The sequence below is a fragment of the Microcaecilia unicolor genome, chromosome 8, assembly GCF_901765095.1.
Source record: "Microcaecilia unicolor chromosome 8, aMicUni1.1, whole genome shotgun sequence".
Taxonomy (NCBI): domain Eukaryota; kingdom Metazoa; phylum Chordata; class Amphibia; order Gymnophiona; family Siphonopidae; genus Microcaecilia; species Microcaecilia unicolor.
In genome coordinates this window covers 228,970,389-229,114,567 of record NC_044038.1, presented here as the reverse complement: position 1 = coordinate 229,114,567, position 144,179 = coordinate 228,970,389, and the positions used below count along the sequence as shown (strand labels likewise).

General features: G+C 44.2%; 2 protein-coding genes across 2 annotated transcripts in view; both read right to left on the bottom strand.

The window, feature by feature from the left end:
• LOC115476896 (BPI fold-containing family B member 2-like) overlaps nucleotides 1-55,196 on the bottom strand; it is a 62,377-nt gene extending 7,181 nt beyond the window's left edge. The window contains exons 1-9 of the mRNA XM_030213468.1: nucleotides 55,067-55,196; nucleotides 54,089-54,194; nucleotides 37,498-37,602; nucleotides 35,927-36,073; nucleotides 32,926-32,980; nucleotides 29,222-29,282; nucleotides 23,771-23,862; nucleotides 21,208-21,399; nucleotides 20,343-20,396 (exon numbers count right to left, since the gene is read on the bottom strand). Coding sequence (XP_030069328.1) covers nucleotides 20,343-20,396; nucleotides 21,208-21,399; nucleotides 23,771-23,862; nucleotides 29,222-29,282; nucleotides 32,926-32,980; nucleotides 35,927-36,073; nucleotides 37,498-37,602; nucleotides 54,089-54,194; nucleotides 55,067-55,178 — 924 coding nt within the window. The 5' untranslated portion in view covers nucleotides 55,179-55,196. The remainder of the gene's footprint in view (nucleotides 1-20,342; nucleotides 20,397-21,207; nucleotides 21,400-23,770; nucleotides 23,863-29,221; nucleotides 29,283-32,925; nucleotides 32,981-35,926; nucleotides 36,074-37,497; nucleotides 37,603-54,088; nucleotides 54,195-55,066) is intronic.
• An 11,911-nt stretch (nucleotides 55,197-67,107) lies between these two features.
• Nucleotides 67,108-130,770, bottom strand: LOC115476020 (BPI fold-containing family C protein-like). Its single transcript, XM_030212129.1, has 16 exons — nucleotides 130,709-130,770; nucleotides 125,551-125,689; nucleotides 118,484-118,586; nucleotides 116,215-116,343; nucleotides 108,814-108,972; nucleotides 98,322-98,382; nucleotides 94,694-94,754; nucleotides 94,441-94,532; nucleotides 93,089-93,262; nucleotides 91,049-91,078; nucleotides 88,941-89,099; nucleotides 82,261-82,340; nucleotides 81,240-81,285; nucleotides 79,065-79,128; nucleotides 75,820-75,896; nucleotides 67,108-67,821 (listed from the first exon to the last, which is right to left on the bottom strand). The coding sequence occupies exons 2-16, from the start codon at nucleotides 125,654-125,656 to the stop codon at nucleotides 67,771-67,773; spliced, it is 1,392 nt and encodes a 463-aa protein (XP_030067989.1). The 5' UTR covers nucleotides 125,657-125,689; nucleotides 130,709-130,770; the 3' UTR covers nucleotides 67,108-67,770.
• Between the last annotated feature and the right edge of the window lie 13,409 nt (nucleotides 130,771-144,179).

Here is a 144,179-nt window from a genome sequence, read left to right as displayed (position 1 = left end):
AAATTATCGCTCAAGTCCTCCATTTAAGGGATTCCAAAATCAAAATGAGAAACAAAACAAGAAAAAAAGAATAGGAAATAGCATTTGCGAAGTTGTCGGTGTTTTATTATTTTTTTCATACAGCTCCAGAAGTTGCCTTGGAAGCTATGAGTGTTGAAAGCTGAGACTGATCCATAAAAGCATATTTAATAGTACCAAACCTTACTAAACACTTGCAGGGGTACCTCAAAAAAAGGTACCACCTGCTTGCAATACTGCTGGTTTCAGAATGAGAAATTGTTTCCTTCGTCTTTGTGTCTCTCTTGAGAAATCCGGAAATAAGGAAATATGTAAACCCAAAAATGGTTTTTTCCTTATGTTTGAAAAACATCTGGAATATCCATTGTTTATCTGGCGGTAAAGCCACGGTTGCGACCAATGTCGCAGCCGTAGCTAGTTCAGTTTCCGATGTTTCTAAGGTTATCAATAGAAATCAAACAAAATAAAACATGGAAAAGAAAATAAGATGATACCTTTTTTATTGGACATAACTTAATACATTTCTTGATTAGCTTTCGAAGGTCGCCCTTCTTCTTCAGATCGGAAATAAGCAAATGTGCTAGCTGACAGTGTATATAAGTGAAAACCTTCAAGCATTACTATGACAGTCTGACAGGGTGGGAGGATGGGGGTGGGTAGGAGGTATGCATGGGGACATCAAAGCATATCATTGATATTCTAACAGGATGGGTGTGGATAGGTGAGGGGAGGGTGATCAACAGAGACATACAGCTTTATGGTTTATAATGGGCTAGGAACCCCAGATCCTTGTTAAGTCCTTTCTGTTGGGTGTTAAAATATTCAATCATTCTGACTTCAAAGGTCTTACGTTCTTGTATGGTTTTAAAGTTACCTTTCAGGATTCTCACTGTGAAGTCACTGGTGCAGTGTCCTGGTCCTGTAAAATGTTTCTAAAAAAGCGGAAATATCTAATTTTTCCCCCTTCTGTTGTTGTTGTGGTTCCATTGGTTTTTGAGGTAAACAAAATACTCTTGTGAAGGGCGGTAAATTTGACTCTGGTATACATAGGTTTTCTATTAGATATCTTTTTAACATGTCCCCAGGCTTAACCATAGAGATATAAGGAAAATGAATAAAGCGAAGATTTTGACTTCTAATATAATTCTCAGAATGTTCAGCTTTACGTCTCAAATTAGAAACATCCTTCAGAATAGAAAATTGTACATTATCTACTTTTTTTTAGTCTTTGTTCTATTTTATCATTTTTTGAAGTCATATTATCAAAGTCAATTCTTTGTTTCTCAGTCTTTTGTTCTAATTCAATTATACGTTGAGTCAAATTAGTTATTTGAGAAAGAAGCCTTTTGCTAAGGCGTATAGGTGTCTACTCCCATCCAACGCCAGTCAAATTGGAACTACTGCCCGGCTACTCTATGCCCCGGGCGGCAATTCCATTCTTGGTGCGTGTCCAAAATACAAGGTGGCAAATATTTTCAATTTTCTACCGTGCGGTGCTTACCCGGCAGTAATCGGCAGTTTCCGTGCGCTGACGATTACTGCCCTATTAGTGCGCGAGACCTTACCACTAACTCAATGGGTGGTGGTAAGGTCTCGAGCTGAAAATGGACATGCGCTGGTTTTAATTTTGTCACAGGTCCATTTTCAGCCACAAAAAAAAACCCCGACTTTTTTTTCCAGGCGCTCTGAAAAATGGACCTGCATGTGTCCAAAACACGCATCTACACCAGCGCAGGCCGTTTCTCGGTACGCTTTAGTAAAAAGGGCCCCTAAATCTGTCAGTTCACCATAGTAAAAGTAGGCAGTGCTAAAGACAAAATATGAAAGTGCAAAACCCCTTAGTGAGAAGCTTTATTGGCTTCCAGTTAAGCAGTGGCGTAGCAGGGGGGGCTGCCACCCGGGCGGGGCGGTTCGCCATTGCACCCCCCCGGGTGCAGCACGATGACATCCCCCCCTCGGCGCATTGACACCCCCCTCCCCCCCCACCAGCTTCCACACCCTACCTTTAAAAAGAATATAGGAATCCCAGGCGAGGCGCAGCGCCTCGCGCCTGCCCTGCATGTAAAGGAAATGTGGACCATTGGGCCTTCTCTTGCTCCGTCTGTCCTGCCCTTGCAGAAATAGGAAGTTGAGTCAGTGGAGGGCGGGACAGATAGAGCGAGGGAAGGCCCAACAGTCCACATTTCTGACACCCCGGGGCGGACTGCCCCTCCAGCCCCCCCTTGCTACGCCACTGCAGTTAAGGAACGTACCATGTTCAAATTTTGCACTTTGATTCATAAAATCATTCACGGAAATGCTCCAGCCTATATGTCAGACCTTATTGATTTGCCACCCAGGAACGCTAAAAGTTCAGCACGCACATTCCTGGGACTTCACTTCCCTAGCTGTAAAGGTCTAAAATACAAACTAGTGCATGCGTCCTGCTTTTCCTTCATTGGTACTCAGCTGTGGAATGCATTGCCACTTAATCTGAAAACTATTCATGACTTAATTAAGTTTCGAAAAACACTGAAAACTTATCTCTTTAACAAGGCTTACCGGGATCCAAGATGGCGGCTGTTAGAGCAAGTTAAACGGACGCATCTTGAAGTAGCTCCTAGCTTAGACTTGCGTGAGCGCCTTACCCTTCGCGGTGATGGGCAAGAGAAGAGGTAAAGTTCGGGAGGCTCCCTCTGTACCGGACAGCACTTCTCAGCCACGCCAGACAACGCTGGATCACTTTCGTCTTGGGTCTGGTGCCGAGTTGGCGTCGACTCCGTTAGCCGGCGCTAGCGCTCAAACGCTAGACAGCAGTGGAGACGGGGCTTCTCTGAGCCCCGTCGAGCGTGCAGCGCCCCCACAACCCGGAATGGAAGCTACTGTTGCAAGTCCTGGGGCCATGGCGTCGAGAGGAGAACCAGGTGATCAGGAAGGGAGACTGCACGAGCGGACAACTGGAGCCACACTGCAAGCTGAACCAGGATTAACAGCTGCTCAAGCCTTGGAAAAGACAGTGAGTACTCTGGAACAGGCTGCCAAGGCCCCCCTACCGGTTTTTTCAATGGGAAGGGTAGAAAAACCAGCTGTAGTGACTTTGGAGACACTGTGGGACTTAACTTCATCTACCCACTCAGCTTTACAAAACTTGATTTTGAAAAATATGGAGACGATTAAAGTTCTATCGGAGACTGCTCTAAAACAAATTCAAACTAGTGAATCTCAAGCGACCGAGGTTAGAAGAATGTCGGAAAAAAATTGAGAAACTTGATCTTGTGGGACAAACTCTAATTAAAGATAAAAACTTCACCTTGAGACGCTTGGAATATTTGGAGAATCACTCAAAGAGACTGACTTTGCGCTTTATAAATTTTCCTAGGTCCCCTATGGTGGTGCCAACCCAAATGATCAGAAAGTATTTAATGGAGATTCTGGGAATGCCGGAAAATTCCTTACCACCTATAACTAGAGCTTATTATATACAAACGGATGTGAAATCATCTGAGAATCAACAGCAACAAGGTGCAATGGATCTTACGGCATTTCTTGAGTCTTCCTTAGAGGTTATAACTCAAAGAACTACACTTTTGGTGACATTTGCGTTGGAAATAGATAGAGATGCAGTCCTTAAACTTTCCCTCAGACATTTGGATTCTCTGTTTTTGGGATCAAAGGTTAGGGTATTCCCTGATTTGGCTAGGGATACTCAACAAAGGCGTAGAAAATTTTTGACTCTACGTCCTAGAATAATAGTAATAGGTGCAGATTTTGTTTTGAGATACCCATGTATATGTAGAATAAAATTTCAATCTAGGCAATACCAATTCTTTGATCCAAAACAGTTGGAGGAATTCCTGTTAAGCAGAGAAGAGGTAAATGGAAAGGCTCACCCTTAAAGGGGAGCCGATTACAACCGGGCTGAAGGCTCAGGAAGAATCTGGGGTGGGGGGGGGGAGAGGGAGGGAGGAGTGGGAGTGGATAGGAAGGATAAGAGATTGAAGGGTGATGGGTAAAGGGGCGGGTAGGGAGGAGGGGTGAAGAAGGACTGTGAAGCAGTGTTGCCAGGTGGGCGGTTTTACCGCCCAATTGGGCGGTTTTCCGCGACCCGCCGCGGGAAATTTTTGCCCGCGGCGGGTTGCGGTTTTTTGGGCTCCTTTTTGGCTTCGGGGCGGTTTTTTCACCGGCTTTTTCGGCCGCGGTGGGCGGGGTTAATGACGTTTCTGGGCGGGGTTAGTGACGTGGGAGGCGGGGTTAGTGACGTGGAAGGCGGGGTTAGTGACGGGGAAGGCGGGGTTAGTGACGGGGGAGGCGGGGCCGATGACAGGGGAGGCGGGGCCGATGACGGCGGGGGCGGGGTTGATGACGCGGGGGCGGGGGTGTCAGGGGCGGGGTTTGAGTTTGGGCGGGTTTTGGGCTGGATTTTGGGCTCCTTTAGGCTGGAAAAAAATTTTCCACCTGGCAACCCTGCTGTGAAGGGAAACACAGCGCCATTTGGATTTCAGCAAGCAGAGGGAGCAGTGTTGAAATTGGTGTGGTATCAGCAAGCTATTATCCATTATCTGTTTGTGGCTGTTGGGACAGTGAGGATAGCGCTTTCTGTATTTGTGCTGTGTGAAGCTGTCAGGTATAGTGTGGGCAGCAAGTTTAAATTAAAAGGGGAGAGGTGAAAAAAAAAAAAAAACCCATTCATTGTGTCTGAGGGACCATAATAAGGGTAGGAAAGGGTTACAGGGGGGGCGTGCGAGTGATGGGGGTGCTGCTCGGTGGTTTTTGGGAGCGGGCTCAGTGATTGGGGTTATGATATGGAGATTTGGGAGCGTTTTTCGATTTGGGAGCGTTTTTCAATGATAATTCGCGTCGCTGCTGATGTGCTTAGGGGTAAAAATCTTACCGGCGTTTTTACAGCTCTCTCGGGTCTCTGGGTCTCTGCAGTGCTTAGAGGAAAAAATCTTACCGGCGTTTTACAGCTCTCTCGGGTCTCTGGGTCTCTGCAGCATTTTCCTGGACTCTGAGAGCGGCGTGGAGCGTTTCGCGCCCCTTTTCCCGGGGTTTGGCGGCGTTCTTTGTTGCGGCGGCTATTTTGTTTCTCGTGTCTCGTCCGCCATTTCGGGGGGGAGCAGATCACAATTTTCGCGCCTTTTTGCGCATCACAGCAGATCGTTGGGCCTGCACCTTGGCACATGTTTTCGCATGTTTTCAGTTTTACCATCTTTTTGATGGCGATTTGATCAGTCGCGTTGTTTTAAAGTATTCGGGTTCCTTTCGTTTTGCTTTACCGGCCTGATTTGGCTGTACAAAACGTTTGCAATAAGGCAATGCTGCCACCTACTGGGGATATTTAATTACGCAGTTCCCGTCAATGATGGTGTGTTGCTGCCATCTAGTGGCGGTTTATTTATTAGCAGTAGGACTCTTTTTTTATTTTAATTCTGATGCGTGAGTGACATCTACTGGTTGTTCATATATTGGCAGCATATGTTCAATAGGGATTTCTTTTAGTTATTGGGCAGTGGTTAATAAGGGAAGTTCAGGAATGTTGATAATGGATGTTCAGGAATGTTAAGGGGTATATTAGTAATGGATGTTCAGGAATTTTAATAATGGATTTTCAGGAATGTTAAGGGGTATATTTTCGGGATTGGTTACGGTTAGTGATGCTGGCGGTCGGAGTGATGCTGGCATTTGGAAATAGTAGGATGCGATTTTCGGTTTCAGGGATAATTTGTTTAGGTTATTTTATGTATTTATTTCTTGCATTTGTCTCCCACATGGTATTGATGGGGGTACTTTATGCTAATTCATGGGTTTGGTCACTATTAGGTTTCGATATATGTGACGGCATAGTGATTCACGATGTTATAGGCTGGGGGTAGAGAGCAGGTGTTAAAGCAGGGGTACAAACTTTATTTACATTTTGTCATATTAGTTCTGTGTTGCAGATATGCCATCTCAGCGTAAATCCAGATCTGCAGCGCCAAAAAAGGCCACAGTTCCAGTGCCCGCGAAGGCTGTGGCTAGGAGAGGCACGGCTGTGTCTGGAAGGAGCAAGCAGGCTGCGGGAAGCTCCGGAAAGGAAAAAGAAGGTTTGGATGCATTGATGACGGAGCTCCGGAAGCAAATAGAGCAGTATGGAATGTCATCTGTTACACAGAGATTACAAACTATGGGTGATCCGGTGCGCCCATCTGACTCATTGGCCGATGACTTTGCGGAGGCAGGGCCGTCGTCCAGGCCGGATGGTGCGGCTCCGCTGCCGTCGGCTGGTGAGTCTGGGTGTGGCGGTGTTTTGCCTACGGGTCAAAGTAGTGCTACTGTTGCCACCCAGGCGAATGTTATGAATAATGATTTTACTGTTGCCACCCAGGCGAATGTTATGAATAATGATTTATCCTTAGCACAAGGCATTCGCAATGCATTGTTGGATTATGAAAGGGGTAGGTCCTTAGGAATGCCGGGAGGGCATATGGGGGGGCCAGGGGTAGGATTAGGGGTTCCGGCAGGGGGGGCAGGTGAGACGGGAGTACTGCTGGGTCTTAGTCGAGAGACGACAAAAAGTGTCATAGATCCAAAAAGTGATGTGCTATGTGGGGTGTACACTTTGTCTTCTTGTGTTTCCAAGAATCTGAAAGAAAAAATTTGGAAACGAGAATTCATAGATATCTTTTCCCTTTTGTTACGAGAGGAGGAGGATGAGACTGCTTCTTTGAAAGATAAGATGACTCTCTTCTTGGAAAGGGAAAAGAAACCCAAGATATTCCGGTCTATTGCCAACTGGACATCGGCATTTCATATATTTATGACAGTGGTTATTGAAAAGGAGCCGGACATGAGTCCTTATTTAATAAGGTACATGGATTCCATCATTCGGGCTCACAAGAGATATGGGGGATGGGCCTGGCTAAACTATGATATTAAGTTTCGGAAAAGCATGGCCGATAATCCTGATATCTCTTGGAAGCATCGAGTGGTGGATCTATGGCTGGATGAGATGTCCGTACAGAGACCTTTCACACCGGATAAGGGGTTTAATTACATGGAAGGTACGGGGTGGCGGGGCAGCCAGCCCTTTCAGTCTGGGCCGGCATCTCAAAGGCAATTTGGGGCGCCGGCAGGAAAGCGAATTTGTAGACAATTCAACAATGGACATTGCGCATGGCACCCCTGTAAATTCAGGCATGTCTGTGCAGTGTGTGGGGGGGGGACATTCAGCAGGGCAATGTCGGCAGCAAAGGGACAGGAAGCAGCAGCCAGGGTACTCGACTATGCCGTCGGGATACACTGGTCAGTAGTTGGGGTCAGCTGGCGCCTTCGCCAATTAAGTTAGAGCGTATGCAGGTATGGCTGGCACGTTACTATGATAGGGTAAGTGCGGAGGCCATCACATCTGGTTTTACTTTGGGTTATGTTATTCCTTATCAGGGCCCTTTATTGCATTCTACACATTACCCCAGAAATGCTGTCTCAATACATGCTCATCATCAGATTGCAGCAGAGAAAATTCAGAAGGAGTTGCTTAAGGGTAGAATAGCAGGGCCGTTTCGGGAGCCACCTTTTGAAGCCATGATAGTTTCGCCAATTGGGATTGTTCCAAAAAAGGAGCCCGGGAAGTTTCGATTAATACATAATCTTTCTTATCCCGTGGGGCAGTCGGTTAATGATTTTATCGATCCCATAACTTGTTCGGTGCACTATGCTTCTGTAGATAAGGCAATAGAAGTAATCAGGGGTCATGGGAGTCAGGCTTCTTTAGCTAAGGCTGACGTGGAGTCGGCTTTTCGCTTGTTACCGGTGCATCCAGATTCTTTTCCGCTGCTGGGGTTCCGTTTCAATGAGCACTTTTACTTTGATAAATGTGTCCCGATGGGCTGCTCTATTTCCTGTGCCTTTTTTGAGCAATTTAGTTCCTTTGTACATTGGATGGTTGAGCAGGTCACTTCAGTAGGGGCGGTAGTCCATTATTTGGATGATTTCTTGTTAGTAGGTAGGGATGCGGGAGACTGCGCGGTTTTGTTGAGCACTTTCAAGCGAGTGGCGGCTCATTTTGGGATACCGTTGGCTGAGGACAAGACTGTTGGGCCTGTGAATGTTATAACGTTCCTAGGTATAGAGTTGGATGTGCCGGCCCAGTGTTCTCGTCTGCCAGCGGATAAAATTAGACGCTTGCTGGAGGCAGTGCGGGCGATGCAACAAGTTAAAAAAGCTACTCTTAAGCAATTTCAGGAGCTCTTAGGTTTGTTATGTTTTGCTACCAGGGTAATGCCAATGGGTCGCATTTTCGCCAGAAAGCTGGCTTTAGCGACAAGGGGGGTACTGAAAGCTCACTATCATATTCGAGTGACACAAAGTATTAGGCAGGATCTAGAGGTCTGGGGTGTATTCTTAGAGCAGTTTAATGGTAGAACTTTTTGGCATGACCTTCCGCAGCCCGCAGATGCATTGGAACTGTTTACAGATGCGGCAGGGGGTGAAGGTTTTGGTATATATTTCCAAGGAGCGTGGTGTGCAGAAAAGTGGCCGGAGTCATGGATTCAGGCAGCGATTGTATGGGATATAACCTTTTTAGAGTTATTTCCCATATTGGCGGCTTTACATATTTGGGGGTCGGGTTTGGCAAATAAAGCTATTGTTTTTAATTCAGATAATATGGCAGTAGTAGAGAGTTTGAATAGATTATCTGCCAATACAGTACCAGTTATTAATTTGATAAGAGCGATAGTTTTGCAGTGTCTGCGTTGGAATATATCCTTAAAGGCGAAGCATATTCCTGGGAAGCAGAATATTATAGCGGATGCTCTTTCTCGCTTTAAGTTTGCAGATTTCAGATCCAAGGCTCCCATGGCAGACAACAGGCCGACAACAGTGCCAGACATCGTTTGGACTTATGGCCCCGTGAAGTGTGGGAGTTAGCTCTTCAGGCATTGTCGCCGGCAACAAGGAAGAAGTATATCTCAGCTTTTTTGTTTTATATGCAGCACATGATGGAGTCTGGTAATGGAGGGTTGTTCACCACGGATGCATTAGTGGGCTTTATATCAGCGGCTCGAAGGGAGGGTCGCAGTAGGGCACAGGTGGCTATTACGATTGCTAGTATTAATTTTTTCTCCAAATTGTTTGGCTGGGAGAATCCCACCAAGGCCTTTGTAGTGTCAAGGATGATGAAAGGGTGGCACCGGGTGGTAGGTTCCTCAGTGGATAAGCGTCAGCCTATTCTGCATGGTGATCTGTGTGCCTTGTTTGCAGTTACGGATGAGGTGTGTGACTCGCCATTTGAGGTACGGCTATTCCGCTGTGCCTTCGCATTGGCTTTTCATGGGGCCCTTAGGGTGAGTGAGTTGGTGGCCCAGTCTAAGTCTGCGGGGGCTGACAAGGGTTTGTTAATGCGGGATGTGACTATTACACAGACGGGGATTGATTTACTCATACGGAGCTCAAAAACTGACCAGTTGGCTAGAGGTTCACACATGTGGATTAGACCACACTCACCGGAAACTACATGTCCTTAATACAATCTGCAACAGTACCTGCAGATTAGACCAATGGGGGGTGTCTGGCTGCTGCTTCATGCTAATGCGTCCCCATTGACGCGATTTCAATTCATCAAAGTATTGCAGTTGTGTGTTACTCGGGCGGGTTTGGAATCTGCAACATTTAGTTCGCACTCATTCAGGATTGGGGCGGCGACTTCGGCTGCTATGCATGGGGTTCCATGCGAGCAGATTAAACGTTTAGGCCGGTGGGGATCAAATGCGTACAAAAGATATATTCGGCCTCCACGTTAGTAGCCCTGTTAGGGTGGGTGGTCTTTTGCAGTGGGGTTTTACTGTGGGGGGTCTTTTGCAGTGGGGTTTTACTGGGGTTGGCTTTCCGGTTGTTGCCATAATTGATAATATGTTAATTGCATGTGACTTGCCATATTTGATAATTTGTCAATTGCATGTGACTTGCAGGTGACGTGGTGGAACATTACCAGATATGGATCTGTGGTCACTCTTATGTGCATTGGGCACATAAGAGGGCAGCGGTACGACCTGATGGGGTGAATTTGGGCTTCCCGAGGGGGAAGGTGGCTGTCCGATGGTTGGGTAAGAGAGGGATGCTGTGGGCTCAATTGTTGCCAACCATAGAGTGGGAGTTGATGACTTCCAGGGCGCCACATTTTCTCATCCTGCATTTAGGGGGCAATGATTTAGCGGGGATGAACAGTGTGCTATTAGTGAAAACAATACAGAAGGATTTATTAAAACTGGCATGTTTGCTGCCTCGGACCAGACTCGTCTGGTCGGATATTATTCCACGACGAGTTTGGAGGGGCGAGAGGTCGCATACAGCGCTTGATGGCACACGCAAAAAAATTAATAGGTGGATGGGTAAATTCATGGGGTCACTTAAAGGGCAAGTGATTGTGCATGAGTTCCTTAAAGAATCTTGTGCGGGTTTGTATAGATCGGATGGGGTCCACCTGTCTGACGTGGGTCTGGATATATTCAATTTTGATTTGCAGAATTTTATTGAAGCCATTACGTTGGTGGTAGGTCGCAGCCCGGGTTTGGGGGGAGCCCGCGGCGAACGAGGAGTCGTTGCCGTGGGCTGTGGCATAAGCTATGGAACTTAGGTAACATTAGCGACGAGTACACAGCACCTCAGCGGATAATATGGCAAAGTGAGTTACTATGTATATGTTAATGACCTGTTGAAAGTTACAATACTGAGCGAAATGTTATGCCTGCATGCGGGCAGGATTACAGAACAAGATGGACACGGCTAGTCTCCTGGCTTGGACGGCCAGGGGGCCAATAGCTTTGGTTAAAGTGGTAAATGCATCCTTGTACGGGATGCATTTGATTGGACAGCGTGCTATAGCAGACAGCACTGAGGAGGAACAGGGTGCTTGGACGGCACAGCCTGTAGTAATATAAGCAAGCAGGGCTGTGTACTCGGAGAGAGATGTTTATCAGTGATGTTTATCAATGATGTTTACCAATGATTGTTTATGTGAAGGTTTATGGTAAATAAAATTTTGGGACCTGGCTGCGGCCTAAATAAATCCACATTCGTTAAAGAAATTGGCTTCTGGTGGTGTTTTAACAGAAGGGGGTGACTGAGTGAATGCCGAATGCCCGTGTTGATGGAAAGGCTCACCCTTAAAGGGGAGCCGATTACAACCGGGCTGAAGGCTCAGGAAGAATCTGGGGTGGGGGGGGGGGGGGGGGGGGGGGAGGGAGGAGTGGGAGTGGATAGGAAGGATAAGAGATTGAAGGGTGATGGGTAAAGGGGCGGGTAGGGAGGAGGGGTGAAGAAGGGCTGTGAAGGGAAACACAGCGCCATTTGGATTTCAGCAAGCAGAGGGAGCAGTGTTGACCCGCCCTCCCGCCCATGAGGTACGGGGGAAGGGTCGTTGTCGCAGCAAGGCATAAGCTATGGAACTTAGGTAACATTAGCGACGAGTACACAGCACCTCAGCGGATAATATGGCAAAGTGAGTTACTATGTATATGTTAATGACCTGTTGAAAGTTACAATACTGAGCGAAATGTTATGCCTGCATGCGGGCAGGATTACAGAACAAGATGGACACGGCTAGTCTCCTGGCTTGGACGGCCAGGGGGCCAATAGCTTTGGTTAAAGTGGTAAATGCATCCTTGTACGGGATGCATTTGATTGGACAGCGTGCTATAGCAGACAGCACTGAGGAGGAACAGGGTGCTTGGACGGCACAGCCTGTAGTAATATAAGCAAGAAGGGCTGTGTACTCGGAGGGAGATGTTTATCAGTGATGTTTATCAATGATGTTTACCAATGATTGTTTATGTGAAGGTTTACGGTAAATAAAATTTTGGGACCTGGCTGCGGCCTAAATAAATCCACATTCGTTAAAGAAATTGGCTTCTGGTGGTGTTTTAACAGAAGGGAGTGACTGAGTGAATGCCGAATGCCCGTGTTGATGTAAAAGTTTAGTCACACATGCACCACTGTAAGGCAGCTTGGAGTCAGCCACTCGAGACGTAACTTGCTCTTTTGATTTACCTATTTGGTGATTATGCTTTATATTCAAGTATTTGAAATTTTCTACAAATCTTGGATCATTACCTTATTTGTGATCGATAGTAGAATATATTAGTGTGACTGTTAGAATATTTCCTTTTGTTTACAAATTGCTGTTATGTGTATTATCACTCATAAGGATTTATTATGTATGATAAAAGTATATAAATAAAAATTAAAAAAACAAACAAACAAGGCTTACCATAATAATCAACAATAAGAACGTCAATGCTTCACTACTTACTTACTTGATAGTTTGACTGTTTTCTGATCTACTGAAGTGATTGTATTCATTATGTTACACACAGTTCTTTGTATGTAATCCAATTGTTTATCTACTCTTGATTGGCGCCTGCCAAGGATGTAATATTGTAAGCCACATTGAGTCTGCAAATATGTGGGAAAATGTGGGATACAAATGCAATAAATAAATAAATAAATAAATATAGGGGCAATTCTGTAAAGCAGGTGCCAAAAATTACGTGCTGAACGCGCATATCAAATTTAGAATGCCAGCATATATGCATGTACGCAAATACGTTTGTGTATGCAGGTATTTCGCCACAGTGTGGTTCTGTAACTGAGTGTATCTCCGATAGCTGGTGTTTGCATGGTGGGCATGCAATCAATGCCTGTTGTAACTTTTATCTGGATTTGATTGTTATTATGTTATTGTATCATGTTTGAAATTATATGATGTATGTTTAGGTTTCTGTTAAGATTGTACACTACTGTTGAGCTATTGGGGTTTAGCGGGTTATAAATCCTAAGAATAGAATATGGGTGGAGTCTTGGCATGGTCACACAGTTATATCTGCAGCTTATAGAATCCTTTATGTTATCCCCTGGATTTTATAAATGGTGTGCAAATTTCTATGTGCAAAATTTGCACGCTATTTTGAAATGCCCATGCAACAAATTTGGCCAACAAGCCAGTAAGGCTCTTATTGGCCCTTTTACTAAGCTGCGTAGCCACCTACTTGTGTTGAACGTGCGCCAAATTGGAGTTACTGCCTGGTTACTGCGTGACCCTTGCAGTAATTTCAGTTTTGTTGTGTGCGGCCGCTATGTGGGTCTGAAGGATATTTTTTGATTTTCTGGCACACGTAACAGACGCGCGCCAAGTGGCATTTGACAGGCATAGGTCATTACCGCCCACATTCTTTATCGCTAGATCCATGACTGGCGGTAAGGTCTCAGACCCAAAATGGACGCGCAGTAATTTTGATTTTGCCGCACATCCATTTCTGGCAAAAAAAGAGGCCTTTTTTACATGCACGTGAAAAAATGGCTCAGTGCGTGCCCAAAACCCGTGCCTACACCGCCGCAAGCCATTTTTCAGCACTTCTTTGTAAAAGGACCCCTAAATTGGGTGCTAGCATCCGTTATTGGCATTAATTGGTAACAATTTGGATTCGCACATGCATCTTGCTAAGTTGTATTCTATAAAGATCTGTGTGCAAATCTTATAGCGCAGCTGAAAAGGGGGCGTGGCCATGGGAGGTCATAGACGAGTTTGGGACCTTCACTAAAGATATGCGCAGTATTACTGAATACCGGGGATCTGCACCTAGCTTACAAACCGGGGTCTAAGTGCAGTTCTATGAATGGCATTCAGCTTGCATTACCATTTACAGAATCGCGCTCCATGCAAATTTTTTTCAGAGCTGTTTTCTCAATGTCATTTACTGAATTTAGTCTTGGGTGTATTTTTGTCACATTTAGGCTAGCTCTAGGGCCAATGTAAGTGCTTGTGCCTAAATTCTATGGGGACGATATTCAGACCACAGGAGGTAGCCAGGTTGATGGCATTGAATATCCGGGCGGTTTTTGGCCAGTTTCAACTTAACCGGCCAAGTCGATATTCAGCGCTGGCTGGTTACGTTGAAACCGGCCACAGGTAGGCCTGCTATTTCAGCGGCCTAATTTGTACGATCAAACTTAGCCAGTGATGCACTGAATATCGGTGGACAGCCGGTTATATCGTCTATCCACTAAGCGCTAACCGGCAATATTCAGCTGGAGATAGCCTGCTATCTCCATCTGAATATCAGAAGTTAGTAAGTTAAGTACCATTTGACTGGCCAGGAGCCATTCCTGGCCGGTTAAACGGTTTAAAATATCGACCGGTATGTGCCTACTTTCCTTTATAGAGTAGGTTTCTATCAAATGCACTGTTACGGAATTATCCTTCAAGTGCCTACTTTTATATGGCATTTGCATAGACATTTCTGGGGGTGGAGCATGGCTGGATCATGGTGGGATTGGCTGTAATGTGTTTGTCTCATTGTTTCTTTCTGCAAGCTACTGCTACCTTGGAACAGGTGTAATTTTCTGTGGGTGTTTTCCAGTGCGTTTTTTTTTCCCCAGCGAAAAAGGTGCCGGTACTCAAATGCTAGACCACCCTTCAGGGGTGGGGTGATCACTGAGGACCCCACACCACAATAGCCAGGTCCCCTGCATCCATTCAGAGAATCCATGACAAGGCAGAATTGGCGTGTAGAGCCTGAGATCTTTCATTAAAACATGGGGGATCATGGGTCTATTTTAGCAGACAATGGAAAAGGTTCCAGTACTCAAATGCTAGACCGCCTTTCAGGGGTGGGGTGATCACTGAGGACCCCACACCACAATAGCCAGGCCCCCTGCATCCATTCAGAGAATCTATGACAAGGCAGAATTGGCGTGTAGAGCCTGAGATCTTTCATTAAAACATGGGGGACCATGGGTCTATTTTAGCAGACAATGGAAAAGGTGCCGGTACTCAAATGCTAGACCGCCCTTCAGGGGTGGGGTGATCACTGAGGACCCCACACCACAATAGCCAGGCCCCCTGCATCCATTCAGAGAATCTATGACAAGGCAGAATTGGCGTGTAGAGCCTGAGATCTTTCATTAAAACATGGGGGACCATGGGTCTATTTTAGCAGACAATGGAAAAGGTGCCGGTACTCAAATGCTAGACCGCCCTTCAGGGGTGGGGTGATCACTGAGGACCCCACACCACAATAGCCAGGCCCCCTGCATCCATTCAGAGAATGTATGACAAGGCAGAATTGGCGTGTAGAGCCTGAGATCTTTCATTAAAACATGGGGGACCATGGGTCTATTTTAGCAGACAATGGAAAAGGTGCCGGTACTCAGTACCCCCAAGTACCCCCTCAAAAAAAAAGCCCTGGTGTTTTCAGCCCTATTTTAGTCCACACCTGGACTAGCTTGCTGCACACCCTATAACTTAGACCAGTTCCTCTTACCTTGTTTAACTGTGCAAAGAATTTGCTTTGAGTTTAGCCACCCATCTATCTATCTATTCCAATTGACTCTGAACTACCCATCTTGTCCCCATCTATATATCTGCACTTGGCCCCTCTGCTACATAGAAAAATCATTAGCATTGTATCTATTATTTGAATGTTCTATTGTGTTGCTTATTACGTGTTTCATTGTTATTATGCTGGCATTGTATTATATCTATGTTATTTGAGTATTCATTCATACTGTCTATTATGGCATTGTTTGTATTGTGCTGACATCGTATTTCCAAGTTTACCTGATTTATTGTATATTGTTATGTTGTTATCAAAATTGTAAGTTTTATGTTAAGCTAGACCACCTTGGGTGAATCTGTTCATAAAGGTGGTTAATAAATCCCAATAAATAAAAAAAAATCGAAAGAATGTGGACAGCAGAAGCCAGACGCTCAGCTCAGGATGTGGAGAATTCTTATAATATTGTAAAAAAAAGGATCAGTCAAGCTTAGAGTCTTTTAGAAAATAAGTGCAGGAATATACGAGTTATGTATCCCCTCATCCAACAGGAGCAATGATTTTACAAATCTCCTCATGAGAAAAACACCGACGCAACTCTCTCCCCCTCCACACACACACACACACACACACAGACATATGTGCCTGTGAGATTAGCATCAGTGCCCCTCTTCTAACTCACAAAGAGGGGCATAATCGAATGGGGCCGGCCATCTATATGGGCAGCCATCTCCAAGGCCGGCCCCGGAAAGTGGCAAACCCGACCGTATTATCAAAACAAGATGGCCGGCAAATCTTTCGTTTCGATAATACGGTCGGGGCCGGCCAAATCTAAACATTTGGGCCGCCCTTAGAGATCGCCGGCATTAGAGATCACCGCCATTGGTTTCTCGCCGATAATGGAAACTAATGGCGGCCATCTCAAACCTGGCCAAATGCAAGGCATTTGGTCATGGAAGAAGCCTGCATTTATAGTGCAGTGGTCCCCCTCACATGCCAGGACACTAACCTGGCACCCTAGGGGGCACTGCAGTGGACTTCATAAATTGCTCCCAGGTCCAAAGCTCCCTTACCTTGTATGCTGAGCCCCCCCAAAAAAACCCAAACCCACTACCCACAACTGTACAACACTACCATAGCCCTTATGGGTGAAGGGTGGCACCTACATGTGGGTACAGTGAGTAGGGAGGATGGGCCTGGGTCCACCTGCCTGAAGTCCACTGCAGCACCCACTAAAACTGCTTCAGGGACCTGCATACTGCTGTCATGGAGCTGGGTATGACATTTGAGGCTGGCATACAGGCTGGCACAAAAATGTTAAAATTTGTTTTTTTTGGGTGGGAGGTGGTTGGTGACCACTGGAGGAGTAAGGGGAGGTGATCCCCTATTCCCTCCGGTGGTCATCTGGTCAGATGCTGCACTTTTTTGAGGCTTGGTCCTAAAAATAAATGGAAGTGAAGCCGGCCAAGTGCTCATCAGAGCCGGCCTTCTTTTTTCCATTATCGGCCGAAGCTGGCCATCTCGTAACTACACCCCCGTCCTGCCTTCCGTACCCTGCCGAAACGCCCCCTTTAACTTTGGCCGGCCCTGCGATGGAAACAGTTGAAGCCGGTCAAAATCAGCTTTCGATTATACCGATTTGGCCGGGTTTAGGAGATGGCCGGCCATCTCCTGATTTGTGTCGGAAGATGGCCGGCTTTCTCCTTCAAAAATAAGCAGGAAAGGCATCAGAACCCCCATCCATCCCACACCTCCAACGCATCCAATCCCCTCTACATCCCAGCCAAAGTATTTTAACTACCATGTGGTCTCACCTGAAAAGATGACTGGCAACAAAGATCCTCCCCGAGGGTCCCCATCTGATTCCCCCCCTCCCCCTTCCACCAACCATATCTCCAATTCTTGCCAGGCTTCTTAGTGCTATATTGAAAGCAGGAATGATTCCCGGTCACCCATACTCTAAAGCAAAGGGTTGTTATAAGGAATACTTGAAAAGTGAGTCCCCCAATACATATTATCATTAGCATGTAGTAACAGGGATGTGTATTTGACATTTCTCCTGTTGTTTCATGCCATTTTTGCCCAAAAATGACAGGGAAAAGAATCAGAATTTTCTTTTTCCTGTGTCGTAAATAGTATTCGTTCTTTCAAAAGAGTGCACATTATTAATGATTACATATGGACAGTTATTTACAACATCAAAAGAATATTTCATGTCATTGGCGAACAAATATGAACAGAAAAAACACATGTCATGTTCTTTTCATTTGATAATACCATGGCAGACTGAATAGCAATTTTGGTTGCGTTGGCCATCAGAGAGATTTGGGACAAAACCTCCACTCACTCAATCCAGGCTCTCCTTCCCCAGCAATCTAGGGGGGGGGAGCCTCTCTTCTGGCTCCTTCATGCCCTACTCCCACTATTTGGGCCATCCTCTGGCTTTCCCAACCCTTACCCTTCCATAAGCCTTCCAGACCTACCTAAGTATCTCTGGACAGCTACTGAGGTCTGTCAGTGGAGGAGCAATGCTCATTTGCTACGGTTCATTGTAGTACCATGAGACTATGGTGAGAGGTCGCGGTTGCCATGTTGTATTTGGCACAGCAAATAAACAGAAATAGGCATACCCATTAAAGGGAGGCCACCCACAACTGTGCCAAAGGCCAGCGAATACTAAGGGGAGGGGGGAGGGGTTGAGGAGCGAGTAGGGTAAGGAACAGCTATAGGGGGTCTAGGTGAGGAAAGAGTTAAAAGAAAAGGGGGAGGGAGGAAGAAGGGAGGGGCAACAGTTGGAAGAGATACAGAGCAGGAGACCAGCGAGCAGGAGAGGAGCAGCACTGACCCAACCCACCCACCCTATTTTCAGGCAGCAGTTGTCGCAGCTAGGCGTCAGGCTACAACGCTTATACAGTGACAGCGACGGGTACACAGCAGCTTAACAGCTAAAAGTTATGTTATATGGTAAATTGTTATTGGAAAAGAGTTGGTTGAAAAATTTGAAAAGTAAACAAAGAAATATATGCCTGTATGCTAGCTGATTCGCAGTTTGTCTCCTGGCTTCGATGGCCAGGAGGCCCAGATCAGCAGATTGGAAAAGACGGTAGGTGCATCCTTCGACAAGATGCACCGGAAAGACAACGGGTGCTACGAGAGACAGCACAGAGAGGAAACAGTGTGCTTGGACGCAGGGGCGTATCTGCGTGGGGCCACAGGGGCCTGGGCCCCCGCAGATTTCGCCCTGGACCCCCTACTGCCGCCGTGGGTACCTTTGCTGGCGGGGGGGACCCCAACCCCCCCCAGCCGAGGTCCGCTTCCTCCTGCCGCTGCGAGGTTTTTTAAGTTCTTCATCGGGATTCGTCCTCCGTCACTCTGTGCTGCTGTTCAAAGAAGCTGCTAGCTGAATGCAGTTTCGGACTGAGTCTGACGTCGCTGCTGCATGTTGTACATGAGTCTGACGTCCTGCACATAAAACGTGCAGCAGCGACGTCAGACTCAGTCCGAAACTGCATTCAGCTAGCAGCTTCTTTGAACAGCAGCACAGAGTGATGGAGGACGAATCCCGATGAAGAACTTAAAAAACCTCGCAGCGGCAGGAGGAAGCGGACCTCGGCTGGTGGGGGTTGGGGTCCCCCACCAGCAAAGGTACCCACGGCGGCGGGGGGGTGGGGTCAGAAATGGCGGCGGCGGCTGGGGGGGGGCTATAATGTGCCCCCTCACTCTGGCTTCGGCCCCCGCTACCGCCGACTTTCAGATACGCCCCTGCTTGGACGGCACAACCTGTGAGACAAGAAAGGCAACAGTTGAGAGAAGCTGTGTACCCAGGCAAGAGAAATGTTAAGATGATGATGACAAGTATTAGAATATGTTATGTATTCAATTTTATAGAAAAGCAGGGAAATGCAAACTGAAATAATACTATAAATCCAAAATGTTTGCGGGTGTCTCCACAAAATATATTCAAAATATCAAATGGAACCTCAAATCTCCTGATAGGGAAAATATCAATATAGAACTTCCACTATCATTTCCGTAGTCCATTTTTATCATCGGTTCCGTAAGGGACCAAAGAGGAGGAAAACCAATCCCACGCAAAAAAAACTCACTCTAAGTGAGAAACGAGTGATTTAAAAAAAACCTCCTCCTGTTCCTTACTCAAACTAATGTGGAGCTCACCAATCACCAAACTAAAGAAAACTGAGTCCGGTAAAGAAGAAAAAAACGGCTGCATTAAACTACCCCTGAACTGAAAAGCCCCCAATCTGCCCTTACTGTAATCTATCCCATAACAGGCCCAGCAGAACATCAATGTAACTGACAAACAATCGTCAGTACTTACCGGTAGCTGCGAGGCAATGTTAGATGTTCCCGGCTGCGGCCTACATAAATTCCAATTTCTCTCGGAAAGCGGGCTCCAGTGTTTTAATTGGTAATGCAAAGGGCTATGGCTGAGCAAGTGCCGAGTGCACGAGTTGATCATTCCTACACCAATGGACCCCTCTAGACCACCCCTATCGGGCTGACCGTTCATTTGTCTCTTAGATTGTAAGCTCTTTGAGCAGGGACCGTCCCTCTATGTTAAATTGTACAGCGTTGCGTAACTCTAGTAGCGCTTTAGAAATGTTAAGTAGTAGTAGTAGACCACCAGGGGTATTGAGATAGACCCGGGGCAGGGGAGGGGGCTTAAATTGTGGTGGAGAGCATGGGAAACTAATAATGTTTGATTTTGGGAGGGGGGGTGCAGAGAGGGTCCCTAAAAATTTTCATTTTGTGTCATCTCCCGTGATGCCAGGTGGAGGGGCACCTAAGCAACTTTCCTGGAAATGACATGAAACGAAAATGTTCTGGCCTGCCCATCCTTACTAATGATATTGCTTCTGAAATGAAAAACAAACTTTAAAAGAAGGCAACAATATGAAAACTCCCATATACAGCACAGGCAACTAAACCAAACAAAACATTTTGAGGCTGCACAGCCCTAGTTAGTAACATTTTCTGTATGCGGAAGTGCTGATGGGTTAAGAAATGAATACGAACCTCAGGGGTGATAGTGTTCAAGGCTGCAGTCGTTAGTCTGTTAACATTGTGAACCTGCAAAAATGGAACATACATTCATTTATTTCTTCACTCACTTGTATCTAGCAGCTGGGTTATAGCTTACAAAGGCAATATAAAAAGTGTGGGTATGCTTTATTTCTGAACCAACAGACCTTATTCCTCAACCTCTCCTAATTTTCCAGTTGCAAGGATCTACCTATTGTCTAGTTTGGCATATGGGCATAGACGGTGGGTAGCCCAACAGGAAGTGCATCACCGCAGAAGGCGGGACACTGTGTGCAGAGAGAAGGTAGAAGCTGGCGGCGAGCCTGTAGTGTCTTTTTCTTCATTGACGTCGCTGCCATGGAAATAAAAGGTCAAAATGCGCGGGGCGGGGGGGGGGGGGGGGGGGGGGGGTGGGCTGCATCACAAGCGGAAGTCCACGATTGGGCTGGGGAGGCTTTATTTCCTCCTGCGCGCACCAGTTCCGGCGGTAATCAGCACTTGGCATGTGTCAACCAGTCACTGCACATGTAGAATGTGAGCCTTTACCGCTAGATCAATGGGTGATGTTAAGGGCTCAGGCCAGTTTTTGGCATTCGCTGATTTCGTTTTTACCACAGGCCTCTTTCCCGTCCCATTTTTTAAAAAAATCATTTTTTGTAGATGCGGTAAATAGCCCAGTGACCCAATACACGTGCGTACACTACCGAAGGCCACTTTTTACCGAAGCTCGGTATAATGTACTAAAAGATTTGGTATTGTTCCTTACTGTGACTACCCATGCATTCCATCACTGCAGTTCCTTCCTCTCTTTGCCCGGATATTAAATATGTTTTGGATCCAGTCATTGAGTCAGACTTACCTTTCGGCCTATGATCTCGCAGTTCAGAACTCCAGATTTCTGTAGGGTTGTGTACAAGAACTTGAATACAGTTTCTGATAATATCAAATTAAGGGTGGGGACAGAGGAGATGATCTGTGCTGGGAAAGGGACGTCGAGGGGTGCCAAGCCAGAAGCAAAATTCAGGACCTTTCCCAAAAATGAGAACACAATCTAAAAGATGAAAAACAAACATTTCAAAACTGTGAGCCAAAAGATATTTTCTTCCTGAAAATGAACTGAAAGGAAATTAATCCAAAGGAAAAATTCATAATAATGGTGAATTGTGCAAAAGTCTATAAAGTAAGATTCTCCAATGCAAGCAAGCAAATCCATTATACGTAAAACTTAAGGGCTCGATATTCAAATCACTATTAATATCAACCCACAAGTTTATAGTCTAGCTGAGCAAATACAAATTTTTGTCTGTCTAGTAGTATTTCTGTCTATGTCTGTGTAAGCACATCTTTAATACATTTGACTTATTATATTTTCTGCCAATCTTCCCTGTTTCTGAGGTTGCACAAATGTGATGGATGATAAAGAGGGGCATTTTCGAATGGGACGACCATCTCTAAGGGCGCCCAACTCTAAGGACGGTGCTGCGAAGGGGCGGGGCAATCCATATTGTTGAAACTAGACGGACGTCCATCTTTTGTTTCCATAATACGGTCGGGGACGCCCAAATCTTGACATTTAGGTCAACCTTAGAGATGGTCGTCCTCGGTTTTTGGCGATAATGGAAACCAAAGACGTCTATCTCAAAAACGTCCAAATCCAAGCCCTTTAGTCGTGGGAGGAGCCAGAATTTGTAGTGCACTGGTCCCCCTCAAATGCCAGGACACCAACCAGGCACCCTAGGAGGCACTGCAGTGGACTTCAGAAATTGCTTCCATGTGCGTAGCTCCCTTACCTTGGGTGCTGAGCCCCCCAACCCCCCCCCCCCCAGGTCTGCCTGCCTGAAGTAGACTGCACCCACTACAACTGATCCAGGCACCTGTATACTGCTGCATTTGAGTATGGCATTTGAGGCTGGCAGAGAGGCTGGCAAAAAAGTATTTTTAAACTTGTGTTTTATGGTGGGATGGGGCTAGTGACCACTGGGGGAGTAAGGGGAGGTCATCCCTGATTCCCTACGGTTGTCATCTGGTCAGTTGGGGCACCTTTTTGAGACCAAGTGCTCGTCAGGGACACCCTTCTTTTCTCAATTATCGGCTGAGGACGACCATCTCCTAATCATGCCCTAGTCCCACCTTGGCTACCCTGATGACATGCCCCCGTGAACTTTGGTCGTCCCTGCAACGGAAAGCAGTCGAGGGTGTCGAAAAATCGGCTTTTGATTATGCCGATTTGGATGACCTTGCGAGAAGGACGCCCATCTCCCGATTTGTGTCGAAAGATGGGCATCCTTCTCTTTTGAAAATAAGCGTGATAGTCTGAGAAACACTGGGGCCGATTTATTAACTTGGATTAAATGTTTACACCTAACATGCATTAACAGTCAAAGTTAAAGTGTGTTAAGTGCAAAAGCTCCATTTGGATACAGAAAGTGAAAGTGCCTTGGTGCTTTGTAGCTTTTACTATATGAGACGTGGGGTAAGGAATAATATATTGTAGAGGAATATATTCGAGTTATTCCCCAAGTTTTCCACGTCATCACTTTGACCCCTGACGCAGGTGCTAGTCACCGAAACACGGCCCGTGTCGGGTCTTTTTGTCAAGGCTCATTCATTAAAGAACTGTGTTCCATTTTTAAAGGCCTGTGGTGCTGTTTTTTTTGTTTGGACTTTAGTTTGTACTTCGTTCCCTCTCTTTTGTTATATCCAAGTGCAAAAGCTCTGTAATAATTTGTTGGGGAAACTTGCTGTGTATTTAACACATTAGAATGATCTCTACCACATATTAACAACATGGCCAGTGATATAGAAAAAGTAAGATGGTGTAGTTAATTATACACTAAACATAGTGTGGCGATAGAAACCTTCAATTGAACCAGTATTTGTTATTTCTGCCAGCAGACACAGTATAATGTTGATGACCCGACACAACCGTGTTTCGGCAGAAATATTGCCTGCGTCATGGGTCTAATTGGATGGGCAGCTGGTCAAATCATACAATGTCAGAGTGATGAACTGTACACCAATGAATAACCTTTCAACATGAAAGCGACGCTTGCTTCCACCTGCCACCTCCAATTTCATTATGGGAAATTAGGATGAACCACTGTCATCTCCTCACTGTGGTTGATGTTCTTGACTCTCTTCATGAGGTTCTAGTTCTTCTCTGCTACTTGTTTGTAGTTAACTATATGGCATTATCTGCCACATTAACTAACACATGGTTTTGACCTCCATGTTAACTACAATGTACAACTGGCACGTATGCATCATTCATACCACATCTCCAAATAGGAATTTCCATGTTTTCTATGCAATGCATTACTTAGCACTGAGCTGTTAGTGCATGTTAAAACCCACATTAAACCCCTAATAAAGCTTAGTAAACAGGGCTCATTGTGCGAAGGGTGGCAAACATCCATACTCACATTTACGTTGAAATCTATGAACTCATTCGTCACCACTGGTGTGTCGGACAGAATGTACTGGAGTTGAGTTTTTGGGCTGAACATGGTCAGAGCTTTAAAAGAAATTGCAATTTGAATAATTAATTGTGGCATACGCAAAAAAAAAAAACTGAGAAATGTGTATAAAAATTAAACAGATAAATTGGGACAACTGAGAATTTTAGGATGTGATCTAGAGTCTCATTGTACAGTAACTCATTAAGGATTCTTACTATCAAAGAAAGGCCTGGCAGTACATGATCACATTCTCTCCTCCAGAAACCGTAAGTTCAGTAAACTGAGAATAAGGAAAATGATGTGGTTATATCGCTACATGACACGTTATGTATGCTAATACTGTTTTCAATTCATAGGAGCTTTCCAGGTTTGAACTGCAGTTTAATAGTTTGTAACCCAAATGCCTGGTATCCGGGAAAGCTTTGAGGTTCTCCAGAAAACGGGAGCAAAAGATGAAGGAATAAGAATACAAGAAAACTTAAGTGAGGCTAGAAGACAGGGAGAAAAATAGAACAAAAAGAGAAACGGAAGACGGAAAAGGTGGTGGCAAAAGCAAAATCTATGGGAACGTTGGATGCCAATGATTGTTGGTACATATGATAGTTCCAGTATGGAACAGGAAGAGGCATCAGAAGCTTTATAGTCACCGTCACGTGCATCACAAGGCACTTACCCCGGATCTGACAAAATTGTGTACCTGAATTTCCGACTAGTGTGCAAATTTTGATGCAGAAATTATAGAATAGTATCGGAGATGAAAACGGTAACGGAATTCAAACATGCGTGGGATATGCATAAAGGAATCCTATGCAGAAGGAATGGATCCTCAGAAGCTTAGCCGAAATTGGGTGGCGGAGCAGGTGGGGGGGAAGAGGGGTTGGTGGTTGGGAGGCGAGGATAGGGGAGGGCAGACTTATACGGTCTGTGCCAGAGCCGGTGATGGGAGGCGGGACTGGTGGTTGGGAGGCGGGAAATACTGCTGGGCAGACTTGTACGGTCTGTGCCCTGAAAAAGGCAGGTACAAATCAAGGTAAGGTATACAAATATGAGTTTATCTTGTTGGGCAGACTGGATGGACCATGCAAGTCTTTTTCTGCCGTCATCTACTATGTTACTATGGTTGTGCACCTAAGTTAATTGTTAAATTAGGCGCCAATTGACATTAAGTACCAATAATAGCCCTTAATTTGTAGTTACTCATATAACTGCACTTAAACGCTATTCTATAAACATAGGGCCAGATTCTATATATGGTGCCTGAAAATCCATGCAGAAAACATTTCCGCCTAAGCTTAATCTATAAGTGGCACCTAGATTTAGGCGCGATATATAGAATACACTTAGTTGATATCCCGACGCCTACAACTATGCGTCTCCATTTACACCAACAAAAATATGGTGTAAATCCCGGCGCATAGATTTAGGCACAGAGGGCCATATTCTATAACAGTGTGCATTAAATTTTGAAATGCCCATGAACCAGCTATATCCATGCCCATAACCACGCCCCTTTTTGCCTGCCATCATTAAAATTTAGGTGCTACGCATTATAGAATACGCTTAGCAATTTGTGTGCGTAAATTCTAATTATTGCCAATTAATGCTTACATAGTAACATAGTAAAATAGTAGATGACGGCAGATAAAGACCTGCATGGTCCATCCAGTCTGCCCATGACAAACTCATATGTGTATACCTTACCTTGAATTTGTACCTGTCCTTTTCAGGGCACAGACCATATAAGTCTGCCCAGCAGTATTTCCCGCCTCCCAACCACCAGTCCCGCCTCCCATCACCGGCTTTGGTACAGACTGTATAAGTCTGCTCTCCCCTATCCTCGCCTCCCAACCACCACCCCCTCTTCCCCCCAACTGCTCCGCCACCCAATTTCAGCTAAGCTTCTGAGGATCCATTCCTTCTGCACAGGATTCCTCTATGCATATCCCACGCATGTTTGAACTCCGTTACCGTTTTCATCTCCACCACCTCCCGCGGGAGGGCATTCCAAGCGTCCACCACCCTCTCCGTGAAAAAATACTTCCTGACATCTTTCCTGAGTCTGCCCCCCTTCAATCTCATTTCATGTCCTCTCGTTCTACCGCCTTCCCATCTCCGGAAAAGGTGCGTTTGCGGATTAATACCTTTCAAATATTTGAACGTCTGTATCATATCACCCCTGTTCCTCCTTTCCTCCAGGGTGTACATGTTCAGGTCAGCAAGCCTCTCTTCATACGTCTTGGAACGTAAATCCCATACCATCCTCGTAGCTTTTCTTTGCACCGCTTCCATTTTTTTAACATCCTTCGCAAGATACGGCCTCCAAAACTGAACACAATACTCCAGGTGGGGCCTCACCAACGTCTTATACAGGGGCATTAAAACCTCCTTTCTTCTGCTGGTCACTCCTCTCTCTATACAGCCTAGCAATCTTCTAGCTACTGCCACCGCCTTGTCGCACTGTTTCGTCGCCTTCAGGTCCTCAGATACTATCACCCCAAGATCCCTCTCCCCGTCCTTGCCTATCAGACTCTCCCCGCCTAACACATACGTCTCCCTTGGATTTCTACTCCCTAAGTGCATCACTTTGCATTTCTTCGCATTGAATTTTAATTGCCAAATGTTAGACCATTCTTCTAGCTTCTTCAGTGCTTATTATTGTTTAAGTGCTGTTAACAAAGCTGATTGGCTTATTAAGCCAATTAAGTTACACGCACAGTTATAGACTACACCTGGATTTCAGCACAGAATACTAAGTGCACTATATAGAATCTGGGGAATAACATCCTGTCTAGACTGCTTATATCTAGTAGCACTATAGAAATAATAAATACTAGTAGGATTCTCAACTCAGTCCACGGGACATACCTAGCCAGTTGGGTTTTCAGAATATCCATAACATACATACAGCTTGGAGAGGGGTTGGCTGAGGGGAGATATAATAGAGGTCTATAAAATAATGAGTGGAGTGGAACGGGTAGACGTGAATCGTTTCTTTACTCTTTCCAAAAATACTAGGACTAGGAGGCATGCGTTGAAGCTACAAAGTAGTACATTTAAAATGAATCGGAGAAAATCTTCTTCACTCAACATGTAATTAAACTCTGGAATTCATTGCCAGAGAATATGGTAAAGGTGGTTAGCTTAGAGGGGTTTAAAGGAAAGGTCCATAGACCATTATTAAATTGACTTGGCGAAAATCAACTACTTATTTCTGGGATAAGCAGCATGAAATGTATTGAACTTTTTGGGGACCTTGCCAGGTATTTGTGACCTGGATTGGCCACTGTTGGAAACAGGATGCTGGGCTCGATGGATCTTTGGTCTGACCCAATGTGGGAATACTTATACATAGTAGATGACGGCAGAAAAAGACCTTCAGGGTCCATCCAGTCTGCCCAACAAGATAAACTCATATGTGCTACTTTTTGTGTATACCTGACCATGATTTATACCTGCCATTGTCAGGGCACAGACCGTATAAGTCTGCCCAGCACTAGCCCCACCTCCCAACCACCAGCCCCGCCTCCCCCCACCGGCTCTGCCACCCAATCTCGGCTAAGCTTCTGAGGATCCCTTCCTTCTGAACAGGATTCATGTTTATCCCACGCATGTTTGAATTCCGTTACCCTTTTCATCTCCACCACCTCCCGCGGGAGGGCATTCCAATTATCCACCACTCTCCATGAAAAAATACTTCCTGATATTTTTCCTGAGTCTGCCCCCCTTCAATCTCATTTCATGTCCTCTCATTCTACCGCCTTCCCATCTCTGGAAAAGATTCGTTTGCGGATTTATACCTTTCAAATATTTGAACGTCTGTATCATATCACCCCTGTTTCTCCTTTCCTCCAGGTCAGCAAGTCTCTCCTCATACGTCTTGTAACGCAAATCCCATACCATTCTCGTAGCTTTTCTTTGCACCGCTTCTATTCTTTTTACATCCTTAGCAAGATACGGCCTCCAAAACTGAACACAATACTCCAGGTGGGGCCTCACCAACGACTTATGCAGGGGCATTAAAACTTCTTTTCTTCTGCTGGTCACACCTCTCTCTATACTGCCTAGCAACCTTCTAGCTATGGCCACCGCCTTGTCACACTGTTTCGTCGCCTTCAGACCCTCAGATACTATCACCCCAAGATCCCTCTCCCTGTCCGTACATATCAGACTCTCGCCGCCTAACACATACGTCTCCCGTGGATTTCTACTCCCTAAGTGCATCACTTTGCATTTCTTCGCATTGAATTTTAATTGCCAAACCTTAGACCATTCTTCTAGCTTCCGCAGATCCTTTTTCATGTTTTCCACTCCCTCCCGGATGTCCACTCATGTACTTACCAATTTTCACTTACTGTCTCCGTTGTATGCAAATCTATCTCATGAATCCTGACTGACTAGGTGTGTCCTGTAGACTGGCTTGAGAATTACTGATCAAAAGTGAATACACATTCACTACTGGTCATAAAGATATGCAGCAATGTCCTTTAACTTGTTTTGAGTTTCTGTTTCTGCCCCTATCATTTCTGAGCATTCTGTTGTCTGAAAAATGTCTAAATTTTTGCTACAGTGCTACCACCTTTGATCATCTCCCTTCCAATGGTGTTTCCCTGCCTCATTTAATTACCAAGTATAAGCATTTTATTTTCAATATATCTTTATTTTATTTTTGAGCACACAATGGAAGAATCTTGTTGGTCAGACTAGCAAAAATGAGCGAGGACAGAAAAAATAAGGAAGCCAAATTTTGTTCGTCTGTGTTTGCCCCGTACAGTTCGGGTTGATGCGTCTTACATTTGCCTACTTTGTAACTGCCGCGCATTGCGTACATGTATGTTAAGGACTTCTGATGAAGGCACATTCGCCAAAACATGGCCGTGTCGAGTCCTTTGATTGTTTACCTAAAGCACTTTGGAAATAATAAATAGAATTTTTATCATCTCTCCGCTTTGACTTCCTCATTTTTTGTTTCCTCACTCCTTTTTGCTTGGGCTCATATGTTGATGAGGACTGAAGTTTCTCCTTTTGGTTTTTATGAGAATCTGGAAATTACTGTCATTTCTGATGGTTGACCTAGAAAGCTTCCCAATTTGGAAACTGCAAAAGTAAAGTTTGACACTATTTTATTTCTCTTAAATTAAGAAATCAGCAACCTGAGGATAAACTTGCAATGTGATACGCTCTCTCTCTCTATCTCAGCTTTTTATCTCCCACACACATTTTATCTCACCTTTCATTTTGCAGGAGGCAAAATAATTCAAACCATTGTAGGTTATGACCAGTTGAATCTGTTAACAGTTTGGCAGGTCTCTTGTCTTTGGAAAGCCAAAGAGATCCACTATTAATTTTTAAACTAATGACCCCTTAACAAGCCCCTCTTGTAGAATGAAGCAACAGTAGAAAGATCACAGAACTCACCACTGAATGCACCCAGCTGGACATTTAGTAGACCAAAGATGTTGGAGACTTGAAGACACAGCTATATAAAAAAGAAAAATAGAGATTTTGATAAATATAGTACAGCATATATACAGGGATAGTTTTTATTAAACATTTTGAAGAAATTTAATCTACAGATTATTGTCAAGGTTGTAAAAGAATCCTCAAAGTCCCTGTCATTTATTAGAGAATTAGGGATCCTTTTAATAAGGTGCACTGAAAAATGGCCTGCGGTACTGTAGGCGTGGGTTTTGGGTGCGTGCAGAATCATTTTTCAGCCCACCTGTAAAAAAGGTCTTTTTAAAATTTTTGCCGAAAATGGACGTGCGGCAAAATGAAAATTGCAGTGCGTTCATTTTGGGTCTGAGACCTTATTGCCAGCCATTGACCTAGCGGTAAAGACTCACGCGGTAACTGGGTGGTAATGACCTATGCCACTTGATGCGTCCTATACGCGATGCAGAACATAAAATTTTTTTTTTGGCCGTGCATATCGGATGCGTGCCAAAAATTAAATTACCGCAAGAGCCACACAGTAGCCATGCAGTAACTCCATTTTGGCACACATTGGGCATGCATAGATGCTTACGCAGCTTAGTAAAAGGGTCCCTTGGTCTCCAGTGCCAGCATCAGATAGGCTGCTGGTCAAGGTGTAGAGATGGAGCACCATGCAGCATGTAGCAGATCAGCAGAGGTGAATACCTGCAAACTCATTGCATTTTCCATTTTATATAGAGAAGTATCTGCTACTTCTGTGAAAATATGAAACACATAAATGTAGCTCCATAAATACTGCATTGAAAGTAATACTATTGTAATGTGGAAGAGCATTCCCAGGCTTTCCAGCACATATCAGCTTTTGCTACTCTGGCCAACCTAACATGAATGTAGGTGACCAGTTTGAATGTTATTGCCTGGCTATTCTTTATTCTCCTGCTAGTGTATTGTGGTCTTTAAATGACCATCATCTAGTTTGCCAAGTCCTAAACTTGCATATTTGGAGGCAAAAGGGCTCTGTTCGTTCCTGGTTTTCTTCTTATCTCTCCCAGCGTACCTTTAGTGTATACTCTAGTGGATCCTCCTCTACTTCTATCCCACTGTCAGTTGGTGTACCTCAGGGATCTGTCCGGGGACCTCTTCTCTTCTCCATCTATACTTCTTCCCTTGGTACTCTGATCTCATCCTATGGTTTTCAGTATCATCTTTACGCTGATGACTCCCAGATCTACCTCTCCACACCAGAAATCTCAGCCGAAATCCAGGCCAAAGTATCAGCCTGCCTGTCTGACATTGCTGCCTGGATGTCTCAGCGCCATCTGAAACTAAACATAACCAAGACTGAGCTTCTATCTTTTCCCCCTAAACCAACCTCTCCTCCTCCCCCATTCTCTATTTCTGTGGATAACACTCTCATCCTTCCTGTCTCATCAGCTCGTAACTTTGGGGTCATCTTCGAATCCTCCCTCTCCTTCTCTGCACATATTCAGCAGCCCGCTAAAACTTGTCGTTTCTTTCTCTATAATATCACCAAAATTCGCCCTTTCCTTTCTGAGCACACTACCAGAACCCTCATCCACACTGTTATCACCTCTCGCTTAGACTATTGCAACTTGCTTCTCACAGGTCCCCACTTAGCCATCTCTTTCCTCTTCAATCTGTTCAAAATTCTGCTGCACGACTAATATTCCGCCAGTGTCGTTATGCTCATATTAGCCCTCTCCTCAAGTCACTTCACTGGCTCCCTATCCGTTTCCGCATACAGTTCAAACTCCTCTTATTGACCTATAAGTGCATTTACTCTGCAGCTCCTCAGTACCTCTCCACTCTCATCTCTCCCTACATTCCTCCCTGGGAACTCCGTTCACTGGGTAAATCTCTCTTATCTGAACCCTTCTCCTCCTCTGCTAACTCCAAACTCTGTTCCTTTTATCTTGCTGCACCATATGCCTGGAATAGGCTTCCTGAGCCAGTACATCAAGCTCCATCTCTGGCCGTCTTCAAATCTAAGCTAAAAGCCCACCTTTTTGATGCTGTTTTTAATCCTAACCCTTAGTCACTTGTTCAGAACCCTTATTTTATCATCCTCACTTTAATATTCCCTTATATCTTGTTTGTCTGTCCTAATTAGATTGTAAGCTTTGTCGAGCAGGGACTGTCTCTTCATGTTCAAGTGTACAGCGCTGCGTACGTCTAGTAGCACTTTAGAAATGATAAGTAGTAGTAGTAGCAACCAGATATAGTTCCTTCTTTTTCCTCGCTCCCCATATTTGGAATAACCTCGCCCTTTCCCTCCGTAGCAACTTATCTTTAAAGAATTTTACATCGAATTTTAAATCCTGGCTTTTCCAACAAGCCTTTGGGGAAGTGGTGTAACAAGAGGTCCCAGCTTGATCCTTGGTTTCCCCCCTATGTCTCTCTGTGTTCTCTGAGTGAATGAATGCCTTTCCTATTATTCAATGGAATTCCTTTTCCTTTTCTTTAAATGTATATTTGTAACCTGTACACTGTTCTACTCTGTCCTGGCAGCTACAGAGGTCTAGTAAGCCACAAAAAACTATAGATCATAAACTTTAAAGGTGCAGAAGAAAGAAAATTAGGAACCCGAGATGTTCTCAGCCTCCATTCGACTAAACCGTTCTTTTTTGAACTTTGTTGTAAGGATATGATGATCCTTCTCTTCTAAGTGGATTCAAAGAAAAGAATCTTGGACGCCTGGCGGAAACAGTTAAGAACTTCAATTTAAATCCAGCAAGTTTAAATTTAAAAAAAAAGCAACAAAAAACTCAGATATGGGGAAAAGTCTTAAGAGTGGAAAATTAGGAATTGAAATAGCAAATATAGGGTCCAACATTCAAAGTGATTTAATCAGGCAGAAGAGGCTCCTCTAGTTCTACCACCTTCCCGTCTCAGGAAAAGCTTTGTTTGCGGATTAATACCTTTCAAATATTTGAACGTATGTATCATGTCACCCCTGTTTCTCCTTTCCTCCAAGGTATACATGTTCAGGTCAGCAAGTCTCTCCTCGTACGGTTTGCAATGCAAATCTGATATCATTTTTGTAGCTTTTCTTTGCACCGCTTCCAGTCTTTTTACATCTTTAGCAAAATACGGCCTCCAAAACTGAACACAATACTCCAAGTGGGGCTTCACCAACGACTTCTAGAGGGGAATCAACACCTCCTTTCTTCTGCTAGTTATACCCCTCTCTATGCAGCCTAGCATCCTTCTGGCCATGGCTGCCTCCTTGTCAGATCCTCAGACACCAGCACCCCAAGGTCTCTCTCCTGAGTCAAGTTTACTAATCTCTCCCCTCCTGTCCAGTATCTCTCTTTTGGATTTCTGCACCCCAAGTGCATCACTCTGCACTTCTTCACATTAAATTTTGACTGCCAGACTCTTAACCATTCTTCTAACATTTGGACATCACTTCTCATGGTTTCTACTCCTTCCAGGGTATCCACTCTATTGGCTATCTTTGTGTCATCCGCATAAAGGCAAACCTTTCCTTCCAACCCTTCAGCAATATCTCTCACAAATATATTAAACACAAACTAAGAACACTCATATATTTTATAGTTAATCTGATTTTTTGTTTTACGTTCCAAGACCTGAGCATTCAATTTCCTCTTCTTGGAATCAGAATTAAATTGAACTGTAATAAATTATCTAGTTTACACACTTACCTGGCCGTGTAAGATGTCATGGACATGTTTCTGCAGCAGTTTCAAGGATATCGAACTAGGCAATCATTCCAGAAGCAGAAAAAAAAAATGTACAGTTTAGGAATATAATTTTTATATTTATATGTGCTATGATATCTTAGGATAACACATCTTTCTTATTTCAAAGAAGAGCTGGAATCATTCACCATTATATTCTATAGATGAATCCGATGCTGTCATTAGCTCCATAAATGGAGAACCTTTCAAACATATGCTATATTGGAGTCCTGGGTGGGAGGAGCCCAGCATGGAAGAAAGTCATGAGCCCATGTCACACTTGAGAGTGCCCTGATTTGTGGAATTTCAATGTGGGGTAGAGCTGATAATTACTATATAAGCAAGGACAGTATTGTGAGATGTGTCCTTGGTAGCCTGTGTTTGAGAGCTTCTATACCCCTGCCAAGTGACCTGGTGGAAAAGAGAGAGGGGGAGGGGTACCTACTGAGCCAACCCTGACATTGGAGTGAGATCAAGGTCATTGCTGTCAATCTTCTTAGCCAACAGAGGAGCCAACCTACGAGCTGAGATTGGGGAGTCTTGACGCAAATTGGGCTCAAGTGTAGGACGCTGTCTGCCCACGGCTGATGATTTCTTTCAGGGTAGATCCCTGAAAGGCTTGGACAGTAAGCTGGATCCAAATCTCCGATGGTAGTGATGTTACATCAGAGAAAACTGACTGTGGGGTGTTATCTGGCTACAGGTCAGGCTTAAGTGGTTTTGCTTATAAGCATAACCCAAGAAGGAAAGGTTATCTGCTCTTGTGACTTTGTAAGATCAAGCCTGTGATACCATTGTAACTGTATGCTGAGGACTTTCATGACAACCGTCACCGAGTTCTAATTTGTTAAATAAAGTTTGGTCAATTTTCTTGACTCTCCTGACTTTCGTGCAGTTCCTGGGTTGGATTCGAAGGGAACCTGAAGTGGATACTGCACACCCAGTCTCCCGAACCCCAAGGTCAGCTCTAGAAGAAGACCAGAGAGTTTAACCCGCCTAAGAGAAGCGGATTACTGAATTTTAAGCTAGCACTGGTAGTAATGGATTTGCTTTTCCACCTTTCTGTGGTACAATCAAAACAGTTTACATTTAGAAGGTACCAAGGTACACTGTTATACTTAAAAACCTATCTTATGTATTATTTATTTATTACGTGAGCTTGATACACCACTAAGGCCTACAGCGTAGGCATAAAAGCAGTTTACAAATACAAAATAGCATATATATTAAAAAAACAATCTGCATAAAATCATAAGCATAAAATACATAGGAATAAAAATATAAAAATGAAAAGCAGTTTAAAGGACTAAGTAGAGCTGGGGAAAGAGAGGGAGCAGAGGTGAGTTTTAAGGGCCTGTTTAAATTTTGGTAGTGAAGGTTGGTTTCGGATGAACAGTAGCAGATTATTTCACAGTTTAGGTCCCAGGTAACAGAAGGCAGAGTGAGGGGGGGGGGGGGGGGGGGGGTAGAAAGACAGATGCAAGATGGAGGTGGAAGGACCAAACATCACTTCCAATGAAGACACGTTCCAGAAGCCATATACATGGCTACATGGCCTATATGGAAATTGCCCAGCTTCCCTGTGGGCAAAAGTACTCACAGACGAGTCTTTGATTTTGCGTGGCTTTCACTGCAGTTGGTTTTTGCTTCTGCCTGAAGTTTCTGTGGGGTCCTTTTACTAAGGTGCACTGAAAAATGTGTTTTGGGCACGTGCAGAATCATTTATCAGCGCACCCGCAAACAAATGCCTTTTTTAAATTTTTTGCCGAAAATGGACGTGCGGCAAAAGGAAAATTGCCACGCATCCATTTGGGATCTGAGACCTTACCACCAGCCATTGACCTAGCGGTAAAGTGTCACACAGTAACCGGGCAGTAATGACCTACATGCATAAAATGCCGCTTGGCGTGTGCCCTGTACGCACCTCTGAAAATAAAAATTAATTTTCAGACATGCATATCGGATGTGCTCCAAAAATGAAATTACTGGAAGAACTATGCAGTAGCCAGAAGGTAATTCCATTTTGGAACGAGTTGGGAACGCGTAGATGCTTATGCGGCTTAGTAAAAGGGCCCCTGTGTTAGGTAACTGCTTAGCCTAGCTGATATGTAAAGCCTATCTGCTACATATAAGAGAGTCAGTCAATACTGTAACAATGTTTTCCTAGGATGCAAGACCCTAATCCTCAAGAGGCATCAGACTACACAAAACACGGCAGCCAGACTTATCTTTGGCAAGTCAAGATTCGACAGTGCAATACCTCTTAGAGAGAGGCTTCATTGGCTTCCCATCAGAGAAAGAATACATTTTGAAGTCTATACTATGATTCACAGGATTATATTTGGAGAATCCCCCAATTACATAAACAACCTTATTGACCTCCCAGCCAGAAATAGATCATCGTCTTCTCGTACCCATCTTAACTTACACCTCCCCAATTGCAAAGGTATTAAATATAAGACCTTCTATGCATCCAGTTTCCTCTTCTTGGGTAGCCAGCTTTGGAATGCTTTGCCAAGATCCATCCGAACAATCAATGACCATCTACCCTTCAGGAAAATGCTGAAGACCCATCTCTTCAAGACCCTACTTAACTTTAAACTCTCCCTCCTTATTTCGGTTCTGATGATCATTATACCTCAGACTATATTTCCCAGTCTCCTTATCCCCTTATCTTTTCCTATCCATCCTTTGCCCTTTATCTTTTCCTCTCGATCCTCCCTCTCTTCACCCCTCCCAATCCCTTTTCCTTTTGCTATCCTACCTTTGTTTGCCCAGACATGCTCAATTCACTTATTCCTTAAAACCCTGCTCTCACTACGTTTACTACATCTTATAATATTCTCTTTAAAGACTTTTGATTGTAATTGTAATTATTTACTATGTAAGCCGAATTGAGCCTGCAGTGTGTGGGTAAGCGTGGGGTACAAATGTAATAAACAAATAAGGCAAACTGAGTACTCACTTAACTCCGGAAAGGATAAGTTGCAGTTTTCCCAGAACAGTCTTGCAGGCAGATGTGCTGAGTGCAGGGCAGCCATTGTTAACTTTGGAAAAGTCTACATCTGCCGAAATCGCTACTTTCTGTTTCAGCTCAAGATCATCATGAAGACTGTAAGAAGGAGAAGATTTTTCTACTCTTTGAAGACGAACTGATCATCCGGTTAATGCTGTTTAACTTTGAATCATTCTGAGGTATTTAATGTAAGTCAACCCTTTCTTTTGTGCTGGAGATTTTATTCATGCTTTCCTTCCCAGCCCTATTCTTGTCTTTAAAAAAAAAAGGCAGATTTATCTCTCATTGCTGGTTAGACCACAATTTTTTTTCTGGTATCAATAGTAACTTTCAGGAAATGACCTGATTTATATCAATCTCTTTTAGCAACAACAACTTGAACAAAATGTGCTTCAGAGCACCTTGTCCTGCTTAATGTAATTTAACTGTCTGATATCTCCAATATATTATGTTAGACCTTCAAAGTACTTTTCAAAGTTTTGTTGTTGTTTTTTTGTTACTAAAAGAATGAACTTGGAATGCAAATTTAACACTTAAAGAAAAAGGCACACCAAATTTTTTTTGCTCAATTACGATCATTCAAGTCTTGAAATATAACCCAAGGGGCATTTTCGAAAGGACATCCAAGTCAGAATAGGGACATCTGAGTCTGACCAACCTGTTTGAAAATATGAGAGATGGACGTCCATGCACTGAAATGTTCAGCATGAACATCCTTTTTCCAAACTGAGGGGTCTGTTTACTAAGCCACGCGGCATTGCCAACAGTCTAGGATAAGCAACATAAAATGTACTGTTTTGGGATCTTGCCAGGTACTTCTGACCTGGATTGGCCACTGTTGGAAACAGGATGCTGGGCTTGATGGACCTTTGGTCTGTCCCAGTATGGCAACACTTATGTACTTATGTGCTTGGGATTCTGAATGGAATCTTGCTACTCTTTGGGGTTCTACATGGAATGTTGCTGCACATTGAAATTCTGCATGGAATCTTGTCCTTCTTTAGAATTCTAGAATCTTGCTACTCTTTGGGGTTCTACATGGAATGCTGCTGCACTTTGAAGTTCTGCATGGAATCTTGTTATTCTTTAGAATTCTAGAATCTTGCTACTCTTTGGGGTTCTACATGGAATGTTGCTACTATTTAGGTTTCTGCCAGGTACTTGTTACCTGGATTGGCCACTGTTGGAAACAGGATGCTGGGCTTGATGGATCTTTGGTCTGTCCCAGTATGGCAACACTTATATACTTGGAATTCTGAATAGAATCTTGCTACTCTTTGGGGTTCTACATGGAATGTTGCTACACTTTGAAATTCTGCATGGAATCTTGTTATTCTGTAGAATTCTAGAATCTTGCTACTCTTTGGGGTTCTACATAGAATGTTGCTACTATTTAGGTTTCTGCCAGGTATTTGTGACCTGGATTGGCTACTGTTGGAAACAGGATACTGGACTTGTATGGCAAAAGCTTATGTTCTTTTGTTCTTATGTCTATCATCCTTCCCATGATTGATACTTACATTTTGGCTTTAAGGTGCAGGCTGGCATCAATGGCAAGCTGAATCTTGCTTTCAGGTTTAAGTTCCACTGATAGATTTAAGATGTCAACTGTGTCAATTTTGAGTCTATGAACAATGAAAATGATATCATTAAGTACACTATACACCTTAATTTCCGTCCTATTTGAAACATGACCTGAGGTGTAAGCAATCGCCTTGACACTCTATTTAAAAAGTTGTGAGCTTAATCCAGTGACAAATATGGGAAACTAATGGAAGCTGTCCACATTTTTTTTCAAGCTGTTTACACTGAATCTATTTTCCTTGCAGAACTGCAACTTCACATAGGCAGATTGTCTGGAATTCATTCCTTGCTTGTATGCATTGGCACCAGAATCTTTGGCAATATTGAACAAGGTTTTTCCTTTTGAAAACGTATCACTCAGTGTCTTTTGTTTTCCAGTTAATCAGCTGTGACATGGCACATTGAATTGTAATCAACCAGGTGTTGGCATGACAAGTAAAACTCAGACCGCAAAGTGCACTGTGTGAACAGATGGGGTTTTTTTTTGTTTGTTTTTTTTTTCACTGAAAGACATGCAATTGCCTATCTACAGATGAAAATATTTAAATGTATTGAACTGAAGCCTGCAATTCTTAGGCTCCTAACATTCTGGTGCATTATGTCAGCCTGAATTTGTTGTCTTTAGGTGTCAAAGGTCTATTGTACTGACTCATGTCAGGTCTGACATCTTCATTCCCCATCTTCCCACAACCCCCTTGTTTCTTTTTTTGCAATGGTCCTCAGCTCAGTTCTTGGGCACACCAAACCAGTCAAGGTTTCATGATATCTACAATGAATATGCATATACTTTTTTCCACATAACTATCAAAACTTAGGCGTTCTTTTTCCAAGGTGCACTGAAAAATGGCCTGTGGTAGTTTTTGGGCACACGCAGAATCATGTTTCAGGGCACCTATAAAAAAGGCCTTTTTAAAATTGTTGCCGGGAACGGACGTGTGGCAAAATGAAAATTGCCGTGTGTCCATTTTGGGTCTGAGACCTTACCACCAGCCATTGACCTAGGTAAAGACTCATGCGGTAACTGGGCGGTAATCACCTATGCGCTCAAATGCCACTTGGCGCGTGTAGCTAATGAGCACCAGAAAATAACAAAATATGTTTTGGGTGTGGATAGTGGACATGCGCCAAAAATAAAATTACCACAAGGGCCACGTGGTAGCTGGGTGGTAACTTGGAATTAGCCTGCGTTGGGCGCACGCAATCACTTCCGCAGCTTAGTAAAAGGGCCCCTTTACATCTTAACTAGCAAGTATGTATTTCCCCCTGTTAATTAACTTTTACTCTGTCATATCCAGCGATTAGATGGAGGAAAAATCTTCACATACTCTGCTATCAATATCTTTTATGATTTCAATGTGAATGCCGAACGAGCTTCTTCATCAGTCTACAAAAAACTCCCAATCTAAAATCACTTTGAAATTAGTGTTGGAATGTATTGTATTTTGCATGCATTGCCTGTCACCTATTATTTCTCTGTGATTACTCTGTGACCTCTGATGTGAATTACTTAGAGAGGTCACATAGCTATGTAACTTCCTGTGGGGGTTAGACACAGCACATGCAGCACATGGTGCACATGGAGCTCATGATCTCTCCTAACCTGAGAGGATCTATGGTGGTGTGAGCATCCATTACCATCTAAGCACATGGAAGGAGCTGATAATACAAATGTATAGTAATATGTAAATATAAGCCTGTCTGATTATAATCTAACTACAAACTGTGAGTAAACAGATGTTTTGTTACTTCAACTTTAAAGTGACTCAGCAGTGAATTATTCAGGGGTGAATGAGAGAGAGATGAAGAAAGAAATTAACATTTCTAAAGCTGAAGCTGTGTGTACTAAAATCTGCTAATTATTTACTACAAATAATCCAACAAAAGGGTTATGGGCCCAGGGTCCAGGAATTGAAAAAGAAGAGAAATATTACCAGGCAGAAAAAAAGGCCACATTTTTCTCTTAAGTTTTAAAGGAAAGATTCAGTCTGTCTCTCTCTCCCCCCACACAGCAGACAGAAGGCTAAGAAAATGGCTGAGGGAAGAAATTCACCATTGTTCTATTCTCTCAAGGTGCCTAAATTAACTGAGTTTAATTATCGGCAGTGGGAATTAAGATTCATATGTCTCCTTCGAGCAAAAAGATTAGATATATGCTTAGACCAAGACAGAACAGCTGAAAATATGGCTGAATGGGACAATGCAAACTATTATGTGAAGTGCATGCTTTGGAAGCTCTCTCAGAGAAACAAGCCATATTAGTGGAGGGAAAAGATACACCAAAGGACATTTTATATAAACTGAGAACTATGTATGCAACTACATATGCAAAGCAGCAACCAATTTGGCTGGCAGAGTTGAATGAAACCAAATTAAGGGATAAAAGTAAATGTAATGATCACATTATGCATCTTATGTCTTCATTTCAAAAGCTAGAACTTTCTGGAATTCCCATGTGTGATGCATTGAAAAGAGCATTTCTTTTTACCTCACTATCAAAGAAGTTTGATGTTTTTAGGTCTGTAAATGAGGCCATTGAAGGGCAATCTTTTGAACAGGCAACATCAAAACTAAGGCAGGAATGCATAATAAATGATTCTGAGGAGATGTGTTCTCAGAGTCAGTCAGAGAGAAATGAAACAAATTTCTTGGCAAAGAACAGAGGAAGGCGGAGCTATGGGAAAACTCCACCCAAGGGCAAGCTGATTTGCTACTTATGTGGAAAGGAGGGACATGTATCTAAATGGTGTAAGGAAACACAAAACACTCCCTCTAGCTCACCTAAGCCAATGGAACTAAAGAATTTTCAAACCAGGAAATGTATGAAGGACAAAGATAAACACGAGGGCTTTCTAATGGCAGAAAAATCTTTGACTATGGTAAATAATAATTCAAATGAAAGTACTTGGATTTTGGATTCAGGGAGCACATGCCATTTAACCAATTGTAAGAATTTCTTTCAGGAAATGTGTCCAGAGGAAGGTATTCTTAAAACTGCAAACGCAGGGACTGCTAAGATCCAAGCAAAAGGTATTGGATTCTTAAAATGCAAAGTGTCTAATGAAGTTAAAGAAATTCCTGTAAGTGATGTCTTGTATATTCCCCAAGCAGTTTGTAATATGCTTAGTGTATCTACATTAGATAAGAAGGGATTTGCGATTCATTTTGAAAACAGTAAGTGCACAATCTCTAAAAATGATGAAGTGTATGCTGAAGCTTTTATGCATAATGATGTTTATAAACTGAGCATTTCAGGTGAAGCCTCACATATGGCGCAAGTAAGGAAGAATGATGGTAAATGTAGTCTGGAAATCTGGCACCGCCGCCTGGGACATCGTGATTCTAAGGTGATCCAGGATCTTTACAGTAAGCAACTGGCCACCGGCATTCAGATAAGTGCAGATGCTGGTAAAATTGAGAAATGCATAGACTGTGTTACTCAAAAAGGTGTGAGACCCTCATTTCCTGCATACACAGGAAATAGGAGTAATAAAGTGCTGGACTTAATACACAGTGACTTATGTGGACCGTTTAATATCCCATCATTGGGAAATAACAGATTTGTGCTAATATTCTTGGATGATTTCTCTAGATATTGTGTGGCCTATTTGCTGAAAGAGAAAAGTCAAGTCACAGACATGCTGAAGAAATACGTAGCCATGGTGAGAAATAAATTTGAAAGAAAACCAAAGGTTCTTCAGACCGACAATGGTGGTGAGTTCACTTCACAAAGCATGCGCACATTTCTAGAACAAGAAGGCATTCAGCATATCACAACAGTAGCTTATACACCAGAGCAAAATTCTGTTGCAGAGAGAAAATTTAGGTCACTTGTGGAAATGACCAGATGTATGCTGTCAGATAGCAATCTCCCTAAAAGACTATGGGGGGAAGCCATTCTCACAGCAGTGTACCTACAAAACAGAATGCCAACTAAAGGCGCTGAGCGCACACCACATGAGACATGGCATGGTAGGAAGCCAAACCTGTCACACATAAGAACATTTGGAAGTACAGCATATGCTCATGTACCAAAGCAAAGAAGGCATAAGCTGGATTCCACAACAGAAAGGGGCATTTTAGTTGGCTATGCTCCAGGACACAAAGGATATAGAATTTTGAATCTGAAAACTGGCATTGTTGGCATAAGACATGTTACATATTTTGATGAAAACAAAAGGGTTGATAAAGGCTGGATTATCCCAGATGAGCCTTATCATCCAGAATATGAAACTAGAACCATAATAGACATGCCAGTGTATATAAATGCCATACCAAGGCAGATGTCTGAAAGCAACTCACCTGTATCTAACGAGGAACAGGCAGAGGAAACAGACACAGAAAGGATCATTGAAGAAGACAGTACAGTTGGAGAAGGGGAATCAATTGGAGAAGGACTCTCAGATTTAGAGGATGCGGAAAGGTCAGACCAACCTGTTGTCAGACGCTCATCCAGGGAAAACAAAGGTGTTCCACCCCCAAGACTGTCTTACCTAACAAAGTCAGCAGAAGCTCAAGAGCCCTTAACATGGGATGAGATTGAGAAAATGCCAGCAGAAGAAGCTGCTGAATGGCATAAAGCTGCACAAGAAGAAATTGATGCATTGGATAAAAATAATACTTGGATTCTTACAAAATTACCTCCTGGCAAGAAAGCTATAGGATGCAAATGGGTATTCAAGTTAAAAAGGAATGCACAAGGAAAAGTGGAAAGGTATAAAGCCAGATTAGTCGCAAAGGGATATCTTCAAAAATATGGAGAAGATTTTGATGAAGTGTTTGCACCTGTAGTGAAACACACGACAATCAGAACACTTCTGAGCATTGCAGTCTCAAAAGGCATGCAAGTCAACCACATTGATGTGAAAACAGCGTTTCTTCACGGAGATATAACTGAAGACTTGTACATGGAACAACCAACAGGTTTCATAAATACAAAACAAAGACAGCTAGTGTGTAAATTAAACAAAGGTCTTTATGGATTAAAGCAAAGTGCAGAATGTTGGAATGACAAATTGCATGAAATATTGACAAATTTAGGATTTAAGCAAGGTGAAGCAGATAAATGCTTGTACACTAGGTGCACAAATGGACAATATGCATACATTTTAGCTTTTGTTGATGATATGCTCATTGCAAGCGAAAGTGAGCAAGAGTACAAGGACATTGTAAAGTGTTTAAACCTCAATGTTGAGATAAAAGAACTGGGTAATGTGTCATACTATCTTGGTATAGAAATTGAGAAACAAAATGATGGTTCTTATCTTCTAAGCCAGAAGCAGAAAATAAATGAGCTTATTGAAAGTTTAGGTATGCAAGATGCCCAAGTTGTAAGCACTCCCATGATCACTGATTTTCTGAAGGATGAAACAGTAAGAGAACCTTTACCAGATAACATCCAATATAGATCAGCCATAGGTAAGCTTTTATATCTAGCTACCACATACAGGGCTGATATAGCAAATGCAGTAGGAATTTTGAGCAGAAGGGTCAGCTCACCTACCAAATCAGATTGGACTGCAGTTAAAAGGATGGTAAGGTATTTAAAGGGTACCATTGATTGTAAATTAAAGATTTCAGCCAATAGTAATCCAAAACTAATATGTTACTGTGATTCAGATTGGGCAGGGGATCATTCTGATTATAAATCCACAAGTGGATATGTGTTTATGTATGGAAATGTACAAATTTCATGGGCCAGTCATAAACAAAGTATTGTGAGTTTGTCTTCTACAGAAGCTGAATACGTGGCCGTATCGGAAGCGTGCAGAGAACTGATGTGGATTGAAAAACTTTTGCTGGATTTCGGAATAGCTGAACAGAGACCAATCCAGATAATGGAAGATAATCAGAGCTGCATCCGACTGTCACAGAATGACAAGGTTCAGTCACGCACCAAGCACATCGCAACGAAATACCACAACGTGCGAGAGTTGGCGAAAGAAGGGGTCATCAGTCTACACTATTGTCACACCAGTGAGATGACAGCTGACATCATGACCAAACCGTTACCCAGAGAACATTTTGTGAATCTGCGTATAAAGCTTGGACTTTGTATGAATAAATAATTGCATGACAGTTATGCATGAGAAGGGGTTTGTTGGAATGTATTGTATTTTGCATGCATTGCCTGTCACCTATTATTTCTCTGTGATTACTCTGTGACCTCTGATGTGAATTACTTAGAGAGGTCACATAGCTATGTAACTTCCTGTGGGGGTTAGACACAGCACATGCAGCACATGGTGCACATGGAGCTCATGATCTCTCCTAACCTGAGAGGATCTATGGTGGTGTGAGCATCCATTACCATCTAAGCACATGGAAGGAGCTGATAATACAAATGTATAGTAATATGTAAATATAAGCCTGTCTGATTATAATCTAACTACAAACTGTGAGTAAACAGATGTTTTGTTACTTCAACTTTAAAGTGACTCAGCAGTGAATTATTCAGGGGTGAATGAGAGAGAGATGAAGAAAGAAATTAACATTTCTAAAGCTGAAGCTGTGTGTACTAAAATCTGCTAATTATTTACTACAAATAATCCAACAATTAGTATGTTTATATTTATCTTATTTTTGTATTTTACTTGTTTCTATATAGTACTTGATAGTATTAAAGCACTTATCTGCGCTGAAGCATATTTTGTTAGGCGAGATATAGTGTGGTTTGCTTTTTGAAATAAGCAAAGATAGTGATAGCCAAGTATCTGAAGTCTTTTCCTCCATCTAATTGCTGGATATGACAGATTAAAAGTTCATTAACAGGGGGAAAATACATACTTGCTAGTTAAGATATTAAGAGGGGCATAATCGAACGAAAACGTCTATCTCCATGGGCGTTTATCTCCGAGAACGGGTCCGTGAAGGGGCGGACCGAACCGTATTTTCACAAAAAATAGACGTCCATGTTTTATTCGACAATTTGTGAGCTGGGCATTTTTGTTTTTCAGCGATAATGGAAAATGAAAGCGCCCAGCTCAAAAACGAATAAATCCAAGGCATTTGTTCATGGGAGGGGCCAGGATTTGTAGTGCACTGGTCCCCCTCACATGCCAGGACACCAACCGGGCACCCTAGGGGGCACTTTTACAAAAACAAAAAAAAAGGTAAAAGAGCTCCCAGGTGCATAGCACCCTTCCCTTGTGTGTTGAGCCCCCCCAAATCCCCCTCAAAACCCACTGCCCACAAGTCTCCACCATTATTATAGCCCTAAGGGGTGAAGGGGGGCACCTACATGTGGGCACAGTGGGTTTGGGGGGGTTGGATGACTAATAAGCATTAAGCAGCACAATTGTAACAGGTAGGGGGGGATGGGCCTGGGTCCACCTGCCTGAAGTCCACTGCACCCCCTAACAACTGCTCCAGGGACCTGCATACTGCTGCCAGGGAGGTGGGTATGACATTTGAGGGTGAAAATAAAAAGTTCTGAAACATCATTTTTTTGTGGTGGGAGGGGGTTAGTGACCACTGGGGGAGTCAGGGGAGGTCATCCTCTATTCCCTCTGATGGTCATCTGGTCATTTAGAGCACTTTTTTGGGACCTGTTCGTGTGAAAAAAGGGTCCAACAAAAGTGTCCTAAATGTTCGCTAAGAACGCCTTTATTTTTTCGATTATCGCCCTAACGCGTACATCTCTCCTCAGCTGATAACCACGCCCCAGTTCCACCTTCGCCACACCTCTGACACGCCCCCATCAACTTTGTCCGCATCTGCGACGGAGTGCAGTTGAAAACGTCCAAAATCGGCTTTCGATTATACCGATTTATTCGCTTTTGTGAGATAAACGTCTATCTCCCGATTTGGGTCGAAATCTAGGCGTTTTTCTCTTTCGATTATAAGGTGGTAAGTCTTCAAGGAATTCTATCTGCAAGGTGAAATAATTAAGTTGAGTTATTTTACATAACCATGCAAGTAATTATCTTAGCTCATATGATTTTATTGTACTACAAATATCAAATACAAAACTATTTCAGTATTAAACAATAAAACACATGTTTTCCTAATACAATTACACTTCTTATAATTAAGGATACTTTCCAATGTCACTTGTGGATTCCAAAGTAGTAGTAGATTCCAAACAGTCTTTATAACCCACTTTCAAATTGCGACTCTGCAACTGTTTCAACTTATCTCAATTGTAGCAACAATGTTAACACTAAGCTTGACAATAATAGGCTGATGACATTAAGCTACATTGGAACAAGGATTTGGCAGTTAGCGTTTGGATAATGACATTGTGGAAGCCGAAGGTTGGCAAGAAATATAGTGGACATCATCACGGTTGAAGGTCGATGATGGTGGTTTACGAGGAAGTTTCAACATTGTTCCTACAATTGCAGATAAGTTGAAACAGTAACGGAGTTGCAACTTGAAAGTGGGTTGTAAAGACTGTGTAAGCTTGAGCCACTGGAATCCACAAGTGACATTGGAAAGTATCCTTAATTATAAGAAGTATAATTGGATTAGGAAAAACATGTGCTTTATTGTTTAATATAGAGATGGTTTTGTATTTAATATTTGTAGCACAATAAATCATATGAGCTAAGACTATTACTTGAATAGTTATGTTAAAAAAAAGTATATTTATATATTTTATTTTTGTTACATTTGTACCCCATGCTTTCCCACTCATGGCAGGCTCAATGCACTTGCCCAGAGTCACAAGGAGCTGCCTGTGCCGGGAATCGAACTCAGTTCCTCAGGACCAAAGTCCACCACCCTAACCACTAGGCCACTCGTCCACTGTTGCTACTATTTGAGATTCTACATGGAATGTTGCTATTCCACTAGCAACATTCCATGTAGAAGTCGGCCCTTGCAGATCACCAATGTGGCCGCGCAGGCTTCTGCTTCTGTGAGTCTGACGTCGTGCATGACATCAGACTCACAGAAACAGAAGCCTGCACAGCCTTCTACATGGAATGTTGCTAGTGGAATAGCTAATAAACACAAACCAGGACTCAAAAGCCACCTACTGCGAGTAAGTGTAGTAACAAACAGTTGTTTCACCCGTATGTGATCAATAATTTTTATGTGTAGAGTACCCTCAGATATAAACCACCGTGACTGCAGTCAATAATGCTGCTACAACGTGGCATAGCACTTCTTTCATTGGGTAACTCCTACTGTATTTTTTTGGGTAAAGAGCAACCTCTGCTCATATTTTTTTGCATCCCAATCACCACAGTGCTATAAAATCACTTATTCATTTGTTTAAAAGATTACATATACTAGGTGAAAAAAACTGTACACTTATCTCGTGAGTTCTTGCCTCTCTGGCAGAAGAACTGTGTTGCCTTGCTGAAACAATTAGCAATTGCCTTCCCCTGGATCCAGTTGAATGTTACCAGAGACATTGATATTGTGAACTCGTTTTCTGCTAGTGGAATAGCAACATTCCATGTAGAATCTCCAATAGTAGCAACATTCCACGTAGAATCTCCAATAGTATCTATTTTATTTTTGTTACATTTGTACCCCGCGCTTTCCCACTCATGGCAGGCTCAATGCGGCAGGCGATGGAGGGTTAAGTGACTTGCCCAGAGTCACAAGGAGCTGCCTGTGCCGGGAATCGAACTCAGTTCCTCAGTTCCCCAGGACCAAAGTCCACCACCCTAACCACTAGGCCACTCCTCCACTCTATAGTGGAATTAAATGAACCTTGATTGTGTACCAATGAATATGCATGAGATACATTTGCATACATTTGTTTAAGCTGTTATCAATTCAGAAAAGTGTTTTATTTTGCTTTTATTATTTTTTATGTGCTTAGACTTTACTTCCCTACTCGGGGCTATCCTGCTGACGATTTCTGGGCGGGGTCACGTGACCCGCGAAACTCCACCTCCAATCAAAAAAGCAAGTTGTACTTTTCTATTTAAACTGAAGAGCTGCGGCGCTTGTGCCGCTGCGGCGCGCGCGTCGGGTGGGCGCCGGAGGAGCGCACCTGAGGAGCAGGTGCGCTCCTTAGATGTGCTCCTTGGGGTGTGCGACGCTGGGATATATAGCTGTTTTATGGAATAATATTCATTCTTTTTGAGCTTTAGGAGTTAAATTAGGAAAGTTAAGGTATCTAGAGGCCAAGGCCTTGGTTCATAATGAACGAATGATGTTCCTTATTTTTATTCTGTTGATTCTCTGGAACTCCAACTCGCCTTCTCTGATAACATCTAAAGGCATGCAGGATTTAGCATATATTCCAGTACATTGGAGTTGGCATACTAATCAGAGACCTGCCTATTCTAGTAGATCTAATAGCCCACGCTATCTAACATCTGTTGCACTATCTAATAACAGAGTCCCCGATATCACCCCTCCTTTTTCCTCGCTGTCTACAGCTTTAATTAATTGTAGATCTCTCAAGAGTAAGTTCTCCTATATTTTAGATCTCTGTAAATTGCATCAGCTTGATTTATTTGCCATTACTGAGACATGGCTTTTATCAGGGGAAGAATCTTATCTTTTTCAATGTCTACCACCAGGGTATTCTGTTAGCTATTCGTCTCGTACAGGGAGAAAGGGTGGTGGACTGGCTATAATATTTAAGTCTGATTTTAAGGTTCAGGAAATCAATGACCATAGACTCTCACACCCTGAACTTCTACTGCTAAAATTTTGCACAGGTAGTTACACTTTTCATGTACTGCTATACTACTGTGCTCCTTCCACTACAGCAGTGGGGTGGGACCACATATATCAATCTCTTGCAGACGCCACGATTAGGTTTTCAAATCTTATAATTCTAGGCGATTTTAACGTGCATATAGATGATCAATCTAATCCACGTTCAGTAAAATTCTTAAATTTTTTACGAGATATCAATCTTATACAACATGTGGATGGATCAACCCATACTGCTGGACATACATTAGATTTGATAATAACACATAAACTGGATGACATTAGATGTTCAAAAATTGTATTAACTCCGGTATCATGGTCTGACCATTACCTTCTTCAGTTTTATTTATCTGTACCACAGCTGTTATACAATACCAATTCTACCTATATTAAAACAAGGAGTCTACAAAAAATTGACACGTCATCTTTATCTTCTCTAGCGGATAAGTTCCCTTCGAACTTCGATACACTTCCTATAGAGGATCAAATTGGAACATGGAATCAAGTTCTATCTGTAGCTCTTGAAGATATTGCACCAGAAAGAATAATTACTAAAGGTACAAAACGGTTTCAACCATGGTACCATTCAGGATTAAAACTATGTAAGCAACAGATACGTAGAGCCGAACGCCAATGGCGGAAGCATAGAACTATAGAATCTAAACAGAAATGTAAGCAGTGCCAAAAATATTATTTAACACAACTAAAAGCTGCTAAAACTACCTACTTCTCCAAAGAAATAAAGGAAGCTGCTAGTTCACAGAAAAAGTTATTCCACATTATGAAACGCTTGACAACTATGACTAGTGAAAATAGAGAATCTCCTGCTCTTGATTCCAAAACTTTGGCAAAGTTTTTCAGCACTAAAATTGAGAATCTAAGAGCCCAATTCTCAAGGATACCAGGGAACAGTCATATTGACAACTCCTCAAATTCACAACTAACTGTACCCTGGCAAAACTTTGAACTCCCATCTGTGGAATCACTGCACACTCTAGTTGCAGGTCTTTCACCCACTTACAGTTCCTTGGATCCCATACCATCAGCATGGTTGAAAAACCACACGTTAGAAATTCAACAGTTTATGTATTTAATCATCGTACGGAGTCTTTCTGAAGGGATAGTCCCTGCTACTCTAAAAGAGGCGCTAGTAAAGCCTATTCTGAAGAAGCCCTCATTAGATCCTATAACACCCAACAATTACAGACCAGTTTCTAATCTTCCGTTCCTATCCAAAGTGATAGAGACAATAGTGTTTAGACAATTGCAAACTTATGTAGATTCTAAAAATTTGCTACATCCAAGACAATCGGGCTTTAGGAAAGGCCATAGCACAGAGACTATCCTGACTTCAATGTTAAGTGAGATTCATGCAAAACTAGAACAAGGCTATATTGCCTTGGTCGTTTCACTGGATCTATCTGCAGCTTTTGACTTAATTAACCATAAACTACTTCTTGATAGATTAGGTGAGATTGGTCTGTCAGGAACAATTATGAAATGGTTTATATCTTTTCTTACCGAACGTTCATTTAAAGTAGTTCAACAGCAATCGTCCTCTACAGAATACAATCTACCATGTGGGGTTCCACAGGGATCGGTCCTGTCCCCATTACTGTTTAATCTATATGTTAGTCCCTTGGCACTTCTCATTCAAACAATGGGTATTAATTTTTATTCTTATGCGGACGATTTTCTTCTTATTCATTATGTTAAACCATCTAATATGGATCTTACACCGCTACAAATTTGTCTGGATAAAGTGGCAGATTGGCTCACAACATATCAATTAGTATTAAATCCAGATAAGACTATAACATCTTGGATAGTAGGACAGGGTATATGTCCAGCAGTGGTACCTATGCTATTTGGCAAGAACATCCCTACAGTTAAATCTTTTAGATACCTTGGGGTTATAATTGATTCTGCTCTAACTTTCGAGGAACAAATATCTGACGTAGTGAAAAAATCTTTTTTCCATCTTAGGAGACTTCGGTCAGTTAGGAATTCAATTAGTAAGGATTCCCTTAAAACATTGACATCTGCTTATATTACCTCACGTTTAGACTATTGTAATATCATATATTCAGGGATCACTCAAGCTAGCTTAAAGCGACTACAAAGAATACAGAATACTGCAGCACGTATGATCTGTAGGGCCTGGAGGGATGACAGAGTAACACCTTTGCTGCATCAACTGCATTGGCTTCCGGTTGAAGCAAGAGTTAAGTTTAAAGCCTTAGTTTTGACCCATAAGGCTTTTTATACACTAAATCCTGACTATCTGTCAAATCTAACTATTCCTTACACTGCCACACGAACCCTTAGATCCCTGACAGATAACAGGTTAGTGATTCCTCCTCTTGCTAGGGCTAGATGGGAATCTACACGGAATTCGGCTTTTTTCTATTTATCTCCCTCTCTTTGGAATGGTCTTCCAAAAGAGATCAGACTTGAGAAATCTTACTTTCATTTTCGGAAACTTTTGAAAACCTTCTACTTTATCGAGTATGTCGATCAGAATTTAGAATAATGGAAGAAAGGCTAGATATGGGCATCTGTAATATATACTAAGTCAAAACTGTATTATTTGTCTGTGTAGATTATATTATGTATTTAATTTTGTATCTACAGTGTTCTCCTGTGTATTAATCATGAGTTATTTTGTTTTTCATCTTATGTAGCTAGTTTTTGGGTTTGCTGTGCTTTCCTGTAATGATTGGAGTTCAAATGTTTGTCCAAATTGTACTTATTGTATTGCTTTTTTTATAAATTGTAAACCGTTCTGTCTTGCAGTAGCAATAAGATACGGTATATAAATTGACGTAAATAAATAAAAATAAAAAATAAATAAATGAAAATCTATCTCATGCCACAGCAAGATCAACAGGTCGTAGATACACATACAAAAAGGAGAAGGGTGCCCCTATGAGACAAGTGAGCAACACAAAAAAGTACGTTGAACCAATAGGCATATCCTGAAAAGGCTTACAAATGGAAGAAAACCCCAGAGGTGCATAAAAATCAAACAAAAAAAAATATCAATATAGGATGAAAGGCCACGAGGACCAATAGTAGGCTCCAAACAGGGGGTAATCCAGAGGAAACTCAAAAGCTCATATTCGGAAGGAGGACTCAAATCCTGTTCAAACTTCTTCTACTAACCTATAAATGTACTCACTCTGCTGCACCCCAGTATCTCTCCACACTCGTCCTTCCCTACACCCCTTCCCATGCACTCCGCTCCATGGATAAATCCTTCTTATCTGTTCCCTTCTCCACTACTACCAACTCCAGACTTCGCGCCTTCTGTCTCGCTGCACCCTACGCCTGGAATAAACTTCCTGAGCCCCTACATCTTGCCCCATCCTTGGCCACCTTTAAATCTAGACTGAAAGCCCACCTCTTTAACATTGCTTTTGACTCATAACCACTTGTAACCACTCGCCTCCACCTACCCTCCACTCCTCCTTCCTGTACACATTAATTGATTTGATTTGCTTACTTTATTTTTTGTCTATTAGAGTGTAAGCTCTTTGAGCAGGGACTGTCTTTCTTCTATGTTTGTGCAGCGCTGCGTATGCCTTGTAGCGCTATAGAAATGCTAAATAGTAGTAGTAGTCTCTTGTAATCAGAGGTGATATTGTGATGTCATAATGCCTCAGGCCACCAATAAGAGCCAACCTCATCAGTGATGTCACAATGGCTTGATTGTCCTATACTTGGCTCACTTTTATTACATAGCTCTTTGAGCAGGGACTGTCTTTCTTCTATGTTTGTGCAGCGCTGCATACGCCTTGTAGCGCTATAGAAATGCTAAATAGTAGTAGTAGTAGTAGAAACTCATAAGCACATAGCCAGAAGAAGGACTCAACAGGGTGCTGTATTTCAGCATAATCGCCTGCATCAGGAGTCACAAAAACATCTGAATGCTATCAAGTGCCTTTTCATTGGGAATTCACTCCCATTAGACATTCGTGCCAAAAACAAAACTAAAGACCTGGCTTTTTACTAACGCATTTTCTGCAGAGCAAATTGTTACAACAAATCGATCTGGCTTTCTATCGTTGCCTTCCCTCTCCCCTCTCCTACCCCTCTGTATCTCTACCTCTATGTCCTATCTGCTTTCTTGTAAAATTTTGTGGTTCCTTTCCTTTTCTCAATACTTGTTTCGATTTTATTGTAAACTGCCGAGCTGCCAGTTAGTGATGGCGATATAGCAAAATCAAATAAACCATAATCATAACCATAAATCATAATCATATAGCTGATAAGGCAATACCTCATAATAAAAGTGATTTCAGTAGAAGAAGACATGGTAGTCTTTCTTGTGAATAGGCAGTGTGGGCTCTTTTTACTAAGTGGTGGTAATCCCAACGCGACTTACTGCTCGCTATACAGCCAGCAGCCCGGTGGTACTTCTAACCCCTAGTGCGCCATCATTTCCGGCTATTCAAAAATATATTTTTATTTTTGTACCGTTGGAGTGTACCCAGCGGTAATCGGGCAATGCCACGCACTGCCCGGTTACTGCTGGGTTAACGTGGGAGCTCTTACCGCCACCTCAATGGGTGGCGGTAAGGGCTCCCCCTGAAATGGCTGCATGGCAAGTACATTACTTGCTGCCTGGCCATTTCCTGTAGGAAAGCAAGACTTCCCTTTTACCGGCTGTGGTGTGGTAAAAGGGGGCCCTCTATGCCTATTGGTCCACCCCCTACTTTGTTGTGTTGCTCAAAGGTTATGGGCAAGTGGGTTGAATGGATCAGAAAAATGGAAATGTCAGATGAGGTTTGACCCATCTTGTTTTTTTAGTAGGGTTGTACGGTAGAACTTCTACCTATTTCAAGTATTTGTGATTCCTGCTTTGTTTGATGAATATGAAAGGCATTTCAGCATCTTGAACTCTCATAATATTAGTACAATACAACACAACATGCATCCAGAAACTCTGCAGGCTTTGTCAATTGACCTTGAAGGATATCCCCAGTGAACATACATGAGACAAATTTGCACGCACTACCTCCATTGTATGCAAATTTTATCTCGTGCATATTCATTGTAGATATCCTGGAAACTTGATTGGCTAGTTGTGTACCGAGGGCTGGACTGAGAATCACTAGAATAAAGCAAAGTGGTTTGTAGTCTCAGGCATTATCTGGAAAGACAGGCCGTTCACATAGCTAACAACTTAAAGTCATTGTCCACTTGCTGTGCTAGTCAGTGAATATGTTGATCATTCACTCTTGAGTTCAATACGGGCTCTAGAACTTTGAAGACATCATCTTCTGTCTGAACGAAAGATGCAATGAGAAACTCAAATATTTGTTATTCATTACAAAGCTTATATTAATGCCAAAGTTTGTGGCTGCACTCCAGTGGCGTAGCTAAGGGTGGGCCTGGCTGGGCACAGGTCCACCCATTGTTGCCCCAGGCCCAGCCAGTCAGCAACCCTTGAGGCTCCAAAACTCTTCAGTGGCAGTGCCTCACAATTCTCTCTCCCTCTTCACTTGTTGCCTAGCATCGGCCCATCTCTCTCTGGAATCCCCCCTCCCGGTCTACCTCAGAGCTACTGCAATTCCTATAGGCATCCTGTGCTGGTCCTGCAGGATGCTCTCTATCATGTCCTGCCCTCAATGATGTCACTTCTTGCTTTTTTTGGTGGGAATGTAGTAGAGAGAAGCCTGCAGGGCCAGCGCAGGTTGCTTACAAGAATTGCGACAGGCAGGGGACCGGGGAGAGGATGCAGAGAGAAACAGGCAGATGTTGGGTCAATTAAAATAGCACTATGATGTATGTATGTACAGGGGTGGGGGTGGGAAGGGCCCACCCAGGTTAACTCTGGGCCCATCCAAAATGGCAGGTCTGCCTACGCCGCTGCTGCACTCTGGGCTAGAGTTCACTCACTTGGTGATGTTTAGGCTGCTGATGCTAAGGATACCACCAGAAGAGAAATCTGGGATTTCTATTGCCTTCATTACATCCTGGAGGAGACCTTTTTGAGACTGGCAAACTGTAGGAACAGAAAGATTAGAAGCAGTAAATGCCAAACCTTCCAGGAATTTCTAGTACATTTCACTGCTCAAGGAATGCTGTAGTGCAACAGTGAAGGTCATTTTATGATGATGTGGGCATTGGTGTATCTTGAACTTAAAATAACATTTTTATTTTATTCAGATAGACCACTGTTAAACTAATAATTTGGAAGTTTTTTTAGCATTTTCAGATGCCCGTCTGCTTTGAAAACGAGCATCATAATGTTCAAACAAAAACTGCCAATTTGGGGCAGAAATATTGAGAAGATTTTAGTGGGAGAAAAAAGAAATATTCAAGGAAGCCATTTATAACCTAACTAGGAATGGGGGGGGGTTCCGAGCCCCCCCCCCCCGGAGTTGCCGCCGCCGCCGCCACCCGGCCCGAGCAGTACTGTAAACTTACATCAGCACGCAGCAGCAGGCACATCAGCAAAGCTGCCGTCGGGGCGGGCTTCCTTCTCTGCCTGTGTCCCGCCCTCGTGTGACGTAACGTTGGCGAGGGCGGGACAAAGGCAGAGAAGGAAGCCCGACGGCAGCTTTGCTGATGTGCCTGCTGCTGCGTGCTGATGTAAGTCCACAGTGCTCGGGCCAGATGGAGGGGCGGCGGCGACTCCAGGGGAGGGGGGAGGGGGAGCAGTTCCGACGTCTGCAGCATGCCAGTAGAGACTTCCCTCTCTGTCCCGCCCCCATCATCACGTATTGAAGTGGGGGCGGGGCAGAGAGGGAAGTCTCTACTGCGCATTTGCGAGTGAGTACGGTCACTCGCCATTTATATGTTTGATTCCTATGACTGTAATGGTTCGCCTGAGTTACTCCAGCCGCCTAAAGTTTAATATTTTTATTCACTTACCAAGTTCCATTGCTTGCTTGTTCATTCTCATCAGTATATCAGATCCAAGCTGTGTGCCAATGGATGGGCCAACTAGCCCCCCAAAAATAGCCAGCCATAATATTTTATACATCTTCTGACTTGACTTATGAATTTTGCAGCAGCCTGTCAGAAATGCAATTGTTAGTACCTGATTCGTTCGAACACAGGCGTGGCTTTAAGGAACATCCAATTAACAGCGCAGATTAGCTAACCAAATTAAGTTGCATGCGGTGTTATAAAATATGCTTCGATTTCCACGTGGAAATTAAGGCAACATATATAGAATCCCAGGGATGGTGCATAATGCTACTTTGAGGAAGGTTCCAATTCAGGGGACCTTTTACAAAGGCGCATTGAAAATGGCCTACGGTAGTGTAGACACATGTTTTTGGCACAAGCAGAATAATATTTCAGTATACTTGTAAAAAATGCTTTTTAAAAAATTTTTATATCAGGAATTGGACATGGCCACAAAATTTGAAATAAATGATATTTAGTTCTACAGAATGGCCTTATACAACGTGGCTGTTTTTTTTACTTATATTACTTGTATTATTGGAGGAAAAGCCTCTGAATTCCCAGTTCAGAACATGTTATAATCTGTTTTCTCGGGATGGAATCTTCATCGGCTAAAAAACCAAATATAGCTTATACTTCACAACTGACCATATAAGATAAACGATATGTAACACTTATCTGAATAACGTAATATTGCAGTGTGGTTACTCTGCAATATTACGATATTCAGATAAGTGTTACATATCGTTTATCTTATATGGTCAGTTGTGAAGTATAAGCTATATTTTCATATGACATCGATGGAGGTTTTTTAGCTGATGAAGATTTCATCCCGAGAAAACAACAGCCACGTTGTGTAAGGCCATTCTGTATTTTTTAAATTTTTGCAAAAAATGGACATGCCTGGTTACCGTGGGAGACCTTACCTCTAAGTCAATGGCTGGCGGTAAGGTTTCAGACCCAAAATGGATGCGTGGCAATTTTCATTTTGCCGCAGGTCCATTTTCGGCAAAAAATTTAAAAAGGCATTTTTTGTAGGTGCCCAAAACACGCGTCTACACTACTGCAGGCCATTTTTCAACGTACCTTAGTAAAAGGACCCCTTAGTTGCTTAGGTAAAGAGTTCCAAAATTTTGTGCTCTGATAAGTGACGCCTGCGACCATCAATGCTTTGTAGGATAGTCTTTCACAATTTGGGTAACGGAGCATGAGATCATTTCTGGAGCTAATTATTGCATTTCGTGATAGTAAATCTATTAGACCTTGCATGTAAGGAGGTGATAAACCATATAGAATTTCGTAAACAGTCACACAAATTTTAAAGGTGATTCTAGCTTTTATAGGGAGTCAGTGCAGCTCCAATAAGAGAGGGGGAAGCCATTGCAAAATGGGGAACACTACATACTAGACGAACAGCAGTGTTTTGTGCTGTTTGTGGTTTTTTTGTAAGACGAGAAACTTTATTTCCTGCACATATGGCATTACAGTAATCAAATTTAGATAATACCAAAGATTGGGTGATGCTGCAAAATATAGAGCTTGGGAAGAAGGGACATTCCCTTTTTAACTTCCACAGTGTATGAAATGCATTTATGCTTGCATGGTATGAATATAAGATCGGAAGATGAAACATGATCTCATACAAAGAGTTGTAAAAACAGATGGCTTTAGTCATAATAAAATGTAGCCATGTTCATATTTACAAGAATTAAAAAAAATACAAGGCATGTAGTATATTGCCACAGTGAACGGAAATTCAGAATAAGACCTAAGGAGAAAATGGCTTTAACCTGGAAAGAGTCAAGTTGATGTTCTAAATGATTGACCAATCACGCAGTTTTTCCTAGACCAACACATAGAAATAAAGATTAATAATTCAAAACAAAATAGAATGTAATAAGATTTTTTTTTTTTATTAGACATTTTGACTAGCCTTTGGGAGCTAAATCTCCCTCCCTCAGGTCAGGACAGAATGAAGAAAAGACGATAACTCTAGAATGCATAAGTTAATCATAAAAAGCACTACAGTTCCCCTTCAGACTTTTCTGATTCACCCCTGGGTTCTAGTCCAATAAATCGGTTATCATTCTTCTTTATTTGTTTTCTATACTTTCAAGTGGACCAACACAGCAGCCATTCTGCTTTATCTTTGACAAAAGTGGATTTCTCATTCTTACCTGTTTCCTTTTGCTGCTGTTCAACTGTGTGTCACTCGCATCCCTTCCCTGGTTGAAAGTCAAGACTTTTATATTACTAAGGGCTCACAATAGAACAAGGAGTTTCAGGAAAAGGTTTGATATAATAATAGCCTGGGTGTCTCCCCGATTAGTGGTTTGTCATGTACAAATAATTACAGAAGCCCTCTGTCTGTCTAGTAATAAAGGTGTCAAATGTTCAGTGGAAACATCGTTTAGTGTTGACGTCTTGATGGTTAACACACAATAAAACATAAAGATCTCTCTCTTTCTCTTTCTCTTTTGGAACAAAATGAAAAGTGCAATGCAACCGATTTGTTTCACTGAATGAAGAACCCACCAAAAGAACAAGTTAGAAAGTGCACACCTGTCTCCTTTCTCGGTTTGCATACCCATGCATATCTACATAGTAACATAGTAACATAGTAGATGACGGCAGAAAAAGACCTGCACGGTCCATCCAGTCTGCCCAACAAGACAACTCATGTGTGCTACTTTTTGTGTATACCCTACTTTGATTTGTACCTGTGTTCTTCAGGGCACAGACCATATAAGTCTGCCCAGCACTATCCCTGCCTCCCACCACCGGCTCTGGCACAGACCGTATAAGTCTGCCCAGCACTATCCCCGTCTCCCACCACCAGCTCTGGCACAGACCGTATAAGTCTGCCCAGCACTATCCCCGCCTCCCACCACCGGCTCTGGCACAGACCGTATAAGTCTGCCCAACGCTATCCCTGCCTCCCAACCTCCAGTCCTGCCTCCCACCACTGGCTCTGGCACAGACCGTATAAGTCTGCCCCGCATTATCCCTGCCTCCCAACCTCCAGCCCCGCCTCCCACTACCGGCTCTGCTATCCAATCTCGGTTAAGCTCCTGAGGATCCTTTCCTTCTGAACAGGATTCCTTTATGTTTATCCCTCACATGTTTGAATTCCGTTACCGTTTTCCTCTCCACCACCTCCCGAGGGAGGGCATTCCAAGCATCCACCACTCTCTCCGTGAAGAAATACTTCCTGACGTTTTTCTTGAGTCTGCCCCCCCTTCAATCTCATTTCATGTCCTCTCGTTCTACCGCCTTCGTATCTCCGGAAAAGGTTCGTTTGTGGATTAATACCTTTCAAATATTTGAACGTCTGTATCATATCACCCCTGTTTCTCCTTTCCTCCAGGGTATACATGTTCAGGTCAGCAAGTCTCTCCTCATACGTCTTGTTACGCAAATCCCATACCATTCTCGTAGCTTTTCTTTGCACCGCTTCGATTCTTTTTACATCCTTAGCAAGATACGGCCTCCAAAACCGAACACAATACTCCAGATGGGACCTCACCAACGACTTATACAGGGGCATCAACACTCCCTTTCTTCTGGGGTCTCAGCTGAAAGAGACATGGTAAAGTCTGTTTCATTAGGATGGCAGGGGCTGTGGCACTGTGGGACTGTGGGGTGGGAAGCTGGGGCTGTATAAGCTGTGTCTGTGAGTGTTATTGTATGTTCACCTGTATTTGTCTTGAAAATGTAAATGTATGGAGGTGGGGTGGGGTGGGGAGTGAGGGAGGGAGGTGTGCGCATGGGCAGCGTATGTGAGTGGAGGAGGTATGAATGGGAGAAATGATGAAAGTAAGGGCAGAATCCGGCCGATGGAAGCCTGCAGGGCTGGGGCAGGCAGCGATAATTGAATCACTGCAGGCGCCGGGGACGCCTGTAAGGTACACTAGGGAGGGATGGGATTCAGTGACGGGCGGGCAGATGCCAGGATGCCACGGAAGAGAAGAGATGTTGATATTTGTTAGGTTTAAAAAAAAAATCTATAAGTTTTAAAAATATCTCTGGGGAGGGGGGAGGGGGGTAGCTGTGGAGTGCCATGCTGTGCCATGGGAGGGCCCATCCAAGTTAGCTCGGGCCCATCCAAAATACTGGGTCTGGCTACGCCACTGGCGATAAGTGTTTACGCTGAAAGTTATGCAGGTAACTGCAGACATAAACTTGTACCCTATAACAGCAGTTATATAGACGCATAGAAAAATGTATGCAGATAAAGGCCATATGGCCCATCCAGTCTGCCCATCCATGCCATCTACTCTCCCTAACACTCCCTTAGAGACCTTAGAGACTCATCTCTTCCAAAAGGCCTACAAGGAAATTACATAGCCTACAAACTACTTCAACAAATCACACAATTACCACAGCTCACCTCTAACTTACCTAACACTTACCGCCTATCCTCCCCTACCCAATCTTTAAATGGTACTTGTCATCATGAAACGACTATGCTTATCTTCTCTTACCAACAGTCAAACTGTAAGAAATGTACCTGTTAACACGAAATGACTATGTCATAACCATACTCTGTAAGCCACTTTGAGCCTACAAATAGGTGGGATACAAATGCAATAAGTATTTAGATTTTGCTCTTACTGTTTTCAGTAGTAGCTCAAGGTGAGTTACATTTAGATACACTGGATGTGTCTCTGTCCCAGGAGGGCTCACAATCTAAGTTTGCACCTGAGGCAAGGGAGGGTTAAGTGACTTGCCCAAGATCACAAACAGCAGCAATGGGATTTGAACTGGCCACCTCTGGGTTGCAAGACCGGTGCTCTAGCCACTAGGCCACTCCTCCACCCTATGTATGTGTCCCAAACTCTCTTGAATTCAGATACTGTTTTCATCTCCAGCAGTTCCATGAATTTGCCACCCTCTCTGAGAAGAAGTATTTCCTCAGGTTACTTCTGAGTCTGTCCTCTTTCACCTTCATCCTATGCCCCCTCGTTCCAGAGCTTCTTTTCAGTTGAAAGAGAGTCGCTTCCTGTGCATTTGTGTGATGGACATATTTAAATGTTTCCATCTAAATTCTCCCACCTTTCTTCCAAAGTATACATATTGAAATGTTTAAGTCCATACCACAGGGGCGTAGCCACGGGCAGGCCTGGACGGGCCCAGGCCCAGCCACTTTCCCTCCAGGCCCGCCCATCCAACATCCTGCTGCTGTCGCTGCCTTTTCTCCCGTGGCTCCGCCGGGTCCGGGAAGCAGCATTCAGCAGCGTTGCCTGCCTGCCTTTTAAAATAATTTGTCTCCCCAGGCTCCGCTGCATTTACTTCTTCGCCCATCGCAAAGCGCTGCCGTTCGCACAGGCAGCTCCGCTCCCCTTTGCCGCGTCCATCTGGCCCTACATATCCACTACAGGAAGTGGATCAGATAGGGCCGGATGGACGTGGCAAAGGGGAGTGGAGCTGCCTGTGTGAACGGCAGCGCTTTGCGACGGGCGAAGAAGTAAATGCAGAGGAGCCTGGGGAGACAAATTATTTTAAAAGGCAGGCAGGCACGCAGGCAACGCTGCTGAACGCTGCTTCCCGCCACGCTGGTGACTGGCGCAGGGATGAGACTTCTCAAGCCTTGGGGGCCTCCAGAAGATTCTTCAGCTGGCAGGGCCCGGAGATCCCCGCCAGCCCAGGTATTTATCTTTACGGGAAGGGGATGGACAGAGAGGAAATATGTGGGTCATGCCCACCCAGTCCACCCCCAGGCCCACCCAAAAATTGAGGTCTGGCTACGCTACTGCCATACCGTCTATGATGAAGACCACTGACCACCTTAGTTGCCACCCTCTAGACCGACTCCATCCTGATTTATATCTTTTTGAAGGTGTGGTCTCCAGAATTGTACACAATTTTCTAAATGAAGTTTCTCCAGGTGCATCATCACCTCCTTTTTCCACGTGCAATTGCCATTATAGAATTTACACTGAGTTAAAAAAAATGATCTGGATTGATATTTAAACCTTGTGGTCAGCATTTTTGAATGCTAGACATGACATCTAAATAATATTTTCAGAGCCAGCATCTGGATTGTGAGCGGTGCTGAATATATTTTCCAGATTACATTGAAAGCAATTTACGCCCACCCACTTAAATCACTTGCCCATTGCTAGCTGCGAATATTAAGCAGCACGTAACCAGTTAGCGCTGCTGATATCCGTGGCTAGCGCAACTTGTGGGCATTCATGGGGTGGAGTTGACACTTAAATGGTTAAATGCCAATATTCAGCCCTTGATCATATAAGATAATCGCTTAAATTGCCTGCATAAACAGCTGTCCTAACTTTAAGCAGTTCAGCTTATGTGGTTAAGGACTGAATATTGCACTTAACCACATAAGCTTTACCAACCAACCTTGAACCAGATATTACTGGTGCCCGGATATGGCCTGGCATTGAATATCCATGAATACAGCCGGATACAGCTGACCAAAACTGGCTGAATATCGGCTGGTATATGTGCAGTACATCAGCTGTCAGAGCTATCTGGAGAGCAGTGATATTCAGTCTGCTTTCCAGATAAATATCCAAACAACTTTAGAACAACAACAAATGATCTGGATAATCAGGGCTTTTTGATGGGGTTCTTAGGGGTACTGAATATCGGCACCTTTTCCATTGCCTGCTAAAATTGACCCATGTCCCCAAGTTTTAATCATAGATCTCAGGCTCTACACACCAATTCTGTCTTGTCATAGATTTTGTGACTGGTTGCAGGGGGCCTGGCTATTATGGGGTGGGTCCTTCAGTGATCACCCCACTTCTGAAGGGTGGCGTATCATTTGAGTACCGGAACCTTTTTTGCTAGAAAAAACACACTGTGGATAATGTACTGAATATCACTACTCTCTGGATAACAGGACTGATACAGGGGGTAATAGGAACCCCAGAAAACCTTCAGCCTTGCAACCCCTTCAATTAATGGGCTAGTCACAAACCGCCCACTCTCCCTGCTGCGGTTTGTGTGGTTATCAGAACCTGTTGTTTTGTTTTGACTGCAGCTGCGCCACCCCCTAGAAGCTGCTGTTTTAGGAGGTTGCCTATACCTGCATGATGGGTGGCCCAAGCTTTGCCCAAAAAAACTTGCAGCTCCTTCCTTGCTCTGCCCACACCTGCCTGACACTGTACGGATACTGCCAAGGCGATCTGCATGAATATCCGGATAGTATTTATTTATTACATTTGTACCCCGCGCTTTCCCACACACGGCAGGTTCAATGCGGCTTACATTGTAACTAGAATAACAAAGTCTTGTAAGGAGAAATAGTACAAACCTGAATAATCATAATAGTAGTAAGACTTATACGGTCTGTGCCAGAGCCGGTGGTGGGAGGCGGGGCGGGTGGTTGGGAGGCGGGGATAGTGCTGGGCAGACTTATACGGTCTGTGCCAGAACCGGTGGTGGGAGGCGGGGCTGGTGGTTGGGAGGCGGGGATAGTGCTGGGCAGACTTATACGGTCTGTGCCCTGAAAAGGACAGGTACAAATCAAGGTAAGGTATACACAAAAAGTAGCACATATGAGTTTATCTTGTTGGGCAGACTGGATGGACCGTGCAGGTCTTTTTCTGCCACCATCTACTATGTTACTATGTTAAATAAATGAATTGGATATGGGAAGATAGACAGAGATAGGATAACAAAAGGACTAGGGATAGAAAGGGATATGGTATAGGAGAGATGGAGAAGAAAAGACTGGGGATGAGTGAGAAGATAGGGAGACGAGGTCCAATTTATAATCTGAATCAAGTACTGCTAAATGTCCACAGATAGTACCAGCCAATGTCAATATCTGTGTAGCAGCTGCTGCAATATGGATATTTGGCTTTGAATATTGACCTGATCAAATATAAAGAGAATATTTGGGATAAGCAGCCAGGAAAATGTTGCTTTGTGTTGTTTTTTATCATTTGGCAGAAACTTGACAAGATGTGCTAGCATTTCTTTCGGACACCTTACTACTGAAAGGAACCTGCTTTCACCAGTGTTTCCTTTTTCTGTACTTTTAAGAGTTTTGTGATTTTGAACCCCTGAGGCAGGCATTGTTATGCCGCAACACGGCTCATGTTGGGTCTTTCAGCATAAAGGACTCTTGTTCGTCTCTATCTTGAAGGACCAGTTATGCTTCTTTTTTTCATTATTCAGTTTCATTGATCATTTTTTTTTTTTGTCTCGTTGAGGGTGCACTATTTCTGAGAGGGTGCAATATGCAAGCATTCATACAATCCCCCTAACTCTTTAAAAGTCATCAAAAATTGTGTGTAGAAGGCAGTGGCGTACCAAGGGCAGGGCGGTGGGGGGCAGTCCTTCCCCAGGTGCACGCCGCTGGAGGGTGCGGAGAGCAGCTGCGTGCCTGTCGGTTCCGCTGGTTCCCTGCTCCCTCTGCCCCAGAGCAGGGAGCCAGCGGAGCCGAGAGCCGCACGGCTGCTCTAAGCAGCCAAGAATGCACCCGTGGGGGGGGGGGGTGTCATTGCGCCAGGGGGCGGTCATGCTGCACCCGGGGGGTGGGGTGCGCATCGGCAATCCACCTCGGGTGGCAGCCGACCTAGGATTGTCACTGGTACAAAGGGTCCTTTTACTTCGGTGTGCCGAAAAATGGCCTGTGCTGGTCTGGACACGTGTATTGGATGAGCGTATGTCCATTTTTCAGCACACCTGCAAAAAAGGCCTTTTTTTGGCTAAAAATGGATGTGTGGCAACATGAAATTGGTGCACATCCATTTTGGGTCTGAAACCTTACCGCCACCCATTGACTTAGCAGTAAGGTCTCATGTGTTAACCAGGTGGTGATTGTCAGCACACATACAATGCTGATTACTGCCTGGTTAGCGCTGCGTGCTGGAAAATTTTGCTATGCACATAGCAGATACACAGACAAATGAAATTATTGCCCAGGCCATGTGATAACCAGGGGGTAGTTCAAAATCGAGATGCATAGGACATGCATAAGTGGCTATGCGGTTTAGTAAAAGGGCCCCTCAATTTGAGCACATATCCAACTTGCCCCACACAACTTAATTGAATAATGAACCAATTAGTGCCAATAATTGACTTTTTAACAAGCAATAATTGCCAGTAATTGGCATGGAAGATTAGGCGCAGGATCCACACCTAAATTTTATGTGTTTTCCAAAAAGGAGTTACTGAAATGTGAAGGTCATGGGCATTTTGGGATGGCGCGCAGGTATGGATTTACGTTGCATGCACAATGGGGCAATGCGCTAACATTTAGGTGCCGCCATTTGCAGCACATTTCATGGGTGCAAATGAAGGCACCTAGATTTAGACGCGACCCCTGCGCTTAAGCGGTATTCTCTAAACCGTGCCTAACTTTAAGCATGTCTTTTTCCATTGCCGATTGTTTAGGCTTCATATATAGAACTCACCCCTATGCACAGGTGTACAGTGGTTCGCACATATGCAACAGTTCACGCATGCACAATTAGTATCGTCTTTGTAAACATTGTGTATTCTCTTGAAAGAGTGTGTGCTTCTATTTGCAAACAATAAAACATTCATTTTTTGTGTTTTTCTGCTCGTTTTTGTTTAGAAATGACATTCAGCAACAAGGGATATGTCATCACCATTTCCCATCTCATTGCAAATGAAAGTCCATCCCTAGAGAATATGTCCTGAAGTTCATGTAACATCACAAAACTACTTTGGTGTCATCCGTTGACTTTTTTCATCTTTGGAAAACAATGTTTTTTTCGACTGTAATTCATGAACCCAGTCATCATTTACAAGACAATAGATAGTTTTATTATTAAAATCAGCAAAATTTTAGTTACACAACTGAGGAATGCACCAGCTTCCTCTCTCTAATTACCATCCTCCCCCTCCTCCACAACCATCACTGCAAATGTGATTGTGTCTAACATGATAAACTAATGACATTTCACTCTGATATGCAGAATATCGTAGAAGGCAATGCTTAGCAGAATCTGTTCTTATTCCAGACATCAGCATGTACGGACTGCTTCTATTAATACGTGAATAGCATAAAGAACTTCTTTTAAATTTATAACTAGGAAATCTTAAGTAGAGGAGTGTGGTAGCCGTGTTAGTCCACTCTTAAAGGTTATCAATAGAAATCAAACAAAATAAAACATGGAAAAGAAAATAAGATGATACCTTTTTTATTGGACATAACCTAATACATTTCTTGATTAGCTTTCGAAGGTTGCCCTTCTTCCTCAGATCGTAGAGGAGTGTGGTAGCCGTGTAACTTTAAAACCATACAAGAACGTAAGACCTTTGAAGTCAGAATGATTGAATATTTTAACACCCAACAGAAAGGACTTAACAAGGACCTGGGGTTCCTAGCCCATTATAAACCATAAAGCTGTATGTCTCTGTTGATCACCCCACCCCTCACCTATCCACACCCATCCTGTTAGAATATCAATGAAATGCTTTGATGTCCCCATGCATACTTCCGACCCACCCCCATCCTCCCACCCTGTCAGACTGTCATAGTAATGCTTGAATGTTTTCACTTATATACACTGTCAGCTAGCACATTTGCTTATTTCCGATCTGACGAAGAAGGGCAACCTTCGAAAGCTAATCAAGAAATGTATTAAGTTATGTCCAATACAAAAGGTATCATCTTATTTTCTTTTCCATGTTTTATTTTGTTTGATTTCTATTGATAACTGGGAAATGCGACTGAGGTATTTTTGACTCACAGCAGCACAGAGAGATAAACGATTTCTCCCCAAGATCATGTAAAGAGCTATTAGCAGACAGAAATCCTAGAACCATCGTAGGTCTTCCATCATCTAAACCTAGAGTTGCCACCTCACCCAGATCAACCCTAAAAAAAACTGGGTTCTGCTGTTGCCTCATTGCATACATAGGGGCCCTTTTACCAAACTACTGTAAAAAGTGGCCATAGTGTATGCTTATAGGGGTCATTCCCACTCGCTAAGGCCATTTTTACTGCATGGATAAAATGGCTGAATTTCCTCTTTTTCAATTAATGGCCATTCGTTAATTTTCCCATTAGCGCATGGCCAATAGTGCATGAGCCCCTACTGCTATCTATTTTGTAGGCAGTAAGGGCTCATGATCTAACCATATGCTAATCAGTTATTATATGGCAATGTAGCTGCGCTAACTGATTAGTGTAGAGCACAACTATTCCCCGCCCCCAGACCCACCCCAGCACTAACAAATAACATCCATTTTTTAGCACGTGGGAAGCACACGTTGATGCCAAAATTGCTGTGTGCCATCTGTAATGCCACGGTGAGGCATTTTGGGGCCCTTTTATTAAGCTGCAGTAGCTAATGCATGGGTAGCACATGCCAAATCGACCCTACCGCTGAGGTAGAATGGACACCTGGCAGTAGTTTTGAAGTTGGTAATCACTGTTTGCCACGGTAAAGATCATTTTCTATTTTCTACCACGGGGGTGTTCCCAGTGGTAATTGGCAGTTTGGCCACATTGATGTGCACTGCCTGAATACAAAGTGGGAAGTGGACCAATGACTTCAGGACATAGAGACTAAGATGGTATTCAGGGAGTAAACTTTATTGTAGACTCAACACAGTACTGTGTTTCGGCTACAGGCCTGCCTCAGGAGTCTAATGAAATTGTGCCTTGGGTCCGTCTTGGGTAATACACAAAGAAGTCTAACAAAGAACTACCCAATGCTTTTTGGTCTCAAAAAGGACCTCTAAGATCATGGAGCTCAAGTATAGTGAAACGACAAGTTGCCTCTTTCTTTAACAACGTGTCAAGTCTACAATAAAGTTTACTCCCTGAATACCATCTTAGTCTCTTATGTCCTGAAGTCATTCGTCCACTTCCCACTTTGTTTTTGTGCATCTTTATCCTGTGGGATTTAGCGTTCATCCCACTCAGTGGAGACCCTACCCCACTGCCTGATTACCGCATAAGTAGCGTGTAAGCCCTTGCCGTCAATTAAATAGGTGGTGGTAAGGGCTCAGGCAGTAAATAGCTCTACTTTTAATATTAGCACACGGCCATTTACTGCCCCATTTATAAAAGGCCTTTTACCTGCCATGGTAAAAAATGGCCCAGCACGTGCCAATTTCACATGTCCATACTTGCATAGTCCACTTTTTACCGCAGCTTAGTAAAAGGCTTCCTTTAAGCAGAAGTAAACAGGCATTGGTGATTACCACAACTTAGTAAAAGGACCCAATAGAGTTGTAATTCAAATTTTCCTAAGAAACATAGGGTTACGTATCCCTTCATGCCATGCAGCAAGCCCAAGACTGGATCAGCCTCTGAACTGACCTTTGGTTGATGGCAACCTCGTTTATGGAAGATCATTTATCTGATTAACTCTGCTGTGAATCGTGCACCTAGATCGACCATGTCAACTCATTTAACTTAAGTACTTTTATAGACCTTCGAAAGTATTAATCGAAATTATAGCATGCAGATATCATCCTTAGCATTGCAATGTTGACATTTCCATAGTTGTTAAGAATCAATGGTTATGTGATCTTAATGAATTTTCTTGAACAAGTCAGTAGAGCATTACATTGTTAACAAGTATGAGCTAGTTGTGGTAGAATTGGGCGTTCTGACAGAATGCAGTCTTCTGTTCAACTTTGAGAAACATTATAGGGCTTGATCTCGTTTTCACACTCTCTGTATCCTCCCCAGGGAGAAACATTTACCATGTTGTAGTGTTATATTCAGCATCTGTGTTGATCTGTATGGATTTCTGAGAGAAAAGAAACACATTGTTATACTTTGCGTTTGAAGCTCATTTTATTTTTGTTTTTCATATGCCTATATCATTGTAGATTCAGATTTGGCTCTTTTTGTACTCTTCTACTTATATTTCCAAAATATAATAACAGTATATTTTGAAAAAAAAAAAACAACTAGTTTTCTTCCACACATCTGAAGACTAAGAAGGAAGAATAATCAATGTCCAAAAGTTGGAATTCTGAGAAAAATTATTCCAAAGTTCCAAAGTTTTAAAGACTGTATTATGCATATTGAGAGGTATTGTTTAAAAAGTATTTCTAATGTTCTTCCTCAGAACTATACTAATATTAATATCTGTAGGCATTCCCTATGTGACATCACTAACTCAATTTTTGAAAAATATGGACCTTGATCATTTTTCCATCTCAGTCTTTATTTTGAAGTGTTTCTACAATAGTCCTATGAGGAAAGGCTAAAGCGGCTAGGGTTCTTCAGCTTGGAGAAAAGGTGACTGAGGGGTGATATGATAGAGGTCTATAAAATAATGAGTGGAGTTGAACGGGTAGATGTGAAGCCTCTGTTCACATGTTCCAAAAATACTAGGACTAGGGGGCATGCGATGAAGCTACAACGTAGTAAATTTAAAACGACTCAGAGAAAATGTTTTTTCACTCAACGTGTAATTAAACTCTGGAATTCGTTGTCAGAGAATGTGGTAAAGGCGGTTAGCTTAGCGGAGTTTAAAAATGGTTTGGACGGCTTCCTAAAGGAAAAGTCCATAGACCGTTATTAAATGGACTCGGAGAAAATCCACTATTTCTGGGATAAGCAGTATAAAATGTTTTGCACATTTTTGGGATCTTGCCGGGTATTTGTGACCTGGGTTGGCCACTGTTGGAAACAGGATGCTGGGCTCGATTGACCTTTGGTCTTTCCCAGGATGGCAATATTTATGTACTTATGTCTTCCTGGTCCCTTTGTCTACATCCTCTTTTTTTATTTTTGTTGCAGTCTCCATGAAAAAGTTGCCTGTGATGTCTAAAAAGATCATGTACTACAGCATTGTTTTGTTTCTCCTTTAAAAATATATCAAGCCTACTAAGCTCATAAGTACATAAGTAATGCCACACTAGGAAAAGACCAAGGGTCCATCGAGCCCAGCATCCTGTCCACGACAGCGGCCAATCCAGGCCAAGGGCACCAGGGCTCAGCCTTTATCATGGTCATCATGGCTATTTTATTTCATTTCATAATTTGATACTACCTTTTTTTCTGTGAGCAAGGCAATAAGGGCCCCTTTAACAAAGGCGCTCTAACATCGTTAGCACATGCATTAAATATGTGTGCACTAAACACTAGGGGGTCTTTTTACTAAGATGCGCTGAAAATGGCCTATGCTGGTGTGGACGTGTGTTTTGGGCACACACAGGTCCATTTATCAGCATGCCTGCAAGAAAAGGCCTCTTTGTGGGGGCCAAAAATAGACATGCGGCAAAATAAAAATTGGCGCGTGTCCATTTTGGGCCTGAGACCTTACCACCCCCCCATTGACCTAGCGGTAAGGTCTCACGTGTTAACCGGACAGTAATTGTCAGTGTGTGTACAATGCCAATTACTGCCCGGTTAGCACTGTGTGCCGGAAAATAAAAAATATTTTTCGGCGCACATAGAGGGGCATAATCAAACAGAAACGCCTATCTCCATGGGCATTTATCTCCGAGAACGGGTCCGTGAAGGGGCGGACTGAACCGTATTTTCGCAAAAAAATAGACGTCCATGTTTTATTCGACAATGTGTGAGCTGGGCGTTTTTGCTTTTCAGCGATAATGGAAAATGAAAGCGCCCAGCTCAAAAACGAATAAATCCAAGGCATTTGTTCATGGGAGGGGCCAGGATTCGTAGTGCACTGGTCCCCCTCACATGCCAGGACACCAACCGGGCACCCTAGGGGGCACTTTTACAAAAACAAAAAAAAAGGTAAAAGAGCTCCCAGGTGCATAGCACCCTTCCCTTGTGTGTTGAGCCCCCCAAATCCCCCTCAAAACCCACTGCCCACAAGTCTACACCATTACTATAGCCCTAAGGGGTGAAGGGGGGCACCTACATGTGGGTACAGTGGGTTTGGGGGGGTTGGACGACTAAGCATTAAGCAGCACAATTGTAACAGGTAGGGGGGGGATGGGCCTGGGTCCACCTGCCTGACGTCCACTGCACCCCCTAACAACTGCTCCAGGGACCTGCATACTGCTGCCTGGGAGGAGGGTATGACATTTGAGGGTGAAAATAAAAAGTTGTGAAACATCATTTTTTTGTGGTGGGAGGGGGTTAGTGACCACTGGGGGAGTCAGGGGAGGTCATCCCCGACTCCCTCTGGTGGTAATCTGGTCATTTAGGGCACTTTTTGGGGCCTTATTCGTGAAAAAACAGGGTCCAGGAAAAGTGCCCTAAATTCTAGCTACAAACGCATACTTATTTTCCATTATCGGCGAAAGGCGCCCATCTCTGTTCGGGTGATAACCACGCCCCAGTTCCGCCTTCACCATGCCTCCGACACGCCCCCGTCAACTTTGTCCGCATCCGCGACGGAGTGCAGTTGAAAACGTCCAAGTTCGGCTTTCGATTATACCGCTTTATTCGTTTTTGTGAGATAAACGTCCATCTCCCGATTTAGGTCGGAACTTGGGCGTTTTTCTCGTTCGATTATAAGCAGGATAGTGAATGCACGTCAAAAATGAAATTACCGCCCTGGCCACGCGGTAGCTGGGTGATAGTTCAAAATTGATGCACGTAGGACATGCATACCTGCTTACACGGCTTAGTAAAAGGGCCCCTAGAGATGCCTATATATTCCTATGGGTGTCACTAGGGTTTAGTGTGCGCTAATTATTAGAACACGCCAGTGGCGTAGCAAGGGCGGTGGGGGCAGTCCGCCCCTGGTGAACGCTGCTGGAGGGTGCAGACAGCAGCCATGTGCCTGTCGGCTCCACTGGTTCCCTGCTCCCTCTGCCCTGGAACAGGTTACTTCTGCATCCTCCAGCAGCCAAGAATGCACCCGGGGGGGGGGGCTTGATGCGCCGGGGGGGGGGTGTCATTGCGCCAGGGGAGTGTTGTGCTGCACCCGGGGGGGGGGGGGGGGGCGTGCGCAAATGCGATCCGCCCCGGGTGGCAGCTGACCTAGGAACACCTCTGGAACACGCTAAAAATGCTAACGTGCCTTTGTAAAAGACCCCCTTAGGGAATAATCCCTGATTGTCTTCTCACAGATTACTCTAGATCTAGGTCTTTCTCCAGCTCATTTAGGGCTCCTTTTACAGAGCTGAGGTAGTGATTCCCGGCACTGCAAATGCGACAAAGCCCATTCAATTCCTACGGGCTTTGTTGCATTTGCTGCGTGGGAATCAGTACTACGGCTTTATAAAAGGAGCCCTTAGATTCCTAGTTGTTGATGGAAACACAAGTTTTGCAGGTGATAACTTTTTGCAAGACAGCTTTTTTTTTCAAATTAAAATACGTCCAAAAGTGGATGTACAGTGATAATTTATTCAGAACAATTATGTTTCACTTTATTAAGGGGTCCTTTTACCATGCTTATAACAAAATTGATGGAAGGTATAGTGACGAAACAACTCACGGAATACCTAACCAAACACTCAGTTCTACATGAGTCTCAATCAGGATTTCGATCAAATCATAGCACTGAAACTGTACTAGTGTCTGCAATGAATTCATTCAAGAAAACAATTGCAACCGGCAAGAACATACTCGTACTACAATTCGACATGTCTAGTGCTTTCGACATGGTGGATCATGGAATATTACTACACCTATTAGAATACTTCGGAATCGGAGGCCCAGTTCTCAAATGGTTTGAAGGATTCCTCACCACCAGATCCTACCAAGTAACAACGAAAACTGACAGATCACCACCTTGGACACCAGAATGTGGAGTTCCTCAAGGATCCCCCCTTTCATCAACTATTTTCAACCTAATGATGATACCACTAGCCAAACTTCTAGCCAATCAAAACCTTAACCCCTACATATATGCTGATGATGTCACGATCTACATCCCGTTCAAAAGTGATTTAAACAAAATAACTAACGAGATCAACCAGAGCCTCCAAATCATGCACTCTTAGGCGGACTCATTCCAGTTAAAACTTAACGCAGCAAAAACTCAATGTCTAGTCCTCACTTCCCAATATAACACAAACAACTACCCCACCATAACCAGACCATACTGTACACTTCCTATTTCAGAAAATCTGAAAATTCTTGGAGTTACTATTAATCGAAACCTCACACTCGATACCCACGTGAGGAATACAACGAAAAAAATGTTCTACTCGATGTGGAAACTCAAAAGAATAAAACCGTTTTTCCCAAGAAACATGTTCCGCACCCTAGTACAGTCATTAGTGATAAGTCACTTGGACTATTGTAACGCTCTGTATGCAGGCTGTAAAGAACAGACCATTAAAAAACTCCAAACAGCCCAGAATACCGCAGCCAGACTCATTTTTGGAAAACCTAAATACGAAAGTGCGAAGCCCCTAAGAGAGAAACTGCACTGGCTCCCGCTCAAGGAACGAATTGAGTTCAAGATCTGCACGAACGTACACAAAATCATTCACGCAGATGCCCCACTCTACATGCTAAACCTAGTGGACCTACCGCCCAGAAACGCCAAAAGATCGGCCCGCAAATTCCTCAATCTGAACTTCCCCAGCTGTAAAGGAATTAAATACAAACAGTCATATGCCACTACCTTTGCGTACAAAAGCACACAGATATGGAACGCACTACCCACGGCCTTGAAAACCATGGACAATCTAACCAGCTTTCGCAAATCTCTGAAGACACATCTCTTCAACAAAGCCTACGAAAGACATCCTTAATGACACAAATCACTCCTAAACCACTCAGGTGCATCAAAAAACACCTCTCACACGACCTTACCTAACACCTTTCCATCTAAATCCTCACCTACCTTTAGCTTATTATCGATTGTATCTATTATCATGTAATGACTATATCATAACATTACTCTGTGAGCCACATTGAGCCTGCAAATTGGTGGGAAAATGTGGGATACAAATGCTACAAATAAATAAATAAATGCTGCATGGTCTCCTGATTTTTTTCTATTCCCTAAAAAACCTCCTGGTCTCACTACATCACAATCATTATTGGTCTGTCATGCCATGTCTGCTGCTAGGGTTACTTTAGCGGCACATTGTTCCTTCACTGGCTCAGTGGTTGAACAAGCTGTGGTATATTTGCGAGATGGAGAGGCTCTGGTCCAAACATCATAAAACTTTGTCCAAGTGGGAAGCTATTTGGGATCCTTTTGTGTCACACTGTTCATGATGAATCACGGGATGCGTGGGGTGTTTGAAGGGAGAGGGGGAGGGTTTAAAGGGAGAAAACCTTGTTATAAATACTAGGAGAACTTTGTTAACTAACTTCTGTATTGGGAGAGCCTTGTCAGTATGTTCTATCGAATTAGACATATTTGCAACACAAATTTGTCTATACAGGATTGTAACTCTCTTTTGTATTTTGCTGCATTCAATTTGTATTTGAATTGTCATTCTCAAACTCAATAAATCTTCTACAAATTTTTTTTTAAACAAGGGCCCTCTGCTAGCAGCAGGAGTCATTTTTGCTGCGCACTGAGGCCATTTTTACCGCAGCGGATAAAAAGGCCGAAAAATGATATGGTCATGCGGTAAGATTTCACTTACCACATGGCCATGCAGGGGTGGGGGAGCACTTAACACCACTCATTGGTGTTAAGGGCTCCCACGCTAACCCAGCATAACCGAGTAGTATGTGGCACTGCCTGATTATCGCAGAGTTAGCACCTGCAGAAATATTTTTTTAATATTTCTGCTAGTGCGGGAAATGGCACGTGATGGGCTGAAGCTACCACCAGCACCCACATTGAGCTGGCATTAGCTCCAGAATAGCATGCCGTAAGCCCGTATTGGACTTATCACTACTTTGTAAAAGGGTCCCTTAGATGATTGCAAAGGTTGTTATTTCTGTTTGGCAGAAAAACATTACCAACCTCTACAAGTAGTATAAAATGTTATGGCCCAGGGTGACTCTAAGGATTCCTAGACTGATCTTGGCCACTTCCTTTTTTAAGGTCATTACAATGGTCACCTTTTAAAGCTTGAATGCAATTTAAGATAATTTATAGGACCCTTTTCTACCTAACAAGATAATGACTCACAAAATTGCTCATGAAGTTGGAATGATAATTACCTGGGTGGGAGAGAGCTAAGATCTAGTCTGGGTGCTCAAACTGTGGTACCATCATTGACATATATGAAAAAGGTGAATATTCATTTAAGATTCTTCTCAGTGTGTCCCCTCTCCCAATAGAACAAACCTTACGTAGGATTGAGGCAGGAACTGGATTGTTTGAGATTCCAGAAGAAACTTAGGACGTGGGTGATCTCTTTTTTTTAAAGCTGATAGCTATTGAACAATATCAAGGGAACTCTATATATGGTGACTAACCTTAGGCATTACACCTTTGCCATGTTTTCGGTGTGGAAAAGCATTCTACCCGATGCAAAGCACCAAAATGGGGCTGAAATGGCAGATCTGCAGAAAAATGCTGTTAAGTACCCATTTATAGAATAATGTCTGTGTTCCACGTGGATCTGCAAAGGGGGCGTAACGATGGGAGGGACATGGACGGGTCAGGGGCATTCCCTTAAGATGCGTCCAGTGTTTAGTGTGGATTCGCTCCCGGCTTGTATGCCAGGATTTGCACCTGCTTTCCGTCGATGTAACTCCTCATGCCCAAACCTGATCGCCCATCCTGGAATTCCTATTGTATCATACCGTTCACTGCTGATTTTTTGAACACTGAATTTTAAGTACCATTTATTGAATCCAGTCCTATAAGTCTCCTTTACTATTATGTTGGTCTGCGGATTTTATTATGGGGAATGAAATCAATCTTGTTTGTTTTATTGTTTTTTTTATATATGTGTATTGATATTTTTGTTTGTTTTATTTTGTGTTGCTACCCATTGTACACCACTTTGGAAAGTAGTCTATACATATGAGAACATTCTAGTTCTTTCTGACATTATTTTCCATCTCCTTCCCTTCCACTCTAATTCCATATACATGCGCATAACACTTGAGAATCACGCGAAAAACACTACCAAGAAGATGTTCCACTCAATGTGGAAATTAAAACGAATAAGAACTTTCTTCCCAAGGATCGTCTTCCGAAACATGGTACAATCAATGGTACTCAGTCATTTAGACTACTGCAACGCACTCTACGCTGGCTGCAAAGAGCAAATAATCAAGAAACTACAGACAGCCCAGAACACTGCAGCTAGACTCATATTCGGTAAAACAAAATATGAAAGTGCTAAACCCCTACGAGAAAAGCTACACTGGCTCCCTCTGAAAGAACGCATCAAGTTCAAAATATGTACTCTAGTTCACAAAATCATTCACGGAGACGCCCCAGCCCTCATTTCAGACCTAACAGATTTACCATCCAGGAATGCTAAAAAATCATCCCGCACATTCCTTAATCTTCACTTCCCCAACTGCAAAAGTCTAAAGTACAAACTAACGCATGCGTCAACCTTCTCCTACATGAGCACACAATTCTGGAACGTACTACCGCGCAGCTTAAAAAACGATCTATGACCTAAATAACTTCCGCAAACTACTGAAGACCCATCTCTTCAATAAGGCATACCACAAAACCAACAAATGTGACCTCCTCCACATATATCCAGAATTGTCCTTTAATATTTGCTTGTAATACTACTATCATGCTTTATCACTATCATGTTACCCAAGATTCTTCTGTAATACTAAATGTCTGTTTTCTTACATATTTCCACTATCCATGATGTATTGTAAGCCACATTGAGCCTGCAAAGAGGTGGGAAAATGTGGGATACAAATGCAATATATATATATACACAAATTGGAAACCAAAATGGTTTCAAAATCTTACCTCTCCAGTGTCCAAAGTAGGATTGACCAGGTTTAAAAAGGGAAAATTTGTAAAATTGAACCCTTGCTTCATTTTACCTTTAAAATACAAATGTAACACTCTTAGAAAACACACTTTTGCAGATATTTCTTCATACATGAATGTATTTACAGCCATCGGAAGTTCAATGCCTGCTCTTCTGAGGTTATTAATGTTATATGTTGGTCACTGTAACACTTTCTAGGTCATAGTGCTACCTTATGAACTTAAAATGAACTCTGTGCTGGAGTTCTCCATGGCACACATAGAACATAGAGATCTGAATTTAGATATCTAGGTCAGGATATGCTGAATTATAATTAGAGAGACTTTTCTACAATGTATGCAGGAATGCATGAGCATTTGCTGACACATGCCATTTTACATGTTACAGAAATGAATAGCACAAACCCTGAAGTTTCCACATGGAACATGTGGACATGGAGCAGCATTTTTTATATGATGTCTAAGTCAGACTTTGGACGATTTGCGCTAAACATCCCAAATCTGAATAGAAAATATAGCCATTTTTGAAACAACAAAAAATCTATCGTTTTTTTTTTTTTTTAAATAGCCACTAGCTAGATGATTTTGCGCTCTGTGCGTTTATCTTTTTTGTCCATTTTTGGAAAAAAAACGTCCAGTGCAAGACATGCAAAATCAAGCCATTGTTGAAGTTTTAGCCCTAAGACATTTTCATTTTGTTTCATTATGGCTATAAAACATCAAGTCTTAGGAACACCCTAAGCCTGCCCTAATCCCACCTCCATAATGTCCCTGACATGCTCCCTTGTGATTTGGATGCACTGCAGATGAATTGCATAGATAAATGTCTGCAAAATAGGTTTTGAGAAGAAATACGCCCAAATGCTGTTTTATGATGCTTTTTGGACAGTTTTCTCTTTCGAAAATGAGCCCCATGCTGATTTTACATCTTCCATGTGTAAATGGCGTCATTTCCCCATGTAGCTGCCTCATTTTGAGGGGAATAATCGAACGTCGCCGGTGAAATAGGTCACCGGCGATCTATTTTGGTGGCGGCGCAACAGCTGGCCAGAACCGTATTTTCAAAAAAGATGGCTGGCCATCTTTTTTTTCGATAATACGGTGTGGGCCGGCGAAATGCCTTGGATTTCGCCGGGTTTGAGATCGCCACTTTTGTTTGGAAAAAACTGCCAGCGATCTCAAACCCGGCGAAATCCAAGGCATTTGGCCGTGGGAGGAGCCAGCATTTGTAGTGCAATGGTCCCCCTCACATGCCAGGACACCAACTGGGCACCCTAGGGGGCACTTCAAACATCTTTTATAAACAACCAAATTAGCTTCCAGGTGCATAGCACCCTTCCCTTGTGTGCTGAGTCCCCCAAATCCCCCCCAAAACCCACTGCCCACAAGTGTGCACCATTACCCTAGCCCTAAGGGCTGAAGGGGGGGCACCTACATGTGGGTACAGTGGGTTTTGGAGGGTTTGGGAGGGCTCAACATTACCCACCACAAGTGGAACAGGTAGGGGGGGATGGGCCTGGCTCTGCCTTTTTGCAGTCCACTGCAACCAACAACAACTGTTCCAGGGACCTGCATACTGCTGTCTGGGTGCTGGGTATTACATTTGAGGCTGGCATACAGGCTGGCAAAAAAGGTTTGTATTTTAATAATTTTAGTGTGGGAGGGGGTTGGCGACCTCTGGGGGGAGTAAGGGGAGGTCATCCCCCATTCCCTCCGGTGGTCATCTGGTCAGTTGGGGCACCTTTTTGAGGCTTGGTCGTGAAAATAAAAGGACCAAGTAAACCCGGCGAAATACTGCTTATCGCCGGGTTTTATTTTTCCATTATCTGCGAAAGCCGGCCATCTGGTAGCCACGCCCAAGCCTGCCCATGTCCCGCCTTCGCTTCGCCGCCAACATGCCCCTTTGAACTTTCGCCAGCGAGGCGAAGGGAAAGCGGCGAAGCTATCACAAACGTAGCTTTCGAATATATGCTTTTCGCCGCTTTTGCGAAATCGCTGGCCATATCCCGATTTGTGTCGGGAAATAGCCGGCAATTACTTTCGATTATAAGCTGGTTTATAAACCAACATGTTTAAAAGCTGCCAATTAAGTAATGAGTTGGAGCATTGTTACATTTTAGAAGTGGAAATAAATTACATGGGATTGAGGAAAATGGCTCTCTCTCTCTTAATCCTTTGTGTAAAGCTCTGCACAAAATGAGCAATTGTAAAAAATTAAAAAACAACAACAAAAAAAAGCTAATTAATGATAATTGGTTGTTAACATCCAATTATCAGCGCTGATTATTTCTTTATTTAACAAAACTTGTAGCTTGCCCATCCAACCATCTGAGCAGGTAACAGCAAACCAAACAAATCAGATAAATAATAATATATATACAACGATATCATAGACACCCAAAATAAAACCACCACCACCACCCCACTCACCTATAAACCCGCAAAGGCTCTACCAAACAACAAAGCCTTCAACTGCTTCCGAAATAATAAAAATGAAGAAAGCTGACGCAACGTAAAAGTGTGGAGCATTGCACAGACTCGGGCCATCTTATCCGCCTTCATATATTTATTTTTGTAGCACCAGTGTGTACCCGGTGGCAATCAGGCAGTGTTGTACGCATAGGAGCCAACTTTTCAAAATTATTGGGGGTGCTAAGCCCAATGGATATGACTCCTCCCTGAACACATATAAGGAATGTTTCTCAATATTGGGGGTGCTCAAGCACCCACAGCACCCAGAGAGTCGGCTCCAATGGTTGTACGCTGCTCGGTTACCACCAGGTTAGCACAGGAGCCCTTACCACCACCTCAGTGAGTGGCAGTAAGGGCTCCCCTCTGAAATGGCCGCACGGCATTTGGCCGTTTCCTAAAGAAAACAAAGAGCTACCTTTTACCTACTGCGATAATAGGGGGCCTCGGTGCGAGTCAAAAGCATGCGCCAATGCCATGCAAAGCCCCCCTTTTGCCACAGCTTGGTAAAAGGAGCCCTAAAGACTTAGGTTTGGTTTAGATTAATTTATTATTTATACCCAACACTATAACCACTTACATGGAATCCAAGCAGCTATACAAACCCAATGTCTCATTCCCAAACCCAGATTCTGACTGAGACTTGGGATGCTGTGGAGACAGCACTGACAGCTTCCTTCCTTATCCCTCTTCCATTTCCTGTTCCCACATTCCATATTACATCACACTGGTGATTTTTTTTCCTTACTTACTGTTAAAATATTCCATAAGTGGCTTTTCTAAGAATTCTTTCATTGATTTCTTTAATTCTTCGTCCTGTAACAAAACAGAGCAGCATTTAAATTTATTTTAATTATTTTATTTTATTTAAAAAATTTTATTCCTCTTGATCCAAGGTTCTCAGCGGGTTACAAAATCACATACATAATATAAAAGCAAACAAAACATTCAAAAATTCATCGTGCACATTCCACGACTAGCCAACAACTCATGTCAACATCATTTGAGATCTGTGGTTGTCAGAATTGCCTTTGTGAGTTTTTCTCATCAGCCAATGGCTATGTTGAAGCAAGTTTGCAGTCAAAGAGGCCAATGCACTAAAACCAGAGATGCCCATGTTCAGTCCTCAATGGCTGCAAAAAGGTCAGGTTTTTAGGATATCCCTAATGAATATGCTTTGACTGGCCGCTGCGAGCTTTCAACCCAGATGTTCAATGATGGCCTATGTCCAGCAACCGGCACTGAATATCTTCTTTTGGTTTTTCAACACCAGCTAGCACATAAGTGGAGGAGTGGCCTGGTGGTTAGGGGGGTGGACTTTGGTCCTGAAGAACTGAGTTCGATTCCCAGCACAGGCAGCTCTTTGTGACTCTGGGCAAGTCACTTAACCCTCCATTGCCTGCTGCATTGAGCCTGCCATGAGTGGGAAAAAGTGCGGGGTACAAATGTAACAAAAAATAAAATAAATTGATATTCAGACTTAACCGGCTATGGCTTAGCGGACAAAGATAGTCCTGCTTTTTATATGGTCTTATTTGTCCACTAAGCCTGAATATCAGGGCTTAACTGGTCGCACCCCCAGAATGTCTCCCAAATTGAGGGGTCCTTTTACTAAAGTACGCTGAGAAATGGCCTGCGCTGTTGTAGATGTGTATATTGAACGCGAGTGTCCAAAAGGTGGCAAGGATACATATAACTCATAGCATTATGTAAGTTACTTAAGCGGAAACCACTGTTCCCTCTAAGCTGAGTGGGAGTCCTCCAACTGTATTGCTACCAGTAGGGGGCGGTGCTTCAATTTTGTGTTTTCAATCTCTAGGGACCAGCAGGTCCCCTGGAATCATGCAGAACTTGCCTGTTCCTCACTATTGAAAAAGTGATAGTGAAACAGCACCACCCACTGGCAGGATGGAGGACTCCTGCTGAGCTTAGAGGGAACAGAGGTGAGAGCCCCACCTATGCCCAGCCCATGTTTCACCCATGTGTATATCCCCTTGCAAATATGTACTATGCAAAGTATTCATGTATTCATGCTTAAGCAACATATTGGCATTTATGAGCATACGTGCTGACTTCTAAACATTTACACATATGAAACACATGTAACTGTTAGCACCTAAGGGGCCACCCGCAGTGCCAGAAGCGTAGCCAGGTTGAAGGCACGGGAAGAGCAGATCACATGAAAAATAGGTGCAGCAGTCATTAGAAGTCCATGTGGGGGAGCGGCTGCTCCCCTGGCGACCCAGCAAGCTACGCCTCTGCCCACTGCATGCCATTTCCGGTGCTACAAAAAAATATATTTTCTATTTTTGTAGCACCGGTGTTGACCTGGCTGTAATTGGGCAGAGCTGCATGCTGCCCAGTTATCACCAGGTTAGCACAGGAGTCCTTACTGCCACCTCAAAAAGTGACGTTAGGTGCTTCCCCCTGAAATGGCCACACAGTAAGTGGTTCTTTAATAACCTTTTACCACTGCAGTAAAAGGGGGCAAAAGTACACGCTGGCGCTAATGTAGGTCCCCTTATACCACAGCTTCGTAAAAGGATCACAAAGTTTCTTGACTAGCTATCAAAGGGCAAACAATCATCTTGTTTTCGATTTCTTTTTTTTTGCATTGTTTTACTTCTATTTATTACCTTCAAAGCATAGGAGCCAACTTTTTGCAAAATGTTTGGGAGTGCTAAACCAGAAGGGACTTGTCCTTCTCTAGACACTGTCAAGGAGTTTGCTCAATATTAGAGGTGCTGCTATGCTTCAAAGTGGATCAGCACAAAGCAATTGCAATGCTTTACGCAATGAGATGCAATCACGGACTTCCCTGTACCTTACAACATGAAGCCCTAGTGTCACACAAAGGTTTTATTTAAATATTAATTTTGTCTTCCTCCTCCATCATTTCTTTTCTTTCTTCCCCACTTGCCGCTTACCTTGGTGTTGGTGGTGGTCTGGTTAGATATGACATTGAGGTCAAGGCTAAAAGAAAGATAAAGCCAAGATAAAATTTCTACGCTCACTATTTTCAGTTTCAGAGAAAAAAAGATATAAAAGAGCAAAGCAGCTATATTTTTCAACATTTTCATGATTTGTATTAATTTCCGGACACTAGGATTTTAGCACTGATGGTCTATATCAGAGCAGTGTGTGATAAGAGCTCAGAAACTGTAAAATACCAAGGTTTGAGGATTTATACAGTATCTGAGCACTTCACGTACAGATAAAGCAATTTGCATCTAGTAAGTACACTGTACAATAGATCTGCCTAGGTTTTAGGTATGATATACATTAATAAATCTTAAATACAAAGGGGTCCTTTTACCATGCCGCGGTAAAAAGGGTCCTGCACTAGCAGGCGGGGGCTGTTTTTGCCACACAGTGGCAGGTAAAAAGGCTGAAAAAAGATATGGCAATGCCGTAAGACTTCACTTTCCAACTGGCTATGTGGCAGGGAGCACTTACCGACACCCACTGAGGTGACGGTGAGAGCTCTCACACTAACCCGGCGGTAACCAGGTAGCAAGTGGTTCTTCCCTATTACTACCGGGTTATTGACGGGCCAAAATATATGGCCTATTTTCTCCCGGCTTGGGAAATGGCAGGCACTGGGACTGAAACTACCTCTGGCGCCTATGTTGGGCTGGCGGCAGCTTCAGATTAGCACACGGGAAGACCGCATTGGGCTTGCTGCCGCTTTGTAAAAGGACCTCTTATACAAACTACCTGTTTGGGACTCACTGAATTAGATCTCTGATTCTACCAGTGTGCCACAGGGTTGTTGTTTTTTTTTAAATAATTGTTGTGGTTGAGTGATGATTAATGAATACAAATATGCTTTATATTGAAACAAGTTGGCTCTTTGGAAAGAATAGAAAGGGGTGTTGCTGCAGGTACTGTTTAACACTGGTATGCGAGTTGAGATGTATTTTGTCCGTTCCCTTTATCTGCCATTACCTGTTCAGAGTTAAAGAACCGGATACGTTCAATGTGGAGTTTGCTTCTGAAATAGACACGGTTGCACTGATGCTGCTTTCCTGCATGGAATAAGAGTAGGAGGAGTCATCTCAGTAAGGCTGTTGTCAAACACCAAATATCCTGGTTCTGAGCATGCCACAATTTTAGATAAATATTTGTTCGGAGGAGCCAGGAAGACTGATAATCCTGCAGGTGTGCAATGATGCTAGCCAGGAGCCTTGCACAACAGATACACAGGGATGAGTCATGTGGGCAGAGATGGGAGGGAGATCTAGTTTGACTCAAACCCTAGCCAGTCTGGTTCAAAATTTTCAAGAATTCAATGGATTTATCCAAGATTTGAGGGAATCCACCTATCTGCAATCAGGGGCGTAGCCAGAAAACAGATTTTGGGTGGGCCTAGGCAAGAACTGGTTGGGCACCAAGTGTTCTCCCCCCCCCCCCCCCCCCCCCCACACACACACACACCAAAAAAATATCTCAGCTGATGAGAAAACGCTTCTTTCCACATTGGCAGTTTGCAGCAGGCATACGCTGAAAACTGAGCATGTGCAGGTGCCGGTATCATGGAGAATAGCGTTTTCATTACCATCAGGGGGACGTCTTCAGCTGGCGGAGCTTGGCATCCCCACCAGCTACCACTAAATATATGCTACTGTTGGGTGGGCCTGAGCCCTAATTGGGTGGGCCCTGGCCCACCCAAGCCCACCTGTGGCTATGCCACTGTCTGCAATACCCAAAATATACTTGGTAAATTTCTCTGGGACTTACAAATAAGGGGGACCCTTTTACTAAAATCCAAACAAGCAGAGTGGTGTTGTCTATATCAAAACAAGGACATCAAATCAGTCCAACTTAGTCCAGGAAAAAAAGGGGGGGAAAAAGTCTCAACAAGTGCTACAATATTGAATTTTAATCATTAATTGCACACACAACAAGTCATCGTAGACTAAAAAAAAAAAAAAAAAAAATGGTCATTTTTTGTTTTTTTTAATATTTATTAATACTATTTCAGTGTGCTTCAAAAAATCTTTTTAAGTGAAAGTGAAAGTTCACACACAAGTCACACATAGTTCCAGCTTTACAACGTCAAAAAAACACAAAATAACTTATCTTTTGTGGAGAAGAGTCACTAACGAATCTGTCGTGCGTGTAGACTCCGACGGTCCCGTTTCGTATTTCTTCCTCAGGGAACCCAAACGCGGACTTATAAGAAAAATAAGTGACTAAAAAACGCTGGACTGGACGCTGAATCAGCTGACCCTTTTACTAAAGCCACGTAGGCGCCTACACACTCTCAACATGTGCCAATTTGGTTACTGCCCGGCCACCGCGTGACCTGGCTGGTAATTTCATTTTTAACATGCATCCACTATGCACATCCGGAAAACAATTTTTATTTTCTGACGTGCGTCAGCTACACACATGAATTGGGCGGTAAGGTCTCAGATCTAAAATAGACGCGTACCAATTTTTATTTTGCCACATGTCCATTTTCAGCAAAAATTTTTTAAATGCCTTTTTTACAGACAGGCTGAAAATTGGATCTGCGCATGCCCAAAACACACGCCTACACTACCGCAGGCCATTTTTCAGCTCACCTTAGTAAAGGGACCCCCCTAAGTTTCTCTTTTCAGTAAAGTTGGTGAACCTATTTGATGAAACCGGGATTTAATAAGGTTTGTGAATATATTTTATGCAATTTCACCCCGCCCCACATATTGACTTTTTCATAGTAACATAGTAAATGACGGCAGATAAAGACCTGAATGGTCCATCCAGTCTGCCCAACAAGTTAAACTCATTTTACATGGTATGTGATACTTTATATGTATACCCGTTTGATTTGTCCTTGCCATTCTCAGGTCACAGACCGTAGAAGTCTGCCCAGCACTGTTCTTGTACTAACAGTTCTGAAGCCAATGTCGAAGCCCCTTAAAATTTACACTCCAGCCCCTCCATATCTATTCAGTCATGATCAGGGCACAGACCGTAGAAGTCCGCCCTGCACAGGTTTTATTCTCCAAATACCAGCGTCACCACCCAATGTCCGCTAAGATTCCATAGATCCATTCCTTTTAAATAGGATTCCTTTGTGTTTATCCCACGTATGTTTAAATTCCATGACCGTATTCATCTCCACCACCTCCCGCGGGAGGGCATTCCACGTACCTACCACCTTCTCCATGAAAAAATACTTCCTGACATTACTCCTGAGTCTGCCCCCCTTCAACCTCAATTCATGTCCTCTAGTTCTACCACCTTCCCGTCTCCGGAAAAGATTTGTTTACGGATTAATACCTTTCAAATATTTGAATGTCTGTATCATGTCACCTCTGTTTCTCCTTTCCTCCAAGGTATACATGTTCAAGTAGGCAAGTCTCTCCTCGTACAGTTTGCAACACAAATCCCATACCATTTTTGTAGCTTTTCTTTGCACCGCTTCCAGTCTTTTTACATCTTTCGCAAGATACGGCCTCCAAAACTGAACACAATACTCCAAGTGGGGCCTCACCAACGACTTGTAGAGGGGCATCAACACCTCCTTTCTTCTGCTGGTTATACCCCTCTCTACGCAGCCTAGCATCCTTCTGGTCATGGCCGTCGCCTTGTCGCATTGTTTCTTCACCTTCATATCCTCCGACATCAACACCCCAAGGTCTCTCTCCTGAGTTGAGCCTGCTAAACTCTCCCCTCCTATTCGGTATCTCTCTTTTGGGTTTCTGCACCCCAAATGCATCACTCCGCCCTTCTTGGCATTAAATTTTAACTAATATTTATGAATTAATACCAGTCCTGTTTCAGAACCTATTTCTATTTGCCTTTAAGACACAAAATGTTTTTTTGAACAATAATTTTTTTAAAAAAATGTTTTTAGTGCTCAGTATATATTGTGATGCCAATTCACCAATCGTGACGGCTTAGGCTTAGAACACCGCAATATCAAAACATCATTGCACCGAACCCTGCCTGTCCCAACCGCATGCTTTCCTAGATCTTATAACAGTTCATATAAGTCTCTAATCAAATTCAATGTAGCATAAACAGTTTTGAGGTCCAGGTTTTCTGCAGAGTTCAGTCTGCTCCCATGTGGTGTTCGTTTTGTGTTTTAAAGGCACATAGAAATAGGTTCTGAAACAGGACTGGTATTAATTCATAAATATTATTCAAAGTATAATACCAGATTTATAGAATAGAACCCTAAATACTTCATTTGATTAAATTTTAACTGCCAGACCCTCGACCATTCTTCTAACTGTTCCACTCCCTCCTCTTCTGAACACAGGAATATGAATGAAACGTCAGATTTGTCACTAGCCCCGGTGAATGTTCCTGTCAAGGCAGCAGGTATCCAGTAATGCCCATGTGGTGCAATTTATTTTCAATATTTAGGAGTCTTCTTTAAGACCCCACATGTCAGAGACTGAAATACATTCTGCTCCCTTTTCAAAAGTATATGAGGGTAAGGTTTCCTTAAAATTAGAAACTCTAGAAAACTATAATAGACGTCTGAATCTACAGATTTTAAACTTTCCCGTTTCACCTGGAATCGCCCCAATTGATTTCTTGAAAAAATATTTGATGGAAGTTTTGGTTTATCCTCAATCTGCAATTCCACTGATAAATAACATTTATTACTTACCTGAATCTAAACAATCTAAGGCGAATCCAACAGAAAAGATACAGACACCTGAACTGAATTTACAAGACTTATCAGCATTGTTGGAGGAATCTATATCAGAAGTATCAACTCGAAGGACGCTTTTGGTGTCATTCGTCTTTGAGCAGGATATGAATGCCTTATTAAGACTTTACTTTAAGAACTCAAATAAAGAATTTTGTGGTCATAAAATCTGGATCTTTCCAGACGTGGTTAGATCCACACAAGATCGTAGAAAAGCATTTCTTGTCTACAGAGAGGAGGTTAAAGCATTGGGAGCTTCCTTTGTATTGGCTTATCCATGCAAATGTTGTATTAAATACCTGGGTAATAAGTACATCTTTTTTGAACCAGGTCAGCTTAAAACGTTTATAGATAGTAAGAAACTGTCCAGATAGTGATTGATGAGTATTAAGAAATAGTATATAAAGCTGGGGGCATACGAGCCAGGCCATTTACGTTAATGTATTACTTTTACGTTTCTCCTTTAACTAGATGTCTCCTCTCCCTAAATTGATTGTGGTCTAAGAAAGCGATTTGTCTTTTCTTATTATGTTTATTTTACCTATTTTTTAGAGAAAGCAATATTAGTTGTGGAGATTAACATTTTTTTTTCCTATTTGGATATTGATGAATAATGCAATTTCTCTAATTACTTCGCTGTATTTCCGATTTATAAGTATCATCTTGTAAATTTTGAAAACTTAATAAAGAAAAATAAAAAATAAAAAGGATATGAGGGGCCCCTTTTTTCTAAGGTGCACAAAGCCCTAGCAGGGTTTAGCACGCCAAAAAAGGCTTACCGCAGGACACGCTAAAGCATCTTGTAGTAATTTTCCCTTTTACACATGTTAACTGCATGGTATTTACTCTTTTACGTTCATTTTTTGAGGGGACATGGCAAGGGTGGGGAAGTATTATACAGTTGTCCTTATGAATAGGTGGCAGTAAGTTCTCCATTAATTATTTGATGCTGCCACACGCTAATGACAACACTAGAATCGCAAAAATACTTCACTGATATCGTGTTCAGCTACAATTGTTTACAAGAATTCATTCAGTAAACTCAAAAAAAGGGAGGGAAAAAGCCTCAGAAAATGCAGGACATTTTACTTTAATGTTTTCTCAAATGAACCTGCTGTATCAATCGTCGGCGTAAAAAAACCTCATTCCCAATTGAGAGTTAGAATAATTTTTATTTCATATCTGAGGGGTCCTGTTACTAAGGTGCGCTCAAACGCGGCCTGCGGTAGTGTAGACGTGTGTTTTGGGCATGTACAGAATTATTTTTTAGCTCACCTACAAAAAAATGCGTTTTTAACATTTTTGCCGAAAACAGACGTGCGGCAAAATGAAAATTGCCGCGCGTCCATTTTGGGCCTGAGACCTTACCGCAAGCCATTGACCTACGGTAAGGTCTCATGCGGTAACCAGATGGTAATGGTCTATGCGTATCGAATGCCACTTGACGAACGTAGCTGCCGTGCGCGCAGAGAATAAAAAAATATTTTTCAGGTGCACGTAGCGGACACGGGCCAAGATTGAAATTACCATGAGGGCCATGCGGTAACTGGGCAGTAACTCCAATTTGGCATGCATTGGGCGCACGGTGGCGTTTACATGACTTAGTAGAAGGGGCCCTACGTTTTTTTCTTTCAAAGAACCAAATTCCACTTCATTTGAATTAAAAAATATATAACTACTTAGATTTAATGCTGCATAATAATCACCCCAATACTGGCCACTGTGTTGCGGGGCCACTCTGCTGCTTCAGGGGGAGACAGAAAAATCCACCGTGCTCATCCTGCTCACTGCTTTACTATTTGATTTATTTATTAGGATTTATTTACTGCCTTTTTGAAGGAATTCACTGAAGGCGGTTTATGGTTTATGTATGACTTATTCTTACTAACTATATATTCACACTTTATATATATATACCATGACCAGCTCCATATATGCTATGTACCATGTATGTTATCATGTATGTATGCACCTTAACGTTACACTACTTGTAATTCTGTTACCCGGAAATGGCAACCGCCATTACGGCAAATGTAAGCCACATTGAGCCTGCAAATCGCTGGGAAAATGTGGGATACAAATGCTACTACTACTTCTACTAATAATAATAAATAGCCATGCACTAATTTTAATCTTAGCATGCAGGTCATTTGCTGCCCCATTTTTAAAAGAATGCCCTTGTCCCACTTCTGTAAAGAGTTGCCCAGTGCGTACCAATTTCACGAGTCCAAACTAGCGCAGGCCACTTTTTCCATGGCTTAGTTCAAGGGCCTCATAGATAGATATGATAGAGTAACAGGAATAAGAAAATAAGGGGACTAATCTAAAGAAAGTTTCAAATGAAGTCGGAAAGGTACTTTATTATCTTAGCTAGAGTAGGAGGGGAGATTTTGTCTGTAGCCTCTGGCTAGGAACTTTTATTCTTTGTGGGGGTGTTTAGCACTTAGGCATTTTCATAGTGATCGACATTTCATATTTTGTAGCCATTTCCTCCTTTGGTTTCAGATTGTTTTAAGCAGGTTTTCTTTTGGGTTTAGGTGATTTAAACTTGCCTCCTCTGTTATAGTTTGATATTTAATGAAACCGAGAAAAGAACACTTCGCAGAACACACAGGATGCAAAAAAAAAAAAAAAACCCAGCAAAACGAATAACGGTTGGCAGAAGATCTTTAGTCAATGAAACGACCCAACACGGACCGTGTTTCGGCTCTAAGGCCTGCGTAAGGGGTCCTACAGTTCCAAAACAACAACAAAAAATTACATTCTGTATGCAAAAGATCACTTATGTTTTAAAAAGACTATATGGACATCACATACAATGAGATTCTGGTATCAGAATATCTCTATCACCAACCTATGCTCCCACCAACCATGGTCGCGTTGCTGGGGGGGGGGGGGGGGGTTGTGCATAAAAACATAAGAATATAAGAATAGCCATATTTTGATATTTGTCATAAAGTATCATGATACTTACAGTGTTGATAGTGACCACAAGTACACGAGTCTTGTTGGGTTCCTTGGTGACCAACAGAAGATCAGCATTAAAATTCATAGTAATGTTCTTTGGGTTCAGAATGAACTCTGGAGCCTTAGTGGCATTTAATATGCCCCTCGCATAAATGGAGTTTTGTTCCTGTGGATCAGTGAAGACAAACACACGAGACCTAAGTTTTTAGTATTCTATAAAGGAAAATAGGTTTCCGTTTTTCCAAATCTTTTTACTCTGCATATGCCAAGCAAATGCATCTAAATGGTGTACAAATAACTAAGAACCCTTTTATTACAGGCTTGGTTTGCAGCAATGGGCTTGCCGCACGCCTACCACAGCAGCCAAGTGATAGTTCCCACCCCCAGCGCACTCTATTTCCAGTGCTACAAAAATATAGTCTATTTTTATAGCACTGGGGCTTACCCCAGTTACCGCAGGGTTAGTGCAAGAGCCTCTCAATGGGTGGCGGCTAGGGCCTACTCCCCAAAATGGCCACGTGCCAAGGAGTTCACTTACTACATTGCCATTTCTGTTCAAAAACAAAAAAAAACAGTCTTTTACCCACTGCGATAAAAGGAGGCCTCGGCACCAGTGGTGTAACCACGTGGGGCCACGGGGGTCTGGCCCCCATAGATTTGGTCCTGGACCCCCCTGCCGATGACCCTCTCGACCCCCCTCCCTGCCAACCTGCCGTCGCCTGCCTTTGCTGGCAGGGGACCCCAACCCCCGCCAGCCGAGGTCCTCTTCTTCCCGCGCAAGGCTTCATTCTGACTGTTTCTGACATCCTGCAGGACGTCAGAAACAGTCAGAACGAAGCCTTGCGCGGGAAGAAGAGGACCTTGGCTGGTGGGGGTTGGGGTCCTCCGCCTGCAAAGGTAGGTGACGGCAGCGACGAGGGAAGGTTGGGGGTCGAGAGGGTTGTCGGCAGGTGGGGGTCAAAGTTGTTGTTGGTGGTGGTGGTGGCGGCAGCAGCAGGGGGGTCGGCAATAGCGGGGGGGGGGGTCGGTGGCGCCGGGGAGGGGTGTTAAAATGTGCCCCCTCACCGCGGGCTCTGGACCCTCCTCCTGCCGACGTCTGGCTACGCCCCTGCTCGGCATGCGTCAAAAATACGTGCTGACATCACCACAGGCCCCCTGTTACCGCAGTTTGGTAAAAGACCCTAGTAAGAATAGGCACCCACTTTCGATTATGAAATGGGATCCAAATAAGTGTCCTCTGAGCTAGATTCTATATATGGGCATCAAAAAATATCAGCGTTGAAAAAAAGCGCTGTTCTATAAGCTGTGGTTAAAATTAGGCATAGTTTAGAGGATTGGTTTTACACCTGGGAATCACGCCTAACCTTAGGCGCAGCCACTTGCACCAACTGAAATGCGGTGCAAATGTACGCGCCTACATTAGGTTCATAGCCCCGTTATTCTATAACAATGCGTGCTAATTTTAGGAACACCCCCATTCCACCCATGATCTTCCCATGTCCACACCCCCTTTTATAAATCGCGCACAAATTTTAAACGCAGGTCCCGCGACTAAATTTACGTGCGTAAAGTTCAATTAAATTTAATTAGTGCCAATAATTGTTTGCTAAAAAGACAGTTATTGGCAGTAACTTGCTTGTTTTTTTAATTAGATTGCATGCACAATGTTTGGCGACTTTTATAGAATTAGGGGGGCTGTTTACCTAGATATAGGTGCGTTGATATAGAACTGCCCTCCACATGGGGAAAAAAAAACCCTTTAACAAATAGGTTCCTGAGTTGTCAGTCCTCTTGGTGCAGGGAAACACTATACCTGCACAAAACTCACCATGAACTACTACCAAAAAGATCTGAGTTAAATCCAAATAAATTAGAGCTATCTGGGAGAGCCTTGCATGATCCACTAATACGCCTGTACAGTGCAAAACACACTATGCAGATGAAAAGATGGAGGTTATAGTTTTTATATACATTTTGACTACCTTGGTTTCAGCTGGAAGTTCCAGCCGCCTTGTGCACGTTTCGCATTTTCTGAACCAGACTACAGCAAAGTTGTGAACCATTTTATTATTACAGGTAGAAAGAAGAAAAGAAAGGAAAAGAGAAACAACTTACCCCATTCCACTCTGCAACTGATTTATTAATCTGTACAAAATAAAAACAATTACAAGTCTATTAGATGGGAAAAAGTTTGAGGGTCAGATACAGTATATTCAAATTGGATTATCAATATAAAGGTATAATTTGCAAAAATCATCAGGGATATAAATTCCTTTCTCTAATGCAATTTAGAAAGGTTGTGGCAGTCATTTTCTGTAGGCAGCCACAAGGGGCAGGAATGAGTGAGCTTTGCTCATGCCCCCATCGACCCCCAGTGGACCACCAGGGTGCAAAGGTAGGCTTGGGGGTCCTACCTAGATAATGGGGATGTTCAGGGAGAGGGTTGAATGGTGGCAGGCTGATGACTCCCAAATCTACCTTTCTACCCCTGATATCTCACCTTGCATCCAAACCAAAGTTTCAGCGTGCTTGTCTGACATTGCTGCCTGGATGTCTCAACGCCACCTGAAATTAAATATGACCAAAACCGAGCTTCTCATTTCCCCCCCCAAACCCACCTCCCCGCTCCCCCAGTTTTCCATTTCTGTTGATGGCTCTCTCATTCTCCCTGTCTCCTCAGCTCGAAACCTTGGGGTCATCTTTGACTCTTCTCTCTCCTTCTCTGCGCATATCCAGCAGACCGCCAAGACCTGTCGTTTCTTTCTTTACAACATCCGTAAAATCCGCCCCTTTCTTTCCGAGCACTCTACCAAAACCCTCATCCACACCCTTGTCACCTCTCGTTTAGACTACTGCAATCTGCTTCTTGCTGGCCTCCCACTTAGTCACCTCTCCCCTCTCCAGTCGGTTCAAAACTCTGCTGCCCGTCTCATCTTCCGCCAGGGTCGCTTTACTCATACTACCCCTCTCCTCAAGACCCTTCACTGGCTCCCTATCCATTTTCGCATCCTGTTCAAACTTCTTCTACTAACCTATAAATGTATTCACTCTGCTGCTCCCCAGTATCTCTCCACACTCGTCCTTCCCTACACCCCTTCCCGTGCACTCCGCTCCATGGATAAATCCTTCTTATCTGTTCCCTTCTCCACTACTGCCAACTCCAGACTTCGCGCCTTCTGTCTCGCTGCACCCTACGCCTGGAATAAACTTCCTGAGCCCCTACGTCTTGCCCCATCCTTGGCCACCTTTAAATCTAGACTGAAAGCCCACCTCTTTAACATTGCTTTTGACTCGTAACCACTTGTAACCACTCGCCTCCACCTACCCTCCTCTCTTCCTTCCCGTTCACATTAATTGATTTGATTTGCTTACTTTATTTATTTTTTGTCTATTAGATTGTAAGCTCTTTGAGCAGGGACTGTCTTACTTCTATGTTTGTGCAGCGCTGCGTATGCCTTGTAGCGCTATAGAAATGCTAAATAGTAGTAGTAGTAGAAAGGGTGGTGGTGGGGGGGGGGGGGTGTTCAGGGGCCTAAAAGGCGTCTATAAGTGACACTACTCCTTAAATCCATTAATGGTCTTTTTGAAGACCAGTTATGACCACACTCTAAAGATACGTTGCTGAAAATATTTGTGATTGCCAAAGATATCCAACAAGACTCCTGAAGCAGGCACGTATATGCCGAAACAGGATACCTTGTCGAGTCATCCCAAATAAAAATTTCAAACTGCATACTGAGAGGCCCTAGTCTGTTTTGAAGAGCCTGGTCCTGTTCCCACTCGTGTTTTGGCTGTGTCTCTCATGTTGGGACTCTGGTGTTCTTTCCACTTCTGTGGTCCTCTTGCAGATAGTATACACCAGGGATGTATTTATTTATTTATTGCATTTGTATCCCACATTTTCCCCACCTTTTTGCGGGTTCAGTGTGGCTTACAATATGAGTTAAATGTTGGAAATACAATTTGTTACAGATTGGTTATGGATTACATTGTACACTAACACAGTTCAGGGGCTCACCATTAAATGACACCATCTCAACTGCACTTAACAACAACAACAACTTACATAATTGCAATTACAACATGGATGGGGAAATGGCAATTTATATTCAATAGTGCAACTCATTTTACCTGTTCTAGAAGTATTTAACGTACCATGGGATGTGTGAAAGTGAGACGAAAGAACCGAGCATCATAATAAGCCTGGGCTACAGAGTTCAAGGCAGCTTCAGAGATACCAATGCACATCGCGGAATCATTTGAATCTAAGAAGGGGAAATCGGCTGGAGCAACAGGACGATCTGTGCCATTGATTGCATAGAAGGATCCCTGAATTGGAAAGAAGTTCAAGGGTGGTTATGCATCTGATGACTATTAATAGTTGATTAAAATTAAATCATTTAAAGAGGAATAAAGATGAAAAGCATTATTGGTTGTTAGTGTGGGTTTGCATGTAGAAATGTTTTGTTTCGCTTGTGGGATTCATTTTATATTTGGATTTTGGTTTGTTTTTTTTTTAAATACCTTCTAGTCAATATTTAGCTGCCAGCGGTATTGAATATTTGTGGTTCATTGTCCCAGTACTGGCCACCTGAGCTTTTGCAGGTCCTGCCTGAATATTGGCTGGGACCCACATAACCAAAAAAAAAAAAAAATGTTCAGAGACCCTCCTGGTATCATCCCCCCACCCCCTCCATTCCAGACTCCCTTCCCTCTCTCACTGACCATGCAAACCACCCTCAGTCCCTCCCACCCTTCCAACATACCGGAGGGAGGGGGGGTTCCATAGCTGGGGGGAGTTGGAGGGGGGAGGGGGCTTGGAGTCACTTGAGAGAGGGGAGGAAGATTAAGACTAGAGGAGGGAATAGTAGCAGAGAAAGGGGATTGGAGGGGCTCTGCACATTTTTTTTCTGTTATGCAGGTCCCGGTCAATATTCAGTCAGGGCTCATATAAGCTCAGGTGGCCAGAACTGGGGCAATTAGCCCCAGACAATTAGCTCCCTCCCCCAGCTGCTCGGCCTTGCAATGTACAAAGCACATCAGTTGTTACATTCCTTGCTTCACGTTGTACAGCTGCTGCTTCTCTTCCCTTCACTAATTTCAAAAAGATATTCTAACTCGTCATAGACAGTTTTGTTTTCGTGATTAAGAGTGAGTACTGCAGATGCCCCTTCCAAGTTGGTCAACCGTCCAGTTACTGCAGGCATCTTATTTTTAAACGGAGCGTGAAGATCAGAATGACATAAAGATTCCTCAATTTGCATGAGTCATAGATGTTTATAATTCACTACAGTGTCAGAAGGTTAACTAGCATCAGCTCTTAGTGAATCCACGCTCATTACCACTGTGCTCAGTGATACTTGTACGCCAGGGCCTCTGTCCTATGAGGGGAGGGTCACATTGTTGATTGATTGAATAAAATATTCTAACAGGAAAAAATGAACTAACTTCTGATTAGAGAACTCTCTAAGATTTACCCAATTAATCTGCCCTGGTATCACACTTACATTTATATTCACATCAAAGTACTTTTCAGTGAACACTGGTGAATTCACTAGTTGGTAGTTTATTCCAACATATCTGTTGACGTCATACCGACCTATGAGAAGACAAAAAAAGAAGCAGAAGATTAATTTTCCAAATGAGAAAATACAAGCTGACCTATTTTGATATTTGACTGAACACGTCCACATTCCCTGTTCACCATATAGAATATTCACAATCTCCTACAGTGTGTTGGCAAGAAGAGAAAATGCTCACCAGAGAAAGTGCTGATATTGGTCGTCCACAACTCAAAATTTTCAGTCACAGCTCTGCATACCTGTCATAAATAGGAGAGAAATTTTTTTTTACATAAATATGCTCTGATTCCTTTGCAAATGTCTGGTCACATACAGGGAACATTAAGAATGTTTTCTTTGAACCCGCCCATTTGGATTCCTTTCTTTCGGATAAACCTGTTCTTCAACTACATAATACTTAATTGATTGCTGTAATTGGGGAATTTTTCTTGGATGACACTGCATGATTTTTCTGTTCATTGGTATCTTTTTATTATGGGGTCCTTTTACTAAAGTGCGCCAAAAAATAGCCTGCGCTGTTGTAGACGCGTGTATTGAATTCATGCAGGTCCATTTTTCAGCATGCCTGCAAAAAGGGCCTCTTTACTTTGGCTGAAATTGGATGTACGGCAAAATAAAAATTGGCGGGCATCCATTTTGGGCCTGAGACCTTACTGCCACCTATTGACTTAGTGGTAAGGTCTCACACGTTAACCAGGCGGTAATCATCAGCGTGTGTACACTGCCAATAACTGCCCGGTTAGCGCCACGCGGTAGAAAATAAAAAACATTTTCAGGCATGTGTATCTGACGCATGTAAAAAATGGAATTACCTTCCGGGGCTCGCGGTAGCCGGGCAGTAGTTCCAAATTGATGCGAGTTGGGCTCGCGTAGGTGCCTACATGCTTTAGTAAAAGGGCTTCTATATTAATTACTTAGATACTTTATTGCATAGATCCACATAACTAGATGGTGAGTTCCAGGGCTGCCGAGAGACTAGGCTGGGCCCGGGGCAAGGGCGCCCCGCCTCAGCCCCCTCGCCGCTGCTGCCCCTTGTCGCTCCCCCCACCGCTGCAGGAGCTTTTTTTATAACATATGTGCCAAAATTGCTCAGTACATAGGTTCAAGGGGGGCATAGATGTGGGCAGAGAGTGGGTGGGTCATGGGTCTGGAGTACGCGCGTCAAGTTATGTGTACTTCAGGGCACACTTAGGCAAACCAGTGGCGTAGCTAGGTGGGGCCATGGGGGCCTGCCCCCCCATTTCCTCTGGCTCCCGGTTGGCTTGTGGGGGTCCCCAGCCTCCGCCATCTGAAGACTTCAGCCAGCGCTGGTCTGGGCCGGTGCCGCCACATTGCCTGCCTGCTCTCTCTTCCCCTCACATCGGGCACGCTCCTTTTAGTGAAATTGAGCAGTTTCACTAAAAAGAGCATTCCCAACGTGAGGGGAAGAGAGAACAGGGCAGGCAATGTGCTGGTGCAAGAGACCAGCGCTGGGCAAAGTCTTCAACTGCCGGGGATTGGGATATTTGCGGCAACGGTGGGCGGCAGAGCGGCGAGGCAGCGGCGGCAGGGGGGCGGTGGTGAAGGGGGGCAGTGACCAAAATGTGCCCCCCACCTTGGGCTCTGGTCCCCTCCCACCTCGAGGTCTGGCTATATAAACTCAAAGGATGAAACAGGAGAGCCCCATATCAAGTACCCACTACCGTTCAAAAAAGATCTTCATCAGAAAAGAATAAAAAAAATGTATATTTATTCCTTCCTTAAATCGTTCAGTCCTCCACTCAAGCAGTCCAGAAAATTCTGTTACAAATTCAAAAAAATCTCAGACTTGGAACTTCTCAAAAAAACATCCAGCGAGGCAAATAAATTGAAGACCCTTTAAGGTTCAACTATTGATACAGGATTTCTGCGACGCTGTGTAAACATCGTTTTGGATGGTTTTTTTGTGAAGTTCCGAGATTCGTTTTAAATTTGTAACAGAATTTTCTGGTCTGATTGAGCGGAAGAATGAATAATTTATAGAAGGACTAAATAAACAAAGATGGCTGCCACTGACAAGGCAAAATGATTGTTGCCTAATTTTAGGTGCAGCAATGCCAACTTCTGCTCACATTCTATAATAGAATCTTGGTACCCAGATGCTGGTATAGAATCGGCACATGGCATTGGGTCACCGAAATCATGGCACCACTTCATAGAATTGCCATCTAAATGTTTTCTCTCAGAAGAAGGCACTAAAACCGAAAGCCAAAATAAGTAAGTGGGAATGGTACAGTAAGGGGCCCTTTTACTAAGCCGTGTAGGTACCTACACATGCCCAATGCATGCCTACCGCGTGGCCCACATCCCCACATCCATTTTTGGCCCAAAAAAGGCCTTTTTTGAAGGTGCGCTGAAAAATGGACCTGCGCACGCCGAATACATACGTCTATACCAGCGTAGGCTTCGGCGCACCTTAGTAAATGGATCCCTCAGTGTTAGAAGCCCCTAGAAGGACCAAGAAGGCCAGTTTAGAAAGGAATATATGAATTTAAGCCGTAACCTGTCATCTTTTTTTGCAGATTAAAATGTATTGTGAAATCTGGTCTAGGCATGACAACAAGGCTGAATCATATATTCCTTCTAATGCAGAATGGATTGAATCTGGCATATCTGAACTATTGCTCTGTTCCAGCAGTATTTCAGGGCCACCGAGTACCACAAAATCAACTGGTAGTTGTGGAGGGGCATAATCGAACGGGGCACCCAAGTTTTCCTGAGGACGTCCTCACATGACGTCCCCGTGAAGGGGTGGGGAAACCTGTATTATCGAAACAAGATGGGCGTCCATCTTTTGTTTCGATAATATGGTCGGGGATGCCCAAATCTCAACATTTAGGTCGACCTTAGAGATGGTCGTCCTTAGAGATGGTCGTTCCCGATTTTCGGTGATAATGGAAACCGAGGACGCCCATCTCAGAAACCACCAAATCCAAGCCATTTGGTCGTGGGAGGAGCCAGCATTCGTAATGCACTGGTCCCCCCCCCCCCCCACATGACAGGACACCAACTGGGTACCCTAGGGGGCACTGCAGTGGACTTCAGAAAAAGCTCCAAGGTGCATAGCTCCCTTACCTTGTATGCTGAGCCCCCCAACCCCACACCCAAGAAAAAACTCACTCCCCACAACTGTACACCACTACCATATCCCTTAGGGATGAAGGGGGGCACCTAGATGTGGGTACAGTGGGTTTGTGGTGGGTTTTGGAGGGCTCCCATTTACCACCACAAGTATAACAGGTAGGGGGAGATGGGCCTGGGTCCGCCTGCCTGAAATGTACTGCAGTACTCACTAAAACTGCTCCAGGGACCTGCATACTTCTGTCATGGAGCTGGGTATGATATTTGAGGCTGGCATAGAGGCTGGAAAAATATTTTACAATTTTTTTAGGGTGGGAGGGGTTAGTGACCACTGGGGGAGTAAGGGGAGGTCATCCCGATTCCCTCCTGTGGTCATCTGGTCATTTAGGACACATTTTTGTGGCTTGGTCGTAAAAAAAAAAAAGGACCAAGTAAAGTCGGCCAAGTGTTCATCAGGGATGCCCTTCTTTTTTCTATTACCGGTCGAGGACACCCATGTGTTAAACACACCCCAGTCCCGCCTTCGCTATGCTTCCAACACGCCCCCGTGAACTTTGGTCATCCCCGAGATGGAAAACAGTTGAGGACACCCAAAATCGGATTTCGATTATGCCAATTTGGGCGACCCTGGGAGAAGGACGCTCATCTCCCGATTTGTGTCGAAAGATGGGCACCCTTCTCTTTCGAAAATAAGTCTGATAGTGTACCTGTGGGTTCAGGAGACTGAGGACTTCATTGTTTAGCTCTTCCTTGTAGTTCGCAAACATTCTGCCAGGAATAAAGTAAAAAAGAAAATGCATGGATTTCTACATAATAATAAGGCAGTCTAGGGTAACATTTAAAAATAGGTCAAGATCTAGAAACAAGGGCCAAACATGAAGAAATGCTGAGCACAGACAGCGCTAGCACAGCCTTCATATCAAAGATGGCATTCAACGATGACTTTATTATGGAATGAAATGTGAGTAAATTCACAGCAAATGAAATACGTATTCCTTAAGCAAATTTTCTGATTGATGAGAATTAGAACACTATTCTAGACCTGGAAACCAGATGCGCGACAGGATCTTTCAGCATCTGTTTCAAATATTTAGAAACACAAGGATCAATTTTTAAAAGGATCTATGAGGCCTCCAGCAGCCAGCAACCACATAATCCCACCTTTCCTATATTTTCACTCATTGGTAGTCTACTCCAACATATCTGTAAGTGCACTATGCTTTATTCTGTGAGGGGGTGCGCAAATGCTATAGCGCATAACTGAAAGGGGGTATACATGCAGACAGAGTATGAGAAGAGCACGAGTGGGACGGCCACATAGGTACACTGTTGATCACAGCCTACTCCTTGATATGCTGTCCTCACTTGGATTTCAGGTCTCTGTTCTTTCCTGATTTTCTTCCTATCTCTCCCAGCGTACATTTAGTGTATACTCTGGTGGATCCTCCTCCACTTCTGTCCCACTGTCAGTTGGTGTCCCTCAGGGATCTGTCCTGGGACCTCTTCTTTTCTCCATCTATACTTCTTCCCTTGGTACTCTGATCTCATCCCATGGTTTTCAGTATCATCTTTACGCTGACGACTCCCAGATCTACCTCTCCACACCAGAAATCTCAGCCGAAATCCAGGCCAAAGTATCAGCCTGCCTGTCTGACATTGCTGCCTGGGTGTCTCAGTGCCATCTGAAACTAAACATGACCAAGACTGAGCTTCATATCTTTCCACCTAAACCAACCTCTCCTCTTCCCCCATTCTCTGTTTCTGTGGATAACACTCTCATCCTTCCTGTCTCATCAGCTCGTAAACTTGGGGTCATCTTCGATTCCTCCCTCTCCTTCTCTGCACATATTCAGCAGACTGCTAAAACCTGTTGTTTCTTTCTCTATAATATCACCAAAATTCGCCCCTTCCTTTCTGAGCACACTACCAGAACCCTCATCCACACTCTTATCACCTCTTACTTAGTCTATTGCAACTTGCTTCTCTCAGGTCTCCCACTTAGCCATCTCTCTCCTCTTCAATCTGTTCAAAATTCTGCTGCATGACTAATATTCCGCCAATGTCGCTATGCTCATATTAGCCCTCTCCTCAAGTCACTTCACTGGCTCCGTATCCGTTTCCGCATGCAGTTCAAACTCCTCTTATTGACTTATAAGTGCATTCACTCTGCAGCTCCTCAGTACCTCTCCACTCTCATTTCTCCCTACACTCCTCCCCGGGAACTCCGTTCACTGGGTAAATCTCTCTTATCTGAACCCTTCTCCTCCACTGCTAACTCCAGAATCTGTTCCTTTTATCTTGCTGCACCATATGCCTCTAATAGACTTCCTGAGCCGGTACGTCAAGCTCCATCTCTGGCCGTCTTCAAATCTAAGCTAAAAGCCCACCTTTTTGATGCTGCTTTTAACTCCTAACCCTTATTCACTTGTTCAGAACCCTTATTTTATCATCCTCACTTTAATATTCCCTTATCTCTTATTTGTCTTGTTTGTCTGTCCTAATTATATTGTAAGCTCTGTCGAGCAGGGACTGCCTGTTCATGTTCAAGTGTACAGCGCTGCATACATCTAGTAGCGCTATAGAAATGATAAGTAGTAGTAGTAGTCTTTGGGATTCCGGAATGTTGCTACTCTTTAAGATTCTACACAGAATCTTGCTACTCTTTGTCCTTTTCCCTTATTTGTCCTGTTTGTATATCCTGAGTAGATTGTAAGCTCTGTCAAGCAAGGACTGTCTCTTCATGTTCAAGTGTACAGTGCTGCGTACGTCTAGTAGCACTATTGAAATGATAAGTAGTAATAGTAGTCTTTGATATTCCGGAATCTTGCTGCTCTTTGGAATTCCGCACAGAATGTTGCTACAGTGGGATTCCAGAATCTTGCTACTCTTTGTCCTTATCCCTTATTTGTCCTGTTTGTCTGTCCTAATTAGATTGTAAGCTCTGTCGAGCAGGGACTGGAAATGATAAGTAGTAGTAGTAGTCTTTGGGATTCCAGAATGTTGCTACTCTTTAAGATTCTACACAGAATCTTGCTACTCTTTGGGATGCCGGAATCTTGCTACTCTTTGTCCTTTTCCCTTATTTGTCCTGTTTGTATGTCCTGATTAGATTGTAAGCTCTGTCAAGCAAGGACTGTCTCTTCATGTTAAGTGTACAGGGCTGCGTACGTCTAGTAGCGCTATAGAAATGATAAGTAGTAGTAGTAAGTAGTACACAACTGTAAGTTATGCACACACCGAGTGTTATGCATATAATACTTACCCCCAGATTCTATAAATGGTGACTAAAGTTGTCCGTGTAAGTTTGGCACGTGGCCAAATTGCATGCGCAACTTAATTGTTTATCAAGACAATAAGTGCCATTAATTGGCCACTAAGGTAAAATTATGTATAATCATACCTGATAATTTTCTTTCCATTAATCATAGCTGATCAATCCATAGACTGGTGGGTTGTGTCCATCTACCAGCAGGTGGAGATAGAGAGCAAACTTTTGCCTCCCTATATGTGGTCATGTGCTGCCGGAAACTCCTCAGTATGTCGATATCAAAGCTCCATCCGCAGGACTCAGCACTTAGAGAATTACACCCACGAAGGGACACTCTGCCCAGCTCACCACCGCCGAAACGGGGGAGGGGAATTAACCCAGCTCATCCCCACACAAGTGGGGGAGGGGAATCCGTCCAGCTCATCCCCGCGGAGCGGGGGAGGGACACCACACCCGCCGATGCGGGGGGATCTGGCTTATCCTGCAACCGCAACCGCGGGAGGAGCTGACTGACCCTAACACCGCCAAAGCGGGAGGGGTACAAAACTGCCCTACAGCCGCACGAAGCGGGAGGGAGTGCCGGCAGAATTTTAAGTCTCAATCCAGCCCCGTAAAACGGAGGGGAGAGGAATGCAGCAGCTCACTGTAACACAAACTCGTCTTAACTCTTGAAGAATCCAAGTGAAAAAACTTGAACACGAAGTCTTTCTGAAGTAACTGAAGACTAAACTTGAACCTGAAATGCAACCAGAATAAAAACAATACAGATATCTGGGAGGGGCTATGGATTGATCAGCTATGATTAATGGAAAGAAAATTATCAGGTATGATTATACATAATTTTACCTTCCATATCATCAAGCTGATCAATCCATAGACTGGTGGGATGTACCGAAGCAGTACTCACCCAGGGCGGGACATAGAAATCCCTGACCGCAACACTGAAGCTCCAAACCGGGCCTCCGCCCGAGCAGCCACAGTCAAGCGGTAATGCTTGGAGAATGTATGGGCCGAAGCCCAAGTTGCCGCCTTGCGGATCTCTTCCAAGGAGACGGAACCGGCCTCTGCCATCGAGGCCGCCTGAGCTCTTGTGGAGTGAGCCTTCAGCTGAATAGGCGGCACCTTCCCCGCGGCCACATAAGCCGCTGCAATGGCTTCCTTGACCCATCTTGCCACTGTAGGCTTAGCAGCCTGCAGACCCTTACGAGGACCTGTAAACAGGACAAACAGATGATCCGATTTCCGGAAATCATTGGTCACTTCCAAGTATCTGATGATAACTCGTCTCACATCCAGATATTTAAGAGCAGAGTACTCCTCTGGGTAGTCCTCCCTACGAAAGGAAGGGAGACAGAGCTGCTGATTCACATGGAAGCGAGAAACAATCTTGGGCAGAAAGGAAGGCACTGTGCGAATAGTCACTCCTGCCTCAGTGAACTGCAGAAAAGGCTCTCGACACGAGAGCGCCTGGAGCTCGGAAACTCTTCTGGCTGAAGTGATAGCCACCAAAAAGACTGCTTTCAACGTCAGGTCTTTCAGAGATGCCCTCGACAAGGGTTCAAACGGCGGCTTCTGCAATGCTCTCAGCACCAGGTTGAGATTCCATGCAGGCACCACTGGGTGCAGAGGAGGGCGCAGGTGATTAACTCCCTTGAGAAAGCGCACCACATCTGGCTGCGAAGCCAGGGAAGCACCCTTCAGGCGGCCCCTGAAGCAAGCCAGAGCCGCTACCTGGACTTTAAGGGAACTGAGCGACAGGCCTTTCTCCAGACCTTCTTGCAGGAACGCCAACACTGAAGAAATTGGAGCAGTGAAGGGAGAAAGTGAGCCTGCTTCCCACCACGATGCAAAGGTACGCCAAACCCTGGCGTAAGCAGTAGAAGTAGAGCGCTTCCTCGCTCTCAGCATAGTGGCGATGACTTTGTCTGAGAAGCCCTTCTTCCTCAGACGCTGCCGCTCAATAGCCAGGCCGTAAGACCAAAGGGGGAGGGATCCTCCATCACCACGGGACCCTGATGTAACAGGCCCTGCTCCACTGGCAGCCGCAGAGGATCGTCGACTGAGAGCCTGATCAAGTCCGCATACCAGGGACGTCTGGGCCAATCCGGACCCACCAGGATTATCCTGCCGGGATGCTTTGCCACCCGGTCTAGCACCCTGCCCAACATGGGCCAGGGCGGGAACACATAGAGGAGCTCTTGTGTCGGCCACTGTTGGAGAAGAGCATCTACTCCCAGGGATCGAGGGTCCCGTCCTCTGCTGAAAAAGCGCGGCACTTGGCAATTGGCCGATGACGCCATCAGATCTAGGCTCGGCTGGCCCCAGCGCTTCGTGATGTCCAAGAACGCCTGAGCAGAGAGCTGCCACTCTCCGGGCTCCAAGGTATGGCGACTGAGAAAGTCCGCCTTGACATTCATGACCCCGGCAATGTGGGCCGCTGACAGCTGTTCCAGGTTCGCTTCCGCCCACTGGCATAGAATCATGGCCTCCTTGGCTAGAGGGGCGCTCTTGGTACCTCCCTGGCGGTTGACATAGGCCACAGCCGTGGCATTGTCCGACAGAACCCGTACAGGCTTCACCACCAGTACCGGGATGAACTCCAAAAGCGCCAACCGAATGGCTCTGAGTTCCAGGAGGTTGATAGACCACTTTGCTTCTGCAGGAGACCAGAGCCCCTGCGCTGTCCTTCCCAAGCAGTGGGCTCCCCAGCCCGACAACGAGGCGTCCGTCGTGACGACAATCCACTCTGGGGTCACCAGAGGCATTCCCGCAGACAATTTGTCTGCCTGCATCCACCAGCTCAGCGCCTTGCGCACTGCTGGATCCAAGGGAAGGCGCACAGCATAATCCTCCGACATCGGAGTCCAGCGCTGCAGCAGGGAGTGTTGAAGTGGTCTCATATGAGCCCTGGCCCAGGGCACTACTTCCATCGTGGCCGTCATAGAGCCCAACAGCTGCACATAGTCCCAAGCCCGAAGAGGAGAGGCTACTAGGAACTGGTTCACCTGAGCCTGAAGTTTGACAATCCGATTGTCTGGCAGGAACACTCTGCCCACTTGGGTGTCGAATCGAACTCCCAGATACTCCAGGGACTGAGTCGGGCGCAGCTGGCTCTTCTCCCAGTTGATGATCCATCCCAGGGAGCTCAAAAGAGCAACTACCCGGTCCACAGCTTTGCCGCACTCTGCATAAGAGGGGGCTCGGATCAACCAGTCGTCCAGATAAGGATGGACTTGTACTCCTTCCTTCCGCAGGAAGGCCGCTATGACCACCATTACTTTGGAAAAGGTCCGCGGAGCAGTAGCCAACCCGAACGGGAGGGCTCTGAACTGGAAGTGTCGTCCCAGGACTGCAAAACGCAGAAAGCGTTGATGAGGAGGCCAGATGGGAATGTGCAAGTATGCTTCCTTGATGTCCAAGGATGCCAGGTACTCCCCTGCCTTCACTGCCGCTATAACAGAGCGGAGAGTCTCCATGCGAAAGTGCCTCACTTTCAAGGCCCGATTGACCCCTTTGAGGTCGAGGATAGGCCGGACAGAACCTCCTTTCTTTGGTACCACAAAGTAAATGGAGTAACGCCCCTTGCCAAGCTGACTTTCTGGCACCGGAACGACCGCACCCAGGCGGATCAGATTGTCCAAAGTCTGCTGCACTGCCACAGCTTTGACCGGAGACTTGCAGGGAGAGAGTACAAACCCGTCTCTTAAGGGTCGGCAGAACTCTAGCTTGTAGCCGTCTCTGATGACTTCCAGCACCCAAGCGTCTGAAGTTATTGTGGTCCACTCGCCCAGAAACGAGGACAGCCGTCCCCCAATCTGCACTGGGGCGTGGACCAAGACCCCGTCATTGGGTACGGGACCCTGGGGGAGGACCGGAGGGAGCACCTCCGGGACGGCGGTCTCTGCGAAAGGAACGCTGCTTGGGGGAGAAATTTCTCTTGAAGTAAGAGGGGGCAGAGGAACCTGACTTGCCCGGGCGGTACCGACGGGCTTCCTGAAACCGTCCTCTGGAGGAACCGGGACGAGCACTAGCCCGAGCCCTGACCTCTGGTAACTTCTTGCCCTTAGACGTGCCGAGATCGGTCACGATTTTGTCCAGCTCGACCCCAAAGAGCAGCTTGCCTTTAAAAGGCAATCTAGCCAGGCGGGATTTAGAGGCGTGGTCAGCAGACCAATGTTTCAGCCAAAGCCACCGCCGCGCAGAGACTGTCTGAGCCATGCCTTTAGCTGAGGCTCTCAAGACATCATACAGCAAGTCTGCCAAATAGGCTAAGCCCGATTCCAGGGCCGGCCAATCAGTCCCCAAGGAATGATCCGAGGGGGAAGCCCACTGCACCATAGTCAGGCACGCCCTGGCCACATAGGAGCCGCAAACTGAGGCCTGCAAACTTAAGGCAGCCGCCTCAAAGGACGACCTTAAGGCCGCCTCCAATCTCCTGTCTTGGGCGTCCTTTAGGGCCGTGCAACCTTCCACCGGCAATGCCGTTTTCTTAGTCACCGCAGTGATTAAAGAATCCACGGTAGGCCACAGATAGGCCTCACGTTCACTCACAGCCAAAGGATAGAGGCGGGACATAGCCCTAGCCACTTTAAGGCTCGCTTCTGGGACATCCCATTGAGCCGAAATTAAGGTGTGCATGGCATCATGCACGTGGAAGGTTCTAGGCGGGCGCTTAGTCCCCAGCATAATGGCAGAGCCAACAGGGGCTGAGGGAGAGACGTCCTCCGGAGAGGAAATCTTCAAAGTGTCCATGGCCTGTAACAACAGGTTGGGCAAATCCTCTGGGCGAAAAAGGCGCGCCGCAGAGGGGTCATCCGCTCCATCCGAGCGGGGATCCGCCTCCTCCAAGGAATCCGCAAAGGACCGTTGGGAGACCTCAGACACGCTGCCCTCATCTACATCGGAGGAGACAAATTCCTCCAAGGCCTGGGAATCAACCCGAGGGCGTTTACCTCTGGGAACCTCAACCTCTTTACCAGACGAGGGAGCAGGGGCAGCGTTGTGCATGAGGAAGGCCTGATGCAGCAGCAAAACAAACTCGGGGGAGAAACCCCCCAGACTGTGCACTTCCGCAGCCTGGGCCACGGCCCTAGGCGCACTCTCAACCGGCGCTCGCAATAGCGGGGGAGAGACATGCTGCGCATCCAAAATGGCGTCCGGCGCGAAACTCCGCGAAGGAGCCGCGCGGGAAGAACGGCTCTTAAGATTAGCCGTTTCAGTGCCGTCGCCCAAATTAAGGGCGTTCATGGCATTAATGTCTCCAACCTCAAGGGCGGCCCAAGAAGAAGCCGTCCGAGCCGCGTGGCCGGCCAAGATGGCGGAGGCGAGGAGCGGGGGATGGGCGTTTATGGCGGGAAAAACCGCCACGCCGGAGGAAGGACCGGGACATTCATCGGTCACGAAACTGTCACCCAACCAGGGCGAATCAGGCTTTAAGACCCCCGCATCCCCTCTAGAAGCGCTCAAGCGACCCGGGGAGCGACCCTTTGCGCCCTCGCCCTCCGACGCCATATGCCACGAGGAGAAGAATCGGGGAACCCCCTGCCCGCAATAAAAAGGTAAAAATTACCTGCTGTCCGCTCCGAGTTGTAACGACCTGGTGTCCCAGTGAGTAGCTGCAATAGACGCTTAAATAAACGTCGAAATAAACGCCTTTAAAGACGTTCAAAATTTTTTTTTTTTTTTTTTTTTAAACGGAGCCAGCGGGAGGGGGGAGAAAAGGAGGGACCTGGCACCACCAGGTTTGCACTTGCTCAAAAGAGCCCTCAACCCCAGGCACTCAACAAAACCTAAAAATTAGGCTTGGAGGCCTAGCCAGAGCTGCTGCTGTGTGTGACCACCACCTGCTGAGATAGAGAACATACTGAGGAGTTTCCGGCAGCACATGACCACATATAGGGAGGCAAAAGTTTGCTCTCTATCTCCACCTGCTGGTAGATGGACACAACCCACCAGTCTATGGATTGATCAGCTTGATGATATGGAACAAGCAATTATCAGCACTAATTGTCACTAATTAGAATTTACACACATAAGTTGCTAAGTGTATTCTATAAACTAGTGCACGTGAATTCTACTGTGCAGATATCATAAGGGGCGTGGCCATAGGAGGGGCAGAGGCGGGTCATGGGCATTCCTAAAAGTTACATGACTGATTTAGAACATGCCCAATATGGGCCCTATTCTATAAAGGTTATGCTCCTAAATGTATGCTCCAAAATCTATTATGCTCCTAATTTAGGAGCATAAATTTAGAAGCATAAATTATGCTCATAAATTAGGAGCATAAATTTTAGGAGCGTAAATTTGGAGCATATCCTTTATGGAATAAGGCCCAATATATGCCTAAGTTAGGCACAGGCATATACACCAGGTTTTAGCTGGCCAAACTTTGGGTGAGGTTTACAGAACGCTAAGGGGGAGATTCTATATATGGTGCCTGGAAAATCCCTGCGGAAATCATTTTCGCCTAAGCATATTATATAAGATTTAGGCGTGGTATATAGTATACACTTAGCTGATATCTCAGAGCCTAAAACTATGCGCTTCCATTTACACCAGTGCAAATGTGGCGTAAATCCCTGTGGGTAGATTTAGGCGGACTAGGCCATATTCTACAATATGTATTAATTTGGGAACGCCCATGAAATGTCCATTTTTCTGTCCATAGCTACGCCCCTTTGGAACTGCACACTTTAGAACTTAGGCGCAGTTCATTACAGAATACACTTTGTGCATAAACTCTAATTAATGCCAATTAGTGCTCATTATTGCATGTTAAGTGCTGTTAAAAACACTGATTGGCTTGTTAAGCCAATTAACTTACATGCGCTGTTATAGAATATGCTTAGATATTGGTGCGGAATGCTAGGATTAATATATAGAATCCAGGGTAAACCTGTTTTTTTTAGCGCTATATATAGATTTTACCTCTTGCCGTAAGTTACGTACACACTATAATTTATGCACATTGCATGCTATGCCTGGCTGTGCCCGTTTATATCTTCCATTGACCTGACATGCATGGGTGTGCCTAGATGTAAGCACGTCAATCTGGGTTAATGCTAATATTCTAGAATGAAATTGGATGCCATAGAATAGGCACTCCCCATACAGCATTGGAACACCTAAAAGGGGGCACCCAATTATAGAATAAGTACATAAGTACGTAACTATTGCCATATTGGGACAGACTGAAGGTCCATCAAGCCTAGCATTCTGTTTCCAACAATGGCCAATCCAAGTCACATTTACCTGGCAAGATTCCAGAACAGTACAATATATTTTATGCTGCTTATCAAGAAATAAACAGTGGATTTTCCCCAAGTCCATTTTAATAATGGTCTATGGACTTTTCTTTTAGGAAGCTATCCAAACCTTTTTTAAACCCCGCTAAGCTAACTGTTTTACTACATTCTCTGACAAACAATTCCAGAGTTTAATTACATGTTGAGTGAAGAAATATTTTTTTCTGATTTGTCCTAGTGTTTTTGGAAAGTGTAAACAAATGGTTCACGTTTACCTGTTCCACTCCACTCATTTTTTATAGGCCTCTATCATATCTCCCCTCAACCGCCTTTTCTCCAAGCAGAAGAGCCCTAGCTGCTTTAGCCTTTCCTCATAGGGAAGTCATTCCATCCCTTTTATCATTTTCGTTTCTCTTCTCTGTACGTTTTCTAATTCCACTATATCCTTTTTGAGATACGGTGACTAGAATTGCATGCAATATTGTCCTCTTTAGTGTCTATAGGGTAAAAGTCCAGTACAAAAGTCCCATAAGCCTTATTTGAAGTAATCAAGACAACAAATTTTAAGAATTTTTTTACAGTAAAAATGATTTTGTCTTGTCCAGCTGCATTTGGGAGGTGAACTACAGTTTTGAATCAGTCTAACTCTGCATTATGTTGTAATACAATTCCTCTGATACTCACGGCTCAATTGCGTTTCCCAACTTGATGTCAATCTTCTTGATATCAGTTGTACAGTTTACCACGGAAAATAATGGATACTCTGGATCATTCTTTGAAATGTTGATGACCATTGTGATAGATGCTTCAGATACTTTCATAACAGTTATGTTTTTGACTTCGCTGTAGAAAGAAGAGTCGGTGGGTTACTTATTTATTTTATTTATTTATTGCATTTGTACCCCACATTATCCCACCTTTTTGCAGGCTCAATGTGGCTTACAGAGTGTTGTTATGATGTAGTCATTACATGATCTTAAATACAGTCGATAATTGGCTGAAGGTAGGTGATTAGATGCAAGGTGCTAGGTAAGGTATTATTAGGTAAGGTTAGTATTAGACACATATCAAACATCATAGAATTTGTTCAGCTGTAAGCTGAATGGGAACACAAATGTAACTCATATACCAGTGGTTCCCAAACCTGGTCCCGGAGGCACCTCAGCCATCAGGTTTTCAGGAAATCTGCAATGAATTTCCATGAGAGAGATTTAGATGTATTCCCTCCACTGCATGCAAATCTATCTCATTAATATTCATTGTGGCTATACTGAAAACCTGATGGGCTGGGGTGCTTCCAGGACCAGGTTTGGGAACCACAGGCATATACTAAAGGGGTCTGTTACTGTATGACTAGTGCATGTTATCTACAGCTGGGCTCATACGAATAAATTGGACGCTCTGGTAGATAACACGTTTTATATTTATACTAGTAAAAAAGGCCCGTTTCTGACACAAATGAAACGGGCGCTAGCAAGGTTTTCCTCGGAGTATGTATGTTTGGGAGAGTGTATGTGAGAGTGACTGTTTGAGAGTCAGAGTGAAAGTGTGAGTGTGTGAGAGAGAGAGTGAGTCTGGGTGTGAGTGTGTTTGTGAGAGAGTGTGTGCAAGTGTGTATGTGAGACACAGTGTGATAGAGAGTGTGTGTGTGTGGCCATCCATGCTCCTCTGTCCCCTGCCCCCTCCATTCATCCCTTTCCAGCATTTCCCCTCTTAGCCTGAGGCCTGCCCTGCAATCCATATCCATCCATGCCCATCTGTCCCCTCCATTCATCCCTATCCAGGAATTTCCCTTTCCCTGAGCTCTGCCGTCCCAATCCATGGCCATCCATGTTACTCTGTCACCTGCCCCCTCCATTCATCCCTATCCTGCATTTCCCCTCTCTGCCTGAGGCCTGCCCTGCAATCCATGCTCCTCTGTCCCCTGCCCCCTGCATTCATCCCTTTCCAGCATTTCCCCTGTCTGCCTGAGGCCTGTCCTGCAATCCATATCCATCCATGGCCATCTGTCCCCTTCATTCATCCCTATCCAGCAATTCCCCTTTCCCTGAGTCCTGCCCTCCCAATCCATGGCCATCCATGTAGCTCTGTCCCCTGCCCCCTCCATTCATCCCTTTCCAGCATTTCCCCTCTTAGCCTGAGGCCTGCCCTGCAATCCATATCCATCCATGCCCATCTGTCCCCTCCATTCATCCCTATCCAGGAATTTCCCTTTCCCTGAGCTCTGCCGTCCCAATCCATGGCCATCCATGTTACTCTGTCACCTGCCCCCTCCATTCATCCCTATCCTGCATTTCCCCTCTCTGCCTGAGGCCTGCCCTGCAATCCATGCTCCTCTGTCCCCTGCCCCCTGCATTCATCCCTTTCCAGCATTTCCCCTGTCTGCCTGAGGCCTGTCCTGCAATCCATATCCATCCATGGCCATCTGTCCCCTCCATTCATCCCTATCCAGCAATTCCCCTCTCCCTGAGTCCTGCCCTTCCAATCCATATCCATCCATGCTCCTCTGTCACCTGGCCCCTCCATTCATCACTATCCAGCAATTGCCCTATCTGCCTGAGGCCTGCCCTGCAATCCATATCCATCCATGGCCATCTGTCCCCTCCATTCATCCCTATCCAGCAATTCCCCTTTCCCTGAGCCCTGCCGTCCCAATCCATGGCCATCCATGTTACTCTGTCACCTGCCCCCTCCATTCATCCCTATCCAGCATTTCCCCTCTCTGCCTGAGGCCTGCCCTGCAATCCATGCTCCTCTGTCCCCTGCCGCCTCCATTCATCCTTTTCTAGCAAGTCCCCTCTCTCCCTTCCATGACCCCCCCCCTCGCATCCATGCTCCTCTCTCTCCCATGTCCCAGCCTGGCCCGCCCTCTTCTCCTCCCCCCCTTCGCATCCATGCATTGGGTTTTTTGTTTTTTTTTTCTTCTTTTAAAATTTACCCCGTGGCGGTTCCGGCAGCGAACCGTCAGGGAAGGAGGCGGCGCTCCCGTCCCGACGTCTAGGTTTCCCTTCGCTGTGTTCCGCCTTCTTTTGACGTCATCCTTGACGTCAGAAGAAGGCGGAACACAGCGAAGGGAAGGCTAGACGTCGAGAGCACCGCCTCCTTCCCTGACGCTTCGCTGCCGAGCGAAGCGATTGGTTGAGTGTCATTGCTCCGCCCTCGACGTCATCACGTTTGACGCGTGGGCGGGGCAGACACAATGGGATCTCACCCCCTTCACTTCTGGCTAAAAGAGGCTTCATAGAACGTTGGAGGTGCGTTTTATATAGAGAAATATAGAGAGATTTCTTCCCAATTTGATATATCACCTTTCAGAACTAGAATCGAAATGGAGCACAATTGCTAATCATTTTAGTAAAAGGTCCCCTAAAATGCCGAACAGATCCTGTTCTTTTGCTTAAATGTGAAACAGCATGCCTTGTTGTAATGGGGGGGGATTTGGCATGCTGTTTTCTGCAGGAGATCACATTTACAAATTGTATGCAAAATTTCCTAATGAGTTCAACTATCATGTAAATGATCTTACTAGAGATTCACACATAGCTAAATAATGTGTGTAAAATTGTGCAAAATCAGTTTTCCAGAAAACGTAATGATATCATATTTTTTTGCAATAAAGTCCAGAATGTTTTGCATATGGTTTCCCAAGACAAATGCAGAAATTCCATCTAAATATCATGCCAATTAGTCTGCACCAAAAGAAAATTTTCCTCTGGTGGCTGCTCGTTTATCTGGAGGAAATTCCAGGTTGGTATATTAGTGTCCTGAGAGAGGATTCTGCACAGGAATGTAAAGCAGAAGGAAAAGCAATGGGTGGAACGGACAGTAGCGGGCAGTGGAGGGTCTGGTTTTAATTATAGTTATTGTTAATGTATTGATTGTTGATCATGTTTCATTATGTTACATTAAACTGAGGTTTATTGTTTGTGGAATATAAATATGGATAAAGAAATGGAAATCAGCAGGCACTGAAGGAACAACAGAAACAGAGGCCCCTTTTACTAAGCCGCGTAAGTGTCTATGCATGCCCAACGTGAGCCAAAATGAACTTACTGCCTGACTACTGTGTGGCTATTGCAGTAATTTCATTTTTGGCGCGCGTCCGATACGCGCACCTGAAAAATATTTTTTTATTTTCTGCCGCACCTAGCAGACATGCGCCAAGTGGCATCTGACGCGTGTAGGTCATTACCACACAGATTCCTTACTGCTAGGTCTATGGCTGGCGGTAAGGTCAGACACCCAAAATGGACACGCGGCAATTTTAATTTTGCCGCCCGTCCATTTTCAGGGGGGGGGGGGGGGGGAAAGGCATTCTTGGTACATGCATTGAAAAATATTTCAGCTTGCGCCCAAAACTAGCGCCTACAGTACCTTATCCAAAAGTATAAGGGGTGGGGAGGGATTTAATAAATGACACTCAAAAATGGGTCCGCACGTATTTGGCACTACTAACTCTCTCCTTAAGAGCCCTTCAACTGTAACTACTCCCCTAACAAGGCTCATATATGATTTTAACCTCCACCTTAACCATATATCATATAGAGATCATTCATATGTTTTTTATCGCCTCAGCAGTGCACATGACCAACTTCACTCTTTTATTGGACATTCAACAGCACCCAAATCCTCACTGGCGATAATATTTTATTAAACTGTTTCTTCATTTGCTTATTTAACTGTTCATTTTACTTTTTAATCTCTAAGTTACTTATAAGCAATACTTAACTTGCACTGAACGGTCAGACCAGGGGTTCAACAATGCCCGACATGCATGTTTCGCCCTAAAAGGCTGTGTCAAGGGCTCCCCCTTAGCCGTTCTTAGTACCAGCCTCGCAATGTTTTCTTTCTGGATTTCCTCCTGCTAAGAGATTGGCACTAATGTCTAGATTCTATATAGCGTGCCTAGAGATATGCACCAAAATCCAGACATATTCTGTAATTATGAAGGTAATTTAATTGGCTTAACAAGGTGATCAGCAATTAACAAGCAATAATGAGCACTAATTGGCAATAATTTGAATTTATGCACATAACATGCTAAGCGTATTTTGTAATGAACTGTGCCTAAATTCCAATGTGTGTAGTTCAAAAGAGGTGTGGCTATGGGCGGGGAAATGGGTGTTCCATGGGCGTTCCCAAATTTACATGCATAGGTATAGAATATGTCCCAATAAGCATAAATCTACGTACAGGGATTTAGGCCATATTTTTGTTAGTGTAAATGGAGGCACATAGTTTTAGGCACAGGGATATCAACTAAACATATTCTATATACCGCACCTAAATCTAGGTGCTGCTTATAGAATATGCTTATGTGGAAATGTTTACCACATGGATTTTTTAGGTAACTTATACAGAATATGGCCCATAGTGTTATTCCATAAGGGGCAGGCACCCTTTTTAGAATAGAACTTACTGCTGTTTCCTGTGCCCGACTCTGGGCACCTAGTATAAACCCCAGTGCCCAAGTTGGGAGTGGAGACCCATTATTCTATAACATTACATGCAACTTGTTGAAATGCCCATGACTTGTCCATGTCCCTTTCATGGCACATCCCCTTTTGGGTTATGCGCTATGGGACTTACAGGCTCATTTTCGAAAGAGATCGCTGGCCATCTTCCAACACAAATCGGGAGATGGCGAACGATCTCTCAACTGCTGCCAAATCGGCATAATCGAAAGCCGATTTTTGCTGCTTTTAACTGCAGTCCGTCGTAGAGCCGTCGAAAGTAAAAGGGGGCGTGTCAATGGCGTAGTGAAGGCGGAAAATGGGTGGGCATGGGTGGGGTTAACAGATGGGCGGCTTCAGCCCATAATGGGAAAAAAAAGCGGCGATGAAGAGCATTTGGCCGCTTTTACTTGGTCCATTTATTTTTACGACCAAGCCTCAAAAAGGTGCCCTAAATGACCAGATGACCACTGGAGGGAATTGGGGAAGACCTCCCCTTACTCCCCCAGTGGTCACCAACCCCCTTCCACCCAAAAAAAAACAAAAAAACTTTTTTGCCAGCCTCTATGCCAGCCTGAAATGTCATACCCAGCTCCCTGACAGCAGTATGCAAGTCCCTGGAGCTGTTTTTAATGGGTGCAGTGCACTTCAAGCAGGTGGACCCAGGCCCATCCCCCCCATACCTGTTCCACTTGTGGTGGTAAACGGGAGCACTCCAAACCCTCCCCAAAACCCACTGTACCCACATGTAGGTGCCCCCCTTCACCCATAAGGGCTATGGTAATGGTGTAGAGTTGTGGGGAGTGAGTTTGGGGGGAGATTTGGGGGGCTCAGCACCCAAGGGAAGGGAGATATGCACCTTGGAGCTATTTTTATAATTTTTTAAAATTTTTAGAAGTGCCCCCTAGGGTGCCCGGTTGGTGTCCTGGCATGTCAGGGGGACCAGTGCACTACAAATGCTGGCTCCTCCCACGACCAAATGCCTTGGATTTGGCCGGGTTTGAGATAGCCGCTCTTAGTTTCCATTATGGCTGAAAACCGATGCCGCCCATATCAAACCCGGCCAAATCCAATGCATTTGGCTGGCCGCAACCGTATTATCGAAACTAAAGATGGGTGGCCATCTTTTTCGATAATATGGTTCCGGCCGACTCTTTGCGATGCTGCCAAAATAGATGGCCGGCCATCTATTTCGTTGGCACCGTTCGATTATTCCCCTCTTAGGCACCCATTATTATAGACTAGCTCACAGCCAGATATGCATGCAAAATCAATTGGTGCCAATTACCTTCAATAATTGGCTGTTAACATCCAATTACTGATGGTTTAACAGCTCTTTTTTGTTTGCTGCTCACGTTTGCGTGAGGGACTTTTCCTCCTCTTTTTTTTTTAACAGCTTGTTAACCAATTAAGTTGTGTGCGCATCTCAGAAGAATGCCCAAATTTGGACATAATATATAGAATCTGGGGGTACATGTGTAGGTGCACTCCGTACATGCAGTTGCATATCCTATATAATAATTCTCACCTCCAACGTTCGAATGCTGCCTGGGACCGTGGCTCCTTTGGATGTGGTCTGCTTCCGTTGATAGATCAGAGTGATGTCATGACCTTCTGATTCAGCTATTCCTGTGGTCCCGCCCTGACGGCCGGGACCACAGGAACAGCTGAAACACAAGCGAAAAAAAAAAAACTGTTGGAAGTGGCGTCCCTGCATGCAGGAGGCTCCCTACACCCCCCCCCCCCCCCTTCTCCTCCTCTTACCGGGGTCCCGGCAGAAGCATTGAAGAGCGAGAAGGCTCAGCGAGTCTGCTGCCTTCCCTTCTCTTCGCTCTGAGCTCTGACTCTGGTCCCGCCCTTGCCGAAACAGGAAATGAGGGCGGGACCCCGCTAAGAGAGGGGGATTGGCGATTTTGGAGGGGGGGGCGATGTGCACGTTGGGAGATGGGGGAGGGCACTCGGAGGGAGGACAGAGCGAAGGAGAATGACAGAGGGAGGGAGGGAGAGGGGACTGGAACTCGGAGGGAGGACAGAGTGAAGGAGAGTGACAAAAGGAGGGAGGAAGCCATGGAAATCGGAAGGGAAGAAAGGGGGCCGTGGGACTTGGAGGGGACAGAGGGAGAGAGAGAGGGAGGGGGGGAGGAAAAGCTTGCTAGTGCCCGTTTCCTTTCATACCGAAACGGGCCTTTTTCACTAGTTTTATATAATGCATGCTTTACACATAGAAAATGCTTTTAAAATTACCCCTTAAAGTGTAAAATGTTTGTAAAATGTGTAAAAGCATGTAAAAATTACCCCTAATATAGTCTAGCCGTGTATGTGTTAATCAATGACTCGAAGGATGGAGTCTAGTTTAGAGTTAGAAGATGGGGCTAATATGGAAAATTTACTGTACAAATAGAATCAGAATTTAAACAAAAGTCAACAACAACATTTTATGAGGTCAACAAATGTTTAAAGATGCAAAATTTTGGCATTTGTTTGCTTCCTCGTGCTGCGTGTGATACTCAGTGGTCTATATTTGTTAGCCTTTGCATCAACTTTGCCCAGATGCTCTGTTGGTTTTCTTTTAGCACATAGCATAACGTCATTTACTGTCTCAATTCCAGTTTGCTGATTGAATAATACTTACGAAGTCTCATTTCTCACTTTCCAGACGCTGTTAATAGTTGCATTACTATTACTGATGGTGATCTGAATTCCAGTATAGGGTACAAGGGTCATTGAACTGTTGATAATTGTGAAGTTTAGTAGTTTTGTGCTAAGGAAGAGTACAAATATGAATATTAGAATTATGGTGGCCATCTTTGAAGCCCTGTTCATGTTATAGGTAGTCATAACCCAGCATTTAGATGTGTATATTGAACATAGTAACATAGTAGATGACGGCAGAAAAACACCTGTACGGTCCATCCAGTCTGCCCAACAAGACAACTCATATGTGCTACTTTTTGTGTATACCCTACTTTGATTTGTACCTGTGCTCTTCAGGGCACAGACCGTATAAGTCTGCCCAGTACTATCCCTGCCTCCCAACCACCAGCCCCGCCTCCCAACCACTGGCTCTGGCACAGACCGTATAAGTCTGCCCAGCACTATCCCCGCCTCCCAACCACCAGCCTCGCCTCCAACCACCGGCTCTGGCACAGACCGTATAAGTCTGCCCAGCACTATCCCCGCCTCCCAACCACCAGCCTCGCCTCCCACCACCGGCTCTGGCACAGACCGTATAAGTCTGCCCAACACTATCCCCGCCTCCCAACCACCAGCCTCGCCTCCCACCACCGGCTCTGGCACAGACCGTATAAGTCTTCCCAACACTATCCCTGCCTCCCACCACCGGCTCTGGCACAGACCGTATAAGTCTGCCCAGCACTATCCCTGCCTCCCAACCACCAGTCCCGCCTCCCACCACCGGCGTCCCACCAGCATCTGTGCCTAAATCCCAATTTCACAAAACTGGGATATACACATGTAAAACTCAAAGCTTGCATTTGGTAAAGAGGCATGGTCTGACTAGGGTGGGACTAGGGTGGGGCTAAAATACAAATGTGTTTTCCCAATTTCAGAAGGATAATGCATGCCGGTCCAAACAAATGGATGTCGAAATTTACACCTGCTACCCAGGTGTCCCAGGGGATGTTCAGGTTTCAGAAAAGTTCTGGTAATGAACAGTGCTCCACTGGAGGGATCAGGGGAGATTGTCCCCTTACCCCCCCCCCCCCCCCCCCAGTGGATTATATCCCCCACCCTCTCTAAAGCAAAATTAGCAAAAGATACTGGACTTTGTGATAGCCTCTACAAAAATACATGGCATATGTTTCCAAAATGGCCGACATATTCAGCACATACACCTGTGTGTTGTTATTTTATAATATACACATGTACGTCCCAGCACACATTTGTTTATGAGCCCGTGTTGTGTTATTGATATTTTAAGATATTTATGGTTATAAAATGGTTGCTCATATTGCGCATAACTGAGGCACAAATGTCCATTCCTCAATGTATTTTAGAACAGGCTGTGCATCACAGATCCTGTTGTACAATAATAGCAGAACTTGAGACTTCCTGATCTGGACGTCTCCATTCCCATTGGTATCCTTTTGTTCACCATTGCATGAATTATAACAGAACTCATTTAATAGCCCATCTATAATCCTTGCATTGGGTTCCTACAATCATAAATTTAACATAACGTAAGAACGTAAGCATGGCCATACTGGGACAGTCTGACGGTTCATCAAGCTCAGAATCCTGTTTCCAACAGTGGCCAATCCAGGTCACAAGTACCTGGCAGAAACCTAAATAGTAGCAGCATTCTATGTAGAACCCCAAAGAGTAGCAAGATTTTAGAATTCTAAAGAATAACAAGATTCCATGCAGAATTTCAAAGTGTAGCAACATTCCATGTAGAACCCCAAAGAGTAGCAAGATTCCATTCAGAATCCCAAGTACGTAAGTGTGGCCATACTGGGACAGACCGAAGGTCCATCAAGCCCAGCATCCTGTTTCCAACAGTGGCCAATCCAGGTCACAAGTACCCTGGCAAGATCCCAAAAGTAGTAAAACAGATTTTATGCTACTTATCCTAGAAATAAGAAGAGGATTTTCCTGAGTCCATCTTAAACCAATTGTGCTCCACAAGAGCAGTTTTCAAATTGTCCATGTTGGAACAACTTCTGTGGTGACTTTGAACCACTAGAATTTGCACCAATTTGTAAAGTACGTGTGTACTAGGGAAATTCAATGTACAGTAGTGTTCAGCCAAAGGCCTTAGCCAGATAATGCCACTATTATTTGTATAATCACCCTTGAGTATCTGGCCCTGTTACCTCTAGCTACACCTAACTGCAAACACCAGGGGTTCACTATTGTTATATAGTACTTGAGTTACTTACTATGAGATGTTGAACTGCAGGGATCCATTTCCGTAACCAATTAATTTTCCGACTCTAAGATCTCTTATTTTATTTTCCAGAAACTCCTTTACAGCCCCGTTAGCTATGGGAAAAGAATATGACAGAATATTGAAGGACTAGAGTGCAGGGTAATTGTTCCTCTAGCTTTGATATCAGGATGGTTCTAAGCAATGATGCCAAATTTTCAAGATGACTCTGCTAAAGCAAGTTTCAGTTTTGGGCAGACTTGTTAGAAGCTTCTCCATAGAAATAAGTGGACAAGCTGCCTATTAGTAACATAAGGGGGAATAATCGAACGGCGCCGGTGAAATACATGGCCGGCGATGTATTTTGGCGGTGCCACAAACAGCTGGCCAGACCCGTATTTTCAAAATAAGATGGCCGGCCACCTTTTTGTTTCGTTAATACGGTTCCGGCCAGCCAAATGCCTGGGATTTGGCCGGGGTTCGAGATGGCCGGCGTCGTTTTTTTAGCGATAATGGAAAGCTATGTCGGCCATCTCAAACCCCGGCCAAATCCAAGGCATTTGGCCGTGGGAGAAGCCAGCATTTTTAGTGCACTGGCCCCCCTGACATGGCAGGACATCAACCGGGCTCCCTAGGGGTCACTGCGGTGGACTTCAGAAAAGCTCCCACGTGCATAGCTCCCTTACTTTGGGAGCTGAGCCCCCCACCCCCACCCCAAAACCCACTACCAACAAATGTACTGCACCCACTAAAACTGCTCCAGGGACCTGCATACAGCCTCTAGGACTTATTGCTGCTGTATAACTTTGGCACACCAGTTCACACCTGAAGACTAATCTCTTTGAAAAAGTCCTTTATTTGAATAAGCATGTTTACTCACAGTTAACTGCAGATCAGAGGTTGTGCCCCACTGGCAAAGAGTCCCCTGGTACTAAGATTAGCAGTAGGTCAGAGCTGGCACAATGGTGTATAATGCCCTCTTTCAGCACCATTCAAGGTAAGAACTATGTTCTCTAACGTGGGTAACACAGGAAAGGGAACTAAAACTGGCTTACAAAAATGGCCACTACCGCATGGACTACAACAGGAAACAAAACAGGGGGAAAGCACCAGGGGAGTAGAGCCTACCAACTACCAATACCTACACCCACCACAATGCATTGCTAATGTGACTCTGCAGTGCAAATAACAGAAAAGGTGTCACACTCACCCCAGAGCCACATCACAAGCAGGAAAAGTCTGTCTGAGGACAGAATACATTCTGCTGTCATGGAGGTGGGTACGACGGCATTTGAGGCTGGCATACAGGCTGGAAAAAAAAGTGTTTAAGGTGGGGTTTTGTTTGGTGGGAGGGGGTTAGTGACCACTGGGGGAGTATGGAGAGGTCATCTCCGCTTCCTTCCGGTGGTCATGTGGTCAGTTTGGGCACCTTTTTGAGGCTTGGTCATGAAAATAAAAGGACCAAGTAAACCCGGCGAAATACTGCTTAACGCCGTATTTTTTTTCCATTATCGGCGAAAGCCGGCTATCTGGTAGCCACGCCCATACCCGCCCATGTCCCGCCTTCGCTTCGCCGCCGACACGCCCCTTTGAACTTTCGCCGGCGAGACGATGGGAAAGTGGCGATGCTGTCAAAAAAAGCAGCTTTCGATCATACCGATTTCACGGCTTTTCCGAGATCGCCGGCCATCTCCCGATTTGTGTCGGGAAATGGCCGGCAATCATTTTCAATTATGAGCTGGATAGTAACATAGTAAATGACGGCAGATAAAGACCTGAACGGTCCATCCAGTCTGCCCAACAAGATAAACTCATTTTACATGGTATGTGATACTTTATACCCAAGTTTGATTTGTCCTTGCCATTCTCAGGGCACAGACCATAAAAGTCCGCCCAGCACTGTTCCTGTACTAAACGTTCTGAAGCTGTTGACACCCCTTAAAATTTACACTCCAGTCCATTCAAATCTATTCAGTTACGATCATGGCGCAGACCGTAGAAGACCGGCCAGCACTGGCTTTACTCTCCAATTACCAGCGTCACCACCCAATCTCTGCTAAGATTCCATAGATCCATTCCTTCTAAATAGGATTCCTTTGTGTTTATCCCACGCACATTTGAATTCCATTACTGTTTTCATCTCCACCACCTCCTGCGGGAGGGCATTCCATGCATCTACCACGTACCTTACAAGGTACACGTTGCCCAAATTAAGTATATCAAAAAAGTGACTTCACAGAAGAGTATTTCATGTTCAAAAGAAAGCAAAATGTCTGAAGATTTGAAGTTTTATTCACACTTCATAAGATTTCACGTTTTAGTGGTAAGCTCTCACACAAAGTCCACTTCATACAAAAGCTTATTTAAATTTATAATTAATACATTTCTGCGATGAAAATTAATGCAAAGGAGCTGATGAGTAACAAAAATGTGAAACCGTGTACTTGAAAAATGTTTGCGACTCGTTTTCAAAAAAGAAATAACTATACCAAGAAAGACTTACCCATTCGTGCAGGCCATATGTAAGATGCCACCCCCCCCCCCCCCCCCCCCCCCCGTAAGATGTTTCAAATTCCTGGTGAGCCAGAGGACCACCTCCACCCCCACGTCCAGCCTTAACTCAAGGCCTGGGAGTGTTTGGTGGCCAGTAGGCCGCCAAACATAGCTTTGGGAATCCCTCTCCAGCGTATTTTCGAAAGAGATCGCAGGGCCATCTTCCGACACAAATCGTGAGATGGCCTGCGATCTCCTAAATCCGGGCAAATCGGTATAATTGAAAGCTGATTTTGGCCGGCTTCAACTGCTTTCCGTCGCAGAGCCGGCAAAACTTCAAGGGAGCGTGTTGGCAGGGTTCAGAAGGCAGGACGGGGCAGAACGGGGGCGTGCTTAGGAGATGGCTGGCTTCGCCCGATAATGGAAATAAGATGGCCGTGTCTGATGAGCATTTCGCCGGCTTCACTTGGTCCAGTTATTTTTACGACCAAGCCTCAAAAAAGTGCCCCAATTGACCAGATGACCATCGGAGGGAATCAGGGATGACCTCCCCTTACTCCTCCAGTGATCACCAACTCCCTCCCACCCAAAAAAAAAATATTTAAACATTTTTTGCCAGCCTCAAATGTCATACCCAGCTCCCTGACAGCAGTATGCAGGTACCTGGAGCAGTTTTTTGTGGGTGCAGTGCACTTCAGGCAGGTGGACCCAGGCCCATTCCCCCCCCCCCCCCCCCACCTGTTACACTTGTGCTGGTAAATGGGAATCCTCCACCCCCCCCAAACCCACTGTACCCATATGTAGGTGCCCCCTTCACCCCTTAGGGCTATGGTAGTGGGGTAGAGTTGTGGGTAGTGGGTTTTGGGGGGATTTGGGGGGGCTCAGCACCCAAGGTAAGGAAGCTATGCATCTGGGAGCTATTTTTGAAGTCCACTGCAGTGCCCCCTAGGGTGCCTGGTTGGTGTCCTGGCATGTCAGGGGGACCAGTGTACTACGAATGCTGGCTCCTCCCACAACCAAATACCTTGCATTTCGCCGGGTTTGAGATCGCCGGGCCGGGTTTCCATTATGGGCGAAAACCGAAGCCGCCCATCTCTAAACCCAATGATCTCAACATCAAGCCGGCCCCAACCGTATTAGCGAACGAAAAGATGGCCGCCCATCTTTTTTGAAAATACAGTTGGCTCCGCCCAATTGCGTTGGCAGCCCCGAAGATGGCCGGCACGGTTCGATTATGCCCTTCCACATCTACAAAATGTAGTCTCCAGTTCAGGGCTGTGGGTGACAGTAGTATTCTGACCCATCAGAGATTGGAGTATTGAGGAAGATCTCTCACACAAGGGCCCAGAGGGTTAGTACATGAGATCCATAAACACATTTGAAGTCTTTTGTATGCAGTAATACCTATTGCTGGCCCATGAGCATTCCTGCCTTTAGTTCTGCAGACAGATCTGAAGAAGAATCAAGCCTGGGACAACAGTTTTGTGTTTTTCGCCTTTTTGTTTTCTGGTCTTACACACTTAGGACTAGGGGGTCCTTCTATTAAGCCGTGGTAAAAAGTGGCTTGCGATAGTGTAGGCGCGGGTTTGGAGTTTCAAAAATGCCTGTTTTATATTGTCCATGAAAATGGACATGCAGCAAAATCAGAATTGCTCCGCGTCCATTCTGTGTGTCTGACCTTACCGCCAGCCATAGACCTAGCGGTAAGGAATCTGTGTGGTAATGACCTACGTGCATCAGGTGCCGCTTGGCGCGTATCCACTACGCGTGCCAGAAAAGGAAAAATATTTTTCAGACGCGCGTAGCAGATGTGCACCAAAAATGAAATTACCGCAAGAGGCAGGTGGTAGTTGGCCAGTAAGATCATTTTGGCGCACATTGGGCGCGTAGAGTCTTACGCAGCTTAGTAAAAGGGGCCCTAGAGTCTTTATATGGTGCCTGGAATCTAGGCGTGTCTGATAGAAGCATCTAGACGTATTGGATAAGATGTGCCTAAATTCAGATGCAGTATATAGAATACGTCCAATAAAAAAGGTATTGTCTTATTTTCTTTTATTCCTATTTACTTTACCTTTATAAGTGGACCACCATGGCTAACACACCACTTTTCTTTAAGACACAATTACATACCCAGTAACATGGCACCTTTCAGATTTTACGTCATAATTTATAAATTTTTTCTGTTATGTTATAGTTGGATCTTTTTTTTCTTATTGTAGAAAGATCAAAAGATAATCAGTTTCATATTTTTTTTTTTTGGTTTTAAATTTAAGTTTTATTGATTGTTATAACAAAGGTAAACAATGTAACATACTCATAACATCTTACATACATATCGCGGTTAAACTATACAACGTGTAAAGTTCCCTTCCCCCCCCCCCCCCCCCCCCACACCCCCTCCAACCCCTCCAACCCCTCCTCCCCCCTAGTACTTAGTCTCGGGAACTTACTTACTGCTAACTGAGTGGTTACAAGTAAATACATCAGAACCATATCATACCATCCTCAATGAGCATTAATAAGCAAGCTTCTACCCCTTGGGCTGAGCACCTGAAGATAAGGCATCCATATCTGAAGAAATTGTTTCCTACGTTTAGGCGATAATTTTGAATCTCTAGCCTCCCAAGAAGCTAATTGGTGCACCTGATTGCGCCAATGCCAGTAGGCGGGCGCTTCCGGTGAGGTCCAATATTGCATTATACACTTTCGAGCCACCAAACTCAACTTTCTACATAACAGAGTTGCTGGAGCACACAAAGGGGAAAAAGCTCTTGGTCGATCAAGCAAAAACTGGCCCTCCGTTCCCTGTATTTTATATCCTAGTCTGATCAGAAACCCTCGTATCCGCTGCCAAAATGCACGCACTTTTGGGCATTGCCACAGTGCATGGTAGAAGGAGCCTGGAACCCCCCCACATTTGGAACAGGCAGTTTCATATTTTTAAGTAAAAACGTTTCTGTTTTACAGTAAATCTGATTTTTTATAAGTATTTGAAATGACAAGCGAGCTAAATTACAAAATTTAATTGTACAGCATAACAAGTAAATGAGGAAATAAAACACCAGAGGCCCTGTTTACACAGGCATGCTGGTGTTTTTAACATGCACTAAAAATTAGCATTTGCTAACCATATAGATGCCCAAAGGCCTCAACACGGTTAGCGTGCACTAAAAATGCTAGCAAACCTTTTGAACAATTTTTTGGTGTGTTTATTTTCTCCTGACCTGTGAGAGGAACAGGTCACCCATTTTTCTGTTCTCAAATAAATTGGTTTATTTCACTTTTAAACCTCTCTGTGGCTGTCCTGCTTATTTTTGAAGGAGAAGGGCGGCCATCTTCCGACACAAATCGGGAGATGGCTGGCCTTCTCCTAAAGCCGGCCAAATCGGTAGAATCAAAAGCCGATTTTGGCCGGCTTCAACCGCTTTCCGTCGCAGGGCTCGCCAAAGTTCAAGGAGACGTGTCGGCAGGGTACCGAAGGCGGGACGGGGGCATGGTTAAAAGATGGCCGTCCTCGGCCGATAATGGAAAAAAAGAAGGCCGGTCCTGACAAGCATTTGGCTGAATTTACTTGGTCCCTTTTTGTTCACGACCAAGCCTTGAAAAGGTGCCCGAACTGGCCAGATGACCACTGGAGGGAATCGGGGATGACCTCCCCTTACTCCCCCAGTAATCACCAACCCCCTCCCACCCAAAAAAATAAAACAAACATTTTTTTGCCAGCCTCTATGCCAGCCTCAAATGTCATACCCAGTTCTATCACAGCACTATGCAGGTCCCTGGAGCAGTTTTTAGTGGGTGCAGTGCACTTCAGGCAGGCGGACCCAGGCCCATTTCCCCGTTACCTGTTACACTTGTGGTGGTAAATGGGAGCCCTCCAAAACTCACCCGAATCCCACTGTACCCACATCTAGGTGCCCCCCTTCACCCTTTAAGGGCTATAGTAGTGGGGTAGAGTTGTGGGGAGTGGGTTTTGGGGGGCTCAGCACACAAGGTAAGGGAGCTATGCACCTGGGAGCAATTTATGAAGTCCACTGCAGTGCCCCCTAGAGTGCCCAGCTGGTGTCCTGGCATGTGAGGCGGACCAGTGCACTAGGAATGCTGGCTCCTCCCATGACCAAATGGCTTGGATTTGACCGTTTTTGAGATGGCCGGCCTCGGTTTCCATTATCGGGGAAAACCGGGGCCGGCCATCTCTAAGGTCGATCTCACCATTTAGGTTGACCTAAATGTTGAGATTTGGCCGGCCCCGACCATATTATCGAAACAAAAGATGGCCGCCCATCTTTTTCGATAATACGTGATGCCCCGCCCCTTCGTGGCACCGTCCTCAGAGATGGCCGCCCTTATAGATGGGTGGCCCCGTTCGATTATGGCCCTCTGTGTTATTCCAGGATCCAGGCCCACCCTCGCTCAACTACTACAGAGTCAAGAAAAAGATATGCATTTCTGTTGTATCCTATAAAAACAACCAGCTTTGTAACGGTTAGCATTAGCAAGCATCTTCTACTCAATATACAATTTCTATACAGTAATGCATATACTGTGTAATGATAGGCAGTATATACATGAAAGCATTTCACATACCATTGTCTAGCCCCTTTTGGAATATCCTTAATTTCAATCCAGGATCGTCACAACGAGAGAGCGTAAATACTGTGACAAACAGGACAAAACAGGAAATCTTCCACATCTCTGTGTTCCTTCTGCCTCTCTTCTCTGGAATCTGTAAATAGGTATAAAAAAAAGAAAGTGATCTTAGGGTTTTGACATCTGTGAGGCGGACGTCAAGATCCAGATGTGATATTAATGAAAAATGTAGTAACTGCATATTGAAGAGAGAGCAGTTCGAGTGTTAGCACATCATATTAGGCAAATAAAGATTAATGTAGTGGCATAGCCAAGGGTGGGCCTGGGTGGGCCCAGGCCCACCCACTTTGGGCTCAGGCCCACCCAGTAGCAGCCCACCTATGATGTGACTGACAGGGATCCCGAAGCCCCACAAGCTGAAAACTCCCAACAATTGACCCTCCTGCATACCTTGTAAATAGCAGATCTTCTCCTGGAGTGAGCAGCAACTGATACATACTGCTCGCACCGGCCCCACAGCCTTACCTCTGACGTATTCCAACCCTGCCCCTTCCTTGGCCACCTTTAAATCTAGACTGAAAGCCCACCTCTTTAACATTGCTTTTGACTCGTAACCACTTGTAACCACCTGCCTCCACCTACCCTCCTCCTTCCTGTACACAATAATTGATTTGATTTGCTTACTTTATTTTTTGTCTATTAGATTGTAAGCTCTTTGAGCAGGGACTGTCTTTCTTCTAAGTTTGTGCAGCGCTGCGTATGCCTTGTAGCGCTATAGAAATGCTAAATAGTAGTAGTAGTAGTAGTACTATGCGGAAACAGGAAGTTCATAAGTGGAAAGGCTATGGGGCCAGCATGAGCAGTGTGTATTAGTTGCTGCTCGCTGCCGGTGAAACTCTGCTATTTAAAAGGTATGCGGGAGAGGGGGGATGTTTGAGAGACCATATGGCATGCAGGTGAGAGAAGGAGAGACCAAATCACCTGTGGGGCGGGGTTCTTCTGCCCACCCATCTTGGGCACAGGCCCACCCAAAGTTGGGTATCTGGCTACGCCCCTGGGGTATGTTTACTAAGGTGTGTTAGCATTTTTAATGCACCTTTAAAGTTAAGGGACATTAAACGTTAACATGCCTATACACTTCTATGGGTGCATTAGCATTTATCGCACGTAAACCATTAAAAATGCTAACACGCTTATAGTGCACCTTAGTAAACATAGCCGTAAAAGATGATGATGCATTTTTATTGGGCTAACCTAATACATTTCAAGGGAAATTCTATGTGTGCCTTTACTTAGGTGCTCAGAGGGTGTCTAAGTGGCACTTATTATACCTGTATATTAGGCATGTGTATTTTTGTGAAATGACCTCTACGTCTCACTGCATAAAGTGGCACCTGTGTTAAAATAGCACAAGCTAGTAGGAAAATAATACAACAGGAGCCCATATTGATTACTCCCCCCTCTCCCCCTTTGTGTGACGAGTCAGTCTCCGGTAACCAGAGCTGATATTATGATGTCATAATGCCTCATTCCACCAATGCCTGACCTCATCAGTGATGTCACAATGGCTTGATTGACCTAGGCTCACTTTCCCCCCTTAGTGTGAAGAGTTTCAGTCTCTGCTAACCAGAGCTGATATTATGATGTCATAATGCCTCATTCCACCAATGCCTAAGAGCTGACCTCATCAGTGATGTCACAATGGCTTGATTGACCTATACTTGGCTCACTTTCTCCCCTTAGTGTGAAGTTTCAGTCTCTGCTAACCAGAGCTGATATTATGATGTCATAATGCCTCATTCCACCAATGCCTAAGAGCTGACCTCATCAGTGATGTCACAATGTCTTGACTGACCTATACTTGGCTCACTTTTATTACCTATAGAAGTGATTTTGATTTCTAGGCACATTTCTTTTTTCTTTAATTAAGGGGGGAAATTATCAGTGTGAGCTCCCTATTAAGATGTACTATTTTGCTGTTAGCCCCACTTATTAGCAACTAGGCCTCATTGCATAAAATGAGACCTGTGCTAAATAGAACAACTAGTGACAAAATAACATGCCTTAAAAGTAGCCCATTAGATGGAATTTTGTCATTTACGTGCATATGTTAATATTCTAATCACTTACGCATATATTTGGCATGTACATGATAGTGCTTTATTTATAAAATTATCCTTTTCTTGCCCAGGGTTTGGCAGTTAATATAGCCTTCTTCAGGTCAGAACAAAATAAGCAAAATATGTTATCTACCACAAAATGTAAGTTTACCCATCATAATGTTAATCATAAGAACATTCCAAAGAGAGTCTGAAAGGAACAGGGAAGTAGACAGCTACATCTGTACAAGTGTAGTTAAACTTTTCACACTAACAGCCTGGCTGCCTTCCTCATTCCTTCATCACATGTATATCAAATTCCACTTGAGGTATTTAATGAGGGATTTGGTATAAATGCAATCCCCTGGAGAGTCTGAAAAGCCTGAGGTTAGGTGGGTTCCTCCAGGGGTTTAGTAAAATCCCTGTGGCTCTTACCCAGAAGAACTAGGAGGAGGGGCCTATTGTCTAGTGGGGGTGGTTAATCCAGGCAGGTGGGGGGAGTATAAATTTGAGGAAAAGAGCAATGGGGGGTAGTGTAAGGATGTTATGATTCATGGGTTTATATTATTGGGGGGAAGAAGTTTGAGGAGATAAAAAGATGTGCCATCCTAGCCACAGGGTCTTTGGTTGCCCCACCCCCTGCCAGGATCCATGAGAAGAGGGGTATCCTATCTAGCATAAAAATCAAGGGCCAATGGCTCCAGGAATGGGACAGAATGAAGGAGAAGACCTGTTCTGGGTCAGAGGTGGGTGAGTGGAACCCTACCTCTGAATGAAGAAAGAACAGACAGGGAGGTCTGGTTCTGAGGTGGTCCAGCAGCTGGAGAAAAGCCTATCTGAATGTTTGCCTGGCAAGCGAACAGATGAGCTATAGCCCTGGATTATCCTGTCGGTTGGGATAGGTGTAGGAGAGTTAAGGACATTGTAAATAATGGACAAATGAAGATTTCAAGGGTACATCAACTCCTCAGGAATACCCTTCTGACATATATACCAAGGAAGACAGTTGTTCTTAGTTTTACTGCCAGATTTTTGATGTTAAAGGGGCCTTTTACATAGGCGCATTAGGTTCTACACATGTGCACTGTGCGCCAAAACAAGACTACTGCCAGGCTATCATGCCCCCTGGTGGTAATTTTGGATTTGCCGTGTGCTCGTACCACTGGGAAATATTAGTGTTTTTATTTCCTACCGTGTGTAGTGTTTCCAGCAGTAAGTGGCAGCTGGTGCACACCAATCAGTCATCTAGGGTTACCATATTTTGTCCCCCCAAAAGGAGGACACATGCCCCGCCCCCTTTCACACCCCACCCCCTTTCACGCCCTCGCTTCGCCCCCTGTCACATTTTCCCCTCCCCCTGTCACACACCCTGTCACTCCCCCTCCCCATCACCCCCCTCCCCTTACCTTACTACTGCCCTGGTGGTCTAGTGACCTGTTCAGGGCAGGAAAGAGCCCCCTCTTTCCTGCCCGGAGCACTGCCCTGCATGCATCCTTCCTGTTCGTGATCTCGGCGCAGATTCAAAATGGCCGCCGAGAGTTGACGTCTCACGAGGTCACTTCAGCTCTCGTGGCCATTTTGAATCGGCGCCGAGATCACGAACAGGAAGGCAGCACTCCGGGCAGGAAAGAGGGGGCTCTTTCCTGCCCCGAAGGCGGAAGAGGTCACTAGACCACCAGGGCAGTAGTAAGTAAGGGGAGGGGAGGCTAGCAATCTGCGCATTTGTCCGGATTTCTGGACAAACGGGCAGGCTGGCAGGCAGGCCGTCCTATAGGATGGCCCAACCACCAGCCTGCCCATTTGTCCAGAAATCCAGCCAAACGGGCAGATTGGTAAAACCCGCCCGGTTGCCCGGACATGCCCTCAAAAAGAGGACATGTCCGGGTAAATCCGGACATATGGTAACCCTACAGTCATCACACTTGTAGCATGTGAGCCCTTACCGCTAGATCAATGAGTGGTGTTAAGGGCTCAGGCCAGTATTAGGAGCGCACTGGTTTCAGTTTTATCGGATGCCCTTTTCCTTTCCAATTTAAAAAAAAAAGCCCTTTTTTCCAGATGCGGTAAAAACTGACCCACACGCACCAAAAACATGCACCCACACCACCACACCACCACTTTTTATTTTTTTTTACCATGGCTTAGTAAAAGGACCCCCTAAGTTACTTGAGTTTAAAGCATCATTGGAGTGAGAGGGCATTTTTTTCTGGGACTATGATACAGAAATGCAAATGGTGGCTTAAAACCCCACAGCCTACCAGGATTTAGCCCGGCCCCAGCCTGCTCCCAGCTCAAAAAGAGACTTTATGTTTTGTATGCCGGGTGCCTGACCCATAAAGCTTAGCCAGCATTCAGGACTGTCCGGAGGGGACCAGGGTTACATGAAGTAATGAATCTTACATAAGTACATAAGTAATGCCATACTGGGAAAAGACCAAGGGTCCATCGAGCCCAGCATCCTGTCCACGACAGCGGCCAATCCAGGCCAAGGGCACCTGGCAAGCTTCCCAAACGTACAAACATTCTATACATGTTATTCCTGGAATTTTGGAGTTTTCCAAGTCCATTTAGTAGTGGTTTATGGACTTGTCCTTTAGGAAACCGTCCAACCCCTTTTTAAACTCTGCTAAGCTAACCACCTTCACCACTTTCTCTGGCAACGAATTCCAGAGTTTAATTACACGTTGGGTGAAGAAAAATTTTCTCCGATTTGTTTTAAATTTACTACACTGCTTTAGGATAGTTTAACCCGTATTAAATAAGTACCGCACCATGAAATTCATACTAAACGCCTAACGCACTTTAGTAATTAAGCTCCCTAATGGTTAGTAATTCTAAACTTTTTGTTACGTCCTGTCTTGTTAGTTCCAAAGTATCTGATTATAAGTCACTTCAAAAAAGTCTTATGTTCAAGTGCTTTGCCAAACTTTTCTTTGAGTATCCTTCGAGTAACCCACCACCACAAAGAGAGCAAAGAAATATCCATAAGCATAAAAAAAACATATAAGCCTACAAGCTTCACTGATTCAAGCATGGTAGAAACCTTCCTACCTTACCTTATGGAGATCTTAATTTCTTGTGCAGGACCAGGAGTCGTCTTTTCCACAGTGACCTGAGCTTTACAGTTTCAGGCCTATAAATGCTGCTGGGGAAATTAGAGAAATTAGTCAGGGCATAATTATTATAATTGTTATTGGAATTGTCATCAGAGGTTGGGTGTGGAGGAGAGAGAAGTAAATGAAAGAGGAAGTAACAAGAGTGAGGAGATTTGTGTTTTCCTTTTCATGATTTAGTTGTTTGATGTTTTATGTAGAATGTTTTTGTTTTTCTTTAGTATGATATATTTATTTTATTTTTAGAAGTTAACAGAATATTTACAAAAAAAAGGTGCAGAAACATAACCGTAAAAGACTCCACATATAATTAGGTCAGGAGCATTGTTCCCTCTGAGCAGTGTGAGTCATCTAACTGTATTGCTGTCAGTCTTCAATAGCTAGGGACAGGCAGGTTCTTTGAAGTCCGGCAGAGCTTGCCTGTCCTTCACTATTGAAAATATGAGAGTGAAACAGCACCCCTAACTGCAGTGGCGTACCAAGGTGGGGGCGGTCCACCCCGGGTGCACGCCGCTGGGGGGGTGCCGCGTGCCTTTTGGCTCCGAGTCCGCTCCTTCCCTCCCTGCTGTTCCCTCTGCGCGGAACAGGTTACTTCCTGTTCCGGGGCAGAGGGAGCAGCAGGGAGGGAACGAGCGGACTCGGACATAACAGGCGCACGACACCCCCCCAGCAGGTAAAAATGCACCCGCGGGGGTCGCGCTGCACCCGGGGGTTTAGTTTCGCCGGGGGGGGGGTGTTGTTTCGCCGGGGGGGCCACGCTGCACCCAGGGGGGGGGGGACACATCTGCGATCCACCCCGGGTGTCAGCCAGGCTAGGAACGCCACTGCCTCACTGGCAGAGCTGTAGATGGAGGACTCTTACTCAGCTTGAAGGGAATAGTGGTCAGGAGCACAACACCTAAACAGTATTATCAACTCCCTCCCCCCCACCTTCCGCACACTTCCATCCCTCCTAAATAGCTAATGCCTTAAAAAAAAAAAAGAAACAGGTGTATGCAAGAACTTCCATACTGTCCATATTTAGCTTCTGAAAAACTCTTAATGGCTCCCAAATACTCAGGAGTCTACCTTTGTAGCCTGTCTTCTCTACAATATTAGCATCGTGACCAGCAATCAACCAGAAGTGGACATTAAACATTGTTGTATCTGTCCACGTTCTCAGTAGGGCCACCACAATAGTGAGTTAAAACATATCGGTCGTCCGTGAGATTCCATTCCTGATGGAAGAGTTCGAAAAGAACTCGCTTATATGACAAGGGCAATTTCACCCGTACAATTTGCTGTACCATTTTTATTTTTATTTATTTATTTATTATTTATGTATTGCATTTGTATCCCACATTTTATTTATTTTTATTTATTTTATATTGTTGCATTTGTATCCCACATTTTCCCACCTCTTTGCAGGCTCAATGTGGCTTAGAATACATCGTGATAAGTGGAAATACAGTTAGAAAATACACAATTACTGGTACAGAAGGATCTTGGGTAACAGAGATACGATAGTATAACAAGCAGATATAGTAAGACAGTTCTGAATATATATGGAGGATATATATGGAAAATATATATATATTTTCCAGACTTGCTGCCAGAAATTATTGAATGCAGGTGCTCCAACGTACCACAATTCACAGAGTATATCCAGCACAACGCCGACTGATTACTATTCAGTCTGTTACATTTTACAAGCATCCATTCTGCCCTGTGCGCCACAAAAAAACAAAGACTGCTTCATGGATGCCGACACACAGCAGTTCAATCTCCATGCCCAGAAATAAGATCATTGGGTATCTGCAATTTGCTCATTAATCTTTTGTGCCCAGATCGATTTCAAGCATGCCATCTTATTAACAGTTAGCAAGGTAATTAGAACCTTATACCATTATTAAGATGGACTTGGGCAAATCCAGTGCATATTTCTAGGATAAGCAGTATAAAATCTGTTTTATTGTTCTGGGAAATTGCCAGGTACTTGTGACCTGGATTGGCCACTGTTGGATACTGGGCTTGATGGACCTTCGGTCTGTCCCAGTATGACAACACTTATACTCTTATGTAATTGGATGGTTTATGGCCCAAACCAGTCTCTTGCCAGCTTATTTTCGAAAGAGAAAGACGCCCATAATTTCACCCAAATCGGGAGATGGGCGTCTTTCTCTCATGGGCGCCCAAATCGGTATAATCGAAAGCCGATTTTGGGAGCCTCCAACTGCACTCTGTTGCAGGAACGAACAAAGTTGACGGGGGCATGTCGGAGGCGTGGTGAAGGCGCGACTGGGGCATGTTTATCGGCCGAGGAGAGATGGGCGCGCTCGGCCGATAATGGGAAAAAAAAGGCCGCCAGAAGCAAGAATTTGGGTCACTTTTTTTGGACCCTTTTTTTCATGAACAAGTCCCCAAAAAGTGCCCCAACTGCCCAGATGACCATCGGAGGGAATCGGGGATGACCTCCCCTGACTCCCCCAGTGGTCACTAACCCCCTCCCACCAAAAAAAAAGAACTTGAAAAACTTTTTTTCCCAGCCTTTATGCCAGCCTCAAATGTCATACCCAGGTCCATCACAGCAGTATGCAGGTCCCTGGAGCAGTTATTAGTGGGTGCAGTGCACTTCAGGCAGGTGGACCCAGGCCCATCCCCCCCTATCTGTTACACTTGTGCTGCTAAATGGGAGCATTCCAAACTGCCCCCAAAACCCACTGTACCCACATGTAGGTGCCCCCCCTTCAGCCATAAGTGTTATTGTAATGGTGTAGAGTTGTGGGCAGTGGGTTTTGGGGGGGGGGGGTTGGGGGGCTCAGCACCCAAGGGAAGGGAGCTATGGACTTGGAAGCTATTTTAATTGTTTTTTTTTACTTTTTACAAATGCCCCCTAGGGTGCCCGGTTGGTGTCCTGGCATGTGAGGGGGACCAGTGCACTACGAATCCTGGCCCCTCCCACGACCAAATGCCTTGGATTTGTTCGTTTTTGAGCTGGGCGCCTTCGGTTTCCATTATCGCTGACAACTGATACCACCCAGCTCAAATCCGCCCAAATGCGATGCATTTGCCCGGCACAAACTGTATTAAAGAAACAAAAGATGAACGCCCATCTTTTTTGAAAATACGGTCTGCCCCACCCCTTCGCGTACTCGTCCTCCGAGATAGGCGCCCATGGAGATGGGCGTTTGCGTTCGATTATGCCCCTCTTGTTAACATAGAATTTCAATACTTGAAGCCTCCTGCAGGTGCATTAAGACTTGAAATGAAAGGAAGGAAGGCTCCTGCCGACAAAACATCACCAATTTCCATTGTTCCCAATAGATACTTTTATTATTGATCTGTAAGCCAGGACTATTCCAAATTGGTCAGTTCACAGTGTCTGCCACTCTTACTGGTAATTTAGAATCCAACATCTGCAGAGTCTTAAAGGTGAAGGTCAAAGCCAGAAGAATGCTTGGGTGTATAAGGAGAGGGATGACCAGCAGGAAAAAAGAGGTGATAGTACCCTTATATAAGTCTCCGTTGAGGCCCCATTTAGAGTGCTATGTGCAATTCTGGAGACCACACCTACAGAAAGATATAGACAGGATAGAAGGATACAAATTTGATAAGTTGTCTCTGTCATAAAACATATAGGGAGAGGCTTATGAACCTCGACAAGTACACACTGGAAGAGAAGCAGGAGAGAGGGGATATAATAGGTACATTTAAATATCTCCGTGGCATTAATGTACAGGAGGTAAGCCTTTTTCAAATGAAGGAAAACTCTGGAATGAGAGGGCATAAGATAAAGTTAAGAAGAAATAGGCTTAGGAGGAATCTAAGAAAATACTCTTTCACGGAAAGGGTGGTGGAAGCGTGGAATGGCCTCACTACGGAGGTCTTGGAGACAAGGACTGTGTCAGAATTTAAGAAAGCGTGGGACAGGCATGTGGAATCCCTTAGGAAAAGGAGGAGTTAGTGGTTACAGAGGAAGGGCAGACTAGATGGGCCATTTGGCCCTTATCTGCCATCATGTTTCTAAGACTGGATTTTAACATAAGTACAGTAGGAATCACATTCCAATCTAATCCAATCTATATTCCACTTTAGCTATAAAGACTCAAGGCAGATCCCAGAAACAAGGAATAGCTGAACAATTCCCACTGATTTACAATAGATTAGCCAGCCAAGACCTAACTATCTGCCGACAAATCCATTAAGCATTGGTTAAACAAAAAGCATATTTATCACCTTTTTAAAGTTATGATAGCAAGTGATCTCTCTTATCTCCTTGAGTAACTTGTTCCAAAGCTCAAGGCCCTGACCAATTATAGATGTGTTTCTTGTAGCCATCCATGAACACTTCAACACAGAAGGCACTGGCAATCTAATCTCCTCTACAGACCGAAGACTTCTAGAAGCAGAATACATGGAAATCACATCAGAAAGAAAATCTTGTACCTGGCTGTATACAATTTGAAACACAAACAGTGGTGATTTAAAATGAATTCTGGCTTGTACTGGTAGCCAGTGCAATTTGATTAGGTAAGGGGTTGCATGATCAGTTGATCTTTCACCAAGAATACAGGCATCAATAAATCATCCAGCTGGACTGCATTGTGAGATGTTCACTACATAACCAATACGTGTCTTGACATAAAAGGCTCAACATTTCTTTGTTATAGTGGGGAGGTGTGGTAGCCGTGTTAGTCCACTCTTAAAGGGTATCAATAGAAATCAAACAAAATAAAACATGGAAAAGAAAATAAGATGATACCATTTTTATTGGACATAACTCAATACATTTCTTGATTAGCTTTCGAAGGTTGCCCTTCTTCCTCAGATCGGAAATAAGCAAATGAGATAACAGATAGTATATATGAGAGAAACATCAAAGCATTACTTTGACTGTCTGACGGAGTGGGAGGGTGGGGGTATGCATGGGGACACCCAACAAACAGGACTTAATAAGGATCTGGGTTTTCTAACTCATTATAAAACATAAGCTGTATTTCTTTGTTTATTTCTCTGTTTATTACCCTCCTCTCACCTACCAACACCCATCCTGTTAGAATATCAATGAAATGCTTTGATGTCCCCATGCATACCCCCACCCTCCCACTCTGTCAGACTGTCAAAGTAATGCTTTGGTGTTTCTCTCATATATACTATCTGTTACCTCATTTGCTTATCATCAGCATAGATTCCAAAGGCATCACCTTCTTAAAAATTGGACAAGGCTAATGAGAGTCACACAGATCTTGCTAATGAGTAAAATAAGAGGCACGGTAATTGTTAGACCTTAGTATACCTGGAATATACTCAGATGGTTTCTACATGGAAAGAGGAATGAATACAAACACAGAGCGTTTCCACTCAAAGCAAAACTTAAATGACTTTCACACATTAGAAAAAGCCATAAAGAACCAAATTCTATATATGGCACCTAAAATATTGACACCAATAAATAAAGTGTAAATTTAGCGCCATTAATTCTGATTTCAGCCAATTAATTTTATAGCTGGAGAATATTCCAAACGTATTGATCAAATCTAGTAAAACAGGAATGGTTTCATCTGGAATGGAAAGCAATAACAGAATGTTGCCTACATACCAGAGATAGCTTAGAACCTTTTCCCTTTCCATTCTATGGCCTTAATAGAGTGTTTTTGCACAATGCTCAGCAAACAGTGGTCCCAAGGCAATAGCAAACAACAAAGGGGAGAGGGGACATTCCTGTCTTGTGCCCATCTGTAGGAAGAATGTTATGGATACGTCCTTTTAATCTAATGCTTTAACTATGTGACAGAAGCCCCATCCTATTCCAAACCACTCCATGGCTCAGAAAATGTATTGCAGTTCAACTCTGTCGAGAGCCTTCTTGACATCAAGTGAGACCGAGAAGGCCAGATCATCCAGGTCTTTTGCAATTCGCACCAGCTTGGACATGTATTTGACAAGTCTCAACGCCAGTGTTTTGGTATAAATTTTCCCATTCACATTAATAAGTGATAATGGCCTGTAATTGGATAATTCTGTCAGGTCTTTTCCAGGCTTTGGTAGCACTAGTATGAGTGCTTCCACCATGGTGCTCAAGATCTGTCTCTCCGATACCATAGCATGATATATCTTTGCTAAGTGGAGGAGTGGCCTAGTGGTTAGGGTGGTGGACTTTGGTCCTGGGGAACTGAGGAACTGAGTTTGATTCCCACTTCAGGCACAGGTAGCTCCTTGTGACTCTGGGCAAGTCACTTAACCCTCCATTGCCCCATGTAAGCCGCATTGAGCCTACCATGAGTGGGAAAGCGCGGGGTACAAATGTAACAAAAATAAAATAGATACTATTGGAGATTCTACATGGAATGTTACTACTATTGGAGATTCTACATGGAATGTGGCTACTATTGGAGATTCTACATGGAATGTTGCTATTCCACTAGCAACATTCCATGTAGAAGGCTGCGCAGGCTTCTGTTTCTGTGAGTCTGACGTCCTGCACGTACGTGCAGGACGTCAGACTCACAGAAGCAGAAGCCTGCGCGGCCACATTGGTGATCTGCAAGGGCCGACTTCTACATTGAATGTTGCTAGTTGAATAGAATCTCAAATAGTAGCAACAGTGGAGGAGTGGCCTAGTGGTTAGGGTGGTGGACTTTGGTCCTGAGGAACTGAGTTTGATTCCCATTTCAGGCACAGGCAGCTCCTTGTGACTCTGGGCAAGTCACTTTAACCCTCCATTGCCCCATGTAAGCCGCATTGAGCCTGCCATGAGTGGGAAAGCAAGCGCGGGGTACAAATGTAACTAAAATAAAAAAATAAGTGAGGAAGCAATTGTTCATGAAAGATTTTGGGAGAATTTTACTGTGAGCACATCCATGCCTGGAGTCTTACCATTCTACAACTGTTTGAAAGCCTCATGAATTTCTTCTACCACAATCTCTTTATCTAAAGTCACCCTCACTGCATCAGTCAAAGTGAGGGCCTGTAGCCCTTGTATAAATGTCTTACAAGAATCTGAACTCTCTGGAACCTTTGTAGCATAAAGTTGACCATAAAAGTATTAAAACTGCTGTAGAATGTCTTAGAGTCACATACTCCTACTATTTATTATGGATTCTTTTTCCCCCTTTAAAATAGGCTTGCAATACTTTGATCTATTTGCACTTTTGTAGCAGGAGGACTGTTGAATAAATATTTCCCCTCTTGCTTCATAGCTCAAAATCAATATTTAACATTGAGAAGCATTAGTGACTCATTGTCCCAGCCTCTCCAACCTTTTCAATTCATTTTCCAAATTCACTAATTCCTGGTTCCTTTTCTTGTTACCTTCAGCTGTATATATTGTAGCATTATGCCCCATATTGTAGCCTTAAAGGCATCACATCTTATTATTTTGCTCAAAGTCCCTGCCACTCTCTGCTGTCTGAGCACAGCGAAGCTGCAATCAGTCAGTCAGACACAGCTACCATGCACCAGAGGCTTCTTATGATGTCATTTCCTGCTGGTTGTTGCTGTGGATTAGAAGGGGAGGAAGTGAGGGGTTAAAGATATCTCGGCTTGCAGGGATACTGCAGAATGGAGGATCACATAGGGCCGGGTCAGGGTCAGTCTCGGAACAGAAGCACTGCTCTGCTCCATACTATTCTGGTACTGCCTAAAAAAACTGCGTCAACCATGATGGGTCTCTAGCCAGCCCAGTGCTAGGGCTGCCCATCTCTTTGGCATTGCTAGATGATCAGCAACATGCCAGCACCATCCAGTTGTTTTCTGGGGTCTCGTTGCCTGCTGGTACTGACCTGGTTCTTGTTTGGGGGCTTGCTGTCACAGCAGGGGCGTAGCCAGACAACAGATTTTGGGTGGGCCTAGATAAGAAGTGGGTGGGCACCAAATGTTCTCCCCCCACCCCCCACACCACCACCACCAAAAAAATATCTCAGCTGGCAGGAAAATGCTTCTTTCCACCTTGGCAGTCTGCAGCAGGCATGCGCAGAAAACTGAGCATGCGCAGGTTCCAGTATTGTGGAGAGTAGAATTTTGTTACTGTCAGGGGAAAGTCTTCAGCTGACAGAGATTGGGATCTCCACCAGCTCCCTCTAAACATGTGCTACTGTTGGGTGGGCCTGAACCCTAAGTGGGTGGGCCCTGGCCCACCCAGGCCCACCTGTGGCTACGCCACTGTGTCACAGATAGACTGCATTCTCTATTTAACTCTCTTATTCATTTTGCAGTTGCCTGCAGAATGAAGCATAACTCTTGAAAGATACTCACAAATGCATGAAATAACTTTATTAAAAGGTACTGCCTATGCTTGTTTTTCTGACTTTTTTCTGCACATCCAGGTGAATTAACAGAAAATACTGCATTATTTGATGAGAGAAATTGGAACACAAACAAAATGCATTTTCAATGTGGTTTTTGGGAAGGCTGAACAAGGACTATACTGTATAGCTACTTCCTCTGTGAAAACAGGGTCACTGGCAAGTTATGGAGATGAGCAATGACCTAATGGATATTGTACAATCCCATACTAAGGGCGACTTATTTTTAGATTTATGAATAAGTTTATAAACACTGGGAGTGGTGTGCTCCGTATTTCTTTGTGTCATTGTTCAACCTCTATTGATACACTGGTTAACTTCATACCGCTTAACTCACCTTCCTAGAAAGATAATTAATGCTATCATTCATCAGCATAGATTCCAAAGGCATCACCTTCTTAAAAATTGGACAAGGCTAATGAGAGTCACACAGATCTTGCTAATGAGTAAAATAAGAGGCACGGTAATTGTTAGACCTTAGTATACCTGGAATATACTCAGATGGTTTCTACATGGAAAGAGGAATGAATACAAACACAGAGCGTTTCCACCCAAAGCAAAACTTAAATGACTTTCACACGTTAGAAAAAAACATAAAGCAGAAGTGGCCTAGTGGTTAGTGCGGTGGACTTTGGTCCTGGGGAACTGGGTTCAATTCCCACTGCAGCTCCTTGTGACTCTGGGCAAGTCACTTAACACTCCGTTGCCCCTGGTACAAAATAAGTACCTGAATAGATGTAAACCGCTTTGAATGTAGTTACAAAAACCACAGAAAGGCGATATATCAAGTCCCATTTCCCTTTCCCCCTTTTCCTTATGACATCACAATATCAGAAGTGAGCCAAGTATCGGGCAATCAAGCTATTGTGACATCACTGATGAGGTTGGCTCTTATTGGTGGAATGAGTGGAGGAGCAGCCTAGTGGTTAGTGCAGTGGACTTTGATTCTGGGGGACTGAGTTCAATTCCCACTGCAGCTCCTTGTGACTCTGGGCAAGTCACTTAACCCTCCTACAAACAAGTACCTAAGCTGCGTTGAGCCTGCCATGAGTGGGAAAGAGTGGGGTACAAATAAAAATATATATGGCACCTAAAATATTGACATCAATAAATAAATAAACACATGTAATGCTATTCTATACACTTTGCTTAAAGTTAGGCATGGTTTATAGAATATACATGTAGCACCTGTTCCTGTGACTAAATTTAGTCACGGCTTTTACACCAACTAAAACTTAATTTAGACATGGATTGGGCATATTCTATAACACTGCACGTGAATTTTAGAAACATCTACAGCATGCCATGGCCCTATGGCCACAATCCCTTCTGAGATCCGCGTGGTCCGATTTGCACATATTGCTGTGTAGAATATGCTTAGCGAGCTATGCACTAAATCCTAATTAGTTGTTAGCATCCAATTATCAGAGATGATTTTCTTGTGACCCAATTAAGTTCCATGCACAAATCGGCTACGTGTTCCAATTTGCGTGCGGAACTCTAGTCGTTATATATAGAATCCGCAAGACAGTGGGTAACCTGCATGGAGTGGGACTCATCCTTGACCATTTTTACATCTAGATTGAAAGCCCACCTCTTTAACATTGCTTTTGACTCGTAACCACATGTATCTACTCGCCTCCACCTACCCTCCTCTCCTCTTTCCTCTACACATTAATTGATTTGTTTGCTTTATTTTTTGTTTACTAGATTGTAAGCTCTTTCTTCTATGTTTGTGCAGCGCTGCGTACGCTTTGTAGCGCTATAGAAATGCTAATTAGTAGTAGTAGTAGTAGTTACAACCCTAAAAGCAAAAGGCGAAGAGGCAGCCTAAATGGAGCAGCAGGTACAACCATGGCCACCATTCTGGGCAGACTAGATGTGCTGTACTGGTCTCTTTATCTGCTGTCATTTACTATGGGGTACTTTTATAAAGCGACTAGTAAAAAAGGCCCATTTCGGTAGGCAATGAAACGGGCGCTAGCAAGGTAATCCTCCACCCTCCTTCACTGTCTCGCCTCCGAGACCCATGCCTCCCTCCCTCCCTTCCTTCCGAATTCCAGACCCCCCTCCCTCCCTTCCAGTTCAAGGCCCCCTCACGCCCCTCCCACCGTTACAGACTCCCCCCTCCCTCCAATTTCAACCCCCCCCCCAGCAATACCGACCCCTGGACCCCCCTGCCGTGACCCTCTCGACCCCCCCTTTCTGCCAAAAACCCTCCCCTGCCGCCGTTGCGTACCTGTGCTGACGGGTGACCACAACCCCCGACAGCCGAAGTCCTCTTCTCGTCTGCGCTGGCGTTGCTTGCTGAATGGTCTGATCAAGTTTCTGTGCGTGCGTCTGAGGTCAGACGCACGCACAGAAGCTTGATCAGATCACTCTGCAAGCAACGCCGCGGCAGCCGAGAAGAGGACTTCAGCTGTCGGAGATTGGGGTCCCCCGTCAGCACAAGTACGCGACGGAGTTGGCTCGCGCTGCTCTGTTGTGATTGGGCACTGTTACTGCTGACACACCCGGAAGTAGGAGACGTCATCATTTCAGGAGATGGATACAGAAGCACGAATGCCTCAAGGCTTATGTCCACGCAGTCAGCTTCAGAACATTGGAGGTGCATTTTATTATATAGGATGGTACGCCCAATGCGGGCTTAATGCGCGCTAAAAGGAAAGCACTACTGGGCTGCCGCAGTAGCCCGGTAGTAGTTCCCACCTCTAGCGTGCATCATATCCAGCACTACAAAAATATTTTTATTTTTGTAGCGCCCGGTTACTGCTGGGTTAGCGCGGGAGCCCTTACCGCCACCTCAGTGGATGGTGGTAAGTGCTCCTCCCTGAAATAGTCATGCGGCAAGTGCTTCACTTGCCGCATGGCCATTTCCTGAAAAAAAAAAAAAAAGAAAGACCTGCCTTTTACCCGCTGCGTTAAAAGGGGGCCTCGACGTGCATTAAAAACACATGCCGAGGCCAGCACAGACCCACTTTTGCCACAGCTTTGTAAAATGGGTTATGTTACTCGGTACCTCTTAGTCAATCCATCTTGTTAGAGTGTTGGTTACTGCAGATTCACATCATGATTCAATTGAATTATTATAAAGAATGATGGCAGTCATTTTTAGGGAAGTGTCCGTTCAGAATCAGTACTTTTGTCATTACCAGAGGTGGTGACATCACAAAGCAGCTGTTTGGAGTTTCTGCAAGTAATGAGCTTTGTCTTCCGTATAGTTCATAGAGCAATACCAGAACTGGATATGAAAGTCGGTCATACATTGGAATGAACTGAACGATCTACAAGATGGTTACTATTAACAATAATTATAGTATTAGGAACAATTTGAGTTTTTACAGAGGACTATTAAGTGCTTTGCTATTTCAGGCACTTAAGAAAATAAATGAGAAGCTGGTTAACCTGGAAATACATTTCTGTCGCCTGCACTGCCTGCATAGAGAAGAGAGGAAGCAATGGCATAGCTATTACTATACTGAGATATATCTAACTGGAGATGTGCGACCAGTAATTTTTTGTTTTGTGCTGTTTTTGGGAATATTCTTTTTATTCAGATTTTCTTTCTTTCTTTTTTTGTACTATCCTGCTTATTTTCGAAGGAGATCGCCGGCCATCTTACGACACAAATCGGGAGATGGCCGGCCATCTCCTGAACCCGGCCAAATCGGTATAATCGAAAGCCGATTTTGGCCGGCTCCAACTGCTTTCCGTCGCAGAGCCAGTCAAAGTTAAAGAGGGCGTTTCCGCAGGGTATGGAAGGCGGGACGGAGGCGGGACGGGGGCGTTGTTAAGACATGGCCGGCTTCAGACGATAATGGAAAAAAGAAGGCCGACTCGGACGAGCATTTGGCCGGCTTCACTTGGTCCATTTATTTTTAGGACCAAGCCTCAGAAAAGTGCCCCAATTGACCAGATGACCACTAGAGGGAATCAGGGATGACCTCCCCTTACTCTCCCAGTGGTCACCAACCTCCTCCCACCCAAAAAAAAAGAAAAAAAACTTTTTTGCCAACCTCTATGCCACTCTGAAATGTTATACCCAGCTCCCTGACAGCAGTATGCAGGTCCCTAGAGCAGTTTTTTGTGGGTGCACTTCAGGCAGGTGGACCCAGGCCCATCGCCCCACTACGTGTTACACTTGTGGTGGTAAATGGGAGCCCTCCAAACCTCCCCAAACCCACTGTACCCACATGTAGGTGCCCCCCTTCACCCACAAGGGCTATGGTAATGATGTAGAATTGTGGGGAGTGGGTTTTGGGGGGGATTTGGGGGGCTCAGCACCCAAGGTAAGTGAGCTATGCACCTGGGAGCTATTTTTATTTTTAATTTTTAGAAGTGCCCCCTAGGGTGCCCGGTTGGTGTCCTGGCATGTGAGGGGGGCCAGTGCACTACAAATGCTGGCTCCTCCCATGACCAAATGCCTTGAATTTGGCCGGGTTAGAGATTGCTGGCATTAGTTTCCAATATTGCCGAAAATCGATGCCGGCCATCTCTGACATTTGGCCGGGGCCCCAACCATATTAGCGAAGAAAAACATGGCCGGCCATCTTTTTCAAAAATACAGTTGGCTCCACCCATTTACGGAGATGGCCGCCCATAGAGATGGCCGGTGCCATTCGATTATTCCCCTCCACGTTATCCATTTCTTGATCCTGTGTCTTCTAATAGGTACAGACCAATTTCTTAGCTAAGATTCTTGAAAATTTGGTTTATGATCAGCTTTCTGGATGTTATGTATTCCAATAATATCTTGGACAATTGTCAGTTTGATTTCCATGCACATCACAATACTGAAACACAACTGATTTCTGTTCCGGATATTATTAAAACTGGTTTTGATAAAGGTCTTTCTTATTTACTAGTTACTCTTGATATATTTGCTACATTTGATTCTATTAATCATACCTTTTCACTTAAGTGGCTTGAGTCTCTTGGAATAAGAATTGTGGTATATTGGTTGTCTTTCTTTTTTAGCAGATAAGTATTCATATGTGGTTAATGGTTGTCAACAATCTTCTTTCTTTAAGACATCTCATAGAGTTCCTCAAGGCTCAGGTTTGTCAGCTATCTTGTTTAATTTGTACACGCTTCCTCTTTGTGGGCTCTTCAGATGTTTAGGTCTATAATAT

Excerpts from the sequence above, each read along its gene's own strand:
- LOC115476020 (XM_030212129.1), bottom strand. The coding sequence starts at position 125,656 with ATGTGGAAGATTTCCTGTTTTGTCCTGTTTGTCACAGTATTTACGCTC. Across the intron at positions 108,973-116,214 it reads AAAGTGAGAAATGAGACTTC|CGAAGTCAAAAACATAACTG; the intron begins GTAAGTATTATT and ends TTCTTTCTACAG. Across the intron at positions 89,100-91,048 it reads CAGTTGCAGAGTGGAATGGG|GAACAAAACTCCATTTATGC; the intron begins GTAAGTTGTTTC and ends ACTGATCCACAG.